Source organism: Budorcas taxicolor, chromosome 12, assembly GCF_023091745.1.
Source record: "Budorcas taxicolor isolate Tak-1 chromosome 12, Takin1.1, whole genome shotgun sequence".
NCBI classification, from domain to species: Eukaryota; Metazoa; Chordata; class Mammalia; order Artiodactyla; family Bovidae; genus Budorcas; species Budorcas taxicolor.
Genome location: NC_068921.1, coordinates 13,377,417 through 13,521,595, shown reverse-complemented (window position 1 = coordinate 13,521,595; position 144,179 = coordinate 13,377,417). Strand labels below are relative to the sequence as shown.

At 43.1% G+C, this 144,179-nt stretch overlaps 1 protein-coding gene and 1 non-coding gene across 2 annotated transcripts; both read right to left on the bottom strand.

Moving 5' to 3' along the window:
* Window positions 1-30,845: 30,845 nt before the first annotated feature.
* On the bottom strand, window positions 30,846-30,917 carry TRNAG-UCC (transfer RNA glycine (anticodon UCC)). The gene has a single exon. It is a non-coding gene; the product is annotated as a tRNA-Gly (tRNA).
* A 28,809-nt stretch (window positions 30,918-59,726) lies between these two features.
* DNAJC15 (DnaJ heat shock protein family (Hsp40) member C15) lies at window positions 59,727-142,810 on the bottom strand. The gene is made up of 6 exons (XM_052650083.1): window positions 142,687-142,810; window positions 105,763-105,814; window positions 102,320-102,393; window positions 94,110-94,186; window positions 87,669-87,739; window positions 59,727-61,655 (listed from the first exon to the last, which is right to left on the bottom strand). The coding sequence occupies exons 1-6, from the start codon at window positions 142,789-142,791 to the stop codon at window positions 61,585-61,587; spliced, it is 450 nt and encodes a 149-aa protein (XP_052506043.1). The 5' UTR covers window positions 142,792-142,810; the 3' UTR covers window positions 59,727-61,584.
* Window positions 142,811-144,179: the final 1,369 nt, after the last annotated feature.

Sequence of the window (144,179 nt, the reverse complement as noted above, 5' to 3'; positions counted from 1 at the left end):
CCGCCTGATGATGCAGGAGACCTAAGAGATGCTGGTTGGATCCCTGGGTGGGGAAGATCCCCTGGAGGAAGGCAGGGCAGCCCAATCCAGTAATCTTGCCTGGAGAACCACGTGGACAGAGGAGCCCGGCAGGATATACGCTATATAGGTTCACAAAGAGTTGGACACAACTGAGTGACTGAGCGCTCACCTGGCCTGCAGGGTCAGGGCCCTGGTGATCCAGGGCAGAGCAGAGACCCAGCGAGGAATAAATCTGAGGACAAGTAAGCACCTCTACAGGTTATCGTGAGAATGAACATAGACCAGAAATTTCACAGAAGAGACCTTTGTAAACTGTTAAGCTCTGTAAACACGATCGGGTATTGATTCGTAAGATGCATTTCACTGAAAACACCAAACACGTCTCTCCGCCTGATCTCCTCTAACATGACTTTTACTCGCCTTCCGCTTATTATTTTCTGCCCAGTCCTCTTGTTTCTAAGCACATGTCGTCTCTCTTCTCGCATGACTCTGCTCCCTGAGGCCAAGTTCCTGGCTGATTCATCTTTATAACCTTCCATATAGATTTCTTGTAGTAGATGTTTAATAAGTTTTGGAAGAAGGAATGGGAGGTGGGAAGAAAGAAAATAAATTTTTTTTAAAAAAGGAACAGGGAGTTCTTTGATGGTCCAGGGGCTACATCTCTGCTCTTGCAATGCAGGGAGGCCAGGTTCAATCCCTGGTCAGAGAACTAGATCCCTGCATGTTATAGCGAAGACCTGGCACTGTTAAATAAAAATACAGATTTTTTAAAAAAGAAGAAAAAGGAAGAAAAGTGTGAAGGAAAGAAATGTCATATCCTGAAATTAAACTTACAACATAAAAGATGACTCCCTGTTATGGCATGAAGGGCACTGGGACAAATTCTTCCTTACAGGGACCAACCCAAACGTTAGAGGATGTTTAGCATCCTTGAGCCCCACCCATTAAGGGCTGCTCGTTCTCTCTCCTCCTGACAAACACATTTCAAACTGCCCCTGGGAGCTGGCTGTGCATACACTCCAACAGGCCTGGCCTCAGGATGAGCTTAGGCACCTCTTCTCCCAAGGTCCCAATCCCTCATGCCTCCCTTTGACTTTGTTTTTTGGTTTTTAAACTTCTTATATTATATTGGAGTAGAGCTGATTGGCTATTAATTGATGATTATTAGTTGACAACATCACTGACTCAATCAACATGAGTTTGAGCAAACTCTGGGAGATACTGGAGAACAGAGAAGCCTGGCATGCCAGCAGTCCATGGGGTCCACACAACTTAGCGACTGAACAAAAACAACAACATTGTTGATTAACAATGTTGTGTTAGTTTCAAGTGTACAACAAAGTGATTCAGTTATATACATCTGTGCAGAGTATCTATTCATTTTCAATTTCTTTTCCCAATTAAGTTGTTACAGAATATTAAGAGTTTCCTGTGCTATACAGTAGGTCCTTGTTGGTTATTAATTTTAAATAGAGCAGTGTGTACATGTCCACCCCAAACTCCCTAACTCTCTCTTTCCTCCCTCCTCCCCCCACACCCCCAACCCTAAGTTAATTTCTCCAAGTCTGAGTCTGTTTCTGTTTCATAAATAAGTTCGTTTGCATCCTTCTTTTTTTTAAGATTCTGCGTATAAGCAGTATCACATGATATTTCTCTTTCTCTGTCTGACTTACTTCACGCAGTATGTCACCCTAGGTTTGATCTTGCATTTGATTTTATGACAGAATTATTCATTATCATGTCAGTTGAGGGAGAGAGTGAATAAGTAAAGTGTAAGTGTTCTCAATCAATGTTCATTACCTATGTGCAGCTGTCAACTGAAAAAAAAAGCACAACATGAGAGCTGTGAGCCAAGTTTTATTTGGGGCCTAATGAGGACTGTAGCCTGGGAGACAGCCTCTCAGAGAGCTCTGGGGCACTGCTCTGAAGAGGCGTCGGGGAGGCCAGTATATACATATATATGTGAGTTTAATGAAGGGGGGATACATGCAATCACGCACACACTTTAGCAGAAAATTGCTGCTAGTCACAAGGAGGTTGTATTAATCACATGGAGCAGATGCCTCCAGTAATGCCTTTGGTGCTTTTCTAGATAGAAGATGCAAGAAATTGGGTTCATAAAACTTTCTCCTGGAAATATCTAACTACCTGAAGTCCTGTCCTGCAAGTTTTTCCAGAGCACAGTGTGCCTCCTTTCTGACTTCTGCCCTGAACTCTTTTCAGAGTGTGCCCATGGTCACTGGCTGCGGTGACTAGAAAGAGACTTAATCCTTGTAGAACCAGATGGCAACTGACAACTTCTAGTTGGCACAAGAGACATAAAGTGATCCAAAGGAAACTAGGAGAAGTGAGCACTGTCATAGCAGAATCATTCAATTCAGAGAAAACTAATTTCACTGTCCTCTTGGCATAGGGCCATTCATTTATTCAATCAACAAACCTGTTAATCCATTACTCTAACAGGGTAATTACGTTAGATGCTGGATTATTGTTGTTGTTCAGTGACTCAGTCATGTCCAACTCTCTACAGCCCCAAGGACTGCAGTACACCAGGCTCTCCTGTCCCTCACTACCTTCTGGAGTTTGCTGAAACTCATGTCCATTGATTGAGTCAGTGATGCCATCCAACCATCTCATCCTCTTTTACTCCTTTCTCCTCCTTCCCTCAATCTTTCCCAGCATCAGGGTCTTTTCCAGTGAGTCAGCTCTTTGCATCAGGTGGCCAAAGTATTGGAGCTTCAGTATCAGTTCTTCCAATGAACATTCAGAGTTGATTTCCTTTAGGATTGAAACTGGTTTGATTTCTTCGCAATCCAAGGGACTCTCAAGAGTCTTCTCCAGCTTCACAATTTGAAAGCATCAATTCTTTGGTGCTCAGCCTTCTTTATTGTCCAACTCTCACATGTGCATATGATTAGTGGAAAAAACCAAAGCTTTGACTATATGGACCTTTGTCAGCAAAGTGATGTCTGCTTTTTAGATGCTTGATATATGGAGATAAATAGGATACAGTCTCTGCCTGGAGCTTTTGATCCAGTGATGGAGACTGAAAACTGATCAGTCAACTACAACATTAGATGTATGTTAAAAGCTCTGATGGTGGCAAAGGGCCTTAAGGACATTCCAGACAAGTCTCTGTGCTCCATTTCTGCAACTATTCAGGGATGCTCTGAAAAGGCCTGGCAATGACTGATCCGAGCTGTAGGCTTCTAGAAGCTTTCCACCCCATCCACGCAGCGACACTGGGGTAGGGACAGAGAGAAGCTTGTAAGTTGCGTGAGGTCATGAGATACCTTAAGTCACAAGTTAAATTCAAGTCCTGGAACTGCAAAGCCCAGAAATAAGCAGGCAGATCACGCCAGAGCACAATCCATCTCATGACTTGACATGATCTCCGTTTGTCTTCTCCACGCGGCCAGCTGAAACATTAGCCTCTCTGTGGCTTAATGACGCAGTTGTTATTGTTGCTTTCCAAAATGAGGCATCACACAGATACACAAACATGTGTGCGGAAAGTATTTATGGCCTCTGCCAATGAAATACATGTCAAAGCAGGCTCTCTCACTGAATGAATATACTTACAAGTGTCACTCCACCCACCAATTATTAAGAAATAAGGGTCCAGGAAAGGAAACCTGACCCTACAGAGATGTATAAAATACACACTGTGGATTAGTCCTTGAAGATGAAAGGGTATGTGCTCGGAAGTACTTAAATTTCCACTCAAATTTCAGATTTCTCCTGCTTGAACTGTGGATGTCGAGTGTGATTCATCAGGGCCTCGCTCTTGTTTCAGGCTGCAGACATGCTGAGCAATGACCCAATAATCCCAGAGGAAGATGAGCCCATCCGTCCTCTGAATTCTCAGAAACTCAGTACGTGTATCCACTAGGAGAGCAAGGTTGTAATAGCTCCTCATGGTGGCCCGCGGCGTCAGCAGTTTCCAGCCCAGGACTTGGGATCAAACGACACTGTGTCAACGACTTTGTCTATTAATTGATCTGGGGCCTTGCCCCTTACAGAGCTTTATGTGAGCATCCCAGAGTCCACACAGAACAGGGAGCTGGGCACACATGTGCGTGTGTCTTCATGGGAAATTCTGGGATTCCCTCCTCTGCTACGAAGCCTGTATTTATAAACCCTTCAGGCATAAACAGAAAAGAAACTTCATCCAAGTGAGACAATGTGAAATTTGAACTTATTCTGTAAATTGTAAAATGCATGCTAATGATGGTTGTTAGTTACCATTTTCTTATTAGTGCCCATTAAAAATATCTCTGCTTGTCACCATCAGTTATTATGATCAACATATAAACAGCATAATAGTTTTTTTAGTTAAGAAGCTGCAACTTGAGTTCCTCTAAGGGCAAAAGAGCTATCTTTGTTCAAGAAAAAAAAAAAAACTTACTGGGAATATTCAGGGCAGAGGCAAAGCCTCAAGGACTTTGTCATAAGCAGACAGAGGGATAAAGGTAAGGGAAAAGGCAATCAGAAATGAGAGACGAGGAGAGGGCTAGAGGCTGGGACTGCAGAGTTCAAAGAACTTTTAAGAACTGGACGTATTTTATTTTGATCTAAGTTGTGCAGCACTGTATTACAAATCCCTCTCCTTGGCCTACAACTTCAGAAAGCTGTCTACCTACCCAACCTTAGAGATCAGAGGTATTTGGAGAGCAAACAAAGCAGGGCTGAGAACTTCCACGGTGGTCTAGTGGTTAAGCCTTTGCATTTCCAGTGCAGATGGCATGAGGTCAATCGTTGGTCGTGGACCCTGCATGCCAGATGGAGCAGCCAAAAAAACACAGGAAAGAACAAACGAAAAGTGGGTGGCACCCAGCATGGGGTGGCTGTGTAGAAAACCACCAGGGAGCACGAGGCAGCAAGACGGCCCCCAGAACAGGCCCCTGAGCCACAGCAGAGCTGCGGGCCATGGCTGCCAGGGGAAAGGGGCGGAGCTAATGGCGACCCCGGAGGTCTGGCCCCGTTCTGCAGCTTTGCTTGCAACAGCTCCTTGAATCGTCCCATCAACTGTAAAAAGAGCATGATTATGCCTAGTCTACAGATGAAGGAACAGAGGGGTTCAGTCACCTGCCCAGGATCACACAGGGAGTCCCAGAGGACCCAGATGCGGGATCCGGGCACATGGACTCCTGGGTCCCTGCCTTTGTTCACTGTGCCCTGAAGCCAATGTCAATCACGACTCAAAAAGTCAATAGGATTCCAGCTGACATCTGGGCTGCAAATTCCTTGTGACTGTTTTCAAACTGATGCAATCAGAAGCCGGCCCATGCTTAGATGGTGTCCTGAGTCTGCTGGCACTTCTGGAAACCAGATGCCAAGTCAGGCCTCCCCAACAAGCCCCGGGAGCCTGCGGGGGTGGCAGTCCATTGGGATGACCTTTACATGAAGACCACGCAGCACTACCCTTTCCGGGAGCCAGAGCAGAGTTTGAGGGGGAACAGATGAACAGATCGTGGCGCAGGAAAAAGGCAGACCAGACACAGGAAACTCTCGGGGAAGCCTGTTCACGTCTAACCGCCAGGTGCAGGCCGTGTTTATAGTCAGCTTCTCTTTTCTTGGCTTGGAACGATGGATCTGGGAAGCCTGAGTTGGCCAGCTGGAGCAGGGTGGGTCCCCAGGGGCCTGGAGTGGTCAGTGGGGGCCTCTGCCTGTGCCCTCCAAACACCAGGGAGCAGGAAACAGATTCTGTCAGAGAGAGAAAGCAGAGCCAGGTCCGCAAACCAGTGAGGCTCTGAGGAGGGAAGATAAAGACAGGAGTGTGCGTGAGCCTCGGGAGAGAGACCTGCAGAGGGCAAGGGCTGTCTGTGTTTGTGGCTCGAGCCCTGTGGCACAGGAAGCGTGGGCCAGCTTAAGAGGCTCAGGCCCACAGTGACAGTGGCGATTCCATGGCTATAGTTGATTCTTCAGGAAGCTTGCCTTGCTCGGCCTCTGGGATGCTCAAGCTCTCCAGTGGAGACCTGTGGGTCTACACTGCTGCTTCCAGGGCAAATGTCCTTTGGAAATGACACTTTCTTAAAGCCCCTTTAAGAATCCTGAGATGAAGAGACTTGGGAAGATGAAATCAGAGTACGTGGGAGGCAGGGAGGTGACTTGACACATTATTTCAGGGCCGTGTGAAGGCTTAGGGCTCCCCAACACTTCCAACTTCCTTGCTGGTGCCTGAAGCTGCTCTCTCAGCAATGTCTCCTCTCCCCAGTGGCCTTCTCTTTCTGGAATGTATCAATCCCCCTGCTATGAACCTGTAGCCTTAGCTCCCTGGCGACCCCGACATGGCTGGAATACCTGGAGTCTAATGTGTATTCAGCACTGGGGAGAGGGGTTGGAACGCTGGATGTGAGGGACAGTTCTCCCCTTCTCCTCCACTGCCAATCCTTCCCATCCTAGGGAGCAATCAGAGGCCATCAAATGAGCAACACAAACTAATATGGGTTTAATGAAATGAGGGCCTTGGATTGACAGTATTTTGCTTTAAGGACTCTCTGGGCTCTGGCAGCATAATTTATTCATAACTTGCTACTCCCCAGGAAGGGAAAACAGATGGTTTATCTGTTTCCAAGTCGGAGGTTGAAGGACTAAGATCAACAAGCATGATCCCGTGGCAAACACCGCTGTAGGGTTCCACTCCAAATCCCACTTCCCTTTTGCCTGCCTCCCACCATGAAGAGTGGAAATGCTAGAGACTCATGTCCCAAGCTTCCTGTGCAACGGAAGGTGGTGCTAAACGGAACTATGCTTGGAGGTATCTGGGAAGTATTTTCCCTTCCTGATCACAGGAGGGAGGCACACAAGGAGAACACTCTCATGCGACCCTCTCTTCTGCCTTTTGTCCAGGGTCGGGTGAGCAGGTAGTGCCTAGAGATGTGGCAGCTATGTTGTGGCCATGAGGAGAAGGCCAGAGAAACATACGAGATGACAATCTGATGTCTTTATGTCACAGAAATTCTAAACTTGGCCAGAAATCACCTACCTCCAGATCTCTTGGTGAGTAAATTAAAAACATACTTATTGCTTAAGCCCCTGGTATTTAGATTTGCTTTTACTTGTAACAAAATATATCCTTTTAAAATTTAGTGGCAGTATATAGAGCAGCACAAATAATATATTCAGTTCAGTTCAGTTCAGTCACTCAGTCGTGTCCGACTCCCTGCGACCCCATGAATCGCAGCATGACAGGCCTCCCTGTCCATCGAGTCGGTGATGCCATCCAGCCATCTCATCCTCGGTCGTCCCCTTCTCCTCCTGCCCCCAATCCCTCCCAGCATCAGAGTCTTTTCCAATGAGTCAACTCTTTGCATGAGGTGGCCAAAGTACTGGAGTTTCAGCTTTAGCATCATTCCTTCCAAAGAAATCCCAGGGTTGATCTTCAGAATGGACTGGTTGGATCTTCTTGCAGTCCAAGGGACTCTCAAGTCTTCTCCAACACCACAGTTCAAAAGCACATCAATTCTTTGGCATTCAGCTTTCTTCACAGTCCAACTCTCACATCCATATATGACCACTGGAAAAACCATAGCCTTGACTAGAAGGACATTACGGCAAAGTAATGTCTCTGCTTTTGAATATGCTATCTAGGTTGGTCATAATTTTCCTTCCAAGGAGTAAGCGTCTTTTAATTTCATGGCTGCAGTCACCATCTGCAGTAATTCTGGAGCCCCCCAAAATAAAGTCTGACACTGCTTCCGCTGTTTCCCCATCTATTTCCCATGAAGTGATGGGACCAGATGCCATGATCTTCCTTTTCTGAATGTTGAGCTTTAAGCCAACTTTTTCACTCTCCTCTTTCACTTTCATCAAGAGGCTTTTTAGTTCCTCTTCACTTTCTGCCATAAGGGTGGTGTCATCTGCATATCTGATGTTATTGATATTTCGCCCAGCAATCTTGATTCCAGCTTTTGTTTCTTCCAGCCCAGCGTTTCTCGTGATGTACTCTGCATATAAGTTAAATAAGCAGGATGACAATATACAGCCTTGACGTACTCCTTTTCCTATTTGGAACCAGTCTGTTGTTCCATGTCCAGTTCTAACTTTTGCTTCCTGACCTGCATATAGCTTTCTCAAGAGACAGGTCAGTTGGTCTGGTATTCCCATCTCTTTCAGAATTTTCCAGTTTATTGTGATCCACACAGTCAAAGGCTTTGGCATAGTCAATAAAGCAGAAATAGATATTTTTCTGGAACTCTCTTGCTTTTTCGATGATCCAGCAGGAAGAAAAGAAAAATAAGACTGTGAGCTTTAGTTCCACAAAGTTTCATAACTACTTGTTAAGAAATATATCATCTATTCACTCTCAAGTCAAACCCCAAATCACTGGTCTACTTGAAAGTGCTAAATGTCCAGTCCTATGCATTAAATCCAAGAGTGTGCTAGGCTTTGAGATGTTTTTCCAGCCTTAAAGGTGCTGAAGGCAAACATGGATGGATCTAGAGATTGTCATATTGAGTGAGTTAAGTCAGACAGAGAAGGAGAAATATCGTAGGACTTCCCTTATATGTGGAATCAAAAAAGAAATGATATAAATGAGTTTACTTATGAAACAGAAACTGACTCACAGACTGAGAGAATGAACTTATGGTTATGGAGGTGGGGGGCAGGGCTAGTTAGGGAGTTCGGGATGGTCATGCATACATTGCTGTATTTAAATGGACAGCCAACAAGGGGCTACTGTAGAGCACAGGGAACTCTGCTCCATGTTATCTGGCAGCCTGGATGGGAGGGGAGTCCAGGTGAGAATGGATACCTGTATATGTATGGCTAAGTCCCTTCGATGTTAATTGGCTATACTCCAATAGAAGAGAAAAAACTGTAGAGAAAAAAGAAAAGAGGTGCAAAGCCATTTAAGAATTTAAATTAAATGGTGCTTTAACATGGGGTGTTTTCGTTCTGGTTTTGCGCCCTCTGCAGTGAAAGCTCAAAGTCCTAACCACTGAACTGCCAGGGAACTCCCTTTTCTGTGTATCTTAAAATGCTTGGTATTGACTTAAGGCTGAGATTATTTAACTGCCTTGGCAAGCTAGCAGTAGAATTGGGAGACTGGTGACAGACTCTGAGATCTGTTCTAGAAAAGGATTCCTTCCCCAGATCTGATGGTTGTGAAAAATTCCCCAGGCCCCTGTGCTGTGTATCATCCGCAAACACTTGAGGATCCCTGACAGTGATCTGGATGTGGATCCGGGCTGGAAAGCAGCCCAGTGCTGTGCTTGTATCATAACAGATGTAATGTATGCTGACTCACAGCATCAGCGCTTTATCAGAGGAATAAATGGAAGGTGATTCTGGGCTGAGAGGGTAAAGGGATCAGTTTATGGAAAAGAGAGCCTGCTTAGGCACATATTCTGAAAACTACAGACCAAGAGCCAGAAGAGGAGTGCCTGCTGCTGCTGCTAAGTCGCTTCAGTCGTGTCTGACTCTGCGCAACCGCATAGACAGCAGCCCACCGGGCTCCCCCATCCCTGGGATTCTCCAGGCCAGAACACTGGAGTGGGTTGCCATTTCCTTCTCCAATGCATGAAAGTGAAAACTGAAAGTGAAGTCACTCAGTCGTGTCCAACTGGCGACCCCATGGACTGCAGCCTACCAGGCTCCTCCATCCATGGGATTTTCCAGGCAAGAGTACTGGAGTGGGGTGCCAATGCCTTCTCCAAGAGGAGTACCGACCATGAACAATGAAATCACACATCCAGATGTCTGGATGGAATCAGACATTCTGATGATTTCCTTTTAAGGAAAATCAAGGTTTCCGCCTGGTGCTGAATACTTTGAAGATAAGTGCTCTGAAGGCAGAGCGAGGTAGCGGTCCCATTCAGTGGAGTTAGGTGAACTTTCAAAACTGGGTTCATTTAAAAAGCATGCCCCAGAGTTTCCCACCAGCCAAGGAGGGTCGAGTGGCTTTCCCTGCCTTTGAGGAACATTTTGATCTCCCGTAACTTGGTTGTTCCATGATGTCAGGTGGTTATAGAGACTGAAATGGCCTTACCTGAAGACTTCATTGGGGACTAAACATCCCAGTCCACATTCTAACCAAGAAAATTCCCACTGTGGCAAAAATTCTCTGAAAAACAAAACTCAGCCACCATCAGAGCCACAACCACCCCCTAGGAAGTACGCATCTGAGTTCCCACTCACTTCCCAATTCATTAGGCTGCATCCCTGCCTTCTCTGCACCCTCAGCTCTAAATAATGGCAGGTGGTGAGTGGGTGGGGAAGTAGGGAGACTCCCTGTCCAGGTGGGCCTGGTTCCATCCACATTTAGCAAAGCAAGTCCTACATCCAAGGCAGCTCCACCAGTCAGGGGTAAACTGGGATGGCTGGTCCCCCACTGAGGTTCCCAGTACCCTCTGATGGATGCTTGCCCTCTCGGCAGCACTGGTTGTGGGTTAGCCCCTGTGCTTCGAGAAGACTCTCTGCCCCCTTGGCTTCCATTTATTGCATTTAATTTGGGGCTGTGCTGGGTCTTCACTGCTGCGTGCAGGCTTTCTCGAGTTGCACCAAGCGGGGGCTACTCTCTAGCTGCGGTGTGTGGCCTTCTCAGTGTGCTGGCTCCTCTGGTTTGGACCACAGGCTTAGTTGCCCAAGGCACGTGGGATCTTCCAAGGCCAGGGATTAAACCAGCATCCCTGCATTGTCAGGTGGGATTCCCAACCACTGGACCACAGAGAAACGCCACCTTGGCTTTCTTTCCACTTCCCTCTCTCCTATCTCCTTTCTCCACCTCTCATTTCTCTGCTGACACCTTCCTTCCAACCTCTACAGTGTCAGCGCTTCTGTCGTTAGCTTGCCTTTTCTCTTCCTAACATGCTGGGTTGAATAGTGTCCCCCTAAATTTATATCCTCCCAGAACCTCAGAACGGGAACTAGAGTTTTGGCAGATATAACTGGTTAAGTTAAAATTCTGGTTGCTCAGTCGTATCTCTCTGTGACCCCATGGACTGCAGCCTGCCAGGCTCCTCTGTCCATGGAATTCACCAGGCAGGTGGGTTGCCACTGGCTTCTGCAAAGGAAGTTAAGATAAGGTTGTGGGCAAAGAATGTTGCCTGCCATCAAGCTATCAGCCACTGCTGACAGCCAGATGGTGCGCCCTGAGGGGAATTCAGGATGGAGAAAAACAGGATACTGGCCCTAGAGAGTTAAGATGCATATCAAAGGAATAACTTCAATGAATACAGACTCTTGCATCTTCCCACACTCAGACAAGCACTCAAACCATTAACTTGAGGTGTCTATTTTTTGCAACTAGCATTGATCTTTTAATGTCCAACTACATGTTTTGTATGTGTTTTTTTTTTTTTTTTTCTGGCAAATATTCCTATATATTGTGGCTCCTTCCTTACCTCTGGGGAGCAGTTCCTCAGAGCTGTCTGAGAGGCTGTCTCCCAAGCTATAGTCCTCAGTATGGTCCCCAAATAACATATAATTTGCAGCTTTTAGGTTGTACATTTTTTTCAGTTGACAAGGATCTTAAATTCAGTATGATTAATGTCCTTATAGACAAGGAGACAACCCACAAAGACACAAAAGGAAGAAGGCCACATGACAAATAGAGGCAGGGATTGCAGCAATGCCATTGCAAGCCAAGGAACACCAACATGGCCAGTGTTAAAACAACAGGCCTAAAATGGAGTCACTTATGCTCAACTCCATGTCACTAAACTAAGATCTAATAATTATAGTTGCAGCCTCTTCCAGAGAAGGAATTTTAAACCAGTCAATCAGGAATCAGCTGTTCACTCTAGTGAGGTCTTCTGTTACGCAGACACGTGCCTTCCCCTAAAGGACAGCAACCTTGCAACAACCCGCTGCTTCTTTGTCTGGTATAACCTCCTTGTTCCCACATCCTTTTGCCTATGAGTCTTCTATTTTATGCAGCTCCTCAGAGCTCCTTTCTGGGGTGCTGCTCAATTCATGAATCATTGACTACAGTCAATAAAGATCTTTAAACTTTAGTTTGAGAGGTTTTTTGTTTTTTGTTTTTTTTTAGTACAGCAGCTATCAGAAGGTAGGGAGCAGCATGGAAGAATTCAGGAGTTCTCAGAGGGAACATGGCCCTGGTAACAGCTTGATTTCAGACTTCTAGCCTCCTGAACTGGGGAGGTTGGGGGGGATGGGGGGGTGGGGAGTTTCTACCTCTTTATGCCACCCAGTCTGTGATAATTTGTTATAGTAAACCTAGGAGTCATCACAGCCATCATCTTAAGTAACGTAATTTAGTCACTAAGGTTTCAAGTCCATCTATATGTCTGTGACCTCTAGCTCTTAAGTGCCAGCTTGGAGCTCTCTCTCCCTTGAGTTCTAGGTCTGGTTTCCAAGCACCAGCTTCAACAGCAGACACCCTGGATCTCTGTGTCCTGCCTGCTCTGCCCTTGCAATGTGTCCAACTTTGAACTGATCTCTGCCATGTACCTGGTCTCCCTCGACATTTTTTTTAACATTGGCCATGCTGGGTCTTAGTTGTAGCATGCAGGGTCTTAGTGGTGGCAGGCAAACTCTTAGTTGCAGCATGTGGGATCTAGTCCCCTGACCAGGCATCTAACCCAGGCCCCCTGCAATGGGAGTGAGAAGTCTTACCCACTGGACCACCAGGGAAGTCCCCAGTCCCCAATAACTTTTTAAATCTAGGTTAGTGGCATCACCAAAACCTGCCTCCCCAACCTTAAACCTTGACATTACCCTTGATTATTCCTCCTCCTCCTCTCTCTCCTGGTGGAGGAACGGGCACCCTCTCCAGGATTCTTGCCTGGAAAATCCCATGACAGAGGAGTCTGGAGGGCTGGAGTCCATGGGGTCTCCAGAGTCGGACACGACTGAGTGACTCCCACCTCCTCTTTCTACATTGTTGTTGTTTAGTTGCTCAGTTGTATCTGACTCTTTGCGATCCCATGAACTGAAGCCTGCCAGGCTCCTCTGTCCATGGTGTTTCCCAGACAAAAATACTAGAGTGGGTTGCCATGCCCTTCTCCAGGGGATCTTCTCAACTTAGGGTTCGAAACCATGTCTCCTGCATTTGCACGCAAATTCTTTACCGCTGAGCTACCTGGGAAGCACCTCTTTACACCAATCTTACCATTAAGACCTCACAATCCTACCTTGAATGTCCCTCTCTGAAGACTGTTGAGTGAAACAGAGGGTGTCCAGTCAGAACCCAAGTGACCACCACAGCTACATTTCAGATTTGTGTCTGATCTTGTCTGAGATCCTAGAGCACCAGGCAGGTGGCAAAGATCCAGCAGGCACCAGTTTGGCTAAGAGGTTGGCATGACTTTGTGAGGATATTCTTAGCTTCCTTAGCCTGTGGGGCTTCCCAGGAGGCACAGTGGTAAAGAATCTGCCTGCCAATGCAAGAGACACTGGTTTGATCCCTGGGTCAGGCAGATCCCCTGGAGAAGGGCATGGCAGCCCAATCCAGTATTTTTGCCTGGAAAATTCCATGGACAGGGGAGCCTGGCGGGCCACAGTCCACGGAATCACGAAGAGTCAGACATGACTGAGCATGCATGCATGCACAACTGCCTGTGATTACAAAGCAAGGTCATATTTCCTTTTCAGAATACAAATTCTTACTGCAGGAGACCTCATCCTGCTTGCCTGCAGGAAATGGTTCTTGCTCAAAGTGTCCTCCTGCTATTTCCAGAAGTCCCTAGAGGGTGTCTCATCTGCATTCACAAATCAAGCTGGCACCTGCTGGCACCAGGATGTGCACTAGCCAGGGCCAGCCTGCCCATGTGTGTCAGAGGCCATCAAAAACGAGCCTCTACAAGAGAATAATAGACTCCCATTGTTAAGAAGGAGACGGAGGCTCCAAGCCTTAGCACCACCTTCTGAGAAATCGCCACGTCATGAGAGCAAAGCAGAGGAAGAAGCAAACGCACAACCTGCAGTGCAAAAGAAGAAAGATGAGGCAAAGGGCCAAGGAGACTTTATACCCACGGAAGCCACAGGAGCAGAAACAAGGGGAGCCAGAGGCCAGGGATGCTGGTACAAACTGTTGGACTATGGGGCTTCCCTGATGTCTCAGACAGTGAAGAATCTGCCTGCAATGCAGGAGACCTGGGTTCAATCCGTAGGTCGGGAAGATCCCCTGGAGAAGGAAATGGCTACCCACTCCAGTATTCTTGCCTGGAGAATCCTGTGGACAGAGGAGTCTGATGGACTACAGTCCATGAGGTCCCAAAGAGCTGGAAAAGACCGAAGCGACTTGGCATGCACACATGCATGCCTACAGTCTAGAACTTGTCTCAATGGGTTTGGAACATCTAGAGCTATTTTGATGGCCTCAACTGCCTTTGAGAGACCTACTTTGCTCACATCAAAGCAGTTCCTTTTGGTCCTTTACCCTGGAACTATGACATTCTGGACCGTTCTCAGCTGTGGCTGCATGTAACACATGTACAATGAACCATCTCTCTTGCCAGTCAGGCAGAAACGAGGAGGATGCTGCGGATTTTCATGTAACTGAAGTAGTAGTGGAGGCGGCCGGACCTAAAGGACCAAAAGCAATGCTCAGCGCCTCCACAACACTTCTCTTTACTGCTCTCTCTCATTCTCTCATTTCCGCAGTCTTTGCTCTCGTTTATGTACAGCCTCATTTTTCTCTTCATCTGCATGGCCCAGAGCATAGCTATGTGAGTCAACCCCATGGACATACGTTCAGTTCAGTTCAGTTCAGTTGCTCAGTCGTGTCCGACTCTTTGCGACCCCCCCAGCATGCCAGGCCTCCCTGTCCATCACCAACTCCCAGAATTCACTCAGACTCACGACCATCCAGTCCGTGAAGCCATCCAGTCATCTCATCCTCTGTCGTCCCCTTCTCCTCCTGCCCCCAATCCTTCCCAGCATCAGAGTCTTTTCCAGTGAGTCAACTCTTCGCATGACATGCCCAAAGTACTGGAGTTTCAGCTTTAGCATCATTCCTTCCAAAGAAATCCCAGGGCTGATCTCCTTCAGAATGGACTGGTTGGATCTCCTTGCAGTCCAAGGGACTCTCAAGAGTCTTCTCCAACATCACAGTTCAAAAGCAACAATTCCTTGGCGCTCAGCTTTCTTCACAGTCCAACTCTCGCATCCATACATGACCACTGGAAAAACCATAGCCTTGACTAGACCGACCTTTGTTGGCAAAGTAACGTCTCTGCTTTTGAATATGCTATCTAGGTTGGTCATAACTTTCCTTCCAAGGAGTAAGCGTCTTTTAATTTCATGGCTGCAGTCACCATCTGCAGTGATTTTGGAGCCCAAAAGAATAAAGTCTGACACTGTTTCTACTGTTTCCCCATCTATTTCCCATGAAGTGATGGGACTGGATGCCATGATCTTCGTTTTCGGAATGTTGAGCTTTAAGCCAACTTTTTCACTCTCCTCTTTCACTTTCATCAAGAGGCTTTTTAGCTCCTCTTCACTTTCTGCCCTAAGAGTGGTGTCATCTGCATATCTGAGGTTATTGATACTTTTCCCAGTAATCTTGATTCCAGCTTGTGTTTCTTCCAGTCCAGCGTTTCTCATGATGTACTCTGCATATAAGTTAAATAAGCAGGGTGACAATATACAGCCTTGACATACTCCTTTTCCTGTGTGGAACCAGTCTGTTGTTCCATGTCCGGTTCTAACTGTTGCTTCCTGACCTGCATACAGATTTCTCAAGAGCAGGTCAGGTGGTCTGGTATTCCCATCTCTTTCAGAATTTTCCACAGTTTCTTGTGATCCACACAGTCAAAGGCTTTGGCATAGTCAATAAAACAGAAATAGATGGTTTTCTGGAACTCTCTTGCTTTTTCCATGATCCAGCGGATGTTGGCAATTTGATCTCTGGTTCCTCTGCCTTTTCTAAAACCAGCTTGAACATCAGGAAGTTCATGGTTCACGTATTGCTGAAGCCTGGCTTGGAGAACTTCGAGCATTACTGTACTAGCATGTGAGATAAGTGCAATTGTGTGGTAGTTTGAGCCTTCTTTGGCATTGCCTTTCTTTGGGATTGGAATGAAAACTGACCTTTCCCAGTCCTGTGGCCACTGCTGAGTTTTCCAAATGTGCTGGCATATTGAGTGCAGCACTTTCACAGCATCATCTTTCAGGATTTGAAACAGCTCAACTGGAATTCCATCAGCTCCACTAGCTTTGTTTGTAGTGATGCTTTCTAAGGCCCACTTGAATTCACATTCCAGGATGTCTGGCTCTAGGTGAGTGATCACACCATCGTGATTATCTGGGTCGTGAAGATCTTTTTTGTAGAGTTCTTCTGTGTATTCTTGCCCCCTCTTCTTAATATCTTCTGCTTCTGTTAGGTCCATATGATTTCCGTCCTTTATCGAGCCCATCCTTGCATGAAATGTTTCCTTGGTATCTCTAATTTTCTTGAAGAGATCTCAAGTCTTTCCTATTCTGTTCTTTTCCTCTATTCCTTTGCACTGATCGCTGAAGAAGGCTTTCTTATCTCTTCTTGCTATTTTTTGGAACTCTGCATTCAAATGCTTATATCTTTCCTTTTCTCCTGTGCTTTTCACTTCTCTTCTTTTCACAGCTATTTGTAAGGCCTCCCCAGACAGCCATTTTGCTTTTTTGCCTTTCTTTTCCATGGGGATGGTCTTGATCCCTGTCTCCTGTACAATGTCATGAACCTCAGTCCATAGTTCATCAGGCACTCTATCTATCAGATCCTTAAATCTATTTCTCACTTCCACTGTATAATCATAAGGGATTTGATTTAGGTCATACCTGAATGGTATGGGTATCTCTTCACGGCTGCTCCAGCAAAGCACAGCCACTGCTCCTTACCTTGGATGAGGGGTATCTTCTCACTGCCGCCCCTCCTGACCTTCAACATGAGATAGCTCCCATGCCCAAGGTAACAGAAACCCAAGTAAGATGGTAGGTGTTGCAAGAGGGCATCAGAGGGCAGACACAGTGAAACCATACTCACAGAAAACTAGTCAATCTAATCTCACTAGGACCACAGCCTACATACGGATGTATGTATGTGTGCTTATTTGTTCAGTCATGTATGACTCTGACCCCATGGACTGTAGCCCATCAGGCGCCTCTGTCCATGGGATTCTCCAGGCAAGAAGACTGGAGTGGGTTGCCATGCCCTCCTCTGGGGGATCTTCCCCACCCAGAGATAGAACCCAGGTCTCCCAACCCCAGGGATAGCCTCTGATTAACTCTGTATGGGTCTCAGATCCAAGCCTAGGCTGAGTCCTGGGTCCAGGAAGGGGGTGGGGGGCATATGGCCATTTCTGCAGCTTGAACACAAAGTCTGTACTGGGAGAAAGCAAGTGACAGCCGAATCCAACAGCTACCATGAGGCACCATGTGTCTGCCTTTGTCGCCCTCTCTTGTGTGTTTTTCTCCACCACCTCTAAAGCCACAGGGAGATAAAGCCGCATCACTGCCAATACCACTGGAAGACCCAGGGCATACGCAGCACTGCTCAAGGTTCAGGGGACTAAGCGCAGCACCGAGAAGAGGGCATTCTTTTATGTGACAATTCAGTCTGCTCTCCAAGGACACCACAGTGAAGACGGCAGTCACATACAGCACAGGACGTGGGAGGAAGTAAGATGTTGCCAGTGTCCAGGGTGTGGATCTATGGCAGGAGGAGGAGGTGGAAGTTATTAGAACAAGGTCAAGGACCATGGGCCAAGGCTGTCCTTAAAAACAGCTGTTCAGGCAACACCATATGAGACAGAGAATTGGCTGAATCCTATTGGCCCACGAGTTCTTCTAAGGAGTTGGACTCGTGTGTGTGTGTGTGTGTGTGTGTGTGTGTGTGTACTTACAGGAGTGGATAATCCAAGTAAGTAGGCCCATCAGCTCCGGGTGGATTCAAGATTCTGTAACGTTAGAATCTCTGGCTCTGGCTGTGCTCACAGCACTGCTGTGATGACTCCCCAGAAACACACTGTAATTGTATCACGCCGTCCAGATACGCTGGGATGAGCATTTATGTGTCTGGACAGAAGTCAAGGCAGATTAAGAAGGGCTTATGCCAGAGGCAGCTTCCCTGACCAGCACAAGGAGGCAAGACGTGAGAGGAACTAGAAGGGGCTGGTCAAGTAAATAAATCCACAGCCAGACAATAGAACATGATACGTAATTAGGAGATACACTGCAGGAGAACATATAATGATACAGGACATGTCAACAATATAACATGAGAAGAGCAGGATATGAAAACGGAAGCAGCGGCATAATCTTAGGACTCTCAATATTTATTATCTTTTTGCATGCTTTTTTGTATTTATAGAATTTTTCTTTGGGGATTTCCCTGGCTGTCCAGTGGTTAGGGGGGCCTTCCAGATGGCGCAGTGGTAAAGAACCCGCCTGCTAATGCAGGTGGAGAAGGCAATGGCACCCCACTCCAGTACTCTTGCCTGGAAAATCCCATGGACGGAGGAGCCTGGTGGGCTGCAGTCCATGGGGTCGCTAAGAGTTGGACACGACTGAGCGACTTCACTTTGACTTTTCACTTTTATGCACAGGAGAAGGAAATGGCAACCCACGCTGGTGTTCTTGCCTAGAGAATCCCAGGGACGGAGAAGCATGGTGGGCTGCCATCTATGGGGTTGCACAGAGTCAGACACGACTGAAGTGACTTAGCAGCAGCAGCTAATGCAGGAGACGCAGGAGATGTGGGTTTGATCCCTGACTCAGGAAGATCCCCTGGAGGAGGAAATGGCAACCCACTTCAGTACTCCTGCCTGGAAAACTTCATGGACAGAGAGCCTGGCAGGCTACAATCCATGGGGTTGTAAAGAGTCAGACATGACTGAGTGACTGAACACACACACACACACACATACACACACACACACTAGTGGTTAGGACTCCATGTGCCTAGGGATCAGGTTCAATCCCTGGTCCAGGAACTAAGATCCTGTAACCTGGATGGCACAGCCAAAAAATAAACCAAAAAAATAAATAAAAAATTTCTTTGGACCTGGTTACTTGAAAAAGGAAGAAATCTTGATTGGCACTATTTAGGAAAAAAAAAATAACACTAAAGTTCAGAAAGATGTTTCTCAAGCTGAAAAATATTTTTAAAAATTATTCCTGGCACTAAATCCAGTCCAAGAGTTATGCCAGAAAAGTCAAGTCCTTTTTCCCTTTCCTGTCCCTACTAATAGTTAGGGCCACCATGGACAGAAAGTCCCAGGGTGGAATGGGATATGGGACAGACACACACACATTGTAATGAGAGAGGCATTTCACGGGGACTTGAAAAACAAACTCCTTACCTTAATGGTGTTCTATAAAAACTGATTACTGAAGAAAATAAATCATTACCAAAGCAACATGACAAAGGATGGCCATCTGTTGTGAACATCATAAAGGAGATTTCTGCGTGGGGAAGGAGGTTGAGCCTAATTATCTCTAAAGACTCTTCTGAAACTCAAATTCTCTGAAATAGTGAGCCCATAAAAAAAGGAAGCACAGAGGGGGAAGGGAAGAAAAACACTCCACTCTGCTTTGACATATATTCTGTGACTTCTGACACCCCTGTCTCTCAGGTTGGTAAACCGGCCCCCTTTAAGTTCCAAAGAACATATGCGGTTATGTGGTCTGTTTCTCCTTGAAGAAAACCTGGTCATCACCCTGCTTCAGTCCCCTTCTCTCTCTCTCTCTCAGTTCCTTGGACAGGTCTGATGGCAAATCCCGCCCCCCTTCCCTCTGCCCGCCAACCCAGCCTGATTTGCTGTGTTGTTATTCAGTCACTAAGTTGTGTCTGACTCTGCGACCCCATGGACTGCAGCACACCAGGCGTCCCTGTCCTTCGCCATCTCCCAGAGTTTGCTCAAACTCATGTCCATTGAGTCAATGATGTCATCCAACCATCTCGTCCTCCGTCTCCTCCTCCTCCTCTTGCCCTCAATCTTTCCCAGCATCAGGGTCTTTCCCAATGAGCTGGCTCTTCTCATCAGGTGGCCAAAACACCAGTCCTTCCATTCACCATGACCAAGTTGTGGTCCATGGAGGGGGTTTGTAGTATGAAGCTTCTATTAACCACCAGATGCCCAAAGGAGCACGTTCCCTGAGCCTTTGAAAAGGGCTCAGCTTCACTCCTTCTCACTCCTGGACCCTGGTCCCCTGGAAAGTGAAAGTAGTGAAAAAGTCGCTCACTCGTGTCTGACTCTTTGTGACCCCATGGTATACAGTCAATGGAATTCTCCAGGCCAGAACACTGGAGTGGGTAGCCATTCCCTTCTCCAGAGGATCTTCCCAACCCAGGGATCGAACCTAGGTCTGCCTCATCACAGGCGGATTCTTTACCAGCTGAACTACAAGGGAAGCCCAAACCAACAAGGCAGTCAGGAGCTCTGGTCCCCCGAGGGAGGCGTCAAGTTTCATGGAGCAGCTAGGGGCATCATCTCAGTGTACAACACAACACGAAAGTCATAGAGCACAGCTCACGCTGGGATGGTCAGGACTTCATGCAGTGTGCACCACCTATATATTTTAACCCAATATGTTTACATACGGTAGCGTGGATTTGAAGAGTTATTTATCAGATCTAAGATATTTTTTGCTGGCTTGTTTGTGTAAAAGGATGGAGGAAGAGGGAGCTGGTACCGGCTGACAGTGAACAGGCATATTTGAGGTGCTTATCTTACCTCATCTCAGGCTTCTCAAGAGCTGCCTTTTGTAGAGTGGGATCTGAGTATCTTAGCTGCTTGAATATCTTGCCCAGGGTTATGCAGCCTGTAAGTGGCAAAGCAAGGGTGAGAACCTGCGTTGTCCATTCCTTGCAGTTTCTTTAAGCAACTGAAAAACTAAGATTTGTTAACTGTTTCTCAGTGTCTCATCATTTGGAAAAAAAACAGGAATGAGTGGAAGTGAAGGTCAGGCTTATGCCTCAACAATGTTTCAGTTTAAATTTCAAGTTACATGTAATTAAATTGTATAATTCAGAATATAATGATGCCACTGTATTAGCAAGATAGACACACTTAGTGATGCTTACTACTGAACACAAAAGAGCCATTTAATTTAAACAAGATAATTCAAACGTTTGCTTGCCTAAAGCTCATAAAATGCCATTTCATTAAATCATGTTTTCATTTATGTGACTGTTATATCAAAGCTATTTTATTGTTACAGAAGTTGGAATCGTATGGTGGGTTATTTTTAAATGATGAACATATAATGAAAAATACTTTTAAGAATAAAATATATTTGGCTATATTAATTTATTGATTTAATGAATGATGATTGAGCGCCTGCTATGTTCTAGGTATGTAGGATACAATAGATTTCTTCCACTGAGCAAGTGGAGGTAAACCGAAATTGTAGGAGGTTGAACAATGGCCCCCCAAAGATATCAGTTCGTAATCCCTAGACCAAAATATATGGCAAAGCAGAGTGGAGTGTCTTTCCTCATTTCCCTCTCTGTACGTTCCTTGTTTAATGGGCTCATTCTTTCATAGAATGTTCCGAACAATCCTTAGAGATAATTAGGCTCAACCTCCTTCCCCATGCAGAATTCTCCATTTAAAGGTCGCCTAATGTGGAAAGAATACCTTTGTGAATGTGATTAAGTTAATGGTGTTGACATGGGGAGATGATGTTGGATTATTAGAGTGGATCCCAAGTGCATTCGCATGTTTTCTTCTAAGACAGAAGGAGAGGGAGATTCTGATGCTGTCACACAAAAGAGGAAGTAATATGATGGCACAGAGAGACGTCGGCCTTGAAGACTGGAGTGATACGGCCACAAGCCAAGGGGATGCCAGCAGCCATCAGGAAGTGGAGAGGCAAGAAGAGAGCCTCCTAGAATGAGACACTGCCGTTTGCAGCAACATGAGTGGGCCTAGAGATTACCCTGCTAAGTGAAGACGGGCGGGTCATGGTGGAGAGTTCTGACAAAACGTGGTCCACTGGAGAAGGGAATGGCAAACCACCTCAGGATTCTTGCCTTGAGGACCCCACAAAAAGTATCAAGTAAGCAGGAAAGAAAGAGACGAATACCATGTGACATCACTTATACATAGAATCTAAAATATGACACAAATGAGCTTACCGATGAAACAGAAACACACTCAGAGACACAGAGAACAGACTTGTGGCTGCCAAGGGGAGAGGCGGGTGGAGGAGGGATGGGCTGCAGTTGGGATCAGCAGATGCAAAGCATTATGCACAGAACAGATAAGCAACAGGGTCCTACTGTACAGCACAGGGGACTACATTCAATATCCTGTGATAAAGCTAGTGGAAAAGAAGATGGAAAAGAATGTATATATAACCGAATCCCTTTGCTGAAAGCAGAAATTAACATGTAAATCAACTATACTTCCCTCGCCTGTGGGCTTCGTTGGTGGCTCATCAAATATATTTCAAAACAATAAATTTAAAAAAAAAAGAAGAACACAAATGGAAAAGTGATCAAAAATACCTGTTTTAAAATTTTTTTCCAGGGACTTCCCTGGTGGTCCAATGGCTGAGACTCTGCACTCCCAATGCAGGGCGCCCGGGGTTAATCCCTGGTCAGGGAACTAGATCCCACAGGCTGTGACTAAAGGATCCGGCATGCCGCAATTAAGACCTGGGGCAGCAAAAGAAAAAAAGAGGCACGGGGCAGCAAAAAGAAAAAAAAGAGAGAGTGAGAAAGTTTTCCAAATAAACAAAAACAATGCTTTTTTTTTTTTTTAAGAACAAGATTCTCCTCTAGAACCTCCAGAGGAATGTAGCCCTGTCGACTGACACCTTGACTCTGGCCCCAGGACGCTTTTCCCGGATCTCTGCTCTGCATAACCGTGAGAGAACACATTTCTGTGTCACCAAGAGTGTGGTCGCTTGTTTCCATAGCATTGGGAAGCCAATACATTCACACGCACGTGAACGTGATGACATTGGTGGCGATCGATGAGACTGAGAAATGTGATAAACGGAGGAATCCCTTCAGAGGACACAGCCCAGGCAGGCGGCTCCGCGGTGAGGACTGCAGCACGAGCTTCCGAGCCTGGAACAAGGCGGAGAGAGGCCGGCGGCCACGTGGAAGCTCACAGGTGGGCGGGGCTCCAGGGGCGTCGGGGGGCACGTGGGGAGCCAGCGAGATGGAAGCCAGGCGGCCGGGGCACAGGGCTGTGAAACACTGTCGGAGAGACTGCGGCCACTTCGTGTAGGGTCTGCCGGACAGGGTAAGGAACCTGGGGTTTAGACTGATGAGCTGTGAAGACTGGAAGATTTCAGTAGAGCGATGCGACCTGCTTTCCGTAGTGTAGACATCACCGTGTAGAGTGGATGGTGAGGACAAGCAGAAAGGAGAGACAGCGGTGGGGTGACTGTTGCAGGATTTCCGGGGCTGGGGGCAGAAATGCGAGCGGCGACCTCAGTGCCCCATCTAGCTCTGGAAGCCAGCTCCGCCCCTGGGGGCCCCTAGTTCAGTGACATTAGCCGTTTCCAGAGACTGCGGCGCCTCCTGCTGTCCCTACATCAGGTGGCCTCTGATTCTGTGGCAGCCCAACTCTCTCTGCCTTTCTGGTGACCCCACTTTTGCTCTGGCTCCCCTTGTGGTTTGTCTGAATGAATAGGTGACAGCCCCTGGCTGTATCTAGGTCTCCCTTTTTGTTGTTGTTGTTCCATATTTCTGTAATTTTGTAGTTTCATGAATCCATATTTTGAAAATTGCCTTTAACTGGAGTATAGTTGCCTTACAAAGCTGTGTTAGTTTCTGCTGTGCAGCAAAGTGAATCAGCCATACATGCACATATATCCCCTCTTTTGTGGATTTCCTTCCCATTTAGGTCACAGCAGAGCACTGAGTAGAGTTCCCTGTGTTGTGCAGTCAGTTCTCATTAGCAGGTCTCTCCCTTATTAGCTGGGTGACCTGGTAAATTACCAAACTTACCTGTTCCTTACTTTCACTATCTGTAAAATAGAGAAAACAGTCATCTCTTTTCACAGGAGTGTTGAGGGGATTACAGAAGGTAATGGACGCAAAGTGCTGAAAACCAGGACTGTCTTCATAAATGTTACTATTACGTCTTCTTCATTACCACCATCAGCATCCTCATCTGACCTCCAGGCCCGCCTCCACACCGCTGCGGGATTAATCTCTAAAGGTCTGCTTGGATCCGCGTGCTCTCTTCAGTCATCTTCCATCACCGCGGGATGCCTTCCACATGGGCCTGGAGCTGCACAGCCTGCCTTTCAGCCCTGGTTCTCTGTCGGTCTTCCCACCTCCCTACACCCAGCCAAACGGTAAACCTCGCGTCCCCCTCACTTTCACTAAACCACACAGGCTAGATTTGCTTTTTCACTTCCAAGCCTCTGCTCCTGGGGTTTCTTCCGTCCCTACTTCCCTCCCCGGGGCGCGTCCTCTGGTGCCTGCCTACGCTTAAGCTTTTCAACCACTGAAAGCTTCAAAACTCAATAATTTTTGTGCGGTTCTCAACCTTCTCTCCCCTGAATAAGCTCACTGATTTACATCTCTGTTGTTGTTGCCCAATCACGTCCGACTCTTTGGGACCCCACGGCCGCAGCACGCCAGGCTTCCCTGTCTGTACGTGAGAGTTCACCTGGAGAGCCTCCTTCCTACAAGCTCTCATTAGGAGAAAACCTGGATCAGAACCTGAGGCAGTGTACTGGGCCTGCTGCCACATCTTACGCCACGACAGTGAGCATCTCCCCGTGGCCTCTTGAAGGTCTCAGGGTCTTGGAGGGACAGGACAGTGAGTGTTCACTCTTCCTAAGAGTCAAGGCCCAAAGCCAGCGATGGGAAACATGCCCCTCTCTCCAAGCAGGGTTCTAGAATGAGGCCATGTGCTCTCTGTGGAAAATCCGGGCTAGTCTCACCAAGCAAACTTCATGTATGACCTGCTGAGGTGGTCAGCCCACCCGCAGCTCCCCTGGGGCCACAGGGTGGAATCCTTGGCCCACCCCATGCAGCAGTTGTGATGAAGAAGAAGGAAACTTCGTCGCACACCTAGGCTAAGATGTACGTTACCAGATTCTCAAAGAAACCCTCAGGCACAGTGCGGGCATGGGGTCCCTGTGCTGACACCTGGGAGTATCACTGTAAGGACGGTTGCAGGGGGAATTCAAGGCCAGAGCTAGGTGAGTGGGGGTGGGGAGTGTGACGGGACAATTCTCTCATGCAGGTCTGAACGGTGTAGGAGAACGGAATGTCTACCTGGAGTTTCAGCTCTGATCTTCTTTCTGTTGTTTTTCAGTCACTAAGTCATCTCTGACTCTTTGCAGCCCCATGGACTGCAGCACACCAGGCTTCTCTGACCTTCACTATCTCCCGGAGTTTGCTCAGACTCACATCTACTGAGTCGGTGATGCCATCCAACTCAGAATATTCTGGAGGGTCTGTCTGGTCATTGTTTGCCTTGCCTCTCTTCCAGGAGTGTTTTTAGTTGTGCCGTCTATGGGGTCGCACAGAGTCGAACACGACTGAAGCGACTTAGCAGCAGCAGCAGCACCCAAAACACGTGCTCATTTTCATGGAGGGAAGGAAATTTCCACCCCAAGATCAGAAGGAAGGATTGGAATGCAGAGTTTAGTTCCCTTTCTCATCATCTGGGCCCTTTGACCAAAGGAGGGGGGACTGACCTGATGGATGAGCAGAGAGAGAAATTCCTGGGTGCACATCCCACATGCCAATGGGTGGGGGTGCTTCCCTTGAAAGTAGGGGACAGGTTCAGTCCCTCTCCTTCTCTCAGGCCAGTGGTCCATTGTGTTCCCAGGGGCTGGAGATGGGGGTCATAGACAGGCTTGCCTTTGGGGAGGGCCAGCCAGCTATCTGTCCTCTGAGTCCCTTCTCCTCCTTCTGTGAATCACTAGGGAGGCTGGTCTGGCCCTAGTTCTAGGGGAGGGCGCAAAAGGGCACATTTTGGTCCTGGACACACACTGCTGCTGTCCAGAGTGACCCAGGAGCCCTGGATTTGTCACTGAGCCCTTGCTGGGCCCACAGTCAAGTAGATCTCACCTTCTGTATCCCCGGGTAGCAATCTGTACCATCTCTGGAAAGGTTAGAACCCAAACGAGACCTCCACACTGTTAACCATTCAGGACAGAACTCCACATATCTACATTGTCACCTGAGTTACTGGACTTAGTGGGGGCCGAAGCATCGAGTGGTCCAGGGAGAGGTGGATCTCGTCCAGCCCTTTGAGTAGGTGGCTTCTGAGTTTACCTGTTGACACAGCTGCAGAAAAGAGACTCACAAATAGGAGGTGGCAGGGAAAACTCCAGATCTGGGCGACAGTGTGACTCAACTTCCTGATTGCCCGCCAAGGGTTGGCCAAGATGACCCTTAAGAACAGAAAACGAAGGGACACTTTCATATCTACACGATGCATCTAATCCCTTCTCTAGATCATAAACTCTTCATAATCTGGAGCTCTGTTTGACTTATCTTTGCATTCAACTGTCAAGCCCTGAGCCTGGCATAAGGTAGGAAGTTAAAACCTAGATTGAGTAAGATGTGTCTGTGGATGATAAACTTAAGGATGAGGCTGATGGTGTGCGCTCTCTCAGGGTCTAAAAAAAAGGAAATATCCCAAAATGTCACTGCTGATCTCCTTTGAATAAGAAATAAATGACAGCACCCAATGGAACCAGAATCTTTAAGTACAAAGAACAAATAAACTGAAAAGGACAAAGTCAGTAAAGGATTCGGGACCCTTTCTAATTCGTTTGTTTTTCTTTCTCTTATCTCCCATATATTTTCTTGTACATCTTCAATAAATGATTGCAATATGGATCCTTACTAACCCTTTACCCTGCTGGTTTTGGTTCATTTAGAGACACACATGCAAACATATATGTGCGATGGTCCCTCTCAACCGAGCACTGGAGAAGGCAATGGCACCCCACTCTAGTACTCTTGCCTGGAAAATCCCATGGACGGAGGAGCCTAGTAGGCTGCAGCCCATGGGGTCGTGAAGAGTTGGACACGACTGAAGCGACTTAGCAGCAGCAGCAGCAGCAACCGAGTATCTGCTAAATTGCTACTGAGAAACAAAGATCCAATGAGATTACTATCATACATCTCTTCCAAGGCACAGGGTCCCTCCTGTTGTGGCCTCCTAGGTACCCAGGGGTTAACCAGATGTCAGCTGTTTCCCAGCCATTAAGAACCAGGTAAGTTAAATTGACGATCTGAGATTCTGCCTCGGGGCATTAACCTCAGTCAATTATTGAAGTTACTGCTAGTTTTGAAGTAGTGTTTGCTTTAAATCTTCACTAATGTAAATCTCACAGGCAGAGAGGGTCCCTCAGCAGCCATTCTAGCTCCAGTGAGAAACCAGAAAAGATGCTAAGAATTTAAAGAGGTGGTAAAGACCAAGGTCTCTTGTTTGACTAACACAGCAGTCATCTGCAACCTCAGAGACAAGACACAGACTTTGGTTTCACTCATGTTGTGGAGGAAAGCCACTATTTAGGGTTTCAAAGTATGGCATAATATTCATTTCTGCAAATTGTAAATGAGATTATATAGTGTTATAAATAAAATACATACATCAATCTAGGCAGTCATTTCTCCCGTGTTAATTCTAACATTTTATTTGTATTTAATATACCACTGAGATCTAAACTCCTAAAATGTATTCATTCAACCCATATTTACTAGCGTGCACTGTGGTCTGTGTTAGGCAGTGGGCTCTAGGGATACTTATGAGCTCCTAGACTCTTGAATGAGATCAACTTTGCTCACAAGTAAATGCAGTTGTGATTCTGCTGTACGGGTCATAAGGTCCAACCATTAGTTTGCTAGGGCTGCTGTAACAAGTACCACAAACTGGGAGGCTTAAAACAACAGAGGTTTGTTCTCTTAGAATTCTGCAGGCTACAGTCTAAACCCAAGGTTCCAGCAGGGCCATGCTCTCTCTGAAGCCCCTGGGGAGGGTCCATTTCTTTTTCTCCCTAATTTCTGTTTGCTGTGGGCAGTCCTCAGCACTCCTTAGTGTGGAGGTGCGTCGCTCCAGTCTCTGCCTTTATCATCACCTGGGGTTCTCCCTGCGTGTTTCTCTCTATACATGGCCTTTTTGGAGGAACACCAGTCATACTACATTAAGGCCCACTCTACTCCAGTGAGACTCCATCTTAACTGATTTCATCTGCAATGACGCTTGTTTCCAAAGAAGGTCACATCTGTGCCAGGGGGTTGGGACTTCAACACCCCTTTTGTGGGGGACACAGTTCAACCTGTAACACAGGGATCTTTAAAGCTTGATGCACTCTTGTGAATAAGGAAAAAGCATTAAAACCTTACTGTGTGTGTGTGAATCAGGGCATGAAGGCAATCTGGCCCATCTTGTCAACAGGTCGGGATTCCCCGCTGATTCTGGTGAGACCTCTGCCCTCTGAGCAGCAGGGAAGCCCTTCCAGAAAGCACTGGGGTCCACCCACTGGGACCATGGACCCCTCTCCTCTCTCTCTCTCCTTTCTCTCTACAATAACATCTTATTTCAAACCCTTGAATGTACTCTTTCAACATTAACCAATCGTTTCGCAGGGGCCTTGAAACGTTCCAATTCCAGTAACTACTAATTTGAACGAAACTGTGGGAGGAAGCCTGTTGTAGGCAGGCTCCTCGGACAGGTGACTGGAGACAAGGTTTCCTGTGTGAACTAAAAGGCCACCCAGAGGGACCCGGTGCTCATCCCCGCTCATGAGCACACTGAAATCACAAATACCCGCCAAACAACCACTGACACAAAAGACTGGAAGCTGCCCCAAAAAAGATATATCCAAAGACATAATGCAGACATCACAACAAGCTGGTGGGAGGGGTGCACGTGCCACCTAATCAGATTCTATGCCCCTCGGGTGGGTGACCCACAAACTAGAAAACAATAATATCACAGAAGCTCTCCCACACAAGTGGGAATGCCGAGCCCCTCACAAGGCTCCCCAGCTGAGGGCTCTGGCGTTGGGAGGACGAGCCCCCGGAGCACTTGGCTCACAGTGGGGTTTGTGTGCAGGAGCACCGCGAGGCCGAGGAAACAGACTTCACTCCTGGAGGTGCACCCCAGGCGCACTGGGCCAGCGAGAAGCAATGGCCTCACGGGAGCCGGGCAGACACCTCTGCTGGCCTCAGGGGCTCCTGGTGGCGGGGAGCGGGGCACAGCTGTGCCTCTTCCCGGGGACATGGACACAGCTGATGGAGATACCAGGGAGCATCTGTCTACATGAACTCTGGCCAAGGGCAGATGTCTTGCTTGGGTCCTTGACACTTTTTGGAGACCTGGCCCACCCAACAGCCTGCAGGCTCCAGTTCTGAGAAAACTCAGGTCAAACAACCAATGCAGTGGGAACCCAGCCCCACCCATGAGCAGACAGGCTGCTTAAAGACTTCCTAAACCCACAGCTGAGTCTAGACACAGACCTGCCCACCAGAAGGCCAACAGTCAGCTCCACCCACAAGGCAGACACCAGAAGCAAGAGAACTACAGTCCAGCGGCATGCGGAACAGAGTCAGCAAACGCAGACCAGAACCTCCCCTGGGACCAGCTGGTCCCTGTCTCTTGGGTGATAAGAGGGCACAAGAGAGGAATGCACTGCTAGGACACATAGGACATCCCCTACAGAGAGTCACCTCTCCAAGGTCAAGAGACACAACTAACCTATTACATTCATAAAAATACACATAGACGTTGAAGCAAAATGAGATGGCAAAGGAATATGTTCCAAATGAAAGAACAAGATAAAACCCCAGAAGAACAGCTAAATGAAGTGAACACAGTCAATCTACTCGAGAAAGAGTTTAGAGCAAAGATGATCTAAGAACTCAGGAAAAATTCGAATGGACGCACTGAGCAAGAAGTTACAAGGAGCCTTCAGCAAAGAGGGCTATCTGGACCTTCTAGCGGAGGGCCACCTTCAGGCTCAGAACTAGAGTTCTCCTTGAGGGAGAAGAGTTCATGAGATCAAGAATGAGGAAAGCCCTTTGCAAACTCTGATAACTAACAATGGGTTATTTTGATGATCTTCATGTCCTGTAGCACCTAGAACAGTGTGTTCATTACCAGCTAAAAGCTCCTGTTGAAATTCCCCACAAGGAACCAGGGGACAGTGAAGTTAGGACTCTGGCCACAGAGAGGGCCCTAAGAGCAGAGACCAAGAGCTCTCTAGCCTGCTCTCTGCTTCTGTCCCCACTCTCAGTCCAGCCTAATTCATCACGTGTTTATGAATCTAACACGTTAGTGTTTGAGAAGCAAAAACCAGAAAAGTGTTGACATCGGGATGATGATGTCCATGACTCCAGAGAGGAGCACCAGGGCAGACGCCACTTCCTACAGCCCTTATGCTGAGTGTGAGACGGCATCTTCACGATAACCTCGTAGTCACTCTCTGAATAGCAGCTTCTCAACATCTATGTGATGAGATATATGTATAAATATCCACAGATAATATACATATACAGCTATAGATACAATTATAGAATATAGTTACATATTCAGTAACAATTATATGCAACTGTTGTTATAATATGTATTATAAATATATTTAATATAGTTTAATCTAATTTTATTATGCTATTATAATACACAATTTAATAGAAATGTTAGTATGATATAATATATATAATATATATTTATAAACATTATATATTATACTTTAAGTTACTATAATATAAAAGTTAATACAATTTTATGATATGAACTTTTAATTCAAAACTACTCTTTTCTGGAGAAGGGAACCCACTCCAGCGTTCTGGCCTGGAGAATTCCATGGACTGTATAGTCCATGTGGTCATAAACAGTCGGACATGACCGAGCGATTTTCACTCACTACAATTTTATATATATATATTTTTTTCAATTACTTTTTTTTCCTTTGGCCATGTTGAGTGGCTTGCAGGATCCTAGTTCCCTGACCAGGGATCAAACCTGGGCCCCAGTAGTGGAAGTATGGAGTCCTAACCACTGGACCACCAGGGAATCCCCTCTTCTTCTTCAATTTATAAAGATTTTGCAGTGTGCATGGCCAAGCACATGGCAGTAACAGACTCATAACCAAGTTCTGCCCAGGGCCTGAAGCCCCCATGACCGCACGGCAAGGCTGTCCCAAAGCTTTCTCTAGTAAGGTGCTCAAACCACAGTCAGCTGCCTGCCAAGCTCAGGCCTTCAGAAACGGCAGGTTGTGAAAAACAAAGTCTGGGGCAGGATTAGCGTCCCTGGTCTTGACTGGAAGTTTCTTCAACATTACTTAGAAACTTCTTGAAGTTTCTCCGCTATTCCTTAGCCATATTTCACAGGCTAGCTTAAAAAATAAATTCAAACCTCTGGAGGAAAACATAACATTCTCCCAAATACAAAACGTGTACAAAATATTAATCTGACTTTAATTGTTAGAAGTTCTTTTTCCCCCAGTAACTATCCATTAAGCTCTCAAGATGGGAATTAAGAACCCTTCTCCATTTCTTCCCAGCAGATTCTAGCACTTTATTTTAAAATTCCGAACTTTGCAGGGCCTTCTCCCTAGCAAGATACAGCATTAAACCAACAGCAGCAGCAGTTCAAGCGTCCAACCCCTCACACAGGATGTGGAGACAAATACATCCAAAACCTTCTCCATGACGGATCCTGCACAAGACCCCCGGAATGATCCATGCTCTCCTTCTCAAGGTGGCCTCTAACTAAATTTATGTCCAGGCATAACAAGCTCGTATTTTCTAATCCAAATTGCAGTGCAAGTCCAAAGAATGTGTTCGTTTGCATGAAATATTCTTTCCAAGAAGTTCCTCCCAGGTGTGGAATTTTAACTGTGCTTCTCTCAACAGGCAAGGCAGACAAATGGCTTTGGCTGGTCAAGGGTTATATTTCACACAACCAAGATATTTCAAATGGTTTCTTATTTCATGGGATCAATAAACAGCCCGGCTCATATGCATAAACCTGTCTGAGCCTCACCAATGCTAACACAGGCCATTTCTTGAGCTTCTCCCAAGGTGGAGCCTTAAAAAATCCTGACACCATTGAAATATATACTGTAATGAAAACAATAAAAGGATGAAGATGAGAGAGACAAACTCAGCGCTGGACATGCCCTCAAGACAGTTGTTCGGCGCAGTTCAGGCTCTGCTTCTTGTGCAGCAGAAACACCGACCAAATTTAACTCTGTCAGCAAGAACAAGCCCCGATTTTTAACACAGTCATCTTTGCCCCAGATAGGACCTGAAAGAAAAATAGCCTATGGGAGATTAATTAATGTGACAGGGCAATCATACTCATAAAACTCCCTGAAGGACCTCAGATCTGCAGAAGAGCACAAACGCCAAGAGCGTTTAAAGGCTGAATCTCCATTTACACACTTCTTTCGTGTTTGAGCTCCCGGTGGCTAGGCTGGGAACGCATTCAACCCTCTTAGCCAATACCTGTCCATGAATACCAGTTACTGGCTTCATGGCCTGTTCATCCCCGAAGGGCCAGAGGACACGGGGACGCCCACATTTCCCTTGGTAACCACATTTCCTTCTGGAAGCAGAATCATGGGACAATGTACCATCTACTTCCTGAAACAGGTTTTCTGGGAACATGTACTCTTTTCAAAAACAGGGTGACTTTCTAAGAAGTTTTTGTTGAGAAGACAGGATCAGAGCCAGTCTGCCATCCTCTTTCACTGGCATCTTTTTCGTTCTTCTCTTGACACTCTGTCCCTGTATGGCTGTGACTGAAAACATTGAGTTGGCCAATAAGGTGTTGTGGAAAGACCCAAACTTTTGGCCAACCCAATACATCAGCCTTAAGACCCTAAATCTGGGAAGTGAGGCCTTCCATTGGGCTCACTCTGCCCACTACCTTTCCATCAGAACACAAGGAAGAGCAGCTGAGAAGACCAGCTTGGACTTCTGCAAATATACGCCTCCTGGCATCCCTGCTGCTCCAACCTTTTGACCCCAGAAGATTCCTTTATCAGTACCGTGCTGTGCTTAGTCACTTAGTCATGTCCGAGTCTTTGTGACCCCATGGACTGTAGCCTTCCAGGCTCCTCTGTCCACAGAATTCTCCAGGCAAAAACACTGGAGTGGGTTGCCATGCCCTCTTCCAGGAGATCTTCCCAACCCAGGGACTGAACCCAGGTCGCCTGCATTACAGGCAGATTCTTTACCATTTGGGCCACCAGGGAAGCCCTTATCAGTACTGGTGTTGGCCAGTTAGTTGAGTGACCAGTGAAGATAGGAAAACAGAAAACTCAGTGTAAGAAAATAGATAGGAGTGCAGAAGGCCAGCAGTGACAAATGCCGGACACACACACAGCAGCATTCTTGGACTCCCTAAACAAATGGGAAAAGAGAACTGGAAATAATAGTATCCAACAGCAGATATTTACTGAGAGTCTACTGTGTGCCAAACAACACTCTGGTCCCTGAATGTAGAGAGACACACACTTGATAGAAAGAAGGCTTTGACCTTGAGGACTTTGAGGATAAGTAGACACCCAGCAGCTTGCAGGATCTTTGTTCCCTGACCAGGGATCAAACCCAGGCCCACCTCAAGGAGAGCACCAAGTCCTAACCACTGGACTACCAGGTAATTCAGAATTTTCAAGGACAAGCTGGCCTGATAAACCAGCTGTGTGTGTATGCAGCTTAACTAGCTCCTTAAGCCAACAGGAGTGTTACAAGTCAAACTGATCTGGGTTTAAACCAAGGCTCACTGGCAGGTTTCCCTGGTGGCTCAGATGGTAAAAAAAATATCTGCCTGCAATGCAGGAGACATGGGTTCGATCCCTTGGTTGGGAAGATTCCCCTGGAGAAAGGAATGACTACCCACTCCAGTATTCTTACCTGGAGAATTCTATGGACAGAGGAGCCTGGTGGGCTACAGTCCACCGGGTCACAAAGAGTCAGGACAGGACTGGGTAACACTAACACACTGGCAGGCTGTGTGGTCCTGAGCAAATCACTGAGCCTCAGTGGGTCCCTAGTTCTAAATCTGCAGAATGAGGAGAATAATACCTCTCTCATAGAATTCTTCTAAGGATATGACCTCACAAAATGTACAAAATGTTCACTACAGAGTCCAACACATCTGAGGCTTTCAATGCACATTCTATTGTTTTTTTCTGTCTTTGTGCTTTGGTTCTTGAACTGAACGGATCACATTTAAAAGAGAGAGTCCCAAAGGAGAGAAGACCGCTAGAGATTTTTCCCCCCTCTCAATTTTGCATTAAAAACACACACACACACACACACGCACACACACAAAGAACATGATGCTGCTCCCCAAGGCATTGCATTAGTGAAAGGAAAGAACTCAAACTCAGTCTGAGGGGTGTCTGAAGAGTTCCCCCTGAAGAGGCAGGCTGCCACCAACATCTCATTTCAGTATGCCTGATTCAGTGATGACAGCCCGCTTGCACAATCAATACTGACTTAGGATGGTAGACTGTGTATTCCCCACTCTGCACATCAGGACCCATATTGATTCTCAGGGCTGCCACTGTTTTGCTGGCAAAATCAGGATTCCTATTCTATGCCTAGAGAGGCAGGTTTGGGGAAGCAGACGGGGGCCTGCTGGTAGTTCTCTGGGGCAACTCAGAGGCTGGAGCTATTAGCTGAGCCGGCACCGGGGGAGGCCAAGGAATCAGCTCCCCGGGGGCAGAGCTGCCCAGGCCAATTAGTGTAACAGGAAGGGATTCTGGCCTGGCATCCATAGCATCGCAGAGCAGCATTGATTTAGCTTCACATCCTAGGCTTGACAGACTTAAATAAAAAGATACCTGATGTCAAGTTAAAATTTAATTTCATATAAAAAATGAATTTTCTAAAGTGTAAGTATATCCCCAACATTGCATGAGACATAACACTGCATTATACTAAAAACTGTCCATTGTCTATCTGAAATTTAAATGTACCTGTATTTAAGTCTCAAATATTTCATGGGGCATATTTATATTGAAAATATTCACTGTTTATCTGAAATCCAAATTTAAGTGGGTCTCCTGTTATGTTACATCTGGCAAGTCTACCACCTGCACATACTCAAGCATGAAGGAAACTGACAGGGTTCTGTCTGAAGCACCCTGCCATCGAAAGCAGCGAAGCACCCTCAGGAAAAAGTCCACACTTCTCCAGCTGGCACACCAGGGGTTCCACGGTCTGGCTCACTCTTTGCCACCCTTTCCTCACTCTTTCCCAACAAGGCCCCTCCATTCCAGCTGAGATCGTCCTATTTCTGACCTCTGAATGGGTCCAAAATGTCTTACCATCCCTCACTCAGGGACACAGACTTGCAACGCCCTCCCAGCTCCTGTTCATAGACCCACATCGCCCCCCAGGTTTCAGGACCCGCTCCGATTTCCCCTCTTCTCTAAGGATTCTAACCACACATACCCCGCCCCCCATAACCCCAAGGCAATGACTTCCTTCTTGGAACTTGATGCTTTCTCCTTCATCATGTGGCCTTGGGTCACATGGTGAGTAAGTTTCCCGTTTCCTGGCAAATGTGAAAAGATGGCTGTAATCTATAAGGTAAGACATGACTTAAGCCTTTCTTCTTCCACGTCTGTTTTGCGCTCCCACGCGCCTGGCTGGTGGATCAAGTAATCCCAGATTCCGTGGGGGCTCCCAAGATGCGACCACACGTGATTCCCAGGCTTGCAGCACGGGTCAGGGTGGGGCAGGGAGCCACGCTCAGCCCTCAAGTCTGAAAATGCCCACCCATCACCGAGTCCCACCGTAGGAACGTGGATGAATACATTCATGTCGAACTTTTACCGCCCTGCCCCAAAGCACCACCTTGGAGGAGCCTCTATCTTCAGAAAGAAATCAGAGCCCTTCCCAGTGCCCGTGGACCCTCCCTGGTCCCCCTCCTTCCCCTCTTTCTTGGGGCGTCTCCATTGCCAACCTTCACTCACTGCGGCGCCCCAGCGCTTCCAACAACACGGCATGCACGCGCCCTCGCCGCGGTCTCCACCGTCGCACTCGCGCTGCCTGAACCTTTCTCCGCTCTGGTACCCACACAGCTCAGTCTCCCCACTTTCAGGTCCTCACGTAGTGTCACTTCAGCGAGGTCTGCGCTGACCGCCTTGTTTATAACCGCAGGACCCTCCCCAGAAACCTCCATCTCGGCTTCTTTCTCCTTGGCACTTATCATCAGGGAAAGTGAAGTCGCTCCGTCGTGTCCGACTCTACGATCCCATGGACTGTAGTCTACCAGGCTTCTCTGTCCATGGGATTTTCCAGGCAAGAGTACTGGAGTGGGTTGCCATTTCCTTCTCCAGGGGATCTTCCTGACCCAGGGATTGAACCCAGGTCTCCTGCACTGCAGGCAGACGCTTTACCCTCTAAGCCACCCGGGAAGCCCTATCATCTGGGAGCATAAATATTCTTTTTTACTAGCTTTTCTTTACTATCACTCTCCACACTGGAACATAAACTCCATGAGAACAGAGATGTTTTAATTTGTTTTGTTTCACTGTTGTATTCCTAGTGTCCAAGAGATAATAGTCAATAAATATTTGAGTAAGCCTATTCCTGTGTATTACATTATACAAAAACTTATAAAAAATTTGTAACCCCACCTAGTTTATTTCGTGACATCCACAGAATGCCCTTCCCTCTGCTGCTGCTGCTAAGTCGCTTCAGTCGTGTCCGACTCTGTGTGACCCCATAGATGGCAGCCCACCAGACTTCCCCGTCCCTGGGATTCTCCAGGCAAGAACACTGGAGTGGGTTGCCATTTCCTTCTCCAATGCATGAAAGTGAAAAGTCAAAGTGAAGTCGCTCAGTCGTGCCTGACTCTTCGCGACTCCATGGACTGCAGCCTACCAGGCTACTCCGTCCATGGATTTTCCAGGCAAGAGTACTGGAGTGGGGTGCCATCGCCTTCTCCGGCCCCTTCCTCTAGGGGACTGTATTCTAGTGAATGAAGAACGGATGATCAGACAAAGGGATTGCCTCACCGTCCTAAATACATAACAGGTGCTTGGTGAGTACTCGCTGATGGCGTGAAAAAGGCAAATTCTGAAAACACATACATCCTTAGAGAGGAGAGAATCCTAGAGAAAATCGTGCTGACCTCTGCAGCAGTGAAGACACCACGGGGAGTAACTTCCTCCCAGAGAGGTCACCCACCTGCTTTGCCACGTGCCCTTGACCAGAAGTGAACACGGAGCTTCAGCCTCCGGCCGCAGAGCAGAGTGAACTGGCCCCGATGGGGATTGAACCCAGACGGTGGCCTTATTAGCACCAGCTGCAAGCAACCAGCCCCACAGCGACTCTGCAACACAGAGAGAAAATCCTAGGATGCGGGGCCAGGAGCATGGCTCAACCAGCACGCCTGTAAACTGAAAACTTCACAGGGGCCGCAGGGTTTCACGAGACTGCAAGAGGAGGGCACGGAGTGCGGGCGGGGCTCCGGCCTGCCTTCCCTGGTGCCCTGCGGCCCCGCCTCTGCGTGTGTTCAAGGCGGGCCTGAGGGCTCCCTGGCTGAGGACCACGCAATCTGCAGTTCCTCTGCTGTTGCTGTTGTTCTGTTGACTATTAAAAGAAAGTTCTGTTTTAGGAGAAACACCTTGCAAACACCTTGGACGCTCGAAGACTTAATTTTCTCCCTGTTTGACCCTTAGCTGATGTATCAAAGGCTCTTTATTTCTTTTTGGTCTTTTCGGCCAAGCCTCACAGCATTGGGGATCTTAGTTCCCCGGGCGAGGGATGGAAGCCGGCCCCCTGCAGTGGAAGTGGGCATCTTAACCACTGGACCACCAGGGGAGCCTCCCCATTACCCTATTTCTAAAAAGTGGTTAAGGCAACCTTCTTCAGACCTCAGCCTTGGCAGCCTCCCCAGGTGGCTGTAAAGTCAGGGATCATTTAGCAAGTGAAGGGGAGTCTTCAGATTCCCTCAGAGAGAAGAGCCATGCCCTTCACCACCCACTCCTTTGCCTATAAAGTGTTCAGAGAACCTTGCCCGACCCTGAATCTGATTCATCCAGGCGGTTTTCTTGGTACCCCACTCCATACAGATCCAGAGGCGAGGATGACATTGCAGCTACTTTGTTTGGAAAGTGAAATCCTGGAGAGATGGGAGTGAGAGGGCTAAAGGGGGACAAGGCGGAGAAGACGAGCAGCAGCGTGACACCGGGGTGCTGCCCTGAACACCGTTTCTCAGTGAGGAGCTCACTCTGGCTGCATCTTTGGATATAAGGTGGTCACCAAGAGGGTCTTAGGAGGCCTGCAGTGTTTGTGTCCAGTACAGTGGGGATCTCAGAATTCTTTCTGCTTCCAAACTTAGGATAAAACTGCTATACAGAATACTTGTTGGCATCCGTTTGTCATGCCTTCTGGCTATGAGTTTCATTTAACTGCAAATCAGGTCTGAGGTTCACCTGGAGTGATTCTGCCGGATGGCCACCCTCGCCCCCTTACACCGCACATGATTTAGCTCTTTTAAGAAACCATTTTTCCAGATCCCTCTTCCTTTGACCCAAGCAGCACCTTTTTTCCTTCCCTCCTACTTGCTCTTCAGCAGAGGACCGAAGGTCTCCAAGGTTCCATTGAGGTCCTGGTTTCAACACCGTGGCTCTGAGTCATACACAAGTGTGGAGAAAGACCACTCAGCCTCTCAAGGGAGGAACTGCAATTGAGGTGGCTCCAGTGGGAAATGGATCCCAGCTGGGACGGGAGATCGGGAGAATTTGGCAGTGGCCCATCTAGGGCTGTGGTCTGTCTGTCTTCATCACAGCCTCCATGTTCCCCGAGGCTTGAGTGCCATGATTTTCACCAAAGTCTCTGACCAGAAGTCCAGTCCAGGGATTTCCCTGGTGGTCCAGTGGCTAAGACTGTGCGCCCAGTGCAGAGGGCCCAGGTTCAGTTCCTGGTAGAGGAACTAGATCCCACATGCTGCAACTGAAGAGCCCACAATCCACAGCTAAGACCTGGGGCAGCCAAATAAATAAATATTAAAAAAAAAAAAAAGTCCAGTCCAGAAGGTTATCACAGCATCCCTGTGAGGGGCTGGTGAGATACTTCAGTGACATGGCAAGTCATTGATATCCATGGTTCACCAGAAGAATACTAGATACAAGACAGAGGAGGTGGCTGCAGATCTATTTAGCAATTCCCTTTCAAAAAGATGATGGAATATGCATGTTTTTCTGGAGAGAATATATATTTTCCTACCATTTTCTACAGACCATTTATTGCTTTGCACTGGATCACACCTAAGTAGGGATGTGCCTGTATGGTGTGTGTGTGTTATTAGGGATTACGAGCTCAAATAATGAAGTGTTAAAGTGAAAGTGTTGTGTTTGACTGTTTGCCACCCCATGGATTGTAGCCTTCCAGGCTCCTCTGTCCATGGAATTCTCCAGGCAAGAATACTGGAGTGGGTTGACATTCCCTTCTCCAGGGGATCTTCCCAACCCAGGGACCAAACCTGGGTCTCCCACATTGCAGGTAGAGTCTCTACCAGCTGAGCCACCAGGGAAGCCCCTCAAATAATGAAGCAGGAATAAAATCTAAAAAAAAAAATTCTTTACCCTGGTCCCATGACAGCACAAAGCAAATCAATGCTGTAGGGTTATTTCAGAGGCAGCAGATGAATAGAAATCTCTCTGCCATCACCCTGTGCTCAGAAGACATGGGGACCCTTCCTGCCCTTTAACTCTTCTGCCTACAAGACCCATTATAATGCTTTTTTCAGGAGGAATGAGAAATTAATTTGGTTTCCCTGCATCTTGTTCTATTTTTATCTAAGTTTGAACTGTTCATTCAAAAATAGAAACAAAGGATTACACAAGATGCATGCAACTGGCTCTTAAACTTACCGGTGAAAAACTGGTTATGAAAGAGGTTAATGTTGTTATTCCAGAGAGAGTACCCTGGTTGCTATGGCGAGGAATCTTCTGTCAATCATCCAGATGAAGTTGGCTCCTCTCACAAGAACAGCCTGTATTAGAGCTGCAGTTTGAATATATTTGCCACTGAGCTTTGACTCAAATGTTTAACTTAGTGGACGGGTCTGTGTTTTATCAATTGGAATATTGTAGACTTTAAGTGTAGGGCTTGTAGAATGCAGCTAAGTGAAACTGCAAGCTCTCAGAATGGGCAAGTTTAACTACCAGGCTAGGTATCATTTTTGGGGAGGGGAACAGGTTCGATCACTAGTGGGGGAACTAAGATCACAAGGTACCAACATGACCAAAAAAACAAAAAGCATTCTTTAATTCTGAAACTATATGGAAGGATTTGGACAAGTATCAAGCTAATCATGACCAGCAAAGGAGAAGCTCCAAAGAGAACACTAGAATGTGTGGTGTGATTTGGTTTGTAAACTGGGATTTCTTGATGGATTCCTTGATTGACTGATTTTTTTGAAAAACTTTCAATGATTTTGATCTGTGGTGTTTACAGCTTAATGATCTGCCATTCTTGTTGAAATTTATTCAGGCAATAATCCACAAGAAATTGGTTGTTTTCAACCGTTTATGACTTGTTATTTAACATTTAACAGAATGGCTATTTATTTTGGAAACAACCAATTGTGAGAGGTTTATTGCTATTGTAAACCATAATCAACTGCTTGTATCATTACTAGTTTCGCAAGGGATAAAATGGGCAGCTGCAAGCGGAAAATTGTCGAGTAGCTTTAAACATTTGCATTTGTGATTGTACACGGGAGCTCCTTCACCTTGAAGTTCGCCCGCGTTTACAGCAACACTGCAGTTGCCTTCAGTAGGAAATGTTCGGCGTTCTGCTTAAAATCGGATCCAAATAAGATAACGCTCCTGAAGCTCTCTGCAATTTTTTTTCAATTACTTACATGAAAAAGGAAGACACGATTTGGATGAGCTAGGACAATGCTGTAGATTACATTTTGTTTATCCCAGTATCACAGCAGGAATTGCGTTTCACTGCTTTTAGAGAAATCCAGCCGGTGGAGTCACTTATTCCACCGAAACCTCGGAGCTCATTCTGGCACCAGGGTTTACTGTGTAAGCTCTGCTATAAGACTCACGGGCGGTGGACTAAGACCCAGAATATGATTCGAGCTCTGAATGGCCCTTCAGCCCAGAGTCCCCAGGAGCATCTCATGGTGACCGTGATTTATAGAGGACACCATGTGCATCAGAGCCATACAGATTCTCCTGGGCAAGCTTGATCTGTGTGGTTTGGAATTTCTGGTGGTAACTGTAGAGTCCAAGGGTTGACAGGGCTGTGGAGGGAATGACAGGGGTTGAAAACCCATCCCTAGTAGATGAGTATCTCGGCCCTGGGGCAGTAAAGCCAAGTCTGCGACAGTGTGCCAATCATGATGGCCCTCTGAGCCCCAGTTTCCACTTTTAAAGATGGAGATAATAGGGCTGCCCTGGTGGCTCAGTGGCAAACAATCCACCTGCCAATGCCGGAGACACAGGTTAGATCTCTGATCCAGGAAGGTCCCCCATACCTTGGAGCAACTAAGCCGTGAGCCACGACTACTGAGCCTGTGCTCTAGACCCCAGGAGCGGCAAGCACTGAAGCCCTGGTGCTGGAGATGCCATGCTCTGGGACAAGAGAAGCCACTGCCATCAGAAGCCCGTGCACCACAATTAGAGAGTAGCCTCTGCTGCTGCAACTCGAGAAAAGCCATGAAGACCCAGCAGAGCCAAAAGAAATAAATATATTTTTAAATGGAGATGATAATAGGACAGCCTCCCCTACTGTGAAAAGGTTATCCCGAGAAACAAAGAGGGGAAGATTATATACCAAAAAAGGATAATGAGTGGGTTCAGATAAAGTGCAGTGCTTTCATTATAATCATTTTATTCTTAGTTATTTCGCATGCTTAGAAGCAGACTGCATCTGCTGATGAGATTTTATTTCATTACCCTGGCTGTTCCAAAGTTTGTCTTGCAAGACTTGCCAGGTGACTTCCTCACCACCAGTTTTTTCAGGCAGGACCCCATATACGGTATTTGCTCTGTAGGAAAAAGAGCTGGTAGAAGGGAGATGCAGTTTTATCTTGGGCCCAGGAACAAAGAATCCATTTACTGATGGGTGGCCCCGCCCTACGTCACCAACCAATGTCTGGTGACGCTGTGGTGGAGGCCTGGGGGGCATGGTCCTTAGTAGTGGCTGGACTCCAGACCACAGCCCCTGGAGGGGTGGAGAGGATTCTAGGGACACAGAGAGCCCAAGACGAGGGAGAAGGGAGGGGCAGAAACACATGCACAGAAAGACAGAGACCTACAGAGAGAGTGGGGGGTGGAGAAAAAGCAGCTCTTCGGGTTTTCCCAGGAATCAGAGAGGCCCTGGTTCCTGGCTGCAGGACTCACCAGAAGGAAGGAGGGGGAGCCACAGAAAGACAGCTGGAGGGTGTCTTTGTTTTGGGTAAAATTGCTGCAAAGGGCAAAGATGACAAGCCTGAAATTCTTTTTTTTTTAATCCCTCCAAACCCCTATGGCTTAAAGCCGAGAGACCTAAAAGAGCCTGAGAAGGTTGGCAGCATCCTCAGGCAGGGAGCGTGCAATGGAGGCTAAGCACAGCTCCCTGTGGGTAGTGGGCTGGGGGCTATCAGGTGCCAGATGGGTCCCCAGGTCCGGAGCCTTCCCTTCCCTGCCCCACAGGAAGGGAGACCAAAGCCACAACATGAAGGGATGCCCAGGGTCCCTGATCTTTTATTATCCTGCAGATTTCCAGGAGAATAAATAACAGCAAAAAATAACAGTAATCGCCACTTCATACTTAGCATTTAGCTGCCAAAGTGAAATGCAAGTCGCTCAGTCATGCCCAACTCTTAGCAACCCCATGGACTATACACATTCCATGGAATTCTTCAGGTCAGCATACTGGAGTGGGTAGCCTATCCCTTCTCCAGAGGATCTTCCCAACCGAGGGATCAAACCCAGCTCTCCTGTATTGCAGGAGGATTTTTCACCAGCTGAGCTACTGGGGAAGCCCATATTTAGGTGCCAAAGACCATCCTAAATGTTTTTCTTGCATTATCTCACTTAGTCCTTACACAATCCGTGAAAAGTGAAAGTGTTAGTTGCTCAGTCGGGTCTGACTCTTTGCAACCCTATGGACCATAGCGGGCCAGGCTCCTCGGCCCATGGCATCTTCCAGGCAAGAATACAGGAGTGGATTGCCATTGCCTCCTCCAGGGGATTTTCCCTACCCAGGGATTGCACCTCGGTCTCCCGCACTGCAGGCAGATTCTTTACCATCTGAGCCACCAGGGTGGATAGTGGATAGTGAAAGTCGCTCAGTCGTGTCCACCTCTTTGCGACCCCATTGCCTATACAGTCCATGGAATTCTCCAAGCCGGAATACTGAATTCTCCGGCTATTGTGTTCTCCAAGGGGATCTTCCCAGCTCAGGGATTGAACCCAGGTCTCCTGCATTGCAGGTGGATTCTTTACCAGCTGAGCCATCAGGGAAACCCCTGCTATATCCATGAGTAGGTACTAGTACTGCCGGTTCACAGAAGGAATCACCTCTATCTGAACATTCTTAACCCCTCTGATATCTATAACAATATTTAAGGAATTTTAAAAGAAAAACATTCCCATAGCACCAAACATATGTACCCTATTTTGCATAATTCCAGTTATAATGAGCTTGTATACTTTGGTCCCATCTTTTTCACACCTGCACCATCATATCATCATTATCTGTGTCTCCTTCACCCCTTGGGTGAAAGATGTCTGGGATGAAAATAATCTGACTGTCCTACATCAGGTCCCTTGGAGTTTGCGTTAGATCCATGTCAACTCACTGCATTTTGCTGGGTGCTTCCAGTACGCCGAGCACTATGCTAGGTCCTGGGTGAGCACATAGCCCCTGTCGCTAATACACGCCCTGCATCCCTTAGGCAAACTCTGTCCTGGCCTGGGCTGCAGAGCATGGTCCAGGTCCCAGAAAGATGAGGATGATGGTAGGGACTAGATGCAAACACTGGACACAAAAGCCTTTACTTCTGTTTCCCCTGGGTCAACCTAAAAAAGCAGTATCAGTTCAGTTCAGTTCAGTCGCTCAGTCATGTCCGACTCTTTGCGACCCCATGAATCACAGCACGCCAGGCCTCCCTGTTCATCACCAACTCCCAGAGTTCACTCAGACTCACGTCCATCGAGTCCATGATGCCATCCAGCCATCTCATCCTCTGTCATCCCCTTCTCCCCCTGCCCTCAATCCCTCCCAGCATCAGAGTCTTTTCCAGTGAGTCAACTCTTCGCATGAGGTGGCCAAAGTACTGGAGTTTCAGCTTTAGCATCATTCCTTCCAAAGAAATCCCAGGGTTGATCTCCTTCAGAATGGACTGGTTGGATCTCCTTGCAGTCCAAGGGACTCTCAAGAGTCTTCTCCAACACCACAGTTCAAAAGCATCAATTCTTCGGCGCTCAGCCTTCTTCACAGTCCAACTTTCACATGCATACATGACCACAGGAAAAACCATAGCCTTGATTAGAGGGACCTTAATCGGCAAAGTAGTGTCTCTGCTTTTGAATATGCTATCTAGGTTGGTCATAACTTTCCTTCCAAGGAGTAAGTGTCTTTTAATTTCATGGCTGCAGTCACCATCTGCAGTGATTTTGGAGCCCCCCCAAAATAAAGCAGTATAAAGGGGTACAAAATGAAGACACAGGAGAGTAAAGGGGCCTCCCCGTGTCGCCGAGGCTTCTCGCAGGGCACACCAGGGCTTCCCGGTCCTGCCAGCTGGTGTGGATTTGCGGTCCATCAGGATGGGGAGGCATATGACTGCTGCCCCACTGCCTTTGTGCTCTGGCCATCAGCCACCAGAAAGGACGGGTGTGACCAAAGAAGGCAGCAGTCCTGCCACTGAGCTTGGAATTTCAAGGTTTTCAGCCAGTGTGGCTCAATGGAACTTTCTCTAATGATGAAAATTTTCTATCTCTTTCCTGTACAAAATGGTAGCCACGAGGTGAACGTGGCTATTAAATATTTGATACGTGGGTAGTACACCCGTGTGGATCACAACAAACTGGAAAGTTCTTAAAGAGAAGGGAATACCAGATCACCTTACCTGTCTTCTGAGAAACCTGTATGTGAAGCAACAGTTGGAACCAGACATGGAACAACAGATTGGTTCAAAATTGGGAAAGAGTACATCGAGGCTGTATATTGTCACCCTGCTTATTTAACTTTTTTGCAGAGTATATCATGCGAAATGCCAGGATGGATAAAGCACAAGCTGGGCTCAAGATTGCCAGGAGAAATATCAACAACCTCAGATATGCAGATGCCACCACTCTAATGGCAGAAAGTGAAGAGGAACTAAAGAGCCTCCTGATGAGGGTGAAAGAGGAGAGTGAAAAAGCTAGCTTGAAAATTAACATTGAAAAAATAAGACCATGGCATCCAGTCCCATCATTTCATGACAAATAGATGGGGAAAAATTGGAAACAGTGACAGATTTTATTTTCTTGGGCTCCAAAATCACTGCAGATGGTGACTGCAGCCATGAAATTAAAAGATGCTTGCTCCTTGGGAAGAAATGCTATGACAAACCTACACAGTGTATTAAAAGGCAGAGACATTACTTTGCTGACAAAGGTCTGTATAGTCAAAGCCATGGTTTTTCCAATAGTCATGTATGGATGTGAGAGTTGGACCATAAAGAAAGCTGAGCATCAAAGAATTGATGATTTCGACTCATGGTGTTGGAGAAGACTCTTGAGAGTCCCTTGGAATGTAAGGAGATCTAACCAGTCCATCCTGAAGGAAATCAGCCCTGAATATTCATTGGAAGCACTGTTGCTGAAGCTGAAGCTTTAATACTTTGGCCACCTGATGCAAAGAGCTGACTCATTAGAAAAGACCCTGATGCTGGGAAAGATTGAGGGCAGGAAGAGAAGGCCGCGACGGAGGATGAGATGGTTAGAGAGCATCACTGACTCAATGCACATGAGTTTCAACAAACTCCAGGAGTTGGTGATGAACAGGGAAGCCTGGTGTGCTGCAGTCCAGGGGGGTCTCAAAGAGTCAGACACTACTTAGCGACTGAACAACAATAACAACTTTTAATTTAATTGCATATAACTTAAGTTTCTATTTAAATGGCCACATGTAGCCACTGCCTACCGTATTGGACGGCGCAACTCCAGGCTCTGAGATTCCTGGAGGCCGGCACTAGAATAGCCTCCCTTTGTCCCATTTGCCTGGCTGTGCCTCTCTGTCTCTGTCTGTGGACAGACCTGGACTGTGTCCTTACATGCTCGTGCAGCCCTGATTTTCGCAGCAGTTTGACTTCCCTTCCCTCTGTGTGTAGGTGGCGGGAGGCAGAGTAGAAGAGCTCTGTATGTCAGGCAGGTTCTTTCTTTAATGACTAGAACCAACTCAGGCTGATCTAAGCAGAAAAGGAACTCATTACAGGGATGTTGACGGGCGCACAGAATCAGAGAAGGCAGAAGAGCCAGGTTCAGCATCCTGCAGCAAGCACAGTGACTTGGATGGACTTGGAGGGGCGGGGGGTATGGTGGGGGATGGGGTGAGGTGGTCACCGCCTCCATTACTGATGTTTCTGACATTAACCACCAGCTAGCACAGGCCAGGGTGCCAGTGCTGCCCTCAGAAAGCTAGCTGCTGCCAGTGCCCTCATCTGGGGGCAGGCTGGTGGAGGCTGGGTCATTTGCCCATCTGCTGGCTACACAGAGGAGTCTGGCAAAGCAAGGGGTTGTCACTTGCAGTTTCTACAAGGGGAGGCAGGATCCACCTTAGGTCAGGGAAGTCCACAAAGCTAAAAAGGGGCTCAGATGCTTGATGATGAAAAGAAATGAATATTCCTTCACAAACACCATGCACCACTACAAGATGTATCCAGATTATCAAGATCTGCAATTACCCCGATTCAGTGAATGAAGCCCATCTGTGAATCTAACCAAGCCAACACTTACTGGCCGCCCTGCAGAACTGCTTTCTCCAAAGGGCACTCCAGTGTGACGCCATGACTGAACAGGAAAGGATGCTATATGACACAGCCCCGTGCAGTGTATGATGTCTTTTCTAAAGATATTGTTGAGGACATAGCTCACAACCCCTCAACAGAGCTAAGCTGGCTGCCAGAAAGCTTAGGGTAGACGCGATGGTCCACCTGAAACCTGAGTAGAAGAATGCACCGCATGGAATTTATGCACAAACTTCATTCTTTGTTTTTTCTTACCTGTCTAATCCCTATTTTCCTTTGATTTTGTCATCTGAAGTAAATGGTTTATTTTACATTTTAATTACATGTTTGTAATCGACAGTATCTCCTTTTCGGAACATGTCAAAATATAATATGCACCCACACAGTTGTGCCAAGAGGTCATCTCACTGTGCTAAGGATGCACGAAGAAGGGCCAGTGGGCTCTGCCTGCAAAGCCAGAGGGGAGGCAGAGCTGGGAGGCCCCCAAAGCTGGGAGGCAGAGCTGGGAGGCCCCCAAAGGGGGTGCCCTTTGAAGGATGGAGAGGTACATTTATTGTTGTTTAGCCGCTCAGTTGTGTCCAGCTCTTCTTTGACCCCATGAACTGTAGCCTTTCAGGCTCCTCTGTCCATGGGATTTCTCAGGCAAGAATACTGGAATGGATTGCTATTTCCATCTCCAGGGAATCTTCCTGACCCAGGGATGGAATCCACGTCCCTTCCGTCTCCTGTGTCGCCTGCATAGGCAGGCGGACTCTTTACTGCTGAGCCACTGGGAAAGCCCTAGAGAGGCAGACATTTACTCGCAAAAAGGACAAGGCAAGGAAGAGCCTTTCAGGCCGCAAGAGAAAAACCAGTATTGAATTCTGGTTTTCCGCTCAACAAACGCTGGTGCAATCTGGAGGTGAACTTTTCACACACAGGCTCCTGGACGGTTTCTCTGACTCGTATTCTTGTCTTCCAAAGCTTTCCTATTTCCCAGAGCGGGCTGGGAAAGAACTCTGAGGCTAAATGGAGAGGCTCTCTGCTGGCCCTGCGTGGATCCCATCTGCACATTTGGCCGCCATCCTCTTGACAGAGGTCTGGCACAGCAGCTCATGCCTTTCCACCAACTGCAGGTGGCTCTTTTTTCTTTTTTTCCCACTAACTCCCAAAGGAAACACCCAAATAAATCCGCCCTCTTTGGTAGATTGAGCAGCCAAAGGAGCTTTCTGGAGAGCCAGTGGTGCCAGAAACCAATTTAATATCCTTGTTTGATAGAATGAAAGGGCAACAGATAAGGAAACAATAACAGATGTGGCCTTCAGGGGGCTTCGGGAGAGCTTTTGACTCTGCCCATGTGATGTTCCCACAGCAGAGCAAAGTGGCAGGGTTGGGGTAGAGTGAAATACAGAGGGAAGTCCGACTTTTTAGAATCTTGCTGTTTCCTACCGAGGCGCCATCAAACGGTAACATTCTCTCTTGCCCCCAGACCTGATGCTGTCCCCTTTTAACACACACTGTTCATCCTCTTTGCTGTGATACGTGCTTAAAAAATACTGTGGATCTGGAAATCCATCAAATACGCCTAAAGAATGCCTGAAGATCTATAGGGTCTTTTCTGGTGCCAGCGCCAGCTTTTGGAGTCAATTTGTCACCATGCCTCCTGTTCATTTCACTGGATGTGTCCTCTGGTGTCCTAAATACATGACAAGTGACTACTGTCCTAGAGGTGAGGCAGGTCCTTGGACTGTGATCAGGTTGGAATGGATGACCACCCTGAGGAGACTTAATAAAATTTCCAGCATCCAAGTTCTGGCCAGGACCTAAGGTTTTGGGAACTCAGGCTAAGAATTTTAAGGGCAAGTTTTGGGTTCAGCTGGGAATATGCCCTGGGAGGCAGCAGGGTAAGGGCAAAGAGATCCAATTTCAAGGTTAAAACGCTGAGAAAGGTGCTTCAGCTCTTGAGTGCCCTCTTCCTGGATGAAATGGGGATAAAAATACCTAGCTCCCAGTTGCTGTAAGGACTGAAGAGATAATAAATATAGAAAGTGTTTGGCACAACTATCAGGCCAGTAACTGACAGCTATTAGTATTGTCGCCAAAATCTTGGCTCCCTGTCCACAAGTGCCAAACAGAAATAGGGAGACAGGATTTGGAGGAAATAGAGAGAGTGGCTTTATTATTTTTGCCAGGTAAAAGGGAAACACAGCAGGCCAGTGCCTCAAGAACTGTGCCCCCCGCCAACTTTCTTGGGAATAGAGAGGTTTTATATCCTACTGAAGGTCTAGCACTTGTTTTCTCTTGCAAAGTTTCAAAATGGTCACAGCTGGCATCAGATGAATCAGCAACTGGATCTCGTGTCCCTGAAGTTGCGAGCCCATGACCTTCTTTTGGAAATGCAGAATGCCACAACAGAGTGTAGGGGGAAAAGAGTGCCTGGTGCAGAGTGTCATCTATATGGGTCAGAGAGTAATTAGCTTTGTGAAGGACATGTCCAGCTACAAGTGTTTGTTAGTAACAGCTGAAGAATAACCAAGATTGCGTAACGCTTGTAGGCCTTTTTGGCTGTTATGTGCCAAAGGCTGTTCACTCATTTCTGGTTTTGCTGCAACAAATTCCTCCATGTTAGTTACTCCCTCCATATCAATGGAGGAAAGGAAATAGGCATTGTTCTTGTCTGGCTGAAAACCAAATCTTCAGTTTTGCTCCTCTCGACAAACATCAGCTGCATGCTCCAGGTGCCCATCTATCTCCCACATCAGCATTGTACTTTGCTTTGCCATAAACCTGGTCATAGGACTGTTTTTTTTCCTCTCTAAATTCTCTTAGATTGATTTTTCAGCTATTTCTCAGTATTGATAATCATTTATTTTAGTAAAGCAATTCTAATTTTCATTATAATCTCATTATAAAACAGTATCATTTTTCTGATTTCCAGTTGAGAGATCTATATATTTCTCCATAGGCATCTCCTGTGCTATTTCTGCATATTTCTCCTTAGGCAAATTCCTAAGGCTCTATATGAAGATGTACAGGAAGAAGCCTCAGAAAAAAATGAAAACAGTTGATATCAGGATGTTGGAATTACAGCTGACCTTTGAACAACATGGGTTTGAACTGCATGGATCAACTGTACATGGAATTTTTTCAATAGTAAGTATATGTGATCTGCAGTTGATTGAATTCAGAAATGCAGAACCGCTGACAGAGTGCTGACTATGAAGTTGTACAAGGATTTTCCACGGGAGGTGTGGTGGTGGATGGGGATTGGTGCCCAAGACCCTCATATTTTCAGTGGCCAACTGCATTGGTAATTTGTTAATCATTCTTTTAAAAAAAAAAAAATCCATTTAGGGACTTCCTCGGTGGTCCAGCGGTTACGAATCTGCCTTGCAATGCAGGGGACACAGGCTGGATCCCTAGTCCGGGAACTAAGATCCCACACGTAGCAGAGGAACTGAGCCCGCATGACCGCCGCACTGCTGAGCCCCTCTCTGGAGCCCGTGGGCCTCAACTCGAGAGCTTCCCTAGTCCAACTACTGCAGCCCACGTGACGCCAGCTAGAGTCTCTGTGCCGCAACAAAAGCTCCCACATGATGCAACGAAGATCCTGAGTGCCGTAACTAAGATCTGATGCAGCCAAATTGAAAAAGAAATCCATTTATTGTTGTTGTAATGTCCTGAAATTAAAAAAGAGCAAAGCCAAAGAGAAAGGACAAAGAAAAATGGACATTTTGGGAAAAGCTAGTGTAGACACTAGGCTGATGTATCACTATCTATGAAATCATTAAACTCCCCAAATAACTCTTAGAAGTACATATTATACCCATTTTATGGGTCAGAAAACCAAAAGAGAGGCGACAAAGCTTCCACCAGGTCACTCTGCTAACAGAATGTGGATCAGGGGTTTACACGAAGGTCTCTGGCTGCTTCTACATATTCTGTGCTCTTCAGAGAACAGCGAATCCAAAGGGCCGCAGAAAAGGCTGTGTCTTGCCCAGGCACACAGCTCATTAGCTGCAGAGCTATAGGACCAGAACCCATGTCTCCAGCCCCCAGATAACAGGAACTCGGGTGTGTTCTTTGAGGAAAGATTGCCACCTTTAAATATATTTTTAAACAAGAGAGCACAAAATCCTCAAATAAATCTTGATGGGATAAGTTAGGTTAGGCATGCAGTTATATCAGAAAACGCCCTGATAATAACAAAGATTTGTTGTCCTCGCCCCTCTGAAAGCACTCTGGATGGGTGAATGCAGTTTCCCAGGAGGCAGCACCATAAATATCAGCAGCAGGAAGAGCAACACCAGGTACGGTCATCCTCTGAACTCGGATCAAATTGGTAATACATGTGGGTGTGTCTGCCTAACGGAGTGGGTGGAGAACCAGACCACCGATGACTCCCCGTCAAGTGAAAACAAGACATCTTCACACAGAGCCCAACTTGTTGCAGATCCCATTAGAGCAGTGCAGCTGGCTTGCAGCTGTTACCTGGCAGCTCCACACCTGGCTCTGTGAAACACACTAATTGGCATCAAGGTTTAGCCGGACACCTGATTGGCTGGGCTGCAAAGGAAAATTTTAAACTCATCAGCGTGGTAGATTTGCAGCCTGGAACACATGCAGAGCATTCTATGCACAACAGAGTCTGAGCTTAACATCAGCGAACTCATCCACCGAGCCCCAGAGAGAAAACTTAAAAATAATGCAGTATTACCCAAGACAGATTTCGGTGAATAGAAGAGCTCCCAGCCCACCTGCAAAATGGAGCAAAGATTCATGCCTGGAGCTGGAAATAAAAAAATACCAGCTTCAAAGTCCATGCTATTAGGCCATGGGTGAGGCACCTTGCCCATTTACAAAAGAGAAAGGTTCAATGCTCTAGTGACTCTGTGCAAAGGCAGAATGGTTCTTGGGTGAAAAATCAATGTTGCTGTTCCCTGCAAAAATATTACTAATGCCTTGAACAAACACGTCTCTCCAAAGAGTCCCAAACAGTCACTGCATTTCTCCTCCTCGGTTCTCATCCCTTTCTCATTAGTCTCACCATCTCCCTCCATGGGCAGGTGGGCAGGAGGTCTTCCAGGAGAAAGCAGGCGAGGCAGGCTGGGCTCACGGATGGACCAGAAGGAATGTCACCCGGGTGCCCCAAGGCGGCAAGGGTCCTGAGGCATAACTGGTGTGAGAGTGAAAAAGAAAAAAGGCCAAGACGAGGAGAGGACAAAGCCGATGGGCTCATTAGGAGAGAGAGGGATGCTCGCTGCCATTGTGGATGTGTAACTCCCAGACAGCAAAGACCAAAAGCTGTCTTGGGCTGAGGCAGCCTTGGGAATGAGAAACGGTGTTGCTGGGGGGTCAGATGGGGGACACACAGCCTAAAATTAAGCAGAGTCAACTGCCACACATCCCCTCACTGAATCCAGAAAGTCGAACCCTTATTGTAACTGAACACTAAAAATCATTAAACCTCTTTCGGTTGATCGATTTGTCCCCTGAAGCCAATTTATACTATGGTAATTCCATCACTGGCCCTGAATGGAGCTCTGAGCAATTACCACCTGACCTGCTGACCTCTGCTAACAAGGTATTCACAGCTCCAGATATTTCCAGCCAGTTTAGCCCAACTGTTCTTCTTTCCCCAGGAGTAACTGTCAGCCAGGCTATGGGAGGAAAACACCCTACTCCCTTGATATTAAGAAATACAAAAGGGAGGACTTCCCTGGTGGTCCAGTGGTTAAGACTTTGCCTTCCAATGCACTTGGTGCAGGTTCGATCCCTGGTTGGGAAGCTAAGATCCCACATGCCTCATGGCCAAAAAACCAAAACATAAGCAATATTGTAAAAATTTAATAAAGACTTTAAATTTCAAAAAAAAAAAAGAAATACAAGAGGCCATCAGACCTCCTGACACTGGACACCACTCAGAGCCCTAAGAGAAGAACCTGTAACCAACAGCACATTCTCCAACCACAAACCAGACCCTGGGAACCCATCTTTTAGGTATTATTGCTCTGTTTAAACGGAGAAGATGCAGGCAACCAACTCCAGTACTCTTGCCTGGAAAATCCCAGGGATGGAGGAGCCTGGTGGGCTGCCGTCTATGGGGTTGCACAGAGTCGGACACGACTGACACAACTTAGCAGCAGCAGCTCTGTTTAAAAAAATCAATCCAAAAAGGAAGATGGTGACACATTAAGATCTAATTTGTATTTCCACAGAGTATATGGAGGACGTGCTGCTTCACATATATCTTGAGCAAAAATTCAAATTAATAATTTCATTATTTGCATATTTTCAGATTTTCTGATTTTTCTCATCGTTACATTTCTTAACGTCGAATATCCCACACACCCTCAATATGCTTACAGTTATCATATCATGGTACTATGTACTCAATTATGTCTGTACAGGAAACTGATGTTCCATACATAAATCCCATCAGCACAGTCAAAGATAACATGCTCACTGAGTCTGCATATTGTGCTTAAATCACAGGCTGCTGTGAAAACATATTCCTCCCTGACAAGACAGGATCCAAGGTTGCATTTGATGGCAGGCACTCTCTTCATGTTATGTTGGCCCAGCACGGTCCGTCCTCTTTCCTCCACTAATTTGAAAACATGTCACAGGACCGTGTCTCAAGACAATGCAAGACTCTCCCGGGGGTGTGTGTTAAGTGATGGCAACATGCTCCAAAGGTCTAACTGGCCTTGGAAGAGAAGATAATTAAGCTGTGGCCATCCCCTGGGGTGCGGGGGTGTGTGTGTGTCTGTGTGTGTATGTGTCTGTGTGTGTCGGGGCAGGGGGCAGATGATGAAAGGGAGGGAAAGGAGAAACAGGGGGCACACCTGTCTGGACTCTCCCCGTTAGATGCTGGAAATGGCCTCATCCTCCACTCACATCAAGTACGGGATCCCAGCATGTGTGCAGACATGTTCAGTAACATGTTCCAGGGGTCGTGTCAGCATTTCTATTACCAATGCCTATGTTTAGAGCTCTTGACGCAGTCCAAAGTGCTGCAGGCCGAAGACTGACATGAGGATGTACCGTGTCTGCTGTGTGCTAGGTCGCGTCCGACTGTGACCCCATGGACAGCAGCCCACCAGGCTCCTCTGTCCATGAGGATTCTCCAGGCAAGAATACTGCAGTGGGTTGCCATGCCCTTCTCCAGAGGATCTTCCTGACCCAGGGATAGAACCTGCATCTTGTGTCTCCTGCATTGGCAGGTGGATTCTTTACCACTGCACCACCTGGGAAGCCTCAGACCAAACAAAAAAAAAACAAGTAAGCAGAAACCACGAGGGAAGCCCATTTGCCTTATGAGATAAATACTAAAATTAGTTCATGTTTGGGAACACATGTAAGAATTAAAGATTTTAATATTAAAAAAAAAAAAAAAAGTACTGTTGGGCTGATTTCTGTGTTTTCCCTTGCCTGTTTCAGTATGAGAGGTGAAAATCCAAGTTTCATTCATGGGTTCTGAGAGAGTTCACACGTCTATGACTTTGGTTTCCGATAGCTGCCTTTAGAAGTGAACCCATCAATACTGTGTCCTGAGAGACGATGGGGCCCAACACCTCCTGCAGCAGGGAGAGCTGGAAAGAAACTAGAGCAGGGTCTGTATGAGGGCTCACGGGGCAGATGAAGTTACATAATACATAGGTCAGTGTCTTTTCTTCAAGAGTTGTACAACAGAAAAATTGAGTGTAAATTCAATTTTAGCAAGTCAGATTTAATTTTCATTGTATTCAGAAAACAAAATAGATGAAAGCATCTTACAGTTTATTCTTTACACTTTTAAAGCAAAACAAACATAGTAGTCTTCATTATTCATTTACTTTCCTATATCGGATTCAAAAAAAATCTCCTTACCAAGAGGAAAAAAGCCAACAAAAATGCAGTCTATGAGTACAAAATGCAGTGAAATGGAATGCAAACTGAATAGCTAAGTACCAAGAAGCTGAGGGGCGAGGCATAAATCAGATCTGAGGGGGTCAATGAGAGAAGGCTGCCTTTCTCTGCGTGCACGCTGCTCTCTCTGAGCACTGCCGTCCAACATTGCAGGCCAGATGGGAGATGCAGACTGTGCAAGCAGAGTCCAACAGCTCAGCACAGGGACCAGTGTTAGGCACTTGCACCCTACTCCAGAGGCGTGGAGGCCTAAATGCAAACAGTTTAAAAGTCAACTGTTGGTTATCCACATTCATAGAAGCGAAGAGCAAAGGCACTGATAATCTAAGAGGAGCTAAACAGGAAAATGAGTTGGCTTTGGGATGCTCTAATTTTTTGAATGTAGGAATACCCATGTTCATGGAACTCACACAGCTGCTGTGAGTGTTATAGTAATGAGGTGGTAGAAATCTCCCCTAGAAATTAAACTTTTTCGCCATTTGATTAGAGCAGGTGAAAGGATAGAAAGTTCAGTGACAACCTTAAAGACCCAGTCAGACTGATGACTCAGGCTCTATGGGTCAACTCAACTCTTTGTGCAAAGTGTAATTTTGGAATTTGGCATAAATGCATGGCATGAACCAATAACCCAGTCCACACTTGGGAATACAGGAAAGTAATTTGAAAAGTTCTACTGAGCACTCAATTCCCTTTCAAGGTGTAAGTTATCTCCTTTTAGTTCAGTTGCCTCTTTTTAACCTTTTTTCATTGCCTTGCTACGTCCTTCAATAAATGCAGGCTTCTTATTCTCATCTGTATTACACCAAGAAATTTCTCCGTTTCTCTTCTCTCCCCAGGTTCTGCTGCTTCACTTTCATAAGCTGTTTTCTGAACCTTGCTCTAGACATTCTCCTTGAAAGCTTTTGCCCATGAATCTCAACAAAGTTTCCTCCGGCCCCACTTTAAGTTAGAGAAGCACACACTGCTGAACTCTACAACTGAACTTTTGCTGTGAGTGGCTGGATGGACACCACAAGCTTCCAGGCCAGAATGAAGGACATTAACTACTCCCTTCTCGTGCCAAGTGACGCTGGATCCATCCATAAACCTATTCCCCAAACTATAGCCCAAGGTCACAACCATCAAAAAATGAGCCAAGAGCTTCTCCAGGCCCTTCCTTCTACCATGATTCCCATGTACCTACAATTAGTACAATGAACCCTTGGACAGCAAGGTCAATCCAGTCCATCCTAAAGGAAATCTACTCTGAATATTCACTGGAAGGACTGATGCTGAAGCTGAAGCTCCAATACTTTGGCCACCTGATGCAAAGGAAAAAGAAAAGACCCTGATGTTGGGAAAGATTGAGGGCAGGAGGAGAAGGGGGCGACAGAGGATGAGATGGTTGGATGGCATCACTGCTCAATGGACATGAGTTTGAACAAACTCAGGGAGATAGTAAAGGACAGGGAAGCCTGGTGTGCTGCAGCTCACGAGGTTGCACAGTAGGACACGACTGAGCGACTGAACAACACATGCTTCAGAGTTAAGCCAAACCGGATTTGGATCCCAGTCTTACCACTTACTAGCTATGGATTCTTGGCAAAGCTCTTCAACGCCTCTGAGCCTTTGTTTCTTCATCTCTAAAATGGGGATAATAAAAGTACCTATCTCTTAAAAGGTGCTGTGAAAACAGAGACAACGTAGGCAGGCTGCTTGGCACAACAGGTTCCGACTGTTGATTTAATTTTCCACGGGCATTCCCCAGCCTCTAAGTTGAGGTGAAGGTTTGAAATTTATGGTAAACATCTAGCCTGAGTGATCCTATTCTGTCCATGTGAAATTAAACTTCCTCTTGATGTTGGATATTGCATATCTATATCTATATAATAGTCTGTTCAGACTTAAAATGTTGACCAGTGCTGCCAGGCACTGCTGAATAGAGCAGAGCGGGGTAGGGCTATTATGACAGGAAGAGAAATGAACAGTACTTAATGAACTTTCATTTCAATTGAGCAGGGTTTTTAATAAAAAAAAAAAAAAGGGAAAGCTTTTTATAAATTCTTTGCTCAGCAACAATAAAAAAAGGAAAAGAGCACTCAGCTGGGAACAATAGCTACTCAGCTCATAAAAATCATTAGAAGGAACATTTTCTTTGTCTACCAAGTCCAGCAATTTCACTGGTGGGCAGTGATCCAGATCACTAAGATTCCACCTGAAAAATGAGCCCAGAGAATCTTCTCAAGTTTTCCAGCTAGTATATTAACTAATCTCCTAATGTGTCTAACTCCAATAAGAACGATTCTGTCTCATACTTCATGGCCTATTTTTGACAAGAGGATGTTACTGACCTGATGCTAACAGACCATGCCCTTTGGGCTGCCTTTCCATCAAGAGGGAGGCTTGGTGCTGACACATCTCGACTCGGCTGCCAGCAAACCCTCCTGGCAGCCAGAGGCCTTTGTTCAGGAGGTGCTGGGCGAGGTGCAGAGGGCTTGTGGATGGCACGGTTCCCACTGTGCGAAATGAGCTGGCCTCCTTGGGTACTTCACTTCTCACTGCAGCCTCTGGAGTTCATCCTAAGTGGGTAGAGTCATAGAAACTGTATTTTTGACATTAACAGCCTGGCTGATTCATCTTCCCCCACAATGTCATGAAGCTACCTTAAGCTAATCGCCAAATGTGTTGCAGATTCATCACTGCAAGCTCTTTCAAGGTCCCCCATGACAACCAGAGAACTTCTATGCTTGGGATAAAGTACGTTATTTCTTATGACCCTGCTGGGTAATCACAAACATACCCAATCATACAAGTCTTGGTATTTCTTAGTTCAAAAGCATCGGGGAGAGGGGAGAACTTCTCTAAGAACCTGTTCTTCCTTCTGTTTGAGAATCCAACACATTTTAAAAATGAGCCAATTTTGTATTTTCATTGCCTGATATAGTAAATATTCTATTTCCTGAATAACCAAAATGCACTTCAAACCAAAAGAAGGAAATGATTGGAAAATTAAATAAAACAATGTCTCCCACAATGAACACACTTTTGTCCTTATTAAACTTCTACTTTTGACTTCAAGCTGGAGACTGGCACCATCAACCATACTATAAATGGCACTCTGTGCCCCCTTTAGTTAATTGTCCACATGACTTACACTTTCTCTGGAATATGGGAAGTAACTGCTTTGTTTTCAAAAGGTCTTTCCTGCTCCCTCAGACTGCATCTAAGATGTAAGAGTAAACAAAAACTGCAACATCAACAAAGAACTTAATTAAGAAGAATCTGCAATAACAGCAAATATATAAAGGCAATACCTACTGAAGATAGGTAACCATTCAAATAACCTTTCTACAGATAATAAGGAGTTGAGGATGGGTAGCTACTTGGCCAATTTCATAAGTATTCTGGCATTTATAAGTATTCTGAGACTGACTACTGAATTAATATCTACCTAAAATAATAGTTGTATCACCTGAAACTACACCAGTTGGTTGAACTTAAATTCTATATTCCTGGAGAATTTTTTAAAGGCAAAGCCTTAGCTGATTTGATTAAGGTGGTGGGGAGGTGGTGAAAATCCAGACCTGCTACATATTAAAAGTGATAACCGCTTGATGGTCACTAATTCACAATTCTCTGTATGTCTTCTCCTTTTGAATCTTGGGGGGCTCCATGAGTTTTCCATCAAAACTGCCAGTTTTCAGACTCAGGCTGAGTGTGAAGCTTCCGCTTCCTGTCTCAGATCCCACCTGCTGTGATGCGATGACACCTCTGTACAGGAGTGCAGAGGCTCCAGGGTGACATCCCCAGTTAACCTCCAAGGCAACAGTTCAAGTTGATGCTTCTTGAATGGAGATGAACTGTCTCTACCATGTACTACTTAAACGGCAAATTCAAGAGTAAAATCAGTGATTACTGAAACATACACCAAATCTTATTTCAAGGTATTCTCACAGAGGGGATACTGAAAGAAGCAATAATTGCATTTTCTGAGCATTTGCTATATGACTAAATGCTTTATAACAACCTTATTCCATATAACAACCTTTTTCAGTTCAGTTCACTCACTCAGTCGTATCCGACTCTTTGCAACCCCATGTATCACAGCACGCCAGGCCTCCCTGTCCATCACCAACTCCCGGAGTTCACCCAAACTCATGTTCATCGAGTCAGTGATGCCATCCAGCCATCTCATCCTCTGTCATCCCCTTCTCCTCCTGCCCCCAATCCCTCCCAGCATCAGGGTCTTTTCCAATGAGTTAGCTCTTCGCATGAGGTGGCCAAAGTATTGGAGTTTCAGCTTCAGCATCAGTCCTTCCAATGAACACCCAGGACTGATCTCCTTGCAGTCCAAGGAACTCAAGAGTCTTCTCTACCACCACACTTCAAAAGCATCAATTATTCAGTGCTCAGCTTTCTTCACAGTCCAACTCTCATATCCATACATGAGCACTGGAAAAACCATAGCCTTGACTAGACGGACCTTTTTAGATAGGGTTATTATTTTCTCTGTTTTATAGATGAGGCAATTAAAGCCTTACAGATTAATTGCCCCAGATCATACAAAAGGAGGATAGTACTTAAAACCAGATGTCTGATTTTGGGGCACACACTCAGCAGATAAACGAGAACAGAATGAAGGAAATTTCAAGCTAATGCTGGGGACTTATATTTTCATGAACACAGTGTGGACTAGGAAATGATGTCAATTAACAGGTATGTTCTGAGGGTACCCCAATATTGCATAGCATAACTTTCAAAACTAGTGGTAACATTTTTTGAAGCACAGTATTCAAAAAACATATTTTTTAGTACTTACAACTTTATGACGTCTACAAAGTCCTGAGTGCCCCACACTTAAGGAGGTTACAAAGACAAATGACAAGATTCTTGCTCTAAAGGTTCTTGTACTTTTGTAGAAGAAATAAGTGACGTTACATAAAGAGTTGTTTCACAAGGTACCAAATGTGAGGAATCAAGTGCTACGGGAATGTATTCGTTCGTTTAACAAATATTTATTGAGTGTCAATGTAGCAGTGACCAAGACAGATACAGTGCGTGTTCGCTGAGAGCTGACAATTCATGGGATTACTTTTGCTGGAAGCACCAGAAAAGGAGGGACAGACATTTCAGCTTGGCCTTCAACTATCCCCAGGCTTTGAACACGTGGAGATCTGGGTATCAGCAGGGCATTCAAGGTACAGAGGTAGCAGTGGACCGGAAAACATACTAAAGCACAAAAAGCCTGTGACACACACGGGGATTTTAAAGCAAGAACCGTATTTTACTGACTCTAAGAATCAATTTTAAGTCAGGTCATCCATTATTTTATGTACCAAAGGAAAACACGGTTCACATTTAGAGCAGTGGCTCTCTACCTGGGGCAGTTTTGCCCTCCAAGGAACATCTGGCAATATCTAGACACATTTTCAGTTGTCGCAATGGAGGGGGCGCTCCTGGCCTTTCGTAGATACAGGCAGGGATGTTGCTAATCATCCTACCATACAAAGGAGAGCACCCCACAAGGAGGAATGAGCAGCTCAATGAGTCAATATCACCAATGCTGAGAACTCCCAACTACAGGATGTCATGAAGTGAAAGATGCGTCTAGGCTATTACAAAAGCATTTTAAGATAGATGAAACGCAGTAGTTCTGTTTACCTGGGATGAACCCAGCGTTGCAAAGGAGTACAGGAAAATAATGCTGGTATTCTGACTCTCTTTTCTCCCTTTTGGAACAGTAAAGTGATGATGACCAGGGGCTGTGTTGAGGAAAAAAAAAACTTTGAATGCACTGTACAAGGGCAGCCCTTCCAGACTGTGTGTTCATCTGTTGCGTTGGAGAAACCCTGCGCTCCAATCGAACTAACAGACTCTATTTCTGCTAATTCTGACTCATCTCAGGAGAAGAGCTGCCTCACCCATCATATATCTCATTGTTTTTAAAGCCCAGCTCTACGCTACTGATTCTATGACACAGCCCCCTGACGCCCAGTGTAAAACAGTCTTTTATTTTGAACTTTTTTGGCATATCATCTGCGCCTCTCTAATAGTACTCCTGTGGTTTATCTTTCCTCTAAATTCAAGTTCCTTTGGGTCAGGATCCATGCCTGGTTCACACCTGGAACTCTTGAGGACCCCTACAGGCCTCACATGCTACAGGTGGTAAATAAATATTTGTAGAATGCATAATTGAATAAATACACAGCACCAGAAGACTGTATAATTAAGCATGAATCCCTCAGACTTCTCCCAGCAACTTCCAGGCTTTCCTCACAGGGCTCATTCTGTAAACCTTTAATCATTTTAGCAGCTCTCCAAGTTCTCAAGCTACAGCTGTGGGAGCTCTGGGAGAGCAGCGTTCTTACCTAACCACTGCTTTACAAAACACCCTTTAGTAAATTCCATCAAGCTTCAGTTCACTTTCCTGGGGTGGCAGTCAGGGTTTCGTCTCACAACATTTAAAGCACCTCACATAGGCAGAGTGCTAAATTCCTTTGAAGAAACAAGGGACAATACGAGCATAAATATAAGAGCAAGAAATTCTACACTCTTGCTCACAAATTCCAATTATATTACTGATAATTATACGGCTGCAGGGGCTGGGGTGAGGGGAACTTAGTAACAGAAGCCTTCAAACGTATGACTATCAGAGAGAGGAAGAAAATAAAGGGGAAAGATCAGTGCTAGAATCTTCATGTGCTCCTTTGAAAGATAATACAAAGCCAGACTGTTCATCTTTTATTATTACACAGCTTAGACATGGAAGAAGTGACTGTGGTCGGTACACATATGAAGATTATGAAGGCCATGGTTTAGATTAATTTGCAGGGCAACTGTTACAAGGTCCCCCTTTTTCTCCTTCAGGGTGGTCCCTGAGCATCCATCAGTGTTTGGTGGCTGCTTCTAGCAAGTCTTTTGCTTCATTAATTTTGGTTGCTAAGTAAGGAGATCCACCTGAGAGGACAAAGAAAAGAAAATGGATTAATAGACACTTCACTATTGACATTTTTTAAAGTCTCAAATGACGAAAAACACTCAATTAGACTTCTCTGGTATTTTCCCACACATTCATGCCCTGACAAATTATTTTATAAGCTCTCTAGAAATCACAACAGTATAAATTAAAACTCGTTTAGTGAAGCACTACAGACACCTAACAGTCAACAATAATCTCTGAGAAAAATAAACTTATGATCAGGAGTAATTTAAAACACACTCAAACATTTCACTGGTCAGACATTACCTTTCAAATGCCGAATATCTGACCAGAGAATTTTCTGAAGTGGATGGTTAGGTAAATAAAATAATGGTCCTTCTCCAAGACTGTATTTTTTTGTTTGTTTGTTTTTAAGGAAAGAATATTCTATGAAGGAAGTTATCTTTCTGAAGGAGGTGAAGCAGTCCAAGGGTGCCTTCAAAGTTTTATCAAACCATATATTTTCATAAAAATAAGCTAAAAAGGCAACTATATACTACCCAGCTCTAAAAGTATTTTACTAATATTGGTCAATATTAGTAAATAATATGATAAATAATAAATCAGTATAATAAAAATAATGTTAAAGGGTATGCCCCCTGCTCTCTGATACAGTGCCATTAGAATACTTATAGAGCACAGAGTTGCTGCACCTTAAATAAAACTTAGTCAGTTTTCAGAGTTCTTCACAATGAATTATTGTGAAGAGGAAAATTGAGGTGAATTTCAAATTCAGAATCGTTATAAATGACAAACAGGAGCTCCCTTACATATGAAAATACTGGCCCCAAACTGTCACACTAAAAATATTTAAGCGTCATACGCCTTCTAACTTCTAGTCCTGAACACTTTCATGCTTAACGCTCAAGCTAACAGTCTAGCTCACCAGTCTCTGTGTGTTTATTTTTATTTTTTTATTCTCCCCCTTGAGTACAAATGATCCACAGCTGTTGAAAACATCTTAAGACCTGAGTGGCTCACAACAAACCACACACACAAAAAAACATCTAGACAGCAGTGGTGTGTGTACGGTCCTGACTTTATCCCGGCCTTTTACTGATATCACACCATCCATTTTATAAGGAAAAAGGAAGCAGGAGACAAATCAGCAACGGAAGGGCGACACTCAAGCTCAAGGAGCTAAATTTAGCTTTCTACCCTTGAGGAGATCACTGACATTTTCACATCAAGATCTGAATCGCTATAAACACTTAAGGAACGAATATATCAGAGTGTCCTTAAATACACAATAAGAATCAGAAATGATATTGATGCAAGTTTCCATAAGTGCTTGGTTATGAAATAAACTGATATCAGGATATCTTTGAAAATGATCTCAGAATTAGGTAATGTCACTCTTGGTGATAAGCTGTTTCCATTTTTAGAGTTACCAAGGTAATGCCAGGCATCTTGTATACCCTCCACAAATATTAAAATATTAATTGAACTCAAACATAACCTTTAATTGATTGAAATGCATTCTGGATATTTCAATCATTGGCCATAATATGCTCAGTTAGCAGAAAGGAAAAAAAAAGCACAGAAGATCGAAAGTCTCATTAAACATTATATTTATTGATGGGAATGCTAGAGGAAACAACTGACAGTTTATTCAGAACAACACTGAATTACCCTTCACCCTCTTAGTGAGAGGGACACTGGACTTTTCACTTTTGTGCACAGCTGAAACTTTGGGTTCAGTTCTCATTCTACCCTTATTCTATCTTCCTAAAACTTGGGGAAGTTCTTAAGCCAAAAATTACAATTGCTATACTCCCTTTGGGGGCCTCCCTGGTGGCTCAGTGGTAGAGTCCACCTGCAATGCAGGAGACCTGGGTTTGATCCCCGAGTTGAGAAAATGCCCTGGAGAGGGGAATGGCGACCCACTCCAGTATTCTTGCCTGGAGAACTCCATGGACAGAGAGGAGCCTGGTGAGCCACAGTCTATGGGGTCGCAGAGTCGGACATGACTGATCAACCAACAGGCGTGCACGCACACACACATACATATTCCCATTGAACAGTGCTTGATTCAAATTAGGATCTATCAGTGGGAGGCACTCTTGTGAAATCCGGAAAGTGGAAAAGAGAAAGGCTTTCTTGCTGGGCCTCTTTTTACTGCTGCTAGCAAGTGAGATCATGGTGTTGTGATGGCAGCAACTAAGCTTTTTGTGCAGTTCTAGCGGTGGTCCCTGAGGTAGTCAATGAGTAGCTCCTCTGACAGCAGCTCTCTAATTGCCAGCGGAGCCGTTCTTGCCAGCTAAGTCTAAAATTTACTCCTTTAGACCTCCCAACAATTTGTAACCATTCATTTCCTGCACTAAATGCTCTTCTGCTTAAAACACCTTGTTTCTGGCACTAAATCTCGACTGACAGAAAATATATAGGATACATATCCTTTATTTAATGGAAAAAATACACCTTTGAATCTTTCAGTCCTGCTCAGATTTCTTGGATTCCATTTAATTAGAATACTCACCCTCAAACTTGATCTCTGAATCTTTGTACTTTCACTATATGACTACTGGAGCTCTTCAGCTTTGGGCTATCAAGGACTATTAGGTTTTAGACCACCCCTCCCACTGATACCAACTAGAAGACTTCAAAAAAATTCACACATATCAGTATGAAGGCACTGGAGGCCTACCAAGTCAGCCAGGACTGAGGGTCAAGTTCCTGGAGATAAGGAAATGTGCCATGATTAGTCTTAACATTCTGCATTGCTTCTTGTCTTCAAAGGAATCAGACACAAAATAGTACATATGATACAATTCCACTTACATGAAATATATCTACAGCAGGAGAAAGCAGCATGGTGATTGCTTAAGACGGAGCAGAGACTAACAATGAGAAAGAACACCAAGGAACCTTTCGCGCTTTGAAATGTTCTATGTCTTCATTGTGCTAGTATTACATGGGTGTATCTATTTGTCAAATCTCATCAAAAACCATGCATTTAAATACACATTTTATTGTATGCAAATTATATCTCAATATGGTTGATGAATAAATTAACCAGCAAACTATATGTTGGTTACAAGATACCATATTTTTTTTTTTGAGACGATCTTTCTAAAAGAATATAAAAAGGCATACACCAATGAAAGCAAAGTTGGCAATGGTATGCTAATTATCAGATAAAGTGCACTTTAAGGCAAAATCCAACACTAGCAATAAAAGGGAGAAATATCAAAGTGCTAAAAGGGCCAATCTTGAATTTGAATATATCTGATAACGTGATACGCAGATGACACCACCCTTATGGCAGAAAGTGAAGAAGAACTAAAGAGCCTCTTGATGAAAGTGAACGAGGAGAGTGAAAAAGTTGGCTTGAAGCTCAGCATTCAGAAAACTAAGACCACAGCATCTGGTCCCATCACTTCATGGCAAATAGATGGGGAAACAGTGGAAACAGTGGCTGACTTTATTTTCGGGGGCTCCAAAATCACTGCAGATGGTGACTGCAGCCATGAAATTAAAAGATGCTTACTCCTTTGAAAGAACGTTATGATCAACCTAGATAGCATATTAAAAAGCAGAGACATTACTTTGCCAACAAAGGTCCGTCTAGTCAAGGCTATGGTTTATCCAGTGGTCATGTATGGATGTTAGAGTCGGACTGTGAAGAAAGTTGAGTGTTGAAGAATTGATGCTTTTGAAGTGTAGTGTTGGAGAAGACTCTTGAGAGTCCCTTGGACTGCAAGGAGATCCAACCAGTTCATCCTAAAGGAGATCAGTCCTGGGTGTTCATTGGAAGGACTGATGTTGAAGCTGAAACTCCAATATTTTGGCCACCTCATGCGAAGAGCTGACTCATTTGAAAAGATCCTGATGCTGGGAAAGATTGAAGGCAGGAGGAGAAGGGGACGACAGAGGATGATATGGTTAGATGGCATCACCGACTCAATGGACATGGGTTTGGGTGGACTCCGGGAGTTGGTGATGGACAGGGAGGCCTGGCGTGCTGCGGTTCATGGGGTCGCAAAGAGTCGGACACGACTGAGCAACTGAAGCGAACTGATAACATAGGTTCAAGATATATAAGAAAAACAAGGACAGAATTAAAGGGGGAAATACACGAATCCATAATCAATGAGAGATTTACTATACCTCTCTCAGTAATCCATGGAAGGGTTAGATAAAAAGAAATACTGAACACACCTGATCTAAACGACATACATAAAGCACTCCACCCTATAACTGCAGAGTGACCGCCTTTTAAACAGCACACAGAACATTTATTGAAGTTGACATGTGCTGAGCTCTAAAGCAAGTTTCAACAAACTTCAAAGACTCAAGTCACAATAAACAGTGCTACTTGAATTGTGTTCCATGGACCAGTGCTGGGGTACAGGTGTTACTGAACCACAGTGAGTTACTGAACTAAACTAGGTTTAGAAACTGAGAGCAAGTGTTCAGAAAACACTACAGCCAAGCATAATACCGTGCATCTGTAGACTCTAATGATGAAAAATTAGGGCTTAGATCTTATATATCTTTTTATTTCAATTTTCTAATAAAATCATTTTTGTTATATTTCACAAAAGTTACCAGCCCAACAGAGATTGGGGGGAAAAAAAAACAAAAAACAAAAAACAAGTCCTCTATCAAGACGGTTTGAGAAGTACCGATACGTGAATTAACAATGGTAGAATTAAGCTGAAAATCAGTAATACAGATAGGGAATTACAATGTTTGGAAATTAATCAATATACTTGTAAATAACCCAAGCATCAAGGAAAATATCACAACAGAAATTAGCATTCAAAATAATTAACCAAGCCAAAGGTTAGATTTCTGAGAAAAACTAATCAAGTTCCTAGCAATGCATTTCAAATTTAAATGAAATAAATTCTAAGAAAAATAATGTATCAAGATAAAATGATACAAGAAGAAACGGAAAAATCAAGAGAATCCTAACTATTTAAGAAACTGAATCTGTAACTAAAAACCTTTCCACAGATAAAAATTCTGGCCAGGATAGCTGTATCAGTAAATTTTTCTTAAAAAATAGAAGAAAAGGAAAATACATTTTAATTCTTTCTATGAGTAGCATTCTTTGAGACAAACTCTGATAAAAAAATATATCACAAGATAAACACAGATGCAAAAGCAAATATCAGCTTATCAAATCGGACTAAATTCATAACCAAGTTAGGTTTATATCAGAAATCCAAGACTGGCTTTAACATTAGAAAATTAATCAATTTAATTCATTACATCAACATAAGGAAGAATACATGTATAATCACTTAAACAAATGCAGAAAACGTACACTCACAATAAAAACTTTAAGTAAGCTAAGAATAGAGGGAAACTTCTTTTATGTGAGAGGGAGTTATGGAAAGAAATATAGCAAATATCATACTTAGTAGTAAAATGCTGAAACCTTTGGCTCTGAGATAAGCAACAAGGAAAAGATATCTACTATCATTTCTATTTAACACTTTATTGGAGTTTCTGGCCATTATAATCAATGCCCCCCTCCACTTCCTCCCCCAAAGGACTAAACAGAAAGAAACTGTCATTCTTCATAAATTGAATGACTGAGTAAGCAAAAAAATCAAAGGCTCTAAAGACAAAATCACAGAAATAATAACCGAATTTAACAAAATGGTAGATATGACAGCAATATAAACAAAAATTAACTTTTTAGGTCTAGAAATAAATAACTATATAGTATACACTTTTAAAACAACACAATACATAATAGCATTTCAATAATCAACACCTAGGAACAAATCTAACAAATTATGCATAACTACAAACTGAAACATCTCATTGAAATAAAGTTAACCTAAATAAACTTAACACCCAACAAAATGTCCTTTTCATTATAGGGGACTGGAATGCAAAAGTAGCAAGTCAAGAAACACCTGGAGTAACAGGCAAATTTGGCCTTGGAGTACAGAATGAAGTAGGGCAAAGGCTAATAAAGTTTTGCCAAGAGAATGCACTGTTCAGGTATGACCTAAATCAAATCCCTTACGATTATACAGTGGAAGTGAGAAATAGACTCAAGGGATTAGATCTGAGACAGTGTTTGAAGAACTATGGACGGAGGTTCATGACATTGTACAGGAGACAGGGAACAAGATCATCCCCATGGAAAAGAAATGCAAAAAGGCAAAATGCTTGGCTGAGGATGCCTTACAAATAGCTGTGAAAAGAAGAGAAGTGAAAGGCAAAGGAGAAATGGAAAGATATACCCATTTGAATGCAGAGTTCTAAAGAATAGCAATGAGAGATAAAAAGCCTTCCTCAGTGATCAGTGCAAAGAAACAGAGGAAAAGAACAGAATGGGAAAGACTAGAGATCTCTTCAAGAAAATTAGAGATACCAAGGGAACAATTCATGCAAAGATGGGCACAATAAAGGACAAAAATGGTATGGACCTAACAGAAGCAGAAGATATTAAGAAGAGGTGGCAAGAATACACAGAACTATACAAAAAAGATCTTCACAACCCAAATAATCACGATGGTGTGATCACTCACCTAGAGCCAGACATCCTGGAATGCGAAGTCAAGTGTGCCTTAGGAAGCATCACTACAAACAACGCTAGTCGAGGTTACAGAATTATAGTTGAGTTGTTTCCAATACTAAAAGAGGATGCTGTGAAAGTGCTGCACTCAATATGCCAGCACATTTGGAAAACTCAGCAGTGGCCACAGGACTGGAAAAGGTCAGTTTTCATTCCAATCCGAAAGAAAGGCAATCAATGCCAAAGAATGTTCAAACTACCTTACAACTGCACTCATCTCCCACGCTAGCAGTGTAACACTCAAAATTCTCCAGGTGAGGCTTCAACAGTGTGTGAACCGTGAACTTCCAGATGTTAAAGCTATATTTAGAAAAGGCAGAGGAACCAGAGATCAAACTGCCAACATCCTCTGGATCATCAAAAAAGCAAGAGAGTTCCAGAAAAACATCGACTTCTGCTTTATTGACTATGCCAAAGCCTTTGACTGTGTGGACCATAACAAACTCTGGAAAATTCTTAAAGAGATGGGAATACCAGACCACCTGATCAGCCTCTTGAGAAATCTGTATGCAGGTCAGGAAGCAACAGTTAGAACTGGACAGGAAACAACAGAATGGTTCCAAATCAGGAAAGGAGTTCATCAAGGTTGTATATTGTCACCCTGCTTATTTAACTTATATGCAGAGTATACCATGAGAAATGCTGGGCTGGATGAAGCACAAATTGGAATTAAGATTGCTGGGAGAAACATCAATAACCCCAGATATGCAGATGACACCACCCTTATGGCAGAAAGCGAAGAAGACCTAAAGAGCCTTTTGATGAAAGTGAAAGAGAAGAGTGAAAAAGTTGGCTTAAAGCTCAACATTCAGAAAACGAAGATCATGGCATCTGGTCCCACTACTTCAAGGCAAATAGATGGGGAAACAGTAGAAACAGTGAGAGACTTTATTTTGGGGGGCTCCAAAATCACTGCAGATGGTGACTGTAGCCATGAAATTAAAGACGCTTACTCCTTGGAAGGAAAGTTATGACCAGCCAAGGCAGCATATTAAAAAGCAGAGACATTACTTTCCTAACAAAGATCTGTCAAGTCAAAGCTATAGTTTTTCCAGTAGTCATGTATGGATGTGAGAGTTGGACTATAAAGAAAGCTGAGTGCCGAGGAACTGATGCTTTTGAACTGTGGTGTTGGAGAAGACTCTTGAGAGTCCCTTGGACTGCAAGGAGATCCAACCATCCTAAAGGAAATCAGCCCTGCATATTCACTGGAAGGACTGATGCTGAAGCTGAGAATCCAATACTTTGGCCACCTCATGCGAAGAACTGACTCATTCAAAAAGGCCCTGATGCTGGGAAAGATTGAAGGTGGGAGGAAAAGGGGACAACAGAGCATGAGATGGTCAGATGGCATCACTGATTCGATGGACATGAGTTTGAGTAAGCTCTGGGAGTTGATGATGGACAGGGAAGCCTGGTGTGCTGCAGTCAATGGGGTCACAAAGAGTCAGACACGACTGAGTGAGTAAATGGAACTGAAATAAATGAAAGGATGTCTTGTTAATAGATTTGAAAAATCACTATTGTAAAGATGTCAATTTGCTCCATACTGACTTACAGATTTATAGCAACCCCAATCATATATTGTCACCCTGCTTAAATTTAACTTATATGCAGAGTACATCATGAGAAATGTGGGGCTGGAAGAAGCACAAGCTGGAATCAAGATTGCCAGGAGAAATAGCAATAACTTCAGATATGCAGATGACACCATCCTTATGGCAGAAAGTGAAGAGGAACTAAAAAGCCTCTTGATGAAAGTGAAAGAGAAGAGTGAAAAAGTTGGCTTAAAGCTCAACATTCAGAAAACAAAGATCATGGTATCTGGTCCCATCACTTCATGGGAAATAGATGGGTGAACAGTGGAAACAGTGTCAGACTTTATTTTGGGGGACTTCAAATCACTGCAGATGGTGATTGCAGCCATGAAATTAAAAGATGCTTACTCCTTGGAAGGAAAGTTATGACTAACCTAGACAGCATATTAAAAAGCAGAGACATTACCTTGCCAACAAAGGTCCATCTAGTCAAGGCTATGGTTTTTCCAGGGTCATATATGGATGTGAAAGTTGGACTATGAAGAAAGCTGAGCGCCGAATAATTGATGCTTTTGAACTGTGGTGTTGGGGAAGACTTTTGAGAGTCCCTTGGACTGCAAGGAGATCCAACCAGTCCATCCTGAAGGAGATCAGTCCTGGGTGTTCATTGGAAGGACTGATGTTGAAGCTGAAACTCCAATACTTTGGTCACCTCATGTGAAGAGCTGACTCATTGGAAAAGACTCTGATGCTGGGAGGGATTGGGGGCAGGAAGAGAAGGGGACGACAGAGGATGAGATGGCTGGATGGTATCACCAACTCGATGGACATGAGTTTGAGTGAACTCCAGGATGGACAAGGAGGTGAAGGACAAGGAGGCCTGGCGTGCTGCAATTCATGGGGTCGCAGAGAGTCGGACACTACTGAGCGACTGCACTGAACTGCAGTGAACTGAATCATATCCTAGGAGGTCTGTGTGTGACTTGTGAATGTGCACATGCAAATTGATGAGACAGTTCCTAACTTACATTAAAATGTAAAGGGCCAAACATAACCCCCCCTCACAAATCTTAAATAACAAAAAATGTAAAGAGTTTATATACCAGCAGTGAGGGTTTGTTATAAAGCTAGATAATTAAAACTTTATGGTATTGGGGCAAGAAATTAATCAAGGGAAGGTGAAAGAAAATAGAGAAAGAATTCCAACAAATAGTGCCAGACCCCTTGGATATCTACATAAAAATAACTGAAACTTTACCCTTATCTCACACCATATACAAAATTGCATTCTAAGATGTAACTAGGTAAGATAATAAAGTTTCCAGAAATTGACTTCATGACTTTGAGACAAGCAAAAATTTCCTAAACAATAAAAGCAATAATTATAAAGGTAAAGTTTCAACTATAACTGATCTGTAACAGTATTAAGAATTTCTATTAATGAATGAACATCAGTAAAGGTAGGCAAAAACAAGCCAAAGAGAAAAGATATATGTAATACAATGGACTCATATATAGAACACAAGAGTATAGGATGTTCCCAAAAGTCAGGTAACAAAAGAGAGAAAAAAAACTGCAAAGAAAAAATGGATAAACCGCAGGATATTCATGTAATGAAATACTATGCAGCAAAAAGAATGAACGAATTACTACAGGATTCACTGCTGCATGAATGAATTTCACAAAGATAATGAAATGAGAAGAGACAAAGCACAGAAGACTACACACTTAGATTATATATATATATATAACTTTATATATATATAAAGTTCAAGAACAGGCAAAGCTTATCTATGGCAATAAAAACTAAAACAGTGGTCATCTTTGGTGAGTGGGGAATGACCGGAAATGTACATAAGGAGAAAGCTTTGTGCAATTTTTTTTTTATTAATATATTTTTTAAGTGAAGGATAACTGCTTTACAGAATTTTGTTGTTTTCTGTCATAACCTGGGTACTGGCTACGTAAATGGATTCACTTCATGACAATGCATTGAGCTGTATATTTAATGAGCTGTGTACTTTTATGAAGATATATTTAAGTTTTTAAAACTTTATTAAACACTGGAGATATGTTGACCTCCGTGAAGTCTGATGACACTACCAATTAATACTATCCAAAAATCGCTGGGGCTCAGAAAACCTGTAATCAAGACCATGGTGCTGAGGATAGTAACTGGGCACTATTCTAATGTATTATTTCATTTGGTTCATCCAACTATCCTTTGTAGTTGCTCAGTTCTTATTTTCCTTACCTAAAGAGACTGAATCACGAAGTTTAGTTACTTGCCCAACCCTAGCCACAGAGTTAAAATGAGGTAGGGTGAGGACTCCCAGGAAGGTTACCATACCATGCTGTCTCTCACTTTATTTACATAATACTTTGTTTATTAAATTTCTACCATGTTAAACATTTGGTTGTTGTAAACCTTTTCTACTTTCTTCAAGCCTGTATGTAACCCTATCCTGGGTCCTCTTCCTTTTTGAGTGTGCTAAGTCACTTTGAGACTGACCCTATGGACAATAGCCCACCAGGCCCCTCAGTCCATGGGATTCCCCAGGCAAGAATAGTGGAGTGGGTTGCCATGCCCTCCTCCAGGGGATCTTCCCAACCCAGGGATCGAAGTCGTATCTCTTTTGTCTCCCACATCAGCAGGTGGGTTCTTTACCACTGTGCCACCTGAGAAGCCCTTTCCTTCTTGGGAAGATTGTAAAATCACACACCTTGTGGTTTACTTCAAAAGTATTAATATATGCTTATCTACTCACTAAATAATAAATATCTTGAAGAGCAATCATGCCTCAGATCTCGCTGAGTGCACAGCAGGGACTTGAGACATGTGTCCCTGATGGGGAGAAGGAAGTGGTGAATCACCATTCCCTTATCTTCTTGCATCAAGGACCAGTTTCACTAAAGTAAAATCACTCCAGAGAGACAGAAAATAGAACAAACAAATGTGTTAGGAGTGGATAAACATCTTTAGAAAGAAACATCTGCAAAAAATCTGGGTAAAAAAAATCCTAACCAGCACAAGAGAAAATAAGGAAATAGTCTACAATTAACAACTGCTGCAAGGTTAGGTACAGGTATGCCTTGTCTGATCAGACTTTGCTTTACTGCACTTTGCAGATACTGAGTTTTTTACAAATTGAAGGTTTGTGTCAACCCTGTGTCAAGTAAGTCTATTGGTGCCATTTTTATAGCAGGTTTATTTTTAAATTACAATATGTACATACACTGTTTTTTACAATTTATTTATTTTAATTGGAGGCTAATTACTTTATTGTGGTGGTTTTTGCCATATATTGAATCAGCCACGGGTGCACATGTATCCCCCATCCCGAACCCCCCTCCCACCTCCCTCCCCATCCCATCCCTCTGGGTTGTCCCAGTGCACCAGTCCTCAGCGCCCTGTTTCATGCATCAATCTTGGACTGGTCATCTGTTTCACAAATGGTAATATACATGTTTCAAAGCTATTCTCTCAAATCATCCAACCTTCGCCCTCTCCCACAGAGTCCGAAAGCCTGTTCTTTATATCTGTGTCTCTTTGGCTGTCTCGCATATAGGGTTGTCATTACCATCTTTCTAAATATGATATATAGGCATTGATATACTGTACTGGTGTTTTTCTTTCTGACTTACTTCACTCTGTATAATAGGCTCCAGTTTCATCCACCTCATTAGAACTGACTCAAATGTGTTCTTTTTTATAACTGAGTAAATTATTCCATTGTGTACAGTTTTTTAAGCATAATGCTATTTCACACTTAACAGGCAACAGTATAGTAAAAACATAATTTTTCTATGTGTTGGGAAACCAAAATATCTGTGTGACTTGCTTAATTGCAGTATTTGTTTTATTGGGGTGGTTTGGAACTGAATCCAGTATCTTTGAGGTATGCCTGTATAATTTATTACTAATGTGAGTTTCATAGAAAATACACCAATGTGAAGATTAAGTTCCCTTTTATCCCTGGGTCTTCTTTATACAGATTTACATATTCCTTAGGCTTCCCTTGTAGCTCAGTTGGTAAAGAATCTGCCTGCAGTGCAGGAAACCCGGGTTTGATCCCTGGGTTGGGAAGATCCCCTGGAGAAGGAAATGGCAACCCCTTCCAGTATCCTTGCCTGGAAAATCTCATGGGCAGAGGAGCCTGGTGGGCTGCAGTCCATGGAGTCGCAAAGAGGCAGGCACGACTGAGCGACTAACACTTACTTACTTACACTTAACTCTGATTAAAACACTAATTTCTACATTCCAAGTCTGTAAGAGTGAAGTAAGAAGCATTGCCATCTGCTGATTTGAAGGGTTCTTAAAGTTCACCCACTCTTCTTAAAAGAAAGATGTTAAAATCACAAAGCAGCATATAGGAGACTGACTTCCAGAATTAGGAGTTCCACTGACCCACTTTGCAGTGCAACTGGTCAATACTATATAATAAACTCCCAACCACTGGAAGCCTCTAGAAACGGTCTTCAAAACAAAAATAAAAAAGAATTAAAGTATGAAAATTCAGTAAGAGAGGCAAGAGTCTGTGGGAAATGGCTTGTTCCTTTCCCCCTCTCCACTCAGCAAGGCAGAGACTCCACACTGGACTGCTGCAGCCAGAACACAGGGCTCCCTCCCTCCCCAGCTCCTGCACAGAGGACTCTTTCTAGGGAGGGCTGGGTGGACCTGTATATTTCTCTTCCGGCCCCCAGATGCCCGGTGCTGAGGCACAGGAAAGTGGATCAGAAGCTCTACCCTGGGCCTAGCTCCCTTAGAATAAGTACTGGGACCTTGAAAACTCTTTTCCTAGTCCTCAAGGCATGGTGGTTCCATATAGGAGAGACATTCTGAGAAGGCCTTAGGCTACTTTATGAAAAGAATCCAGCCAGTTACCAAAAAAATAAACAAACAACAATAACAAGCCTTCATCATCAGTGAAAGGGTGGAGGACAAGAGCTGCTATAATATATAATCTAATATATTCAGCTTCTAAAAAAGTATTTCAAGGCATGTGAAGGAACAGGCAAGTATGACAGTACGACCCAGGTATACATCATGAAAAAAGCCACAAAACTACCCGTGAGAGTGACCAAACATTGGATTTATGGGAAACAATTCCAAAGTATCCGTTATACATTCACAGAACTAAAAGTTTACATTATACATTCACAGAACTGAAAGTTTACATTATACATTTACAGAACTAAAATTTTACATTATACATTCACAGAACTAAAAGTTTTTTAAAAAATTACTAGAAGGGCTCAAGAGTAGATCTGAACTGGCATGAGACAGAACTAGTGAACTTGAAGATACAGTGATTGATAGTATGTAAGCTGACATCAGAGAGAAAAGGGAATGAAGAAGAAAACAACCAGAGCCTCAGGGAAATGTAGGACATCGTGAAATCCATAAATTACATGAAATGGGAGTACCAGGAGAGGAAAGGAGGGGAAAAAGTCTTTAAAGAAATAGTAGCTAAAAACTTTCCAAGGTTATTGAAAAACAATAACCTATACACCCAAGAATCTCAAATTCCAAGTAGGATGAATCTAATAAGACCTAATACACACACCATAAAAAAAATGCTAAAAGTCGAAGACAAGGAGAAAATTGGAAAGTGAAAGTGAAGTTGCTCAGTCCTGTCCGACTCTTTGTGACCCGTGGACCGTAGCTCACCAAGCTCCTCTGCCCATGGGATTCTCCAGGCAAGAATACTGGAGTGGGTTGCCATTTCCTTCTCCAGGGGATCTTCCCGACCCAGGGATCGAACCCAGGTCTCCCACATTGCAGGCAGACGCTTTAACCTCTGCACCACCAGGGAAGCCCTTAAATACAAGAATACCGTCTCTCAGAAAACCTCCTATAGAGAACAGAACTTCAGATCCAAGTACTAACATCAAAGATTTCAAGGGAGGAAAGGAAGCCAGGTTGAAAGAAGAAGGGGGAGGAGGTGGGGGGTGGGTAAAAGGGGTGGCCTTACAGACGTCTCCTGCCACCTACAGATACCCAGGCGTTATGGGACTTTCCCCTGGGCCTCCAGAGAAGGGAGGACTGGAACTCGGCCCTACCAGAAATCAGACCAGACCAGAACCAGAATTCGAGTTTTCTGCCAAGAGGAGGTGATCAGTCTCCAATCCTCAGCTCAGGCTGAGGACCCTTCAACCAGATTCCTGCATCCAGGACCGGGGCACTAGAAAAACAGGGAAGGATAGGAAGGGTTAAGGAGAGGAAAGAGAGAGGGAAGGGGAGAGAGGTCAAGAAAATTGGAAGATATCATTAAATTAAATAAACAGAGAGGCCATTAGACTGAGGTGGCTTTAGTGCCTTAGGAGACTATATAATCAAACTAAACCCTAAGCCAATAAGTCTCTCAACATTAAGAGATTAAATCCAAGCACAACAAATCACACAAAGCCAACTAGGACTTTCCAAGTAAAGCAAATTCTTATGCCAATCAAGTAACTCCTTCTTTGCTCTGCCTCTTCCATGGAAGTCTTTCCTCTAGAGGGCTCCTCACCACTTCCAGTTTGGTGCTGCCAAATTCAAGTCAATTTTTTGCTCAAACAGACTCTTAAAATTTTTAATATGCCTCAGTTTACCTTTTACCAGTAGTAAAAGAAAGACAATGTGTCACTTATAAAGGAAGCCCAATACAATAAAAGGCTAATTTAGCAGAAACAATGGAGGACAGGAAGGCCGTGGAATAACATAATCACAGTCCTCAAAGAACAAGCTGTGGACCAAGAGCCTGTTATTCAGTAAACCTCTTATTCAGAAACAAAGGTGAAACAGCATCCTAGATAAGCAAAAACTGAAAGAATTTACTGTTAACAGATCACTTTAGAACAAATAAAGGAAATTCTTTAGGTTGAAAGAAAGTGACCTCAGATGGTAGTTTGAATTGATATCTACAAACAGCGCTAGTAATATAACTGTGTAATTATAAAAGACAATATAGACGCCTAATTTTCTTTTTTCTGTTAGCTGATGGAAAAGCTGGTATAAAATAATATGCATAAAACATATTGGGCCTATAACATATAGAAATGTAGTACATGCATATTACATGAGCTATTAATAGCACAAAGGAGATACGTAAGAGCAAAGGTGTCACAGATTGAGAAAATGATGGGAGACAGTAATGATCCTAACAATGTACTGTTAGGCTTGTGACATTAGCAGATGTTATATGTATAACAATAATACCATAAAAGGGGGAAATATAGAAGTATTATTTCTATATATAGTACAAGAATTAAGCTTGTCTAAATCTGAAGCTGATTCTGAAAACTTAAGATGTATATGGTGAAACCCTAGAGCAATCACTTTAAAAAACCCTCAAAAATAATGAAGTAATAAAATAAAAATACCACATTAGAAAATATTCACTCAGTACAAAAGAAAACATAAAGGAAGAAAAACAGAGGGGCAAAAAAGACACGAGACAGAAAACAAAGGCAGATAAGAAACAAACTATATCAATAACATATGTGAATGGACTAAACAATCCAATCTATCATTACACTGTCAGGTTGGATTAAAACAATATGATCCAACAATAGTCCTTTTACAGGAGACAGACTTTAAATAAAACAATAAAAATAATTTTATTATTATTATTTTGGCTGTGCTGTACATGCAGTATCTTAGCTCCCCAAACAGGGATCAAATTTGTGCCCCTTGCAGTGGAAACACTAAGTTTAACCACTGAACCATCAGGGAAGTCTTGAGCCAGACCTCAGATTCAAAATCACAAATAAAAGAATTGGAAAAAAATGTATCATGAAATACCAACTACGGAAAAGCTAGAATGGCTATACTCATATGAGATTTTATAACAAAAAATGTTACTAGAGATATAACATGGACTTCATGCTGCAGTCCATGGGTCACAGAGAGCTGGACATGACTGAGCGACTGAACAACAAAGAGACACAACAATTATACTCAGGTGGTGCAGTGGTAAAGAACCCTCCTGCCAATGTAGGAGACTCAAGGGAACAGGGTTCATTCTCGGGGTCAGGAAGATCCCCTGGAGAAGGAAATGGCAACCCACGCCAGCATTCTTGCTTGGAAGATCTCATGGACAGAGGAGCCTGGTGCACTACAGTCCACGGGGCCACAAACAGTTGGACAAGACCGAGCGACTGAGTGCACATGCATGCGTGTGCACACATAAACACACACACACACACACTAACAGAGCGTCAAAAGACATGAAACAAAAACGAACAGAGAAACAGACAATTCAACAATAAGAATTAATGTGGTGGATTCATGTCAATGTATGGCAAAACCAATACAGTATTGTAAAGTAAAATAAAGTAAAAATAAAATTAAAAAAAAATTAAATTAAAAAAAAAACAACAAACAAAAAACAGTATTGCCATGAAAAAAGAAAAAAAGAATTAATGTCCCACTCGCAATAATGGATAGGACTAGACAGAAGATCAAAAAGGAAGTAGAAGACTTGTACAACACTTAAAACCAACTAGACCTGACAGACAGAACACCCCACCTAACAACAGAATATCCAGGAGAAATCATATGCTAGGCCACTAAATAATCCTCAATAAATTAAAAGGATAGAAACAATACATTATATTCTCCAACTACAACGGAATGAAATTAGAAATCAATGCGTGCATGTGTGCTAAGTCACTTCAGTTGTGTTTGACTCTTTGAGACTCTATGGACTGTAGCTCACCAGGCTCCTCTGTCCATGGGATTCTCCAAGCAAGAATACTAGAGCGGGGTGCCATGCCCTCCTCCAGGGGAGCTTCCCTACCTAGGGATCAAACCTACATCTCCTATGTCTCCTGCATTAGCAGATGAGTTCTTTACCACTAGCACCACCTGGGAAGCCCCTAAAAATCAATAACAAGGACAAATTTGGGAAATAAATACTTATGGACTACAATTTAAGTAGTGCTAAGAAGGCAATTAGAGCTGTAAATGTCTGTATTAAAAAAGAAAAAAATCTCAATAACCTAAACTACAAAATTAGACAAATTCCTCAAAGGACATAAATTATTAAAACTGTCTCAAGAAGAAACAAATAATCTGATAGACCTGTTACAAGTAAAGAAATTGAATCATTAATCAAAAATTTATGCAAAGAAAACCCAGGTGCAGATGGATTATGGAAGGGGAAGGAACAATTTTCTAACTCGTTTTATAAGACCCATATTATGTTGATACCAAGCCAAGCAAAGACATCCCAAGAAAACTACAGATCAATATTTCTTATGAATGTGAATGTAAAAGACTCAGCAGAATGCTAGCAAACTAAATCCAACAACACGTTAAAAATATCTGTGCACCATGACTAAGTGGTATTTTTCTCAGGGATGAGAGGTTGGTTTAACAGCCAAAAATCAATTAATGTAATTCATTACATCAATAGAATAAAAAACAAAAATCTCCTAATAATCTGAATAGATGCAGAAAAAGCACTTGACAAAGGCTAACATCATTTCATGATAAAAAGGCTTAATAACTTGAAAGGAACTTCCTAATCTGATAAAGGTTATCTATGAAAAACCCACAGCTAATAATACCACACTTCGCCTAATACCCATTATTAGGCAACTGGATGTTTTTCCATAAGATCAGAAACAAGGCAAGAATGCCCCCTCTTACAACTTTTCAATACTGTACTGGAGATTCTAGTCAGGGAAAAATAGGTAAGAAAAAGAAATGAATTGCATCCATATTGGTAAGGAAGAAATACAACTATTTGCAGATGACATAGTCTTATAGTTAGAAAATCCGAATGAACCTACCGAAAAAACAAAACCTACTGGAATAAACAAGTGCAGCAAGACTGAAGGATATAAACAAATATTTAAAAATGAATGATATTCCTATACATTCACATTAAGCAATCCAAAAATAACATAATTTTACTCACAACAGCATCAAAAAGAATAAAACACTTTGGAGCTACAAAATATTATTGAAAGAAATTAAAGATCTAAGTAAATGAAAAATCATCCCATGTCCTTGGATAAGGAGATTTAACATTAAGATCTTAGGCAATATTCCCTAAGCTGACTGACAGATTCAACAAAATCTCTATCAGAATTCCAGTCAACTTTGCCAAAATTGACAAGCTGATTCTAAAATTCACCTACAATTGCAGTGGACCCAGAATACCCAAAACAATCCTACAAAAGAAGAATAAAGTAAGAGGACTCACACTTCAAAGAATGAAAATGTATTACAACGCAAAGGGTGTCAGTGTGGCGGCGCCGGCACGTGGACAAGCGCACGCGCCTCTTACTGAAAAGAGGGGGGCGGGGTGAGGGCGGGGCTAAAGGGTGCCCTGTGCACACATCCATAAATACACGCCAGACTAGTGAACGTGAAGCACAGGCTGGAATTAACTACTGCCGGGAGAAAAGTCAATAACCTCGGACACCACCCTTACCGCAGAAAGCGAAGAGGAACTAAAAAGCCTCTTGATGGAAGTGAAAGAGGAGAGTGAAAAAGTTGACTTAAAGCTCAACATTCAGAAAACGAAGATCATGGCATCTGGTCCCATCACTTCATGGGAAGTAGGTAGGGAAACAGTGAGAGACTTTATTTTCTCAGGCTCCAAAATCACTGCAGATGGTGACTGCAGCCATGAAAGTAAAAGATGCTTGCTCCTTGGAAGAAAAGCTATGACCAACCTAGGCAGCATATTAAAAAGCAGAGACATTACTTTGCCAACAAAGGTCCATCTAGTCAAGGCTATGGTTTGTCCAGTAGTCACGTATGGATGTGAGAGTTGGACTATAAAGAAAGCTGAGTGTCGAAGAATTGATGCCTTCTAACTGTGGTGTTGGAGAAGACTCTTGAGAGTCCCTTGGACTGCAAGGAGATCCAACCAGTCCATCCTAAAGGAGATCAGCCCTGAATATTCATTGGAAGGACTGTTGCTGAAGCGAAACTCCAATACTTTGGCCACCTGATGCGAAGACCTGATTCATTTGAGAAGACCCTGATGCTGGGAAATATTGAGGGCAGGAGGAGAAGGGGACGACAGAGGAGAGATGGTTGGATGGCATCACTGACTCAATGGACATGGGTTTGGGTAAACTAAGGGAGTTGATGAAGGGCAGGGAGGCCTGGCTTGCTGCGATTCATGGGGTCACAAAAAGTCGAACACAAGTGAGCAACTGACTGATGAGTGAACTGTACACTTTAAGTAGATGAATCATATGGTACTTGAATTATATTGCAATATAATTTAAAAAAATAAACAGAGACAGAAGGCTCTGAAGAATACTTTGAGTCTGATTCAGTTTATCAGATCATTAGAGAATCACAGAAACCTAGAGTTGGAAGTCCTAAAGGGTTCTACCTATTACACAATACAAGAATACCTCCTGAGAAGGCGATGGCACCCCACTCCAATACTCTTGCCTGGAAAATCCCATGGACGGAGGAGCCTGGTGGGCTGCAGTCCATGGGGTCGCGAAGAGTCGCACACGACTGAGCAACTTCCCTTTCACTTTTCACTTTCATGCATTGGAGAAGGAAATGGCAACCCACTCCAGTGTTCTTGCCTGGAGAATCCCAGGGACGGGGGAGCCTGGTGGGCTGCCATCTCTGGGGTCGCACAGAGTCGGACATGACTGAAGCGACTTAGCAGCAGCAGCATACCTCTGAGAAGAAACTGTAGTCCAACAGTTTTTTTTATCTCAGATTACCTTTACTGCCTTGCCTGAACATCACTTTTTCCACTGCTGAGTGCCAGTGCCTAGAACACTGCCCAGGTCCCAATTTATTGTTCAGTTGCTCGGGCGTGTCTGACTCTGTGCAACCCATGTACTGCAGCACACCGGGCTTCCCTGTTCATCACCATATCTTGAAGTTTACTCAAACTCGTGTCCACTGAGTCAGTGATCTCCTTGGAGAGAATTTTTAGGGTGACTATCACTAATACTGCAACTCTCTCCTCTCCAAATGCCGATCTCTATCCGTCTGCCTACTATGTTTTATTTTATTAAAAGCCCGTATCATGTGGCATTTTCCATACTAGCCTTTACTGTCTAACTACCCCCCAAAACTTACTGGCTAGTAATACTAGAATAAATGAGTGACAAGTACATTAGGTTGTGGTAATATTCAGTCTTATAATATAGATACTGTATGCCCTTTAATGCAGCTTAAGAACACACTAACTTATTTTTAGTGACTTTTACATTGTTAAATATTTGAGATAAAAAATACCCATTGACTCTCTTTCATGTGAAACACTGCCACATCTCTTTCCTATATTTATACAGTTGATTTTGGGGACCTAAAAGAATATTGTATTCATCTTTTTTGAATTTAAATTTTGTTGTTGTTCAGTCCTGTCCAACTCTTTGTGACCCCAAGGACTGCAGCATACCAGGCTTCTCTGTCTTTCACCATCTCTCAGAGCTTGCTCAAATTCGTATCCACTGAGTTGGTGATGTCATCCAACCATCTCATCCTCTGTCGTCCCTTTCTCCTCCTGCCTTCTATCTTTCCCAGCATCAGGGTCTTTTCCCATGAGTTGGCTTTTCCCATCAGGTGGCCAAAGTACTGGAGTTTCAGCTTCAGCATCGGTCCTTCCAATAAATACTAAGAGTTGATTTACTTTAGGAATGACGTTTTTTCCTCGGTGCAGTCCAAGGGACTCTCAAGAGTCTTCTCCAATACCACAGTTTGAAAGCATCAGTTCTTCAGTGCTCAACCTTCTTTATGGTCCAACTCTCACATCCAAACATGACTATTGGAAAAACCATAGCTTTGACTATACAGACCTTTGTTGGCAAAGTAATGTCTTTGCATTTTAATATGCTGTCTAGGTTTGTCATAGATTTTCTTCCAAGGAGCAAGCATCTTTTAATTTCATGGTTGCAGTCACCATCTGCAGTGATTTTGGAGCTGAAGAAAATCAATCTCTTCTAATTCACAGATCTCTCTGCTGCTGCTGCTGCTGCTGCTAGGATGCTTCAGTTGTGTCCAACTCTGTCCAATCCCATTGATGGCAGCCCACCAGGCTCCCCTGACCCTGGGATTCTCCAGGCAAGAACACTGGAGTGGGTCACCATTTCCTCCTCCAATGCATGAAAGGGAAAGTGAAGTCTCTCAGTCCTGTCTGACTCGTAGTGACACTATGGACTGCAGCCTCTGCAGGCTCCTCTGTCCATGGGATTTTCCCGGCAAGCGTACTGGAATGGGCTGCCACTGCCTTCTGTGATAGATCTCTCTAGTTGATCATTTTTATTGATATACTTTTTGATCTGAGACCAAAGAGTTTAAAAATTGTTACTTTCCTACAAAATACATGTGTGTGTGTGTGATAGTTACTCAATCGGGTCCGACTCTGAGATGCCATGGACTGTAGCCTACCAGGATCCTCTGTCCATGGAATTCTCCAGGTAAGAATACTGGAATGGGTTGCCATTTCCTTCTCCAGGGGATCCTGCCAACCCAGGGATCAAACCCAGGTCTCCTGCATTGCAGGCAGATTCTTTACCATCTCAGCCACCACATGGAATTCAAAAAATAATTACTTTGTATACCCAAAGAAGGCCTGGAAAACAAAAGGGGAAGAATAAATTCCTAAAAGAGTGATCCTGGGGGTCCACAGCACATACCTCGCTAAGGCTGCTACATTAATGAGAATGAACAAACAACTACTCCACATTACAATAGGGATGAATCCCATAGGGACAATCTTGATCGAAAGCAGCCAGATGCACACAGTAAAGTAAGGAAAGTCGCTCAGTCGTGTCCGACTCTTTGCGACCCCATGGACTGTAGCCTATCAGGCTCCTCTGTCCATGGGATTTTCCAGGCAAGAGTGGTGGAGTGGATTGCCATTTCCCTCTCCAGGGGATCTTCCCGACCCAGGAAACGAACCCGGGTCTCCCGCATTGCAGGCAGACGCTTTACTGTCTGAGCCACCAGGGAAGCCCAACTAGATATTAAAGAGACAAAGCTAACCTATGATATTATACATCAAGATAGTGATCCCTTTAAGGTTGAGGCAGACTGAAAGTAATGTCGCATGGTGAAGCACTTTAAAAAATTGTCTTCTACTCTGTGGTGGACCAATATTTTACAAAACACAAAGGTATCCCATACTTGATGCCACAACAATGTCAAATGGGTAAGATGTCTGAAGGCTTACTTTTGATTTTAGTTTTTTATTTCTTGCACACAGCTAACAAACTGGCCTGGAACGAACAGGCAAACTACACTTTGAGAAGCATGGATTAGGTAGTCTATGAGAGATTCCATAGTTTTTCAAAGTTAACTTAGTCTGTTTTCCTTTGTACTTTTGTTAGGCATTAATGTCAAACTACTGATTTCAAGTTACTTGGGGCTTCCCTGGTAGCTCAGCTGGTAAAGAATCTGCCTGCAATGCAGGAGACCCTGCTTTGGGAAGATCTCCTAGAGAAGGGATAGGCTACTTACTCCAGTTGTCTTGGGCTTCCTGATGCCTCAAGACAGTAAAGAATCTGCCTGCAATGTGGAAGACCTGGGTTCAATCCCTGGGTTGGGAAGATCCCTTGGAGAATGGAATGGCTACCAACTCCAGTATTCTTGCCTGCAGGATTCCATGGACAGAGGAGCCTGGGAGGCTACAGTCCATGAGGTCGCAAAGAGTCGGATGTGACTTTCACTTTCAGCTACTTCATATGGACTTCCTTAGTGGCTCAAATGGTAGAGTCTGCCTGCAATGGAGGAGACCAGGTTTGATCTCTGGGTCAGGAAGATTCCCTGGAAGAGGGTATGGCTACCCACTCTAGTATTCTTGCCTGGAGAATTTCATGGACAGAGGAGCCTGGTGGGCTACAGTCCATGGGGTCACAAAGAGTCAGACATAACTTAGCGACGAACACTACTACTACTGACTTCATAACAACTAATCTTTTCCTCTAGTAATTTTTAAAACTATAATCTAATTAAAAGGTATTCTAAAGGCATTAGATCAAAGATCTGAGACATTTTTACTGCATTAACTTTTTTTCACTCAAAGAAAAGGCAAAATTTACTTTTTACCAAAGTACATCTGAATGCTCACTTAAAACTGGTTACAAAAAATTTACTTCATTTCCACACTTATTTTTTCTGGTATCACTTTCTCTGCCCAAGGTGATAATGAAATATGTAACAAATTATCATTGATCATACATTTGAAGTTCTAGCTTTTGTTTTACCAGCTGGTGGCAAAACCAAGAGAAAAGTCATTTGGGGGGTAGGGAGAAGATTCATGAATTTCAGAAGCATTGGGTAGAGGAGTCAAATTTTTTTAACCACCTGTATAACACTCAAGGGCGACCTGGCCAAAGCAAATATGGTGAAGAGTTATAAACAGAGGAGGCAAATTGAGAGGTGCAGATTCTCATGTGCTTAGTTGCTCAGTTGCGTCAAACTCTTTGAGACCCCATGGACTGTAGCCTACCAGGCTCCTCTGTCCATGTGATTCTCTAGGCAAGAATACTGGAGTGGGAAGCCATTCCCTCCTCCAGAGGATCTAAAAGAAACAGGAATCAAACCCGGGTCTCCTGCACTGTAGGCAGATTCTTTACGGTCTGAGCCACCAGGAAAAGCCTGTCCATTCTCACACTTCCCTGGTCAGGGAATTGTGATCCATATGCCACAACTAAGACTCTGTGCAGACTAATAAATAAATATTCCTTGGAAAAAAACAAAAAACTACTGTAGAGTTAGAAATCAGAATATGTAAACCATTGTAAAAATAAACAACAACAAAATTCATTATCTTCTTCCCTTTAAAAATGAAACAAAACAACATTTTCTATGAAGGGACAGTTTCCAGATTTATGATTATCTCCCAGCTCCAACATACATAAATTATTTTCCCTCAAGTAGCTGCAATATTCCTTAAAATCATCATACTTTTTACTAGAGCAGGAATTCTTAACTATGAATATATGGATGGGTTTAAGAAGTCTAAGAACTCTCTGAAACTCAAATGTTGTAAAATGTTGGATGAATGAGCAACTATATGGACAAGATGTCTCCAGTTGTCAACACATCTGTTATTGACAACTGTTGATTAAAAGCATCTTTCATTAGTTAAAAATGTGATCCAAATAGAGATAGGGTTCTTCATTAATTGAACAGGTATATAAAAACATTAGGAGAAGGCAATGGCAGCCCACTCCAGTACTCTTGCCTGGAAAATCCCATGGACGGAGGAGCCTGGTGGGCTGCAGTCCATGGGGTCGTGAAGAGTTGGACACGACTGAGTGACTTCACTTTCACGTTTCACTTTCATGCATTGGAGAAGGAAATGGCAACCCACTCCAGTGTTCTTGCCTGGAGAATCCCAGGGACGGGGGAGCCTGGTGGGCTGCCGTCTATGGGGTTGCACAGAGTCGGACACGACTGAAGCAATTTAGCAGCAACAGCATAAAAACATTACATCATGTACCCAAAAAAAGCATGGGAAAAATCCACTCATTTTGTAGATGATAACACTGACATTTAGAGAGATTAAGGGATGTTCAAGCCTATGCTGCTAGCTAGAAGGCAAAAGTCGGGGAATAACACTTCTGCATCCATTCCCTCCCACAATGCCACCATACTGGAGGATATTAGTAAGCACATTATGGGGAGCCAACAGCCCCATTTCTCATAAATATACCATCTCAGAATAAATAAAATAATTCTTTAACCACTACTGGCTCATAACAAACATAAACATTCTTTTTTTTTTTAACTGAAAGTATCTTAAAATACATATTCTTTTAGAAACATTTTAGAGCTTAATTCTTTGCCACTAGACACAATCAATAACTTGTCAATCATCTGAAAGACATAAGTGCTTGATCCCCCTGCAATCAATCAGAGAATGCCATACTCCTGACCTGGAAGGGATGGAAGATGTTTAGGAGACAGAAAGCTTCAAGTAGGCCTTTAAAACACATTCGTTTCTGAGTCAACTACTCTGAAAGCCCACAATGCAAAGTAAATTAGTTGAATGGATCTTTGAGTAACTGTTGAAGCTGTTTAGAAATTTTAAGCAAAACCTCTTTTCAAAGTTTAGTCTCTGGTTTATTCACATGAAATACCAAGTGCAAAAACCAAAGGAGATGATATTTAGTGAAAAGAATTTTTATAGTTAGCAATTAAGTGAGAAAGCTAAAAAAGAATGCCTTATTTTGGAGTCAGTTAGGGTGGAGAGGAACCCAAACTTTGCTTTTAACTTTTTTCAAAATAATTCAAAAACTAAAAGTCTGTAAGGATACAAGAAACCCTGCACTCTCTGCCCCCCTCACCTGCCACCCCCACTTTTGACTCCGAAAATACAGTGTAACTTTCCACCATCTGTTATTGTAGAGCAGAAACAGTAATGAACATATGGGCTTTCTCTCTCAAGCAGCTGTAGTGTAGTTAAAGTTATAATAATTGTCTTTCTGTAAGATAAATTTACATTAAAAACCTGGCCAGTGAAAAACAAATGGCTCAGCCTCTGAGCCTTCCAAAATAAAATTAAGAAACTCAGCATCATGTGTGATATACATGCAGAGATTTAGAGAATATCCTCTAAATCTTGTGCTTTTATGTGTAAGGTTAAACAAATACAATTCATTATGCCCAAATCAGTTTATACAATCAGAGAGTCCACAGTTCATCTTTTCTCTTTTCCATCAAAATGCTAGGAGCCTCAAATAGGGGTTAGATAAGTTACATATAAAAATCAGAAACTAAGTTCTTAAAAGCTGATAACCTATCACTTCTGTGAGTCACTGAACTCCCATCTAAAGGCTCATTTATTTATAAGAAAAATCACAACACGTGTGACACATAAATTTCCATTTCAACTATCATCATTTATAATGAGTTTAAGTAAACAGAGAAATTCAGACCATATTCTCATTCACATATTGTGAAAAACAGGGATTTTACCTACCTTTATCTGGGTGATTCAAAATCATGATTCTCCTGTGAGCTGCTCTAATCTTGGCCTTACTGGCAGATGGGCTGTAAAAAGAAAAGTGCTTATGACAAACAGTGTCAAATGCAGATTATAAATTAACAGTTCATATGAGTTTCAAGAAATTAAAAACTAATGAGACTTTCACCATCTTGTGGATAAATATAAAATTACAGCTTGTCATTTCATTCTACGAACCATCAAAATAAATCAGATTCAATGCTGCATGTACCTTTCTCCAGTCCTTTGTCTCAATTTAAAAAACACATCCACAAGAAATAGGACAGGGAAATCAGAGTCTATAGACTATTACTTTGAGCGTGAAAACTTGTGCTTCAAGCTCTTTTTTGGGGGAGGCAGTACGTATGAGTAACAAACAGGTATCTGAACTCTAGAGCTCCCAGACAGCAGGATTTTAATCCAAGCATTGCCATGAAGGATGGGGTGTGTGTGCTCACACAATCAGTCAGCTCTGACTCTTTGTGACCCCATGGACTGTAGCCTGCCAGGCTCCTCTGTCCATGGGATTTTCCAGACAAGTATACTGGAGTGGGTTGCCTTTTCCTACTCCAAGAAGGATGGGGTACCCTTGGCCAAATTTTATACCCTCTCTGTGCTTCAGTTTCTTCATTGTAAAACAGCGCCAGAACAACATAGTCCTCATAAAGTAATTACAAGGGATTAAATTAGTTAATGCCAACAAAGTGCTACAACAAGGTCTGGTGTGTGTAGCAAATGTTCCGTAATAGTTAGTTTTTACTATTATTATCTTTCAACAGAACATCTCAAAACTCTTCATAGCTCATTAATTTATTTAGTTTTGTGAGAAATCTATGGGAAAAGCTTGGCTGTGAGAGCCTAAACTCTAAACAAAAATTGAAGGAGAAAGTTAAATAAGCCTAAAATTATCCATGTAAAACCTAATTTATTCAAGTACTGGAAATCCTTCTTTCTAGTACATTTTCCAGGCAAGGAAAAAAATTTACACTAATAGTAACAAAATCCTGGTGTTGCTACCTAATATTTACACTAGCTTATCTAAGCTATTTTTCTGGGCCTCAAACGGAAAGAACAGTGGCTAACTCAAAGCACATGGTGGTTGCTATGAAACTCAAAATAATCTGTTTGGATGAACCACACATACTACAGGGACTAATAGCAGGTACTTTTAGAGATATTCTAAGACAGGTTTAAATCCATTGCTCATTACCTATAAAACTGTGTCTTACTTACTTAACTCTCTGAGCTATAATTTTCTCATAAGTAAAAATGTACATTAAAAAAGTGAAGTATAAATAATCTAATCTAACATTTCTTGAATGACTCAAAAAACATTACCACGAGTATCAGTTAAGAGGAAAGAAATTCTCAAGGTCTGCAGAGGTTTGCTTGCCCTTCTACTAATTGGTCAGAAAATGTTCACATTCTGTTTTCAGCACCTCCTTCCCTGCTGTCAGCTGCCAGTCCTCCATTCTGGCAGGATCCTAGTCTCAAGCTGTTACTTGCCAGTTACTTGCTGCTTCTAATCTCCTGGGGTTAAATAACAGACCATCAAACATGCTAAAAATACACTATCAATTACTACATAAGCATATAAAGTATTCTTCTATAAAGAAAAAAAATAAGTCTTAAGTTAAAGGGGAAGCCAAAAATAAAAATAAAACTATATCCTGAGACAAAGAAACAACCTACTAAAACTTCTGGGATGCAGCCAAAGCAGTTCTCAGAGGAAAGTTTATAGTATTAAAGTCCTACATTAAGGGGAAAGAAAAGAACTCAAACAACCTAACTTTACACCTCACGGAAGTACAGGAAGAACACACTAAGCCTAAAATTAGTAGAAGGACAGTGAAAATAAATGAAATAGAGACTAAAAGACCAAAAAAAAAAAAAAGAAAAAAGAAATCAATGAAACCAAAAGCTTTTTTTTTTTAAGAATGTAAAGAAAACAGACAAACCAGAAGCTACATTCACCAAGAAAAAAGAGAATTCAGGTAAAATCAGAAATGAAAATGGAGAGATTATAACTGATATAATAGAAATACAAAGCATAAGAGGATAAGAGGCTGTACTATACAATAAGAAACTGGAAACCCTAGAAGAAATAGATATATTCCTAGAAACAAAGCACCTACCTAAATGAGAGAATCTTAGTTCTTAAACAAAGCATTAAAAATTAAATGTAGCTCTGATATATCTCCAGCATAGATAATTTCACTATGAACTGAAAATGGAACTTGAAATATAATTTTGCCCAGATCAGTGATTTCAAACTGCTCCCTGGGATGTGTTTGACTGAGAGTAGGGGATTAGGGTGTGTAGAACAGAGCAGTGTTCCCTGATCCTGCAGCAAATAAAGCAGCTTTGGTTTCACCTTTTTCTACTAGTAGTCTATTAAATAACATTTAAACAGAGTTCCACAGAAGTTTTTAGAAAGTCTGAACATCACAAATGTATGTATAATTTCAGAAAATAGCAGGTTAAGTTTTCCCAAGCAACTCAGTAAAATATTTTAGGCTTTATTCAATATGGTAAGAAAACACAGAATCATCTAGTAACAAAGAGAATTTCTTTGTTTTTAAACAGGGTGTTAACAGAGTCAGCTCCATTTTATCTTTACCTACTTGTCATACAGTCTAAATCATCTGGATTCCAAGACCAAGGAAAATGGAACCACAGCAATGTGTTCACATCTTAAAAGAATCTCCTCAAAACAATACTGCCTGACTGAAAGAAAGGGCTAGAGGAAAGGAAATAAATTTTACCTTTCTATTTAATGCATTAAAGGTAAATATTTAGACTTTGCACTCATGAGAGAGATAGGAAGAGAGGGGACAAACCTTTATTCAGCACCTGTTCTTTGGTAAGCACTTACAAAAAGGACTTCCCTGGTGGCTCAGACGGTAAAACGTCTGTCTACAATGCAGGAGACCCAGGTTTGATCCCTTAGGGAAGATCCCCTGGAGAAGGAAATGGCACCCCACTCCAGTACTATTGCCGGGAAAATCCCATGGACAGAGGACCCTGGTAGGCTATAGTCCATGGGGTCGCAAAGAATCAGACATGACTGAGCGACTCCACTTTCTTTCTTTGATAAAAAAGGTACCACTCAAGGCATTTCACATTATTCCAACAAGACAAAGTAGTATTAATTGCAAATCAAAAATGAAGAAGCTGAAGTGCATAAAAGCTAAAAATCAGTGCCTCCATGGTAGACTCAGAATCTGTTTGCTTAGCTGGTATCTACTGAGTAGTTACTAGGTGCTAGGTTTATGCTAAAAAAACCTCCTATGTGTTAATTTTTGCAGCAGTCCTATGCAGTAGAAACTAATGAGGAGACTAAGGCCACGTAGCTAACAAGTGGTAAAACTGATATTTGTACCCAGATTCACTGTTATCAGAGTCTGTGCTGTTAGTCACTCAATTTTCCTTGTGAAATTCTGTACAGCTTCCTGCTCAATGGAATAAAACTTAATAACCATGTATCTTAAGTCAACTCTGAATTATCTATCTGAAAAACAGGAGTACCTTGGATGATATTAAATGATATCCTCAAAAACTTTTGTTTGGATTAGTAATGTACTTTGTATACACATATCCAGAATGGGATGATATGGGACCTCAGAAAAATAACAGTGGCATTCAGAATAATATTAAACCAAAGAATAGTTAACAACATAGCTAATTTAACAGTGTGGTTCCCCTGCTTAAAATCATTTGTTTTTTCTGTATTCCTGGTGAGAAAGCTCATTTCTTTTTATATTTAAATGAAGCACCAAGCTAAACTGACCTGTTTCTCCCCTACCCACCTTTTGTGGTGTTGTTTTTTTTTTTTTTGATTAGTCATAAGAAATAACAAAATGTTTTGGCTTTAAATATCTGCTAACCTACAAGAGATTTAAAAATTCTCTCAATATAGGACTTTATGATCTATTCTGCTTAATTATGTTGACTAAGTCACCGTAAGATTTGTTGTAGGTAACATACTATAACCAATGCAAATAAAATTTTGAGTGAGCTCTAGGGAACATAAACAAATATAGATACTGGTAAATCTATGCTGCTGCTGCTGCTGCTAAGTTGCTTCAGTCATGTCCAACTCTGTGCGACCCCATAGAAGGCAGCCCACCAGGCTCCCCCGTCCCTGGGATTCTCCCGGCAAGAATACTGGAGTCAGTTGCCATTTCGATGTATTCTTAACTCTCAGGGTTAAATGATATCATACAGTAATCACAAAGGATCATTAACTATCTCCTACACTGTCCAAAGTCAGACAATAAATGGTTGCTAAGGTGAAATAAGTATAATAAAACATCAGTTCAGTTCAGTAACTCAGTCGTGTCCGACTCTTTGCAACCCCATGAATCACAGCACGCCAGGCCTCCCTGTCCATCACCAACTCCCAGAGTCCACTCAAACTCATGTGCATCGAGTTGGTGATGCCATCCAGCCATCTCATCCTCTTTCGTCCCCTTCTCCTCCTGCCCACAATCCCTCCCAGGATCAGGGTCTTTTCCAATGTATCAACTCTTCACATGAGGTAGCCAAAGCATTGGAGTTTCAGCTTTAGCATCAGGCCTTCCAATGAACACCTAGGACTGATTCCCTTTGGAACAGACTGGCTTTGAGAGTCCAGGGGACTCTCAAGAGTCTTCTCTAACACCACAGTTCAAAAGCATCAATTCTTTGGTGCTCAGCTTTCTTCACAGTCCAACTCTCACATCCATACATGACTACTAGAAAAACCATAGCCTTGACTAGACGGACCTTAGTTGGCAAAGTAATGTCTCTGCTTTTCAATATGCTATCTAGGTTGGTCATAACTTTCCTTCCAAGCAGTAAGCGTCTTTTAATTTCATGGCTGCAGTCACCATCTGCAGTGATTTTGGAGCCAAAAAAAATAAAGTCTGACACTGTTTCCCCATCTATTTCCCGTGAAGTGATGGGACCAGATACCATGATCTCAGTTTTCTGAATGTTGAGCTTTAAGCCAACTTTTTCACTCTCCTCTTTCACTTTCATCAAGAGGCTTTTTAGTTCCTTTTCACTTTCTGCCATAAGGGTGGTGTCATCTGCATATCTGAGGTTATTGATATTTCTCCTGGCAATCTTGATTCCAGCTTGTGCTTCTTTCAGCCCAGCGTTTCCCATGATGTACTACTCTGCATATAAGTTAAATAAGCAGGGTGACAATATACAGCCTTGACATACTCCTTTTCCTATTTGGAACCAGTCTGTTGTTCCATGTCCAGTTCTAACTGTTGCTTCCTGACCTGCATTTAGGTTTCTCAAGAGGCAGTCAGGTGGTCTGGTATTCCCATCTCTTTCAGAATTTTCCACAGTTTCTTGTGATCCACACAGTCAAAGGCTTTGGCATAGTCAAGAAAGCAGAAGTCGATGTTTCTTCTGGAACTCTCTTGCTTTTTTGATGATCCAGAGGATGTTGGCAATTTGATCTCTGGTTCCTCTGCCTTTCCTAAAACCAGCGTGAACATCTGGAAGTTCACGGTTCACGTACTGTTGAAGCCTGGCTTGGAGGATTTTGAGCATTACTTTACTAGCGTGTGAGATGAGTGCAATTGTGCAGTAGTTTGAGCATTCTTTGGCATTGCCTTTCTTTGGGATTGGAATGAAAACTGACCTTTTCCAGTCCTGTGGCCACTGCTGAGTTTTCCAAATTTACTGGAGTATTGAGTGCAGCACTTTCACAGCATCATCTTTCAGGATTTGAAATAGCTCAACTGGAATTCCATTACCTCCACTTGCTTTATTCATAGTGATGCTTCCTAAGGCCCACTTGACTTCACATTCCAGGATGTCTGGCTCTAGGTGAGTGATCACCTAGATTATCTGGGTCATGAAGCTCTTTTTTGTACAGTTCTTCTGTGTATTCTTGCCACCTCTTCTTAATATCTTCTGCCAACAGAATGGTAAAGACTAGAGATCTCTTCGAGAAAATTAGAGATACCAAGGGAACATTTCATGCAAAGATGGGCTCGATAAAGGACAGAAATAATATAATATGCTAGGTGTCAAATTCTGGAACTAGAGAAGAATTGTGAAACAGATTCCATGTTATAATTGAAAATACGATTCAGATCAAATTAGAAAACTGAATTCAGGAAGAATTTAATGTCACAATAAGGGATTTTGATAATTGCATTGAAATTTTAGTGTTCAAATACAACAGCTCCTTGTTAAGGAATAAAGGCACATCAGAACTATGACTGGTTTTTTTTTTTTAGAAGTAGTAGGATAATCTCTTAGACTCAAGGTTTGAGATGTAAAACTTCGCTATTTTCTCCTCTGCCTCCTATTCATACTTTAAAATATAAGGATAATTTTACTGCCACATTTTCTCCTTTTTCAAGACAAACTCAGCCACAGAACAAAATAACACTTACGCAGCACACCTACCTTATACCCAAAATGAGACTTGCTTCTCGCCTACTCATTTTCTGTTCAAATCCTCCTTTATAGTAGGATGAAAAGCTCTGTGCAGGGAACAAAGAGCGAGAAATGATTAGTTCCACGTATGAAGGGGCAGGACCTCGACCCCACCACACAGCTGCAGTGGGAGTAATGGGTTTTCCAGAAGCCAACCTGGAATCGTGGGAGGTGGGGCGGGAGAGCACTGGACAACGAACCTGGGCATCAACAATGGTTTCCACATCCCAATACGCTAATGCTCCTACACTGAAGGAATAAAGGAGACCGGTAGAAACAAACGGCTTCAGCTTTTTCTAAGCTCTACAGGGATTTTCTCATTGGATAACCTTGACCAAGTTACTGCTGAGATGACAGACATCTTTTTAACCCACAAGACTGGCTGACTGAGAAAGAGGAGGAGAATCTGACGAAATAGAGAGGACATCAGGAGAGCAGACAGGAAGGCCAAAGAGGGGTCAGAAGACTGGACTGCAGGGTCAGCGTGGCTGGAGAGGCCTGAGCAGGGAGGAGAGGAGTGGCAGGGGAGGGGCGGAGGCCACGGGGAGGGCCCTGGAGGTCGGGAACGACGGGGGACTTTACTCTCAGGGGCAGGATGGCCAGAGCACGGGGCACCCAGATTTGACTTGGACTACTCCAGGGCATCCCTGGCGGCTCAGTGAATAAGAATCTGCTTGCCAATGCAGGAGACAGGGCTTTGATCTCTGATCTGGGAAGATCCCACAGGCCATGGAGCAACCAGGTCCACACGCCACAACTACTGAGGCTGTGCTCTAGGGCCCGGGAGCCAGAACTACTGAGCACACGGGCCACCACCAGCGAAGGCTGTGCACTAGAAGCTGCTGCAATGAGAAGCCCACACACAGCAACCAGAGAGCAGTCCCCACTTGCTGCATCTACAGAGAAGCCCATGCAGCGAAGAAGTCCCAGCACAGCCACAAATACATACACAAGTGAGATTAATTAAGAGGATTACTCTGCTGTGCGGAGACAGGTACAGAGTGGAGGCAGGAGACCAGTAAGAGGACACAACCATAATCTAGGCAGGAGACAGGGGTGGTTTGGGCCAAACTGGTAGAAGAGGAAGAAGCCAGAGCCGTCAGATTTGGGATGGATATGGAGAGCAGAAATGACCTTTGCTTGGACTGAACGTGGAATATGAGAAAAAGCAGGGAGAGATGGGGCAGTGAACACTGGCGTGCTCAGCACAGGGCCCCCTCAGAAGAAAGGCACTTACTCCTCAGACCCTGGGGCTGCTGCTGGCAGACAGCACTGTGCTGTCAAACTCCAGCAATGGCCTCGGCTGAAGAATGCCAAGCCCATGCCCCCTTCCCAGGGCAGGCTCTGGCTGATGACCGGCTGACGTCATGGTGCAAACCCTGGAGTTCCCCAGGACTCAGTCCTTGAGCTTCTTATTTACTTTCCAGGTGATGTCATTTAGTTTCACGGCCCTTGCCACAACCTAGGACAACCACGATGAGTCACCTGAGAGTCAGAGGCCCCCCGTGCCCACACCGGCTGCCTCAGGCCTTGCTAAGACTGCACTGCAGCCTAAATTATCCCTCCATCCTTCTTCCCTCTCTTGCCTTCTGGAGCTGTTGATCCTCAGAGCATTCTCTAATAAACTAACAGCTTGCTAATCTGTGTCTCATTCTGCTTTCCAGAGAACTTCAACTGCAAATGACTGCAAGGTTTCTGGCCTAAATTGCCAATTATTGACTTAGAGGAGGAGTGGTTATTTGTTTTTTGTGGGTAATAGATATCAGGAGATTGGTTTTGGTTATATTAAGTTTCAGAAGTCTACTATGTATGTAAGTGGAGGAAATGTCTGACCTGGAGATAACATTGGGGAATTATGAGTACACAGATGGAATTTAAAGCCATGAGACTAAACGAGATCACCTGGAGCCGGAGTGTAGCTAAGAAGTGGGAAGACTGAGCCCTAGAGACGGCAACATTCAGTGGCAGAGAAACGGAGAGGGGTCAGCAACAGACACTGCCAAGGCCCAGCAGTGCAGGGGGAGGAGAAGCAGGCCCAAAGTGACGAAGTGGAAAACAGTTTCAAGTGCTTCCGACAGGTCAAATAGGAGCAGAGCTGAGGCTAAACCTCTGGATTTAACATTTGCTAAACCTAAGGCTCTGCGGAGAAAGCAATGGCACCCCACTCCACTACTCTTGCCTGGAAAATCCCATGCACAGAGGAGCCTGGTGGGCTGCAGTCCATGGAGTCGCTAACAGTCAGACACGACTGAATGACTTCACTTTCACTTTTCACTTTCATGCATTGGAGAAGGAAATGGCAATTGACTCCAGTGTTCTTGCCTGGAGAATCCCAGGGACGGGGGAGCCTCATGGGCTGCCATCTATGGGGTAGCACAGAGTCGGACACGATTGAAGCGACTTAGCAGCAGCAAACCTAAGGCTAATTGAAGGGACTGGGCATGAAGGTTTGATTAGAGTGAGTTTAGGAGAGAACAGGAAGAAAGGAATGGGAGACAGCAGAGAGACAACTGTTTTCAGGAGCTCTTAGAGAAAACTGCATGCATGAACTCAACTTAACCAAGGAAAAATATACATACATGATTGAATGCGCACATGTTTCTAAAATGTGAACCCTTTCCTAAGGAATGATAAATAAGTATGTGCTTGCATAAAACAAAATCTGAAAGTATATAACCCCCTCAATGATATTGGGGTGGTGGAATTATGAATATTATTTTCTTCACGTTCATTTATACTTCCTAAATTTTCAACAATGAACATGGTTACTTATACAATTTTTTTTAAAAAAGGACTAAATAAAGGAAACCAAGGAAATTACTAGAGTGTAAAAAGAGTCCCAGGGAGCCAGATCTGGTCATTTATATAACTTGTTCTTTTTGACCAGCTTGTCATAAATTTCCATTGGTACTAATCCCCTGACAATTAATCCTTCAACAAATACTTCAGCACCTAATATGTACCAGGAACTTTTCAAATGAGACAAGTGAAATTCTGTCCTTCATCACACAGTTGTTCCTCTGCCAGTGTACCAGTGCTGTGAGGACTATAAGGTCCCACTCCAAATTCCAAGTAATTAACAATCTAGTAAGAAAACAAAGAACAATCTCCGCCTCCAAACTGGAAGGGAACCAAACTGTTTCAGTACACATATTAATATGGACAAATTATGTATATATACACAAGCGCACACACACACAGGAATATGTAAAAGAATAAGAGCTGTATAGGGAATACACATATAGGAGCAGGGCTTTAACAGAGGAAAAACAGCTGGCTTTAAGGTTTCTCTCAAGCAGCTAAAATTTTTACTAGATGCATACCTTACTCTCTAATATTTCTATGAGTATCTACCTTTGGGAGTTTCAAATTCTGAAGTGTTCAGCATAATATAAACATAAATTGATGATATTTCATAAACTGTCATTTCCACTATATTCACCAAGTTCATTAACCCTAAAAGCGGCTATTATATCCAAGCAAATTTTTTACTTGTTTTTTTTCCAGGTAGAAAAGGTTAAAGAAAACTAAGACAAGGTTAAAGTTTAGCATCTGGATGAGGCTCAGACCATAAATACTGACCTGCTTTCAAGTAAGTCAATCTGTAAGCATACCATCATCACTATCCTTCTGAAGGAACTAGATCGTTTTTGAGGACAGATATTTAATATTTGGGGCTATATATAGAATAGTAGACAGAAGACAAAATCATGCCTTCTAAACTCATATGGAGGTTAGGTTTTTATTACATAATTTTTAATTGAAATTGTAAGCCCTTTGAAGCTTACAAATATAACATACCTATACTGCATTATATTATTAGCTTATATAGAAACAGGCAATGCAGAACTGTTTTCTGACAACATTGGTGGGTCGACAAAATGGTAAGATTCACAAAAAATGTGATTACAATAAGGAACAACTATATCAAACAGATGGAGTAGATAGTTGCATTTTTCTAATAGAATTTCCAAGAACAGAAAGAGTGGGATTTATTCTGTTGTCTATTTGAAAGATACTCTGACCCTTACAAATTATTATTTGTATTATTTTAGTCATAAAATATATAAATATATAAACAAAAGTCAAAATAATTTTCCTAAAATTTAACATTGAATGATGTAGTGCTATATATTATCAAAAATGATGTGAAATGAACCAAGTTAAATGAAAGTCTTCATTAGCTAATTTACTCAATCACCTGAAACATAACAGCCCTCCAAACAACCAGAAAAATACATCATTCCATAGTCTTAAGAGAAGAAATACATTTTACATTTAACATAAAGTATAAACTTTAATTATGTAGAATCATCTATTTGATTTATAGATCCACAGAGGGATAGTTTTAATTAGTGTTATTTCCATGAATTTCACCTAAGCATAAAAACAATTTAAGTCCAATTTTAAAAACTTGTATTCAAGTAAAAAGGCAAATTCACAAATAGAAAAATAAGAGCCTCAAAAGAAGATGAACGACTTGGGTTTTTCCTCCAGAAAAAAATTAGGGGTAATTAGACAATAGCTGAGTCAATAAACACACATGAGTACTTTAAAAAATTAAGTAAAAGGCTCTGATTCAAAATAGCAGACTGAAAATTAGTCTTTTACTTCCCAAAGGCTCTTTGAAATGAGAAATGAGATATTTTAAACAAGAAAAATCCATAATAGGCCTAGAAAACAAGAAATGGAACAAGTACCAAAGCAGAAAGTTCAAAGAAATCCTGAAAGGTTGAAAACAGGGAACACTGCACACACAGAAAAATCACAGCAACCCAATCACCAGAGGAAAGAAAGACGAAAACACTAAGTCCAGGCTCAACAAACACAAAACATAACATCAGGGTAATTAAACCAGGACGGCAGACAGACCATCCCTAACTCCATTAGTACAGGGCATAAGGGTTGCCACCTGCCACCTCAGCCCTCAGGCCAAAAAAGAGAATCGTATGCCTGGAATGCATCTTGGTGTACAGAGCAGGTCTCAAGGGAAGCAGAATGGCTTAACAACAGATAACATTTCAGAACCCAGAGGGCTGAGGAGAAGGGGCATTTATACCCAGGAGTGAAATACACACAGTACTCAACACTGGGTTCTGCAGGTTCCCAGACAGCCTCTGGGCTCCTTGCTTCCAACGAGAGACATGACTGTGGGCATAACCCACCTCCATGCTCACAGCACACTGCCAGTCCTCTCATTCAATTAAACTTAAAGCAAATCTACCAAACTGCTGAAAGAGGCCATGAATATGAGTTCCAGGAGCAGAGACACATTGGAAGGAAAAAATCTAAGAGGGTCTTACAGAACAAACAGCTATACATGTAAAGAGGGAAAGAAACAAACTCTCCATATATTCCATGTAAAAGAAACTATCCTAGGCAACAGTCCGGAAAAATGGGGCAGAGGGAAGCATGAGAAAAAGAAAGATGAGATATAAGAACAAACTGATGTTAAAGAATAGAAGCAGCAAATACACTTCGAGAAAAAATGAAGAGAGCACCCACAGGAACCTGAGTCGAACCTTCTCCTTTGAGTGACAGGCATTTATTGACGCGTGACTACAGTCCCTATCTGTTAGTAACTGGTTAATAATGAACAGAGTTATAAAATCAAAACACTGGAAATGCCAAGCTTATGAACTTGGCTTTTTGAGATCAATGTCAAGGGAAAGTATGCATATTTTTCATTCTTCAATTTCCCTGAAACAATTAATGTTTAAAGAGTTATTTTTAAAAACTAATATCTTCACTGAGGTTTAATCACGATGATGATAGATACTCCAAGAGGCTTCACTGCAAACTAGACGAGTAGTACTTTGTGAAAAAGAGGGCAGATGAAAGCCACTTGTCTTAACTTGAAGCCCAGAGGGAAGGGGAAAGGTGGGGGCGGGGGGCGGGGGAGTGAGTGTGTATGCATCCCTTTCCTCTTATTAAGAAATGCTGGGGCCGCCTTTCAGGATACCCATGACGGTCTCTTAAACTACGCCACCTTATCTGTGAGCCTTCACAGAGCAGTGAAATGTTTCTCATTTTCTTTCTCTCCCTTTCGTTACAATGTTAAATAATGTAATTCTACAAAACGTGAGTCTATTTATAAGTCTGTCCACTAAAGATCATCAAGCAGGAGAGAAATGATTTCTAAAAGTTTCCCAATTTACTATACGTAAACATATGGCAGTAAAGGATGAGATGGTTAGAGAGCATCACTGACTCAATGGACATGAATTTGACAGCTCTTTGGGAAATAGTGGAGGACACAGGAGCCTGGCGTGCTGCAGTCCCTGGGGCTGCAAAGAGTCGGATACCACTTTGGGACTGAATAACCACAAACGTGGAAAAACACTTGGACATTTATGTCACTATTTCCAGGCATATGCTCTATTTCCACTGACCATCACCTAGTCCCTGGACTGTCTCAATGCCCTTTCAACACATTTCACAGTTTCTCCTCTGGCTTATTCTAGTCTGTTGCCCGCCTGCTCATAACCTTCCAAAGGCTTTCCGTCAGACTTCAACTCTGCAGTCCTTGTCATAGTTGATTTGGCTCTAAGTGATGTGGGCCTAAACGACCACTATTCCTTCCACACACTCATACTGGAGTTACTCCTACTGCTCAACTCATTCCCACCTCAGATCTCAGCAGCATTCCCACCACCTAGGAAGCTCTTCAGATGGCCACATGGTCTGTTCCCTTCTCAGAGAGACCTTCCCTAACCTACCTAACACAGACTCTTCTCTGCTGTTAAAAAATCAATCTCTTACTCTGATTTGGGTGGTCCAGTGGTAAAGATGAGACAGGAGACACAGGAGACCACAGGTTTGATTCCTGAGTTAGGAAGATCCCCTGGAGGAGGAAACAGCAACTCACTCCAGTATTTCTGCCTGGAAAATTCCATGGACAAAAAGGAGCCTGGTAGGCTACAGTCCATGGGGTTGCAAAGAGTCGGACACAACTGAAGTGACTAGGACGCATGCACCCTGATTAGTTTTTTAAAGAAAACTAAACTTCTAACTTCAATACCTCTATATATTATATATCTTACTTATCTGTTAGTTGTCTCCACTGAAAAGTAAACTCCTACAGGGCAGTGTCTGTATCTGGTTCATGACTACCCCACAATTGTGTCTAGTATGGAGCAGGTGCTTCCCTGCGGCTCAGCTGGTAAAGAATCTGCCTGCATTGCGGGAGACCTGCGTTCGATCTTGGATTGGGAAGATACCCTGGAGAAGGGAAAGGCTACCCACTCCAGTATTCTGGCCTGGAGAATTCCATGGACTGTATAGTCCATGGGGTTGCAAAAAGTCAGACACGATTGAGCAACTTTCACTTTGACATAGTAGGTGCTTAATGAACATTTGTTGTATGAATGCTATTAGTAAATACCTATTAATACTTAAGATGAAATATAAACAGGAAAGCAGAAAATAAATACACATTCCCTCTAATCACAGACATGCATTTTCAATCGGCAAAGTCACTTGTAGTTCTTTTGTCCTTGAGTTTAATTATCTGTCCGTTTGTCGTCCTTTTAAAGTATGGTTATTGTTCATAACTAAGCCTCAGGGGCCTATAATGCCTCTACTGAAACAAGTCATTCATTCTCAAACTGCTGTAAGCCAAGCCGATGTAACCCAGATCTTCTGTCTCCCAGAAGTCAGTGTTAATGCTGCACTGCTTCTGTGAGCTTTCTGGGCATGCTCTCCAGGGGTCACAAACCCCAGCTCACCACACTACAGCTTCTTAGACACCTACTCCCATTCAATCTTCACTTAGATTCCCCTCAGCAGAGTAGCCGTGACGCTGGTAGATGGATGTATAAGCCCTATAGGGTTTCAAAGTTGGAATCATATATTTTCAAGTTTGAGAGAGCCAGGTGTGGTGGTACAAGGAAGCTAGTTTCAAATTTCAAGATGAAACTAATTTGGGGGTATACTCCATCTGGACAGGGACCATGTCTGTTTTGTTCACCAGCTATGCCCAGCCCCTGGCACAGGACAATCACTGAATGAATAAATGAACACTAATTAAACAAGGAAAGTAAATTATCTCAAAGTTGATGTAATACTACTAAAAGGAATACAGTAATTAGCAAAGTCAGAAATAAGCATAGATATAATATGCCCAAGAAACTTCAAAGTAAGTTTAGATTTCTAACTAAACTCATTTTTTTTTAACTTACAGGAGTTGAAATCTTCTTCGCAGTTTCTGTGATTACTTGTCCTAGAGGTTTCCAGATCTGAAATGCGTAGCGACCTAAATATAATAGTAACAGGAATAAAGGCAAAAACATTTTCTGTAATGAAAGCCAATATCCACAAGGTGCTCACCATAGCAGCTATAGTTTACTTTATATATGTTAGCTTAATAACAATTTCAAAACCTACCAGAAAGACAGTAATTTTTTCAAACTTCTAATTTGTTAAATGGAGGACAGATTTCATTTTAATTACTCCAATTAAAAAAAAACAATTCTATTGTTTCTCACAATGATAATCACTTTGAAATATATAGAAAACAAGTCATGTTTATGATCTATACAACACAGGACTGCTTTTAATGAAGTTACCACTAAAGTAATAAAGCAATCACATGGGAAATATTTACAAAGAATGTGTTTACTATCAATTTCTCACAGAGGATGACGAAAAGCTTCTTTATTTTATTACTTTCCTTTCTTAGTCACCCTAATTATCAAAATCCCTCTGAGACTAGACAACTAAGTATCAATAGCAAAAAAGGTCCTAACCTGTTTTGAGGGCACAGAACAAGAATCAAGTAGCATCAGGCCAATCAGAATGTGTGTCCTAACCAGACTGTGTGTCTGCTATACTAGTGTCTCTTTTCTAAAAGTTATGATCCTGTGAAGTTTCTAACCACGTTATTTGCAAATTAAGATTACTACTGGGAAAATTCAACTATATAGATCTTTTATAATAAGTTACCTGTCTAAATATACTGTTATTCCTGTTCAGACAACATGCTATAGTGAAAAATAAAGGATGCTAGTTAGACCTAGGAAGATGTGAAGTAGTCAGCCTAAGTGAAGTCACTCAGTCGTGTCCGACTCTCTGCGACCCCATGGACTGTAGCCTACCAGGCTCCTCTGTCCATGGGATTTTTCAGGCAATAGTACTGGAGCGGATTTCCATTTCCTTCTCCAGGGGATCTTCCCGACCCAGGATCGAACCCAGGTCTCCAACATTGTAGACAGACGCGTTACCGTCTGAGCCACCAGGGAAGTCCTAGTCAACCTAAGTAGGAGACAAAAAGCTCTTGAAACCAAGGAGAATGTTAAAGTAAAATTAAATAAAGCTGAAACCCTAATTCATCTAAATCTCTTATCACATAGAGATCAACTTTCATTTGATTCTCCAATAGTATAAAATATGGCTTTTCAATTCAGTTCAGCTGCTCAGTCGTGTCCAACTCTTTGGAACCCCATGGACTGCAGCACACCAGGCTTCCCTGTCCATCACCAACTTCCAGAGCTTACTCAAACTCATGTCTCCATGGCTTTTAAAGTGTCTCAAAATTCCTTCAAAACCACAGTCATGCAATCTCGATGTAAAAAAGCAATCAAGGGCTTCAAGAACTGACATTTGGACATTTACTTTAACCATGAAAGAGAAGACAAAGTTCTAACAGTCCAGGAATACTTTTCTTCTAAATTCTACACTTTAGTTGTAGTTGACTATGAAAGAGAAATGCCTGCTATTTAATATTCTACTCAGTAAAATGAATTTGGCAACAGCGTAATATGTATGCAGTACATATACCAATCCTTCTCATTTTAGAAAGAAGACCTTGGCAAAAGCATATCTTTCTCTAATTTCAAATAAAAATCTTACATTTGAATTTGAAGTAACTATGCCTATTCTTATTTCAAATTCAAATGTAAGATTTTTATTTGAAATGAGAAAGACATGCTTTCAGAAAACTAAGATCATGGCATCCAGTCCTATCACTTCATGGCAAATAGATGGGGAAATAATGGAAACAGTTAGAGACTTTATTCTTTTGGGCTCCAAAATCACTGCAGATGGTGACTGCAGCCATGAAATTAAAAGATGCTTGCTCCTTGGAAGAAAAGCTATGACCAACCTAGACATATTAAAAAGCAAAGACATTACTTTCCCAACAAAGGTCCGTCTAGTTAAGGCTATGGTTTCTCCAGTAGTCATGCATGGATATGAGAATTGGACTATGAAGAAAGCTAATTGCCGAAGAAATGATGCTTTTGAACTGTGGTGTTGGAGAAGACTCTTTAGAGTCCCTTGGACTGCAAGGAAATCCAACCAGTCAATCCTAAAGGAAATTAGTCCTGAGTATTCATTGGCAGGACTGATGCTGAAGCTGAAACTCCAATACTTTGGCTACCTGTTGTGAAGAACTGACTCATTGGAAAAGACCCTGATGCTGAGAAAGATTGAAGGTGCAAGGAGAAGGGGATGACAGAAGATGAGATGGCTGGATGGTATCACCGACTTGATGGACATGAGTTTGAGCAAGCTCTGGGAGTTGGTGATGGACAGGGAAGACTGGCGTGCTGCGGTCTATGGGGTCACAAAGAGTCAGACACAACTGAGCAACTGAACTGATGCCTATTCTGCTATAGCAATTAATACTAAAATTATTTTATGTTTATGGGCAAGTCTGTCAGAATTCCTTGTCAGACATGATACTCTTCACATGAAACCTCCATAAGTAGTTAACTATAGTTACATAATGAGACATAAGACTCTGATGGTATAAGAACCAAGAAAAACTGAACCACCGATCGTCCTGATTTTAAAGTTCTCACTGGGTAAGGTGCTTTAAATAGAGTTGTGTGGAATTAAACATTATGCAAAACAAAATAAAATCTTTTAAGTCTCTTTTCCTATTCGATGTCATTGTATATAACTGCAATAGAATGTATTAATAGCTCCACCTACAAAGAAGATTCAATTAATAAGATCAAACCCATGGCCCTTAGGAGACACAAAAGCTAACTGAAAAATGTAAATCTTTATCAACAAAGAAATGCTCTCAGATGAACATTTAATTAGAGAATAGCTATGTAATTTAAAATTATAAATTAATGACTGGAAGCAATAGCAATTTTACTTTAAATCTTTATAACTATTCTTTCTAAAAAGATTTTGGCAGTAAAAGAAATCCTCCTGGGTTTCCAAAGAAATTACACCAATACATTAAATTGAGTAATAAACACACTACCAAGACTAACTAGCTCATCAGAAAGAACTGACAGAAAATGTATAAACTTATCTGCAAGAAAAAAATAAATATGGGCGTACAGAAGAGACCCATATCACTTATACTGCTTCACATTAAAGTTTATTTTTAAACAGTATACTATAGCTCACACTAAAAAAAAATGTCAGGAAGATCAGTTATTACAGGGGCTAGTTTCCCAAACTTTGGTAGCATTAATTCTTTCACTACAAAGTTTATCTATACTGACAAATGTTCACGGACTATGAACGCTGTAAAGAATAGGAATGTATGTCTTAAAATAAAAAACCTCAGAAAACTGAGAATCTTCTCAAAATTCACTCTAAAAGCTATTTGGAAATATTTCTCCTACAACATTTATTGATATGTATCCGTTATTTATCTTACCTGCAAAGCCAAGAGCTGCAATACCCAGCCCCACAGCTATCAAACTTCTTGCCTACAGAGAAAAAAAGTGATTATCATTTACAGTGCTACATATGAGTTTTTAAAGTAAATCATTTAAAATAATAAGAACAATTATGTTAAATATCACATTTTCTTCAAGCTCTGCTGTGTAGAAGTTTTAAATATCTGCAGTGCTTATGAGATTATATCTCCTACACACTATATTGGCTGATTTTCAGTGAACTAATTTTAGACTTCATTCAGTTTCCATGTATTTGACTTCATTCTGACCAAGAGCCTTTATGTTACTTATTGCTAAAATGTTTTCTATAGACTATTCTTAACAGTGGGTCTAGTGTATTCATCTTCCATAAATATAAAAGGCAAATATTTCCTCCTCCTTTACATATATGATGCTCAAATGGACTCCGCTCTATTTAAAAATTTGATAAAATATGATATCCAAGTGTAGCCAAGAAGCCAAACTGTGGAAAATTAGTAAACGTGATGAAAAGCTTAAGAACTAGCTTATTTCTAGCTTTCTAGACCAAGGTAAAAATTTTAAAATAAGAGCGAAAAATCCAGAGTCTAAAAATATGAGCTCATCCAGATAAATTTTGAATTAGGTATATACTCCATATTATTCTCTGCTTTTCTCCTTAACCACCTGGGGAAAATATTTAAGTCACAACAGAAAAAGGTTTTAGGTAGCAAAGATCAATGGACGCCCCCAAGATCCATTCTCCCTTTCTTCTACAGGATCAAAAATTCCTATTTTTAGCCAGACACATATTTCCAAGCCTCCCTTAGGCTTAGGTACAGCATTGTTTAGTAAATGTTGGCTTATAGGATATAAGCAGAGCAGTGCGCGCAGCATCTGTGAAGTCTTTCGGGGGCGGGAGAATGTCCCTCCCCTGCGCCATTCCTCCTTCCCGCTGGCTGCGATGTAGATGTGAGACCAGGAGCCGCTGTGTCGGACGAGGAAGGAGGAACAATGAGGTGGAAGGATGCTGGTCTGGATGATCATGGAGCTGCCACAGTGCCCCTGGATAACCTCTATTTACATGAGACAAAAATAAAACTCTGGCTTCCTAAGATACTACTCATATTTTTGGTTTTCAGGTATTTGCAGCCAAATCAAAATTTTGATGGGGTCATAACTGAAGAGAGATACTATAGAAATGGTTTTTGTCTGATTAGTGGTGAGAGAGGCAAATCCGTCACATCCAGCAAAGACTAAGAAGAGCTACAACAATCTCACCAGGGGACAGGAATGGATTCATTTCACATCAGTGCAGCAGAAGTAAAAAAAAATGGAGGTTGAGACTGGAAGGACAGTAAAACCAAAAAGCCCTTACAGCCATTAGTTTTCAAGTTCTGTAAGGGAATGCAAGTTTTAGGAAATTAAAACCCCAAATATTCAACAAGAGACTCCACAAGAATAAACATCAGGACACAAAGGCCAACCGTATGAAGGTGCTCTAACTTTAACACCCAGTAAGGCTCTCTTTGGAGAAGGGCACAGTAAACCCACTCCAGTATTCTTGCCCGAAGAATCCCATGGACAGAGGAGGCTGGTGGGCTACAATCCACAGGCTTGCAAAGAGTCGGACTCGACTAAAGCAACTGAGCACTCAGGCACGCAACACCCTCTGAGAAATCTAGAGCTCTTCATAGACGAGACAAAGAAGGCTCATCTAGGCTTCTTCAGGTCCAGTGTTAAGATGCACCTTCTCACCGGGCAGAGCACTGGGACAATCTCAGGGAAGGAAGATTCTTTCTCCGGCAGAGGGCAAGCCTAGAGCTAGCTAGCCAGAGGGGCCAGTCTTCAAGGTTCCCTTTGCTACTGCTGCTAAGTCACTTCAGTCATGTCCGACTCTGTGTGAACCCCTTAGATGGCAGCCCATCAGGCTCCCCCGTCCCTGGGATTCCCCAGGCAAGAACACTGGGGTGGGTAGCCTTTCCCTTCTCCAGGGGATCTTCCCAACCCAGGATCAAACCCAGGTCCCCTGCATTGCAGACAGATTCTTAACCAGCTGAGCCACAAGGGAAACCCTCCTTTCAGGTTGCCTAGACTTATTTACTCCTGAAACTGAAGGGAGATGTGTATTGGTTTAAAGATGTTCTGGGTTGGCTGAATCCCTTTGCTGTTCACCTGAAACAGCACACAATGTACCACATTGTCAACTAGCTATATGCAAACACAAAATAAAAAGTTGAAAGAAGAAAGAAAAGGAAGTTCTGTTGAGGTGTATTTTTGCCATTTTCCAGAGCTTCCCAGGGACTACATATTTTGACTTTTCCAGTCTTATTTTCCATTGGTTCACTTTAAAAATCCTCAGTTTAACCAAAGTACTCAACTGCCTCATGTGTGAATTTATTTTCCTTCCTTATAAACTCTACTTACTCTTTTATCTGACTAGAAATATCTATCTGTGCCTGTCAAGATCTGACATATTCTCAATATTTCAGCTTGAACCAGCCACAGAATGGGAGAACTCATTTGCAACACATAAAAGAAAATTTAAGCACATATCCAAAAATACAGAAAATTCTTCCCCATTAATAAGACAGACAATCCAACAGAAATGGACAAAAGAATAGGTCAGGAACTTCATAGAAAACAAAAATCTAAATGGCTGATAAACATAAATACTAATGATAACAACCACCAAACCAAAATGGTGTAGAAATATTAATATTAGAATATAAAGATCTCTGCCCTTTGTGGAATTTGTTCTGTTCACCAATGAATCAAGCACCAAGCAGTAGTATCTACACTTCTAGGGTGATTCTTCCAGGATATTCCTCTAGGATTCATGTCTAGGATAACAGTGATAATGTACATAAAGGACTTAGCACAGTGGCTTGGCACATGTACTTTTAAATTTGTCTGAGTAAAAGAAGACTCACAGAAGTGGTTTTTGAGGTAGGCTCTTTTTTATAGATTAATTATTATATCATTTTTACTATTCTGACTATTCAAATATATATGAGACAAAATAGCTGCCTTACTAAAGAGATTTTTATGGCAAGATATTTATATCAAAAACATTAAACCATTAGGCATTTGGTCATTTTTCACTTTAATCTAACAATATGTAAGGCTCAACTGTGTTTAACAATTAAAGATTCAACTTAATTTTCAGTAAGTAAGTATTGAATACCCTGATGATTACTGTCCATTTGTCCCCCCAGGTTCATTTTCCGCTCTTCCCTGACCTGCTCTGTACCTCTGTCTCCACTTGCCTCAAAAGTCTACATTATCCAGTCTGCATTTGCCCTCCTGCTACTGGTTGGGTTTTGCCAATGAGAGGAGGTTTCACAGAACACCAAGCACTAGCTACCAATCGCAGAAAAGGACTCTAAACATCTCTGCCCAGTATATCTTGGTGCCAAAGTTTGTAAGCCAACCACAATGTTCAAGCACTGGATAGAATAAGACTTCTTACCCAGAGAAGGGGCAGAGTAAGATCAGCTCCAGCCCGGCCGCATGCACCAGTCTCACGAGGCTGGGGGATGACAGCTGACAAGAGGAAATCGGCCCGGTGCTCCCTTCCCCTCTTTAGCCCACACCATCCCTGGAGTCTGAGATACTGAAAGCTGGGGGCAAGGCTGAAACAGGAAACGATCATCCCACAAAACTCAGGCTGTGTGAGCTCCTCACCTTTTGCTAAAAAAGTGCTCCGAGTCCAAGACCTCTTCTCATGAGGCCGAGCAGGGCTGAAAGCCTGTGCACATGAAACTGCTTTTCTCAAAAGGAAGAATCAGCAGAAAAGCAGCAGTGGAAGGAGACGGAAAAACAGTACCATTGATTCCCTGCTATGTTACCTCTGCGGCCGCAGCTCTTGTTCAGCAGCTCTTCCTCCACGCCTCTAGCTCTCACTGGGTTCTGGAGCATGGTTCCCAACCCCTTGCTTCTTTGCCAGAGTAGGTAACTGTTTCCAACTGTCACTAGTCCGTGGGTGATTGATCATCCTGTCTTGTTTACCTTAAACTATGCCCACAACCCTGCAAAGAGTCCCTTCATAAAACTATGTGCCCAAAACCCACCCATTACTACCAGTATCCTCACTGACACAAGCATGAGTATACACGAGTCACTATATTATGCATGAGAGATGCAGTGTATAATAAGGCAAAGGCTTGTATCAAATGGGTCCTCTATAGGATGCTGAACATGGTGACCCTCCAGTGCTAATGCTAACCTGCCAAAGGTATTTATCTTTAACCTTCAGTTCACTTCAGGTCAGTCGCTCAGTTATGTCCGACTCTTTGCGACCCCATGGACTGCGGCTTCCCTGGCCATCACCAACCCCTGGAGTTTATTCAGACTAATGTCCATTGAGTTGGTGATGCCATCCAACCATCTCATCCTCGGTCGTTGCCTTCTCCTCACACCTTCAATCTTTCCCAGCATCAGCGTCTTTGCAAATGAGTCAGTTCTTGACATCAGGTGGCCAAAGTATTAAGAGTTTCAGCTTCAACATCAGTCTTTTCAATGAATATTCAGGACTAATTTCCTTTAGGATGGACTGGTTGGATCTCCTTGCAGTCTAAGAGACTCTCAAGAGTCTTCTCCAACACCACAGTTCAAAAGCATCATTGCTTTGGCGTTCAGCTTTCTTTATAATCCAACTCTCACATCCATACATGACTACTGGAAAAACTATAGCTTTGACTAGACGACTTTGTTGGCAAAGTAATGTCTCTGCTTTTTAATATGTTGGTTTAATAGGTTGGTCATAACTTGTCTTCCAAGGAGCAAGTGTCTTTTAATTTCATGGCTGCAGTCACCATCTGCAGTGATTTTGGAGCCCCCAGAAATAAACTGTGCCACTCATTCCACTGTTTCCCCATGTATGCCCCATGAAGTAATGGGACCAGATGCCATGATCTTCATTTTCTGAATGTTGAGCTTTAAGCCAACTTTTTCACTCTCTTCTTTCACTTTCATCAAGAGCTCTTTAGTTCTTCTTCACTTTCTGCCACCAGGGTGGTATCATCTGCATATCCGAGGTTATTGATATTTCTCCCGGCAATCTTGATTCCAGCCTGTGCTTCTTCCAGCCCAGTGTTTCTCAAGATGTATTCTACATATAAGTTAAATAAGCAGGTGACAATACATAGTCTTGATGAACTCCTTTCCCTACTTGGAACCAGTCTGTATTCCAAGTCCAGTTCTAACTGTTGCTTCCTGACATGCATACAGGTTTCTTAAGAGGCAGGTCAGGTGGTCTGGTATTCCCATCTCTTTCAGAATTTTCCACAGCTTATTGTGACCCTCAAAGCCTTTGGTGTAGTCAATAAAGCAGATATAGATGTTTTTCTGGAACTCTCTTGCTTTTTCCATGATCCAGTAGATGTTGGCAATTTGATCTCTGGTTCCTCTGCCTTTTCAAAATCCAGCTTGAACATCTGGAAGTTCATGGTTCACGTACTGTTGAAGCCTGGCTTGGAGAATTTTGAGCATTACTTTACTAGTGTGTGAGATGAGTACAATTGTGCAGTAGTTTGAGCATTCTTTGGCATTGCCTTTCTTTGGGATTGGAATGAAAACTGACCTTTTCCAGTCCTATGGCCACTGCTGAGTTTTCCAAATGTGCTGGCATGTTGAGTGCAACACTCTCATAGCATTATCTTTCAGGATTTAAATAGCTCAACTGGAATTCCATCACCTCCACTAGCTTTGTTCATAGTGATGCTTTCTAAGGCCCACTTGACTTCAAATTCCAAGATGTCTGGCTCTAGGTGAGTGATCATACCATCGTGATGATCTGGGTTGTGAAGATCTTTTTTGTATAGTTTTTCTGTGTATTCTTGCCACCTCTTCTTAATATCTTCTGCTTCTGTTAGGTCCATACCATTTCTGTCTATTATTGTGCCCATCTTTGCATGAAATGTTCCCTTGGTATCTCTAATTTTCTTGAAAAGATCTCTAGTCTTTCCCATTCTGTTGTTTTCCTCTATTTCTTTGCACTGATCACTGAAAAAAAGACTTTCTTATCTCTCCTTGCTATTCTTTGGAACTCTGAGTTCAAATGAGTATCTCTTTCCTTTTCTCCTTTGCCTTTCACTTCTCTTCTTTTCACAGCTATTTGTAAGGCATTCTCAGACAACCATTTTGCCTTTTTGCATTTCCTTTTCTTGGGGATGGTCTTGAGCCCTGCTCCTGTACAATGTCATGAACCTCCATCCATAGTTCTTCAGGCAGTCTGTCTATGAGATCTAATCCCTTGAATCTATTTGTTACTTTCATTGTATAAATGTAAGGGATTTGATTTAGGTCATACCTGAATGGTTTAGTCATTTCCCCTACTTTCTTCAATTTAAGTCTGAATTTGGTAAAAGGAGTTCATGATCTTAGCCACAGTCAGCTCCTGGTCTTGCTTTTGCTGACTGTATAAAGCTTCTCCATCTTTGGCTGCAAAGCATATAATCAACCAGATTTCGGTACTGACCATCTGGTGATGTCCATGTGTACAATCGTCTTCTGTGTTGTTGGAATAGCAGGTTTGCTATGACCAGTGCATTCTCTTGGCAAAACTCTTTTAGCCTTTGCCTTGCTTCATTCTGTACTCCAAGGCCAAATCTGTCTGTTACTCCAGGTATTTCTTGACTTCCTAATTTTGCATTCCAGTACTGTATAATGAAAAGGACATCTTTTCTGGGAGTTAGTTCTAGCAGGTCTTGTAGGTCTTCATAGAACCACTCAACTTCAGCTTCTTCAGCATTACTGGTTGGGGCATAGACTTGGATTACTGTGATATTGAATGGTTTGCCTTCGAAACGAAGAGAAATCATTCTGCCGTTTTTGAGACTGCATCAAAATACTGCATTTTGGACTCTCTTGTTGACTGTGATGGCTACTCCATTTCTTCTAAGGGATTCTAGCCCACAGTAGTATCTATAATGGTCATCTGAGTTAAATTCACCCATTCCAGTCCATTTTAGTTCACTGATTCCTAAAACATCGATGTTCACTCTTGCCATCTCCTGTTTGACTACATCCAACTTGCCTTGATTCATGGACCTAATATTCCAAGTTTCTATGCAATATTGCTCTTTACAGCATTGAACTTTACTTCCATCACCAGTCACATCCACAACTGGTGGTTGTTTTAGCTTTGGCTCCGTCTCTTCAGTCTCTCTGGAGCTATTTCCCCACTGATCTCCAGCAGCATGTTGGGCACCTACCGACCTGGGGAGCTCATCTTTCAGTGTTTTTGCCTTTTTATAGTGTTCATGGGGTTCTCAAGGCAAGAATACTGGAGTGGTTTGCCATTCCCTTCTCCAGTGGACTACATTTTGTCAGACCTTTCCACCATGACCCGTCCATCTTGGGTGGCCCTACAGGGCATGGCTTGTAGTTTCATTGAGTTACACAAGGCTGTGGCCCATATGGTCAGATTGGTTCAGTTTAGTTCAGTCGCTCAGTCGTGTCTGACTCTTTCTGACCCCATGAATCGCAGCACACCAGGGCTCCCTGTCCATCACCAACTCCTGGAGTTCACTCAGACTCACGTCCATCGAGTCAGTGATGCCATCCAGCCATCTCATCCTCTGTCGTCCCCTTCTCCTCCTGCCCCCAATCCCTCCCAGCATCAGAGTCTTTTCCAATTAGTCAGCTCCTCGCATGAGGTGGCCAAAGTACTGGAGCTTCAGCTTTAGCATCATTCTTTCCAAAGAAATCCCAGGGCTGATCTCCTTCAGAATGGACTGGTTGGATCTCCTTGCAGTCCAAGGGACTCTCAAGAGCCTTCTCCAACACGACAGTTCAAAAGCATCAATTCTTCGGTGCTCAGTCTTCTTCACAGTCCAACTCTCACATCTATACATGACCAAAGGAAAAACCATAGCCTTGACTAGACAGACCTTAGTCGGCAAAGTAATGTCTCTGCTTTTGAATATACTATCTAGGTTGGTCATAACTTTTCTTCCAAGGAGTAAGTGTCTTTTAATTTCACGGCTGCAGTCACCATGTGCAGTGATTTTGGAGCCCAAGAAAATAAAGTCTGACACTGCTTCTACTGTTTCCCCATCTATTTGTCATGAAGTGATGGGACCGGATGCCATGATCTTCGTTTTCTGAATGTTGAGCTTTAAGCCAACTTTTTCACTCTCCTCTTTCACTTTCATCAAGAGGCTTTTTAGCTCCTCTTCACTTTCTGCAATAAGGGTTATGTTATCTGCACATCTGAGGTTATTGATATTTCTCCCAGTAATCTTGAGTCCAGCTTGTGTTTCTTCCAGTCCAGCGTTTCTCATGATGTACTCTGCAGAGAAGTTAAATAAGCAGGGTGACAATATACAGCCTTGACGTCCTCCTTTTTCTATTTGGAACCAGTCTGTTGTTCCATGTCCAGTTCTAACTGCTGCTTCCTGACCTGCATACAGATTTCTCAAGAGGCAGGTTAGGTGGTCTGGTATGCCCATCTCTTTCAGAATTTTCCACAGTTTCTTGTGATCCACACAGTCAAATGCTTTGGCATAGTCAAGAAAGCAGAAGTCGATGTTTCTTCTGGAACTCTCTTGCTTTTTCCATGATCCAGCGGATGTTGGCAATTTGGTCTCTGGTTCCTCTGCCTTTTCTAAAACCAGCCTGAACATCAGGGAGTTCACGATTCACGTATTGCTGAAGCCTGGCTTGGAGAATTTTGAGCATTACTTTACTAGCGTGTGAGATGAGTGCAATTGTGTGGTAGTTTGAGCATTCTTTGGCATTTCCTTTCTTTGGAAGTGGAATGAAAACTGACCTTTTCCAGTCCTGTGGCCACTGCTGAGTTTTCCAAATTTGCTGGCATACTGAGTGCAGCACTTTCACAGCATCATCTTTCAGGATCTGAAAGAGCTCAACTGGAATTCCATCACCTCCACTAGCTTTGTTTGTAGTGATGCTTTCTAAGGCCCACTTGACATTCTTACTTCACATTCCAAGATGTCTGGCTCTAGATTAGTGATCACATCATCATGATTATCTGGGTCATGAAGATCTTTTTTGTACAGTTCTTCCATGTATTCTTGCCACCTCTTCTTAATATCTTCTGCTTCTGTTAGGTCTGTACCATTTCTGTCCTTTATTGAGCCCACCTTAGCATGAAATGTTCCCTTGGTATCTCTAATTTTCTTGAAGAGATCTCTAGTCTTTCCCATTCTGTTCTTTCCCTCTATTTCTTTGCATTGATTGCTGAAGAAGGCTTTATCTCTTCTTGCTATTCTTTGGAACTCTGCATTCAGATGCTTATATCTTTGCTTTTCTCCTTTGCTTTTCACCTCTATTCTTTTCACAGCTATTTGTAAGGCCTCCCCAGACAGCCATTTTGCTTTTTTGCATTTCTTTTCCATGGGGATGGTCTTGGTCCCTGTCTCCTATACAATGTCACGAACCTCTGTCCATAGTTCATCAGGCACTCTATCTATCAGATCTAGGCCCTTAAATCTATTTCTCACTTCCACTGTATAATCATAAGGGATTTGATTTAGGTCATACCTGAATGGTCTAGCGGTTTTCCCTACTTTCTTCAATTTGAGTCTGAATTTGCCAATAAGGAGATCATGATCTGAGCCACAGTCAGCTCCTGGTCTTGTTTTTCTTGACTGTATAGAGCTTCTTTGGCTGCAAAGAATATAATCAATCTGATTTCGGTGTTGACCATCTGGTGATGTCCATGTGTAGAATCTTCTCTTGTGTTGTTGGAAGAGGGTGTTTGCTGTGACCAGTGCATTTTCTTGGAAAAACTCTATTAGTCTTTGCCCTGCTTCATTCCGCATTCCAAGGCCAAATTTGCCTGTTACTCCAGGTGTTTTCTGACTTCAGATTGGTTAGTTTTCTGTGATTGTGGTTTTCAGTGTGTCTGCCCTCTGATGGAGAAGGATAAGAGGCTTATGGAAGCTTCCTGATAGGAGAAACTGACTGAGGGGGAACTGGGTCTTGTTCTGATGGGGAGGGCCCTGCTCAGTAAATCTTTAATCCAATTTTCTATTGATGGGCAGGGCTGTGTTCCCTCCCTGTTATTTGACCTGAGGCCAAACTATGGTGGAGGTAATGAAGATAGTGGCGACCTTCTTCAAAAGGTCCCATGCACTCACTGCTACACTCAGTGCCCCCAACCCTGCAGCAGGCCACCACTGACCCACGCCTCTGCTGGAGACTCCTGAACACTCATGGGCAAGATCTTTAATCTTGAGCGGCAGCTGCCATGGCGCAGGAGGGCCGAGAGGAGCTACTCCACATTCAAGGTTAGGAGGGGTGACCTCGTCCAAGATAAGGAGCATCGGCTGCGCTTTGCTGGAGCAGCGTTGAAGAGATACCCCACGTCCAAGGTAAGAGAAATCCAAGTGAGATGGAAGGTGTTGCCAGAGGGCATCAGAGTGCAGACACACTGAAACCATAATCACAGAAAACTAGCCCATCTGATCACATGGACAACAGCCTTATCTAACTCAATGAATGGAAGCCATGCCATGTGGAGCCACCCAAGATGGATGTGTCAGGGTGGAGAGGACTGACAGAATGTGGTCCACTGGAGAAGGGAATGGCAAACCACTTCACTATTCTTGCCTTGAGAACCCCATGAAGAGTACGAAAAAGCAAAATGATAGGATACTTAAAGAGGAACTCCCCAGGTTGGTAAGTGCCCAATATGCTACTGGAGATCAGTGGAGAAATAACTCCAGAAAGAATGAAGGGATAGAGCCAAAGCAAAAACAATACCCAGTTGCAGATGTGACTGGTGATAGAAGCAAGGTCTGATGCTGTAAAGAGCAATATTGCATAGGAACCTGGAATGTTAGGTCCATGAATCAAGGCAAATTGGAAGTGGTCAAATACGAGAAGGCAAGAGTGAATGTCAACATTCTAGGAATCGGCGAACTAAAATGGACTGGAATGGGTGAATTTAACTCAGATGACCATTATATCTACTACTGTGGGCAGGAATCCCTCAGAAGAAATGGAGTAGCCATCATGGTCAACAAAAGAGTCTGAAGTGCAATACTTGGTTGCAATCTCAAAAAGGACAGAATGATCTCTGTTTGTTTCCAAGGCAAACCATTCAATATCACGGTAATCCAAGCCTGTGCCCCAACCGGTAATGCTGCAGATGCTGAAGTTGAGTAGTTCTATGAAGACCTACAAGACCTTTTAGAACTAACGCCCAAAAAAGATATCCTTTTCATTAGAGGGGACTGGAATGCAAAAGTAGGAAGTCAAGAAACACCTGGAGTAACAGGCAAATTTGGCCTTGGAGTACAGAATGAAGCAGGGCAAAGGCTAATAGAGTTTTGCCAAGAGAACACACTGGTCATAGCAAACACCTTCTTCCAACAGCACAAGAGAAGACTCTACACATGGACATCCCCAGATGGTCAACACTGAAATCAGATAGTTTATATTCTTTGCAGCCAAAGATGGAGAAGCTCTATACAGTCAGCAAAAACAAGACCAGGAGCTGACTGTGGCTCAGATCATGATCTCCTTATTGCCAAATTCAGACTCAAATTGAAGAAAGTAGGGAAAACCACCAGACCATTCAGGTGTGACCTAAATCAAATCCCTTATGATTATACAGTGGAAGTGAGAAATAGATTTAAGGGACGAGATCTGATAGATACAGTGCCTGATGGAAGTTCCTGACATTGTATAGGAGACAGGGACCAAGACCATCCCCATGGAAAAGAAATGCAAAAAGGCAAAATGGCTGACTGAGGACGCCTTACAAATAGCTGTGAGAAGAAGAGAAGCAAAAGACAAAGGAAAAAGGAAAGATATACCCATTTGAGCGCAGAATTCCAAAGAATAGAAAGGAGAGATAAAAAAGCCTTCCTCAGCGATCAATGCAAAGAAATAGAGGAAAACAACAGAACAGACTAGAGATCTCTTCAAGAAAATTAGAGACACAGGGGAACATTTCATGCAAAGATGGGCTCGATAAAGGACAGAAATGGTCTGGACCTAACAGAAGCAGAAGATATTAAGAAGAGGTGGCAAGAATACACGGAAGAATTGTACAAAAAAGATCTTCACTCATGATGGTGTGATCACTCACCTAGAACCAGACACGGTGGAATGTGAAGTCAAGTGGGCCTTAGCATCACTACAAACAAAGCTAGTACAGGTGATGGAATTCCAGTTGAGCTATTTTAAATCCTGAAAGATGATGCTTTGAAAGTGCTGCACTCAATACTCCAGTAAATTTGGAAAACTCAGCAGTGGCCATAGGACTGAAAAGGTCAGTTTTCATTCCAATCCAAAAGAAAGGCAATGCCAAAGAATGCTCAAACTACTGCACAATTGCACTCATCTCACACACTGGTAAAGTAATGCTCAAAATTCTCCAAGCCAGGCTTCAGCAATATGTGAACTGTGAACTTCCAGATGTTCAAGCTGGTTTTAGAAAAGGCAGAGGAACCAGAGACCAAACTGCCAACATCCTCTGGATCATGGAAAAAGCAAGAGAGTTCCAGAAAAACATCGACTTCTGCTTTCTTGACTATGCCAAAGCCTTTGACTGTGTGGATCACAAGAAACTGTGGAAAATTCTGAAAGAGATGGGCATACCAGACCACCTAACCTGCCTCTTGAGAAATCTGTATGCAGGTCAGGAAGCAACAGTTAGAACTGGACATGGAACAACAGACTGGTTCCAAATAGGAAAAGGAGGACGTCAAGGCTGTATATTGTCACCCTGCTTATTTAACTTCTCTGCAGAGTACATCATGAGAAACGCTGGGCTGAAAGAAGCACAAGCTGGAAACAAGACTGCCGGGAGAAATATCAATAACCTCAGATATGCAGATGAAACCACTCTTATGGCAGAAAGTAAAGAGGAACTAAAGAGCCTCTTGATGAAAGTGACAGTGGAGAGTGAAAAGTTGGCTTAAAGCTCAACATTCAGAAAACGAAGATCATGGCATCCGGTCCCATCACTTCATGACAAATAGATGGGGAAACAGTGACAGACTTAATTTTCTTGGGCTCCAAAATCACTGCAGATGGTGACTGCAGCCATGAAATTAAAAGATGCTTGCTCCTTTGGAAGAAATGCTATGACAAACCTACACAGTATATTAAAAAGCAGAGACATTACTTTGTTGACAAAGGTCTGTACAGTCAAAGCTATGGTTTTTCCAATAGTCATGTATGGTTGTGAGAGTTGGACTATAAAGAAAGCTGAGCACAGAAGAATTGATGCTCTTGGACCGTGGTATTGGAGAAGACTCTTGGGAATCCGTTGGACTGCAAGGAGATCCAACCAGTCCAACCTAAAGGAAATCAGTCTTAAATATTCATTGGAAGGACTGATGTTGAAGCTGAAACTTTAATACTTTGGCCACCTGATGTGAAGAACTGACTCATTTGAAAAGTCCCTGATGGTGGGAAAGATTGAGGGCAGAAGGAGAAGGTGACGACAGAGAATGTGATGGTTGGATGGCATCACCAACTCAATGGACATGCATTTGGGTGGACTCCGGGAGTTGTTGATGGACAGGGAGGCCTGGCATGCTGCAGTTCATGGGGTCACAAAGAGTTGGACACGGCTGAGCTACTGAACTGAACCTCAAATGGTCCAGAATAAGAATATCATTTGTTTCCTAGAAAAGAATATTTATTTACTACCTAACAGTTTTTCATTCAGTAAAAAGTCACTGGAATTTTTTTTCCAGACATGAATTTAGAGAGCTCTTCCCAGGTGGCTCAGTAGTAAAGAATCTGCCTGCCAAGCAGGAGATAGGGATTTGACCCCTGGGTCTAGAAAATCCTTTGGAGATGGAAACAGCAAGCCACTCCAGTATTCTTGCCTGGGAAATCCCATGGACAGAGGAGCCTGGCAGGCTACAGTCCACGGGGTCACAAAGAGTCGGACACAACTTAGTGACTAAACAACAATAACAAGTTCCCCCAACCCTTCACATATATGAGTGACCCAAGCAGAAAAAAGTAACCATCTAACTGCAAACACAGGGAGTAGGAAGCACGAGAGAGTCTATCTGAGATCTAAGCAAGCAGTTCACAGAGAACTCTCAACCATACCTGTATCTGACCTCAAATTTTTTAAAGTATAAAACTACATCTAAGCTAACTGAGGCTTAGAAAAAGAAATAGCCTATGCTTCATTTGGCATAACTGTGTAAATAATAGAGAATTCCATCAACATCTTCTCTACTTTACCACTGTTGAAAAAATTTTACATTTGCTTTAACACTATGCTATTTCACATTTATTTAAACTTTAGTATTGTACCGTCAGGCTAACAGGATCTTTTTTTTTTTTTCTTTTATATACACAACACCATATTTGATCGAGTGTCAAGCACAATGATGTGCTTCAATTTCTCTTCTGAATGTTTTTTAAACAGTGATGCTTTAGAACTAAATTGTCAGTAACAGAACAAAAACAACGTTGAAAAGACCATTTAAAAGCAAAATGGAGGATGAGGCCTGGTATTAGTAACACTAGCACTGTCATTTTCCACCAGCTAGGCAATAGCCAGGTTAAATGTCCAAAGCTGCTCTCATGCAACCAGACTGCCATCATGCTACACCTGTGTCTTTATAGAAACTACAGAAATGTTCCGATTTCTTTGACTTTGGAAAATTAGAATATGTGCTGAAAAGAAAAGAAATCAGGCAGTGTGATTTAAAAGGACAGATATGTACACACCTGTACTCTGGCCTGAGCTAAAACTGCCATAGGTGTCACACACACGTAGGAGATAGTAGATGGGAAATGTGGATGCCACAAGGTGTTTTCATTGCTATTTTAAATATCCACAAGACTGCCTTCAGCAAGTTTTAGTTTTGAAACACTTTCTTTGAAGATTCAGATGGCTGGAAAAGTAGGTAACATTTTCCAGGTAAATGATCTAAATAAATTCTTAGATCCTGTTTTTTTTTTTTTCTACATAAAATTATGCTAGCACATACTTAGAACAACTTGATCTTTTTATAAAAAAGGTATGTATATCCAAAATTTCCATCAGTTACAGTCAGTTAAAAATTCTACCAACTAATTCTTTTAAATTGGTCTAGGCCAGTGTTTTTGGAAAGTGGTCTATATAAGGAAAACAGAAAAATTCTATTCATGCCAAATTTGGAAATGCGTTTTTTAACAATCTTATCATGGTCACCACAGAAAACAAAGATGATATGTATACGCATAACAAATGTATGTGTTATTGGCCAACGGTATTTAATTAAGAGTTTTAAAAATTCATGACAATTTCAGATATTTCTCAAAATGCCAAACACCATAGTTTTCGCTGCATTCCCTATGACTACAAACAACACATGAATATTTTAGATTTTAAAATGTCCAAGCGTATGTATAACAGCACTGCAGAAATTAACAAACAGTACATTCCCAATGAAATTGCTGACTGATTTCAAAATGGCTGCAGAGTTACCATAAAGAATCCTTTGCCTAGACTGCTAAATCTGGCTGGAGAAAAGTCTTATGGCTATGCTAAAGAGCACCATTATAAAATTACGGTTTCTGCTGTTGGCTGGGCTTTCACCCTCTCCCTCATCCTTGAGTCACAGCATTCCCCATTCCTCTTTGCCACTACCGTTACTTTACTTTTTTCAGTTTTCATCTGTGAAGCAAGCATGAACTTCCTCAGTCTTCCATCCCTTCACCCTTGAATGTACAGTCCATGGGCTTCAGAGTTAATCAGGTGTGGGCTCTAATTTCAACTCAATCTTTACCAAATCTGGGACCCTAAGCTGATGTCTCTAGGCCCATTTCCTCATCTATAAAATGGGAATGTGAATATATGCATCACAGGAAGCTCAGAATGATTATGAGAAAAGATTCTGAAGAACAACCGATGCACTGTGTACACAGTGGCAGGTGTCTGTCGGTCCTTTCTTCACTCTCACATTTTCACTCCTAATCCTTCCTGTTCTTCCAGGCTCAGTCCTCCTGGAAAATCCCTGCTGATTTTTCAACAAACAGCTTTAAGGCCACCTCATTTCATCACCCATCTCCTCACTCAAGTAAAACATTTCAGTGACCCCATGGTATTGGGTTGGCCAAAAGGTTCATTTGCCAGAAAAACCCAAATGAACCTTTTGGTTTCAACCCAATACTTAGCAGTTCTATTACTGTACATAGCACGTTCTTTATTAATAATAATAGTTTGCCTATTTCTTTATTTTTGGAATTAGATGTATGTTTTATTTATTTAATGGAAAAGCATTTTATTTTAAATACAGCAGTTTGTACATACCACTCCCAACCTCCTGACCTATCCTTCCCCCAACCTTTCCCCTGATTTACCTATTTTAAAGCCCTTCTAAAATGTGACATTCTGGATGTATGGACTGCTTATCTCTAGATTTCCAGTCTAACAAAGTACTTAGTCAGAGAAGGCAATGGCACCCCACTCCAGTACTCTTGCCTGGAAAATCCCATGGACGGAGGAGCCTGGTAGGCTGCAGTCCATGGGGTCGCTAAGAGTTGGACACGACTGAGCGACTTCACTTTCACTTTTCACTCTCATGCATTGGAGAAGGAAATGGCAACCCACTCCAGTACTCTTGCCTGGAGAATCCCAGGGACGGGGGAGCCTGGCAGGCTGCTGTCTATGGGGTTGCACAGAATCGGACACGACTGAAGCGACTTAGCAGCAGGGGCTTCCCAGGTAGCGCGAGGGGTGAAGAATCCACTTGCCAATGCAGGAGACACAAGAGCTGGGCGTTTGATCCCTGGGTCAGGAAGAACACCCTAGAGAAGGAAATGGCAACCCACTCCAGTGTTCTTGCCTGGGAAATTTCACAGGCAGAGGAGCCCGGCAGGCTACAGTCCATGGGGTCACAAAGAGGTGGACACAACTGAGCATACACACACAGTTTCTCAAAAATTAATATAAAGGGATGAAAATGATCTTAAGCAACATCCTCACTACCCAGATGCCTTTTGGAACTTGTATTATTTGTTCTGTGTATTGGTGTCTGCTAGCGAGTGGAATTATGATTGAAATGGGAAAATATAATGCAAAATGATAGTTAAATTTAATTAAGAAATTAACACATAATCATGTTTCAAAATATCCTGGACCAGGTAAATACATCTAAAAGTCTCACAGAAGACAAAGAAGATGAAATTAAGGGTCTATGCCAGGTAAATTTCATTACAAAAATTTAAATGAATACAATTCACATATCCACATAGAGAAATAAGGAGTAATTGAACTGCTAAACAAAGAAAAATACCAAAACTCCCAATAAAAAAAAGTCAGGCATTTTTTCAAATAGCCATTTGGAGGCTTTCTCCCATCTCTGAGTATTTCAAAGAGATAGCAACAAACAATAGAAATCAGAAAAATATACACAGAAAGTGATACATGCAATGGAGAAAATGAAGCGACCAGAGAATTTACGTGTGTTTATACAATGAAAGCAACAAATTAGTGACCAGAGGAAGCTTGATTGAAAAGGTGACTTTTGGGTGGCAAAAAACAGGAAGAAAGTGTAGTCGTGTCAGTATTTAAAGAGGAACCATTGTGGGCAGAGGCAACAAATCTGAAGGCCCTAAGGCAAGCGTGTATAAACTGCTGTGCCCACAAACACTCAGGAGGCCAGCACGCACAAAGAAAGGAGAGAAAAAGGAACAGAAAATGAGGGCAGAGAAGCGACGGGGACAGCAGATCATGTCAGGCCTTAGCGTCAGCATAAGGACTTGTTTTTCTGAGTGCAATAAGCCATGTCTGTTCTAAGAGGCCTAAGACTTCACACGTACAATTCTAAAATGGTCATTAGTTGTCGTGCTGAGAAAAGACATGTCAAAGACAGAGGCACTGATGAGCTAGGAGTCATTTAAAATAATCCAGGAAGGAGATAATGGTAGCTTGGACCGAAGTGATTAGTGATGGAGTCGGGAGGAAGTGGTCAGATTCTGGATATATTCTGAAGATAAAGCCAGTGAGATTTGTTGAGAGACTGGATGTGAGGTATAAAGGAAAGAGAAGATGATGAATGATGGAAATGTGGTATACATGTACAATGGAATATTATTCACCCATAAACAGAAGGAAAGTCTAGCATTTGTGACAACATGGATGAACCTGGAGGATGTGTTCAACTCTTTGTGATCCCATGGACTGTAGTTCACCAGGCTTCTCTGTCCATGGAATTCTCTAGGCAAGAATACTGGAGTGGGTTGCCATTCCCTTCTCCAGGGGATCTTCCTGACCCAGGGATCAAACCCAGGTCTCCTGCATTGCAGGTGGATTCTTTACTGTCTGCGCCACCAGGGAAGCCATAACACAAAATGAAATAAAGTCAGACACAGAAGGACAAATTACTGATTGACCTCACGTATATGTGGAATCTGAAAAAGAGTCAAACTCATAGAAGCAGAGAGAACAGTGATTAGTGGGTGAAATGGGGTAATGTGGGTCAAAATTCCTGTTAGATGAATAAGTTTTACACTTGAAATTTGCTGAGCGAGTAAACTTAAGTGTTCTCACACATATATATACACAGAAAGTAACAACGTGATGGACATGATAGAGGCGTTAATTAGCTTGAATTATGGTAATCATTCCCACCCCAGTACTCTTCCCTGGAAAATCCCATGGATGGAGGAGGCTGGTGGGCTGAAGTCCATGGGGTCGCAAAGAGTCGGACATGACTGAGCGACTTCACTTCTACTTTTCACTTTCATGCATTGGAGAAGAAAATGGCAACCCACTCCAGTGTTCTTGCCTGGAGACTCCCAGGGACGGGGGAGCCTGGTGGGCTGCCGTCTATGGGGTCTCACAGAGTCGGACACGACTGAAGCAACTTAGCAGCAGCACTGTAATCGTTTCACAATGTATATGTCTATGAAATCATCATGTTGTAAACCATACATATACACAGTTTTTATTTGCCAATTATACATTAATAAAGCTGGGGAAAAGACATCAAGGTTATTGCCTTAAACAACTGGAAGAATGGAGTTGCCTTTTTCTGGAAAGTCTGTAGGAAGAAGTGGGGCAGAGGGAAGGGCTGCCATAAGCTCCCTTTTGGTCTTGCTTTTCTAAAAACATGCCACCCCGAGTTTGATAAATAAAACCTGAGCAAAGCTGTACATGAATTCCTAACACCTGGGGAAGAAAGGGTCTCATCTACTAATGGAAAAGAAGAATAAGCAGGTTGTCTCAAACTACATTCTTCGTTATCTGGCAGTGGTTCAATTCTCAAGGGTTAATCACAAGCAAATCACTTTCTGCTGAACTCGGTGTTTTATGTGGCCTCATTACTTGGTTCAATTTCTCCAAAGAAAGCTCTTTGAATTTAAACAACAGCAAGTGGAAAGGAGAAAAGGGGAAGAAATAAGAAAGACTGCTGGCAAATCAGCAGAATTGGAGAAAGACAGGTATTGCACATGCAGATCAAAAGAAGGAGAAGAGAGGAATTTACATTCCAGAAAGAGGGGCAGACATGATACAGAGACATTTAGGAAAAGAATTATTTTTTTTACAATTATCCTTCCCTAAAATTTTTAAGCTGACACGAATTTCACAGATTTTCATATCTAAATTGGACCAATGCTCATTAATCTACCTGGCCCTTACCATTACATTGCCCAAAACAAATACACCTGCACTTTACTCAAAACACCAATTTTTAACTAATTGAAGTGAAAAACTTAACCTAAGTAAAAAAGAGAAAAAACAATGCTAATGACATCTTACTTGCTCAACGTTAAAGTCACTTAATTTATTTTAAACCAGAGGCAAGCATTAATTTCTACAGCATGACTAGAGAGGAAATAAAAGGGGAAAACAGAAACAAATCAAAACAACAATATCCAGAAGCAAACACAGTAAGAAACAAAACTCTAGGCTCAAGCCAAGCGAGTACTTCTCCACTCTCTAATGTAACTGACAAAAAGTTCTCCAGACTTAAATCTTTGTTATGACTTATGAGAAAGTACTGTTGCGCATTTATTCAGTGACCTGATGATATGAACCTCATCACTAACAACACAAGCAGGTATTCTTTGCTCACATTAAATGTGACTAGTCAGAATGTCCTGTCCCAGTTGATCAACCTAGTCCTGGTGGCCTTGCAGAACATCAGGAGCCCCGGGGCTCATCACAGGTTTGCCAACCAGGCTGCACATTTGGCTTCAAGTTCTCAAACCCAAGGATACTGTGATGATTCATTTTACGTGTCAGTTTGGCTAGGTCAGTCCATTAAATCCCAAGCCAGGTGTTGGCATGTTGGTATTTTGTACATCGGGCTGACATCTATATTCAGCTGACTTTATTAAGGAAAGGGGTTTCTTTGATCATGCAAGTGGGCCTCATCCAATCAGCTGAAAGGCCTTAAGATGGAAAACTGAGATTTCCCTGGGGAAGTAGAAATTCTACCTCAAGAATGAGCTGCCATCTGAAGGCTTCCACCCTGTGGGCCTGCCCTACAGATTTTAGACTTGCCAGCCCCCACAACTAGCTAAGCTGATTCCTGGAAATAATACAAACTACTTAGCTCAGTTTCTTTGGAGAACCCTGAATGATACATATTTCCACTGTGTTTCAGGACCCAAAAATAATGCTTTTAGGCATAACCCTTGACTCATTCATTATTCACGAATTCAACATTTATTTAGACATTTAATCTGGGTGCTGACTACAAACCAGGCACTGTACTAGGGGCAGAGACAGATTAATAAGATCATCTCACAAAGGTTACAAACTGATTCACAATCTCAAAACAAAACACGTGAGTTCTCAAAAACTATTTCTTCATAAATTTATGTAATTTCTTTCAGAACTTATTAGATTTTTTTCACCATTGCTCATGTAAAGACAGTATTAGTGACCACAGCCGCTAACACATCAGGATGTCTGATACATATACAACATCTCAGTTCAGTCACTCAGTCGTGTCCAACTCTGAGACCCCATGAATCGCAGCACGCCAGGCCTCCCTGTCCATCACCAACTCCCAGAGTCCACGCACCCATGTCCATTGAGTTGGTGATGCCATCCAACCATCTCATCCTCTGTCATCCCCTTCTCCTCCTGCTCTCAATCTTTCCCAGCATCAGGGTCTTTTCAAATGAGTCAGTTCTCCGCATTAGGTGGCCAAATTACTGGAGTTTCAGCTTTAACATCAGTCCTTCCAATGAACACCCAGGACTAATCTCCTTTAGGATGGACTCGTTGGATCTCCTTGCAGTCCAAGGGACTCTCAAGAGTCTTCTCCAACACCACAGTTCAAAAGCATCATTTCTTCTGTGCTCAGCTTTCTTTATAGTCCAACTCTCACATCCATACATGACTGGAAAAACCATAGCCTTTACTAGACGGACCTTTGATGGCAAAGTAATGTCTCTGCTTTGTAATATGCTGTCTAGGTTGGTCATAACTTTCCCTCCAAGAAATAAGTGTCTTTTAATTTCATGGCTACAATCACCATCTGCAGTGATTTTGGAGCCCAAAAAAATAAAGTCTGACACTGTTTCCACTGTTTCCCCATCTATTTGTCATGAAGTGATGGGACCAGATGCCATGATCTTCGTTTTCTGAATGTTAAGCTTTAAGCCAACTTTTCACTCTCCACTGTCACTTTCATCAAGAGGCTCTGGAGTTCTTCACTTTCTGCAATAAAGCTGCTTTCATCTGCATATCTGAGGTTATTGATATTTCTCCCAGCAATCTTAATTCCAGCTTGTGCTTCTTTCAGCCCAGCATTTCTCATGATGTACCCTGCATATAACTTAAATAAGCAGGGTGACAATATACAGCCTTGACGTACTCCTTTTGCTATTTGGAACCAGTTTGTTGTTCCATGTCCAGTTTTAATTGTTGCTTCCTGACCTGCATACAGATTTCTCAAGAGGCAGGTTAGGTGGTCTGGTATGCCCATCTCTTTCAGAATTTTCCAGTTTCTTGTGATCCACACAGTCAAAGGCTTCGGCATAGTCAAGAAAGCAGAAGTCGATGTTTTTCTGGAACTCTCTTGCTTTTTCCATGATCCAGAGGATGTTGGCAATTTGATCTCTGGTTCCTCTGCCTTTTCTAAAACCAGTTTGAATATCTGGAAGTTCGCTGTTTGCGTATTATTGAAGCCTGGCTTGGAGAATTTTAAGCATCACTTTACTAGCGTGTGAGATGAGTGCAATTGTGTGGTAGTTTGAGCATTCTTTTGCATTGACTTTCTTTGGGATTGGAATGAAAACTGACCTTTTCCAGTCCTGTGGCCACTGCTGAGTTTTCCAAATGTGCTGGCATATTGAGTGCAGCACTTTCATAGCATCACCTTTTAGGATTTGAAATAGCTCAACTGGAGTTCCATCACCTCCACTAGCTTTGTTTGTAGTGATGCTTTCTAAGGCCCACTTGACTTCACATTCCAGGATGTCTGGCTCTAGGTGAGTGATCACACCATCGTGACTATCTGGGTCGTGAGATCTTTTTTGTACAGTTCTTCTGTGTATTCTTGCCACCTCTTCTTAATATCTTCTGCTTTTGTTACGTCCATACCATTTCTGTTCTTTATCGAGCCCATCTTTGCATGAAATGTTCCCTTGGTATCTCTAATTTTCTTGAAGAGATCTCTAGTCTTTCCCATTCTGTTGTTTTCCTCTATTTCTTTGCATTGATTGCTAAGGAAGGCTTTCTTATCTCTCTTTATTATTCTTTGGAACTCTGCATTCAAATGAGTATATCTTTCCTTTTCTCCTTTGCTTTTCGCTTCTCTTCTTTTCACAGCTATTTGTAAGGCCTCCCCAGACAGCCATTTTGCTTTTTTGCATTTCTTTTCAATGGGGATCGTCTTGATTCCTGTCTCCTGTACAATGTCATGAACCTCCGTCCATAGTTCATCAGGCACTCTCTCAGATCGAGTCCCTTAAATCTATTTTTATATATCAGTTACTAAATAGCAAAAAAAAAATGGAACTACTCTAGATAGGCAGCAGCATCAAGTAAACTTCCAAAAATGAAAGAAATCAATGCCAGTGGCTGTTGAATCCCCTCCTCTATTCAGACTCCCACGTCTCTACATCCCAGTTTATTTGTCTACTGTGATTCCAGACTACAACTTCGTAACTTGTCTACTTTACTGAGCTGTGAGCCTCCAGAGAGCAGGAAGCAAGCGTTATTCATTTTTGTATTCCTAGAATATACGATGGGTTAAATAAAAATTAGTGTCAACTGATTGGATGGATGAACGTGTGGGTAGATGGCCCCCACACAGATGGCCAGTTGCAAAGGACTCTACTTGTGTATCATAGATGGCTTCAGAGAAGAGTCAAGATAAAACTGAGGGATAGGATACAGGCTAGGATAGGAAAAGGAAGGATACAGGTGAGAAGAAAGGTTAGAAGCTGGGAAACCTGAACCTTGATTCAGATTCTGCCCTAACTCGCTGTGACCTTGCTGCTGCTACTGCCACTGTTTAGCCATTAAGTCATGTCCAACTTAATGCGACCCCATGGACTGCATCAGGCTCCCCTATCCACGGGGTTTCCCAAGCAAGAATACTTAAGTGGGTTGCCCTTTCCTTCTCCAGGGGAAACTTCTTGACCCAGGAATCGAATCCACATTTCTTGCTTGGCAAGTGGATTCCTTACCACTGAGCCACATGAGAAGCCCCACCATGACCTTAGGTCTTTGCAACTGAATATACATGTGTGTTAGAGGGTAGGGGTCATCTACAGAATATGTTAAATACAGATTACACCAGTAACCTGTGAAATATTTCAAACATCAGAGCAGACAACTTGTAAAATATAAGGTCAATGTCCACCTATCTAACAAGAGGAATCATCTCAAGATAATAACCCTAAGCAGACAGGCCAAAAAGGGACAAGATTTTCAAAAACCAAATTCTATAGAAAAATTAAATGAGAATGATACAGATGACTGCAGTGTTTGGAAGATGCATTAGGAAGTAAGAACTCAGGCAGGCTTTGCATCCATGCTCCGTGGCTCCTGACACCAGATGCGTCAAGTCTATCAGCGAAACTTCTGGTAGGAGCTCTTTGGCCTGAAGCTTCAGATACACCCACTCTCAAGAGCTTGGTCTTCTGGGCACCTCAAGGTTCATTTAGTTCTAGGGCTTCCCTGATAGCTCAGTTGGTAAGGAATCTGCCTGCAGTGCAGGAGACCCCGGTTTGATTCCTGGGTCGGGAAGATCCACTGTAGAAGGGATTAGCTACCCACTCCAGTATTCTTGGGCTTCCCTTGTGGGTCAGCAGGTAAAGAATCCACCTGCAATGCAGGAGACCTGAGTTCGATCCCTGGGTTGGGAAGATCCCCTGGAGAAGGGAAAGGCTACTTACTCCAGTATTCTGGCCTGGAGAATTCCGTGGACTATACAGTCCATGGGGTCACACAGAGTTGGACATGACTGAGCGATTTTCACACACATACACACACACATATACAGGAATTAGTTTAACTTGTTCATCAGTGCTATTTTATTCAATGGCCCTAAATTTAACTCTTTGAAGTTTAAGGAGTTTCCCTAATTCTACTTTCTAAAATTTGGAGAAAGGGGACTTTTTTAGCCAATTGATATCCTGTATCATTTTATTATTGTACTTTCATTAGATTACTTTTGTCCAGTAACTTCCTGAATTGAGTTCTACACTATTCCTAAATTCTAAACGAAGTTCTAAACTATTTTAGGCTACCTTCAAATGAGCCTTCCCTGTCTGTCTTCCTCTCACACAATCACACACTTCTGCCAATTCATCCATTTATTGTCTCTTTCTGGAAATGCTCCATTTCTATCTGACTTTTGAAAGGTATAAACAGAAGTACACATGGTATCCTAGGAACAGAGACATTATACTTTCATACAACAAAAAGTTAATAGTTTCCTTAAGATGTCCAATGTTTTGTTGGCATTTCTCGAGTTCAAAGAAATAATAGAAAATATCTAGTCAAAACCCACTCCACTTCCTTCCTTTTATGCAGGAAGACACTGAGGTCCTGAATAGTCACGTGGCATGTCTGAGTTGTAGCAATGATCATCAGTGTCTGCCCTGGGGCTGGAACACAGGTGCCCTAATCCCAGACAGAGCCTAGGTCTTCAACAACGATTTAAAACTACTTCCACACTCTTTTAATAGATTATAAAAATCATTCAATTATGCTTACAGTGTGAGTTCATACTCAACGAAACATCCCTGTCTGACTTTAGCGCCCATTCACAAAAGTCTTAAAAAGTCTTGCACAGCCACTTACTGGGTGGTTTTATAGACTACCTAAAGAAAATAGTGTCACTTAATTGTCTAGTGTCAAACTAGACCCTAGCACTGGTTCTTGATGTCCCCATTTCTTATGATTTCCTCCCCCCAACCCCACAAAATGTTACTTTCCCTCATCCTCCAACAGGAAGTTGTATGTCCAGAAGTCCTACATTTAAAATAAAACCAACCAGTTTGTTAAGTATGAAAGTAGGATTACCAGTACCTCCTTCAACTTCTGGGTAGGGCCATGTGGCAATCTGTCACACTCCAGTATAAAGGCCATTAATAAAGAGAGGTATCCATTTAGCTAATAACTCAAAGCCTTACAGTTTGTCAAGGGAGTGGCTCAATGAACATTCTCAAACTGATTCTGCAAATTCAAGTTGGGACAGTCTGTTAATTTCATCCTAGGAATCAATAGGCTTAAACATATTCATGTCATTAGGCTAAGAAAACAGAGAGGTGCATGAAAACTTCTACGTAAGAATATGCATCACTGCATTACTTGTAATATATAAAACTGGAAACAATCTGAATACCCAACAAGAGAAGAATAGTTAAATAAACAAAGGCATATCCAAAATCTGCACCCACAATTAAATAATATATTGAGGAATGTTTACAGACCATGGTAGAGAATAAAAGCTACAAGACAGGAGGGTCAGCATATACACCAGGAAAAAAAATGGAATCCTATAAACCAAAACATTTAACAGTAGTTATATATTCTTATTATCTACCTTTTATCACTGAAACAAAGACTTTGGATCACAGACTTTGCAGTTCAGAGAAATGTGGTTTGAATTGCTCTCTACATGTCAGCAGTGTAACCCTGAGCAAGTTACTTAACCTCTATACTAGCGTCTCACGCTGTGTGCACAATCCTCTGTCATGTCAGACTGTCTGCAACCCCATGGACTGTAGCTCACCAGACTCCTCTGTCCATGGATTATCCTGGTAAGAGTACTGGAGTGGGCTGCCGCTTCCTTCTCCAGGGATATCAGTGTTTCTTCATCTGTAAAATGAGGTTAATAATAACCTACTTCTCGGGCTGCTCTGAGTTTTTATGAATGAGGACATACATATACATCACCTCGTATTTTTACATGCGGTAAACATTCAATAAATGGTAGCTATTTCAATTACTATATGATATTATACAATCGTTTCTTTTAAAATCAGGGGAAAAAATAAAGGTTATTTAAAAAGAAAAATCTTGGGACGAGCCCACCAGTCAGTACACGCTAAGTTGCTTCAGTCGTGTCCAACTCTTTGCGACCCCATGGACCAGAGCTCACCAGGCTCCTCCATCCATGGGATTCTCTAGGCAAGAATACTGGAGTGGTTGCCAAGGGGGTTATTCATAATAACTAACTTCTCCAGTCAGAAAACCCTCTGACTGTCTACTTTAAAATAAACTTTAAAAATAAATTCTTCAATAAAAACAAATACACCTGGTCTTTGGTATCTCCCTTTTAATCCTTGAGAAATTAATCCCTTAATTTTATCCCTACCCTGACGGTAAAAGTGATGGCTGTGTCTCCTGCTAGCCCCCTCCCTTATGTCCTCTTAGTCTTTTATTATACCCACTTTGAATTCCCTGGCCAGTATTCCTTAAACTCTTTCTTTCGGTTTACCTGCAACACCTTGCAATTTGCTTATTCTTTTTTCTTGGGAAATCAACGTTTTCTGAAAGCTACTTTTACTCCTAAAATAGGGTCTTTAGTTTAAAGCCATAATTTCTTAAAGTAGCAATGCTTTTAGCTTAAGTTTCATTATACAGTATTATTTTCTTCCTTTTTGAGTTGAGGTGAAATAAAATTAACTCTGTTTTGAAATTTAAGAATTTTTAAACACATCTTGAAGCTTCTGAAGGGTCTAAAAACTACCCCCAAACCAAGACTGTATATCATTTTTTGGAACTGAATTTCATCAACTTCTGATATCCAAATGATGGAACAGTAAAACATACGTACAACAAAAAGTAAAAACAGTAAAAAATATGATAATGTAAAAAAGTCAAGGACTCTTAAAGTCAAAGTTGGTTTCATGTCCTAGTCTGGTCACTTGCTAGCTCTATGACCTTGAGAGAGTTAATTGACCACTTTGATCCTTAGTTTTCTTATGAGTAAAATGACAAAAAGTAGTATCCAACTTCACTAGTTATAATGAGAAGTGGGAAAATATAACAGTGTTTGATTAATAGCATTCACTAAAAAGTTAGTTCATTTCCTTCCTATTTGTTTGCATATCATGAACTCAATACATTCACAGCATTAATTTTTACCTCAATTGTATATATTCAGTGATCAAAAATGAAAAATATTATTAACATATGGGGGCAGGAGACAGGTATGAAAATTTAAAGGTTGAAAAGATTGGGAAGCACTGTTTAAGGAGAAACAAACTCAGAAAAAGGTTTGTTAGTAATATTGATAAAGATTATTAATAAAGAAAAGACTTTAGAAGATCCCACATGGTCACACTTTTTCTGGCCAAAAGTGATTTTATACTACAAGTACCTGAGACAAATCCTCCACAAAATCTCAGTTAAAAAAACTTTATCATATTGACAGAATATAGACAATAAACAGTACCAGAAATAGATACACTGACGCTTAAAAATGAGAGTAAAGTAGTCCACAACTCTAAGCTGTTTCTAAACAGAATATCACAAGTTTTCTAAAACGGAAGGAAGGAATGAGTTATGCCAAGTGGGAATATAAAATTAGGCATCAACAAATTTGGTATCAACTCCAATACCTTGGCCACCTGATGAAAAGAGCCTACTCACCGGAAAAGACCCTGACACTGGGAAAAATTGAGGGCAGGAGGAGAAGGGGGTGACAGAGGATGAGATGATTGGATGGCACCATCGACTCAAAGGACATGAGTTTGAGTAAACTCTGGGAGATAGTGAAGGACAGGGAGACCTGGCGTGACGCAGTCCATGGGGTTGCAAAGAGTCAGACACAACTTAGCAACTGAACAACAACATAGTGTTAGTTGCTCAGTTGTGTCCGACTCTTTGCAATTCCATGGACTGCAGCCCACCAAGCTCCTTTGTCCATGGGATTCTCCAGGCAAGAATACTGGAGTGGGTTGCCATTTCCTTCTCCAGGGGATCTTCCCAATCTAGGGATTGAATCCGGGTCTCCAGCACTGCAGGCAGATTCTTGACTGTTTGTGCCACCAGGGAAGTCCTTAACAACAACATGGCACTTACTAAAACTTCTACTTAAAATTCTCTCACAGAGGCCATAAGGTTCTCAAACCCAAACTACTACTCAGCCTTTTACAAGCGGTTTGCTGCCCTCCATCCTTGAGGGCGGCAGTGCTGGCTCACGCATCCCACACCCAGTGCACAGCTTTCACGCGCTGGGTGTTCAAAAGAACAAGTAAACTGAAGCGCATTGACAGACGTTAAAAACAGAGCTGGAGACTGACTATGTTATCAGAAGCATCAGGCCATACAGTTCCCTAAAGCTGAAAAGCAACACCAGAAGTCAGAGTGTATGTGCACTCTGACTATACTTAACCTTTAATACATGGCCTCTTTACCATTAAAAAAAATAATCATCACAGAATCTCATTTATGATAGCCTTTTTAATTCCTTAAGGCTGTCAGTTCATCATGCTCTAAGATTAGGCCCTCTGATCTTCCATTTTTCTTTCCTCTAGTTGTTTCATTCCTCTGTTAATCATTAGGTAGAAACTTACACATTTAGAACTGAGAGAATAAAGAGCTTTACAACTGTCTTTGCCTGTAAAGAATATCTAATTTTAGTTTAAAAGATACATTTCAAAGAGAAGACGCACTATTTAAATAATGCCAGCAAATCAACAGGTGGGACAAGTCAGGTATCTGTTATTATCACCTAGTTTCAAATAACCACCAAAACACACACACACACTGAGAAAAACTACTTTAAATGTTCTGCTATCATGAATCAAAGAATTTCTGAGAACATGGAAAACAGCGCACTCCAGCAAAGCTGCTACTGCTTGTGGGCGAGGGGGTGGTGGTGGAGCATAAAAACTGTTTACAAATTCCCTAAGGCATTTTATTCTTCCAAAACAGCATAAGCAGTAAATAACCTTCTAGATAAATATAAACTGCCTGAAAGTGTTATAAAATGCTAAAACTTCTATCCTAAGACTGAAACATTTAAGTTCAAGATAGATAATAGTTGTACCAGAGGGAAATAAAAGTAAAAAAATATTCGGCCTCAAAAAAGTAGTTGTGATGGAGAAAGCAAAGATGGGAGACCCAGTCACTCTCTCAACGTTCACTTAGCATTTATTTATAAATACACACTTATTTAGCATCTATGCCAGGCCCTGCGCTAAATTCTGGGGAAAAGAGTAATGAGCAAAACATATACAGACTCTTGTTCTCCCTTAGAAACTAACATAAAGGAGAAATCCAACAGAAAAAGAACACACGCATCAATATGTTGAACCCAAGGACTTCCTGGGTGGCCCAGAGGTTAGGAACCCCCTGCCAATGCAGGGGATATGACCCTGGGCCTGGTACGATTACAGGTGCCATGGGGCAACTGAGCCCACGTGCCAGAGCCCACGCTCGGCGACAACAGAGACCACAGCAATGAGAAGCCAGCTTGCTGCAACCAGAGAAACCTGCTCACCGCAACTAGAAAAGCCTGCTTGCTGTGACTAGAGAAAGCCTGCATGCAGCAACCAAGATCTAGGGCAGACAAAAAATAAACTAAAATTTTTTAAAAGTATGTGGAACTAAACATCCCTGTTTATAAAGCTACTCAGTAGTAATAAAAGTTAATAGCTGTTCTTTAAATAAACAACTAAGTGACTACCATGGTCAATCGTAATGCCAATCACAGAAGCATGTGAGTTCTGACCCTTGAGACCTCACAACGCAGGTGCTTATACATACACAAATAATTTTGAAATAAGAAATAATGTAATAAAAAAAACTGTATGACTTTCTAAGGAAGTACTGAGGATAAGACAACTTTATTTACTAGGGGATTCGAGTCAGGCAAGGTGTCACATCAATAACCTGAGTCTTAAAAAAGTAAAAGGAGTTTGCCAGGCAAAGAATTTCAGATGAGGAGAAAACTACAGTAGGTAAAGTCACAGCTCAGGGTACAGAACAGAGAATGGAAAACGGGGCTGGGTAACTCAGTTTATTTAGGGGTCAGTTCATGAAGACTCCTGTAGATCACAATGGTATATTTATACAATTTCAACAGTTACCACGGAAAGTTTGTTGCTGTTTAGTCGCTAAGTCATGTCCGATTCTTTGCAACCTCATGGACTGTAGCCCACCAGGCTCCTCTGTCCATGGGATTTTCCAGGCAACAATACTGGAGTGGGCTGTCCTTTCCTCCTCCAGGGAGAGAACTCACGTCTCCTGCATTGGTAGGCGGGTCCTTCTTGCCACTGAGCCACCATGGAAGCCCATGGTAAGTTTGGACCTTGGTAAATTAATAACAAGGACCTTGGTAAAATAATTTTTAAAATTTACAGTCCTATAATTAGGTCTGTAGTATAGAAAAATAACTGATAGCAGTGTGATGTTTAAAAGTGTAAAGGACCAGAGCAAAAAGACCTGTTTTTAAAGGCAATTACAACAGACCAGGGCAGAGATGATAAAAACCAATAGTGAGAAGGGAGAAAAAGGAATTACAGAATAAGCATCTTGATGGACTGACGATATAAGTGTCTTGATGGCGGTAAAGGAGAAAGAGTGATGATGGCATTATTCAAGGTAGGCGACAGACAAGAGTTGCCATGTATGGGGAGGGTATATAATGAACTACACTTTAGATAAGCTGAACCTTGTATTTTTATTTGTAGGATAAAGTAAACTCCTTCCTATTCCACAATAACAATTATTCACTCAACAGTTTATTTTTGAAGTGCTTACCATGTATCAGATACCATTACAAATGCTGGAAATACAGCAAAGTCCCTGTCCATGGAGCTTACATTTTACTTTAGCCTCCTCTTACAATACAGTGATGGAACACTATTCTACAGTAAAAGGAACAGCGAGGAAAATAGGGCAAGGCTGAAAATATGGGCATATAATAGATAATCCATGTGATTTCTTCAAAGTGAAGCTTCAAGGTAAATGTTTTAAATTCAAATTGCAATTGAAAAAGAAAAGTGGTCTTTTTTTGGTAATGAATAAGCACCTGACAATGTTCATGTTTGATATGTTTTGATTTTCATGTATCAGTTTTGCTTACACAGAAACATACATGGCTAATTTTCTTAAAACGGTGTGTGTGTGTGTGTGTTCAGTCTTATCTGACTCTTTGCAACCCCATGGACTATAGCCTGCCAGGCTCCTCTGTCCATGGAATTCTCCAGGTAAGAATACTGGAGTGGGTTGCCATTTCCTCCTCCAGGGGATCTTCCTGACCCAGGGCACCGAGGGCACCAAGGGATGGATCCCATGTCTCCTAGTGGCTCTTGCATTGGCAGGCAGATTCTTTACCATTGAGCCACCTGGGAAGCTAGCTACATCAACCCAATAACACTAGGAGGTATGCTCTTTGGGAAAGTACTAAAAATTAAAAGGCTACCACGTCATACAAACTGAGCATGATTCAAACTGCTTCAAAAATTGTTAATATTCTTCTCTAAACTCTAAAGTTTCTTTTCTACTTGTCCATGAGAAGCAGCTTTGCTAAAACAAAGTTGACTGTGACCTCTGATTATGAAATATTTAATTGTAAGATAATATTTTATTCAAAGTACTACACAGGTATTTCTGCCTATACGTTAATCTCTTAAATCTCTCAAACAGGCTGCTGCTGCTGCTAAGTCGCTTCAGTCGTGTCCGACTCTGTGCGACCCCATAGACGGCAGCCCACCACGCTCCCCCATCCCCAGGATTCTCCAGGCAAGAACACTGGAGTGGGTTGCCATTTCCTTCTCCAATGCATGAAAGTAAAAAGTGAAAGTGAAGTTGCTCAGTCGTGTCCGACTCTTAGTGACCCCATGGACTGCAGCCTACCAGGCTCCTCTGTCCATGGGATTTTCCAGGCAAGACTACTGGAGCGGGGTGCCATTGCATTCTCCCCTCAAACAGGCTAGTGAACATGAATTCTTAATCCCTAAAGGCAAGCTTATCTGAGACAGAATTATATACTATATATGACTACAGATACACATTTAAAAAAACTTTAAAATAAGTTGCATCTTTTTAAAAAATGATATGAAAAATGTCTTCAATTCCTTGCTGCTGCTAAGTAGCTTCAGTCGTGTCCGACTCTGTGCAACCCCATAGACGGCAGCCCACCAGGCTTCCCCGTCCCTGGGATTCTCCAGGCAAGAACACTGGGGTGGGTTGCCATTTCCTTCTCCAACTTCAATTCCTTGACAAACACTTTATTTTCTACTATTTTCAATGAGATTAGTGAATACATCCCATACCTAAGTTATCTGTTCTTTGTTACACCACCTTTTGTCAACTTCCCATCACTCTCAGGATCTCTGAGTTCCCCTAAGGTTACTACTACTAACTTTCTTATCTTTTACCGTATCACTGGTCACTGCCTGCACCAATGATTCCTTACAAAAGCAGAAAAGACCTTTAGGGGCCTTCTGAAAATTTGTGAGGACATTTTTGGTTGTCACAGTAAGTGGGATAGGAGGGAGGGTATTTGATGGAAGGGGACTATTGATCCTAGCAGTCCTAAAATGTATGAGACATCACTGGAGAACAAACTGTCTGGATCCCTTAAGGTTTCAAAAAGACTCCCCTGGACACTGAGTAGGTGAAAAGCCTGCGTATGACCATCTTAGTCTAGGACTTTACTACATATAACATTTGTGTTAGTGAAGACTGAATTTTCCAGAAGTGCAGCTATCATGTAGATTGAGGAAAGATTCCACTTTGTAACCAAAAATTGTTCACAACTTGGGAGAAATTAGTTTGTCGATGACAATGGCACTTACGGTATCTGACTGCCAATGTAGTACATCTGAAATTAGCCTGCACTTTTGCCATCACACTCACAGTGATTTCTGTGGCCTGGTGCAATATGCCAGCAACTGATCAGTACTTCACTGCGTCTTCTAATGTAATCATACTTGAGCACATACATATTTAAATAGCAGACATGTCATTTTCTAATAAAATACTTATTGTACCTTTATGCTTCAACTAGAGCAGTAGACTGCTTTTTAAAAATTATCTTTATGGGTATTTTTTATTGACTATAAATCTTCAGGATATTACAGGAGACTTTCATATTTGTTATAAAAAGGGGACACTGGGGTGGAAAGGTTTAGAATCACTGGCCTACACATTAGCCTCCACGTGCCTGGACTACTGAAGAGGTCTCCTGACTGACAGCTTAGATTCTCTACACTGCCTTTTCCAAAGTATCTACAGATGTCAAAAAAAAAAAAAAAAAAATCACCAATATTATTTCTATCTTCAAAACACCACAGGGTTCCAATTGCCTTGCAAATCAGTCCAGGACTGAGATTTTTACAATTCTCCATAAAGAGATGAGCTCTACTCAACCTAATATCTTATCTGCTTTATATCGCAGACAGAACACTCCATTCTGAAAGGCTTATTTCTGGGAACTGTAATCAATATTTTGTAATAACCTATAAGGGGAAAGAATCTAAATATATATATGTATATATATATCTGTATGAGTATATATACATATATTTATTTATCTGAATCACTTTGCTATATACCTGAAACCAGCACAACACTATAAATCAACTACAATTTTCTTTTTAAAGTTGAATAATGAAAAAAAGAGAAAGAAAGAAAGCCTTATTTCTAAGGATTCAGCAAGTCACAGTAGAAAGAGTGTTAGGGGACTTCCCTGATGGTCCAGTGGCTAAGAGTTCACGCTCCCAATGTAGGGGACCCTGGTTCAATGCCTGGTCAGGGAACTAGATCCCTCATGCCACAACTAAGAGTCTGTTCGTTGCAACTAAAACCCAGCACAGCCAAATAAATAATAGAGAGCATTAGGATTTAGAACTCTAGGTCTGCCACTTATTAGGTGAAGTATCCTGGATGAGTTACCACTTTCTGAGTCTCTGTCTCCTCATTTAAGTGACACCTGAAAAGGACCTTGCTCACAGGGTTGCAGTGTGGAATGAATCAGAAACAGCAAGAACTCAAAGAGTTTGCTACTTCAAACCTTTATCTGTTTTGTTCATTTACTCATTCCAAGGTTGATACCTGGTAGGTATCCAGCAGTGGTCAAGAAATGTCTGTTGAATGAAAGCATATTGCTTTCTGAAACCTTTCCAGCCCATCTGACTCTGTTCCAGAAATTTATCAGTTAATCAGATAAGAGTAAGTTGAGTGTTCCTTCGTGCATGCTAAGCTGCTTCACTCTTTGCGACCCCATGGACTGTAGCCTGCCAGGCTCCTCTGTCCATGGGATTCTCCAGGCAAGAATACTGGAGTGGGTTGCCATGCGCTCCTGCAGGGGATCTTCCCAACCTAAGGATCTAACTGGTCTCTAGCATCCTTTGCATTGGCAGATGGGTTCTTTACCACTAGCGCCACCTGGGAAGCCACACAAATTGAGTGTTTACTAGAAGAAAAGGGCTTCCCTCAATTGGTAAAGAATCCCTCGGTTAGTAAAGAGTCTGCCTGCAATGCAGGAGGCCCGGGGTTCAATTCCTGGGTCGGGAAGATCCTCTGGAGAAGGAAATGGCAACCCACTCCACTATTCTCGCCTAGAGAATCCCATGGACAGAGGAGCCTGGCAGGCTACAGCCCATCGGATTGTAAGAGTCGGACACAACTTATTGACTAAACCACCACCACAGAAGAAAATACCCAGTCTCTGCTCTTAAGAAACAAAAAAACTCTGGAAAATGACAGGGCAACATAAACGATGTCACAAGACTGTGCATGACTAATCAACAGTAAGAACATTAAGTGCAGTGTATCTAAGGGCAAGACACATTACTGTGGGTGCAATCAGGATGGAATGTGATGCGAATAAGAGATATAAGAGCCAAGTTTCCAGCTTTTCTCCAATTAATCCATTCTTCTCACACATAGCCTGAGAAAACTTTCAGTTCAGTTGCTCAGCCGTGTCCGACTCGTTGCGACCCCATGAATCGCAGCACGCCAGGCCTCCCTGTCCATCACCAACTCCTGGAGTTCACTCAGATTCACGCCCATCGAGTCAGTGATGCCATCCAGCCATCTCATCCTCGGTCGTCCCCTTCTCCTCCTGCCCCCAATCCCTACCAGCATCAAAGTCTTTTCCAATGAGTCAACTCTTCGCATGAGGTGGCCAAAGTACTGGAGTTTCAGCTTTAGCAACCCAAACCTGTCTCTCCCCTAAAGCTCATCAAAATGGTACCAATGTCCTCAGCATTCACCTACCTGTTTATGTGTTGCTTACCAGAAGTTTCCATGTCCTGATCCCCACCATACGAAGAGAGCACAGATCAATAAGGTAGCCACTAACTACATGTGGCAACTGAGTACATGAAATGTGTCTAAACTGAAAGATCCTGTTAGTGTAAATTTCACTGGATTTCAAAGACTTGGTACCAAAAAAAAAAAAAGTGAAACATCTCATTAATAATGTTTATTTGATTTCACGTCAAGACATCACTGTGGACACAGAGGATTAAATAAAAACACATTGTTAAAATTAAATCCACCTACTAATTTTTCACTTTTTAATATGGCTATGAAAAATCCGTATATAATGGGCTTCCCTTAAAGCTCAGTCAGTAAAGAATCCGCCCGCAATGCAGGAGACCTGGGTTCGATTCCTAGGTCGGGAAGATCCCCTGGAGAAGGAAATGGCAACTCACTCCAGTATTCTTACCTGGAGAATCCCATGGACAGAGGAGCCTGGCAGGCTACAGTCCATGGGGTCGCAAGAGTCGGACAAGACTTAGAGACTTAACTACTACGGAAAATCTAAGAACACATATGCGGCGGACTTCCCAGGTGGTCCAGTGGCTGAGAATCTGAGCTCCCAATGCAAGGGACACAGGTTCCAATCCCTGGTCGGGGGACTAGACCTCGAGTTCACACGCTGCAACTAAAACCCGGCGCGCCTCAACGTGCCACAACTAAGACCCGGACCAACCAAAACAAAAAGGAACAGAAACACATGTGGCTTGCAGTATGTTGATACCGGACAGTTTCTTTTCCCAGCTCTACAATTCAGCCTGAAGAGACCCCTTGCTATGAGTCCTGTGGCCCCTGAGCTACGACTCTGTAGGTACTACTGCTGGCATCTGAAACTTTTTCCTCCTGAGTTTGCTGCTACTCAATCTTCAGATCTTAGCTTCACACCGACGGTTACACCGCTCTCTCATAGAAGCCTCCCCTGGCTTCTCCCCTTGTCACCCTCGAGCCCCGACAGACTGGCCTGGGGTCTCCTCCTAGGTGATGGGAGCATCCATCCCACAGCTCGTTATCACACAGCAACTGCTTGCCTGGTGCTGGTCCGTCTCCCCGACAAGAGGGGAAGCTCCTTGAGGGACCAGAGAGTCTCCCAACACGCCTACTCGTCGACGCGGGGCACAGAGCAGCAGGAACGCTGAATGAACGAGGGGTAGGTCAGAGTGAATGAACACCCGGCCGACCCCGGTTCGCAGGTAAAGGGGCGCAGAGGGGCGCGGGCAGGGCCTGCGGGGCTCAGGGGGGCGCCACTGGGCGGGCCCGGGCAGCTCGGAGCGGCAGGACGGCGGCAGCGCCGGCTAAGACTCACCAGCCCGCGGTCGAGGTCGGCGTCCGACGGCTGCGCGGGGGGCTGCGAGGACCCGGCGTAGCGCAGGCCATCGCCGGCGGGCGCGACGCCGACCCGGGCAGCCATGGCGGCGCGGTTCGGGATCCTCGGAGCACCGCGGTGCCTACGGGGCGGCCGCAGGGACAAACTAGTGAGGCCGGGACGCGCTCGCGGGTTTCACCTACGCCACGCCCGCCTCGCCGATGGAGGCCGCGGCCCCAGGGCATCTCGTTCGCACCCAGCTTGTGTCATCAAGTCGTTCGTTTCCCACTTGCAGACCTAAAGCCCGCATCGAGACTCCGGGGGCAAAGCCCGAGGAGCTTCCTCCCCGCATCCTTACAATCTGATGTTAGATCTGGTGTTGAGCCACACGAGGAGACATCCGGAGATCTCAGTGCAATGACTAAAGTTCCCCGAAAGTCCCTAAGACCCACACCATACTCGTCCCCCTACACACACACCCCAACTACTGATCATACTTCTGTTTAAAACCACAATTCTCCCATCCACGAGGGCAATCGAAGTGACCATCTGCTTATTCCACCCCTTCCCCCTGTAGGACTGGCTATATTTAAGGTGACATTACGAAGAAACTTGTTTTATCTTCCACCCCACAAATGGTTTTGCGCTGACTTGAATATAGAGAGACTCACTTTGTTATTGTCCATCCTAAAGGAAATCAGTCCTGAGTATTTATTGAAACTCCAACACTTTGGCCACCTGATGCAAAGAGCTGACTCATTTGAAAAGACCCTGATACCGGGAAAGATTGAAGGCATGAGAAGGGGAGGACAGAGGATGAGATGGTTGGATGGCATCACTGACTCAATGGACATGAGTTTGGGTAAACTCCAGGAGTTGGTGATGGACAGGGAGGCCTAGTGTGCTGCAGTCCATGGGGTCGCAGAGAGTTGGACACACTGAGTAATTGAACTGAACTGAGAGTGTGGGCCATAGCAGAGGGTGAGTGAGACTGTGAAATGTGTGGTTAGTTTTTATAGCCTGGTTAATTTCATATGCTGATGAGTGGGAGGATTATTCCAACTATTTTGGGGAAGGGGTGGAGGTTTCTAGGATTTGGGTCACCACCCACTCCTTGGTCTTGTAACAGAGCCTTGGAACTGTTTCACTTGCTGATTGAGGATCAAGGTCTGGTCTTGTCTGCCATCTTGGTCTCATTTGATTCTAATCTGTTTATGTTGCGTCCTTGGGCTATATCATTCTTTGAAAAGTTGTGCCCTGCCCCTTTCCCTCCTGTTACACAGCTACATTCAGTAGACTTTTGTCTACTGAAAAAGATACACAGTGTGAAAGTTGCCAGTTAAGTTTCTCAGATAGCTCTGAGAGACTGCTCTGAAGAGGTAGTGGGGGAAGGTCAGTATATATGATTTTGGTGAAGGGGGAGCTCAGTGCAATCAAGCACCTAACTTTCAAAGGTTTTCTGCTCCTCAGGAGGAACTGATGTCACCATGAAA

What these genes read in the sequence shown, in the direction of transcription:
- DNAJC15 (XM_052650083.1), bottom strand. Translation starts at nt 142,791, where the DNA reads ATGGCTGCCCGGGTCGGCGTCGCGCCCGCCGGCGATGGCCTGCGCTAC. An exon ending in CGAAGAAGATTTCAACTCCT is followed by an intron (nt 94,187 to 102,319) that starts GTAAGTTAAAAA and finishes TTCCCTGCACAG; the next exon opens with AGCTTTTCATCCTACTATAA. An exon ending in TTTGAATCACCCAGATAAAG is followed by an intron (nt 61,656 to 87,668) that starts GTAGGTAAAATC and finishes TTGTCCTCTCAG; the next exon opens with GTGGATCTCCTTACTTAGCA.